The sequence below is a fragment of the Oncorhynchus nerka genome, linkage group LG21 (genome assembly GCF_034236695.1).
Source record: "Oncorhynchus nerka isolate Pitt River linkage group LG21, Oner_Uvic_2.0, whole genome shotgun sequence".
NCBI classification, from domain to species: Eukaryota; Metazoa; Chordata; class Actinopteri; order Salmoniformes; family Salmonidae; genus Oncorhynchus; species Oncorhynchus nerka.
The window spans coordinates 23,681,762-23,825,940 of NC_088416.1; the positions used below are offsets into that span (position 1 = coordinate 23,681,762).

The 144,179-nt window shown below is 45.6% G+C and overlaps 6 protein-coding genes across 7 annotated transcripts in view; all 6 read right to left on the reverse strand.

The window, feature by feature from the left end:
* Positions 1-30,102: 30,102 nt before the first annotated feature.
* LOC115104123 (ATP-dependent RNA helicase DHX58-like) lies at positions 30,103-36,352 on the reverse strand. Of its 2 annotated transcripts, none has more exons than XM_029625351.2 (12): positions 36,216-36,352; positions 35,846-36,031; positions 35,440-35,644; positions 34,979-35,169; positions 34,708-34,821; positions 34,484-34,616; positions 34,140-34,325; positions 33,754-34,004; positions 33,318-33,629; positions 32,881-33,071; positions 32,645-32,735; positions 30,103-31,608 (listed from the first exon to the last, which is right to left on the reverse strand). In XM_029625351.2, exons 1-12 carry the CDS (start codon positions 36,273-36,275, stop codon positions 31,423-31,425), a joined length of 2,106 nt encoding a protein of 701 aa, XP_029481211.2. In that variant the 5' UTR covers positions 36,276-36,352; the 3' UTR covers positions 30,103-31,422. The 2 variants fall into 2 exon arrangements, with proteins under 2 accessions (XP_029481211.2, XP_064862522.1); XM_065006450.1 differs by having other exon boundaries at positions 35,846-36,062; positions 36,216-36,304.
* Positions 36,353-36,877: 525 nt separating this feature from the next.
* kat2a (K(lysine) acetyltransferase 2A) lies at positions 36,878-47,592 on the reverse strand. Its single transcript, XM_029625350.2, has 18 exons — positions 47,273-47,592; positions 46,836-46,962; positions 43,544-43,689; positions 43,325-43,414; positions 43,042-43,223; positions 42,641-42,832; positions 42,383-42,489; positions 42,123-42,230; positions 41,798-41,934; positions 41,417-41,625; positions 41,173-41,299; positions 40,891-41,001; positions 40,661-40,804; positions 40,372-40,486; positions 40,241-40,277; positions 40,047-40,110; positions 39,285-39,369; positions 36,878-39,050 (listed from the first exon to the last, which is right to left on the reverse strand). Exons 1-18 carry the CDS (start codon positions 47,495-47,497, stop codon positions 38,857-38,859), a joined length of 2,400 nt encoding a protein of 799 aa, XP_029481210.1. The 5' UTR covers positions 47,498-47,592; the 3' UTR covers positions 36,878-38,856.
* Positions 47,593-48,283: 691 nt separating this feature from the next.
* LOC115104124 (ras-related protein Rab-5C-like) lies at positions 48,284-65,795 on the reverse strand. The gene is made up of 6 exons (XM_029625352.2): positions 65,642-65,795; positions 53,028-53,392; positions 51,321-51,472; positions 51,037-51,159; positions 50,708-50,801; positions 48,284-49,793 (listed from the first exon to the last, which is right to left on the reverse strand). The coding sequence occupies exons 2-6, from the start codon at positions 53,191-53,193 to the stop codon at positions 49,669-49,671; spliced, it is 660 nt and encodes a 219-aa protein (XP_029481212.1). The 5' UTR covers positions 53,194-53,392; positions 65,642-65,795; the 3' UTR covers positions 48,284-49,668.
* Positions 65,796-66,655: 860 nt separating this feature from the next.
* LOC115104126 (potassium voltage-gated channel subfamily H member 4-like) lies at positions 66,656-102,542 on the reverse strand. The gene is made up of 16 exons (XM_065006452.1): positions 102,402-102,542; positions 82,373-82,606; positions 81,676-81,822; positions 81,392-81,525; positions 79,161-79,404; positions 78,434-78,591; positions 77,519-77,726; positions 76,685-76,879; positions 74,112-74,311; positions 72,496-72,745; positions 71,998-72,212; positions 71,853-71,891; positions 69,769-70,151; positions 69,440-69,519; positions 69,103-69,179; positions 66,656-68,609 (listed from the first exon to the last, which is right to left on the reverse strand). Exons 1-16 carry the CDS (start codon positions 102,475-102,477, stop codon positions 67,530-67,532), a joined length of 3,720 nt encoding a protein of 1,239 aa, XP_064862524.1. The 5' UTR covers positions 102,478-102,542; the 3' UTR covers positions 66,656-67,529.
* Positions 102,543-105,591: 3,049 nt separating this feature from the next.
* hcrt (hypocretin (orexin) neuropeptide precursor) lies at positions 105,592-107,238 on the reverse strand. The gene is given in 3 exon segments (XM_029624452.2): positions 105,592-106,173; positions 106,176-106,365; positions 107,062-107,238. Coding segments are annotated over 3 exon segments (552 nt in total). The 5' UTR covers positions 107,227-107,238; the 3' UTR covers positions 105,592-105,976.
* Positions 107,239-112,028: 4,790 nt separating this feature from the next.
* LOC115104127 (inactive phospholipase C-like protein 2) overlaps positions 112,029-144,179 on the reverse strand; it is a 97,419-nt gene continuing 65,268 nt past the window's right edge. The window contains 5 exon segments of the mRNA XM_029625354.2: positions 112,029-113,826; positions 113,828-113,994; positions 120,068-120,177; positions 138,080-138,155; positions 140,873-141,076. Coding sequence (XP_029481214.2) covers positions 113,592-113,826; positions 113,828-113,994; positions 120,068-120,177; positions 138,080-138,155; positions 140,873-141,076 — 792 coding nt within the window. The 3' untranslated portion in view covers positions 112,029-113,591.

The following is a 144,179-nucleotide window of genomic DNA, read 5'->3' on the forward strand; positions in this document are numbered from 1 at the left end:
TAACAATTCATCAAAACAAGATTCCTTCGATACCCTGCTTCGACATCCTGCATGTTTTAAATAAATAACTGGTCAATTGTAATTTCAAGTATGTCTATTCAAATGCCAATAGGCTAAAGGCTAAAAGCCATGGGCCGTTTCCACTTGCCAAAGTGCGAGCGGAAGGATTTCTTTCCCCAATGCCACGCCACTGCTTTAACTCACGCGTCCGCGAGAGGCTTGTCAGCCGGAGGGTGATGGAAAAACTTGGATAGGCCTACATACTTGGGAGCTCAATATATCCTTCCCAAATGCGGGTGCGCTGGCACGCGTGTTCAAAGACTAGGCTCATATAAATAACCCCAAGAGAACATTACCGCGACCGAGGACGTAACACTACCCCAGCCCAATGTCTACCTCTCACTCACCAGTCACCGCTGCAACACTGGCACCTCACACACTTATTCACGTTTAAAAAATATATATATTTACCCGCCATTGTTATGTAAAACCATAGTTAACATGATATACAGTGGGGTAGGGTTAGGATACCTTAATAGAAAATGACTCAAGTAGGCTAAAAGTGAAAGTTGCACAGTAAAATACTACTTGAGTGAAAGTCGTAAAGTATTTGGTTTGAAATATACTTAAGTATCAACAATAAATGTAATTGCTCAAATATACCTAAGTAGCAAAAGTAAAAGTATAAATCATTTAAAATTCCTTATATTAAACCAGACAGCACCATTTTCTTGTTTATTAAATGTATATATAGCAAGGGGCACGCCAACACTGATAACAAACAAAGCGTGTGTGTTTAGTGAGTCCATCGGATCAGAGACAATAGGGTTGACCAGGGACCTTCTCTTCATAACTGTGTGAATCGGACCATTTTCCTGTCCTGCTAAGCATTCAAAATGTAAAGATTACTTTTGGGTGTCAGGGAAAATGTTTGGAGTAAAAAGTACATTGTTTCTTTTAGGAATGTAGTGAAGTAAAAGTAAAAGTTGTCAAAATTATAAATAGTAAAGTACAGATACACACACATGTTTTACTTAAGTAGTACTTTAAGGTAGTTTTACTTAAGTACTTTACACCACTGATGATATACTATGACAAAATAAAATTCACTGTTAAGCCTATAGGCCTCCATCCATTATCACGGTTGTTAGAATGGACGGATCAAGGCGCAGCGTGAGTTGGGTTCCACATATTTATTTGCAGTGAAACTTAACCAAAAACAATGAACACACAACGACCGTGAACTACGTGGTGTAACAGGCACATACACAAAACAATAACCCACAATGCAGGTGGGAATAGAGAAACCTTAAGTATGATCCCCAATTAGAGACAACGAATAATCAGCTGCCTCTAATTGGGAACCACACCAAAACACACACATAGAAATAAAACGACTAGAACACCCCCGAGTCACGCCCTGACCTAAACCACCATAGAGAACCCTGAGGGCTCTCTATGGTCAGGGCGTTTACATTGTTCAGGTTCCTCAGAAGTTTGTGTGGTTGCCCTCCAATCAGAGCTCCTAGGAGCATGGAGAGCAGGATGAAAGCCAAGGAAAAGACCTTAAAGGTACCAGATTGGCTACTCGTGCCAAAACACGCCTCTTCTTCAGTCATTACCCATACTGTGTGTCTTTCAGAAGGCAGTAGTTGCTATACTGTACAGATATAGGGCTCAAACATCAATCTTATTCTTATCAGAGGTTGAATACATTTTCCCTTGTCTTACTCTCATAATATTGCATCTGTCTGATCCATTAGGACTAAATGGAGAGTAATTAAGCAAGTCTAAATGAAGCTGATTGTGTTCAGTGCGTTTGTTCTCAAACAAAATAAATGATACTGTAGAAACAGCATCTATTTTTCAGAATGTAAGTTTTGGATTTCCATAATTACTCACTACAGTAGAAATGAAAAATATCCCTTGCCTTTCAAACTCTCCCGCCACTTGCCCACACCCATCCCTGATTAGGATTGACCTGGTTCCCACAGTAACAATCTCCAAAACAGCACAGGGTCCATCCAGCATAACGTTCTTCTCTAAATTGAGCCTTTAAGGGATGCAGAGAGGAACAGAAAAAGACACTTCAGGCAGCTGATTAACTCCAGTGTGAGTACAGGGAAAATGGAATATATCAACTGGAATATGAAAATGTTATGTTAAACTGCTGGCTGGAGAGAGAACGGATGATTCTGCTCTCTCTCTCTCTCCATTTAGCCCAAATGTGTCCGTCCTTTGACCTTCGAATGATTTTATGCAATTTGACATCTTTCTACAGAGTTGTCCAACAATTAGTATAGTTGTTCAACTATAGTTTTTAAGAACCTACTGCTCATGCTTGGTGAAATCAAGCAAGAGTTTCTAACATAACTGCGTGTACAAGATTCCCCACTAAAATACCATTTGTTGACTCAGACAAAGGTAACAGTCCTGTCCTGCCTTCCAGGTCAGGATGCCCCCCCAAACTCAGTGAGATGACGACATCAGACCTAGTGCTGTCTCTCATCAGTAGAGGCCGGGACTGCACTACAGTACAGGAGTGGTGGTGTTTAGGTGAGTAGGCTAGGCAATAGTTTTAATTAGCAGAGTCCGGTGGGTCCACTATGCAGCTAATTACACCAGCTCCCAATGGAACCACTAATGACCGACCAGCCTGGTCCGAGGACACACGGAGCAGGAGTCACTGACCCAGGCAGAGGAGAAACACAACAAGCACAAACAACATTACGGAGAAAGGAAAGCCTGCTCTTTCTATCTCTCTCTAAGTCACCCCCGTCGCTACTCATTTACACCCTCTGCGTGTCTCACACCATCTTGTGTCTCTGTATCGCTCTCAAGGCGCCCATTCTGGTTCAATCAATTTACACAGTTGCAACAGCGCACCAGCTCACAGCGACAGATTAATCTGCTACTGACAGGAACCTAATGCGAGATCATTGTTGGAGATGGAGCAGGAGGCAATGTGGATACCCTTGGTATATCTAACATGGAACACAACCACCTACATATCTCTCTCTTATACACACACACAATCATTGCAAAAAAGGCCATGCCTGTGCATATGACTTTACCCACAGTCCTGTTAGGGTCTTTTCTCCGATTCTCAGCTATCTATCACAGCATCCTGGTTTCCACCAATCAGAATGCCCGAATGCACATTTGGACTCTGACTGCTCCCACTCCAGGTCAGAGTGGCTATCGTTGTCGACAGATGAAGACGTTTGGCTGCCAATTAGTGTGTTTTAATCTAGAAGTGTTGTGTGTGCATCTGCAATATCCATGAAGATCACTTCTGGTCTGCGTGAGTATGCCAATGTGGGGTGCTGACCAAAAGCCAATAAAACTCTGGATATGAACTAGAGGTCTTCACGGATCCACCTGTACCCAAATACTCGAGACCCGATCTGCGATCCGAGCGGGTCCGGATCCAGAATTCAAAATAATGTCACGTGTCTGGGTCGGATCTGATTGTCACGGTCTCGGGTATGTGTAATTTTAATTGACTTGTCCAGAAGGACATGATATTACTGCTCTTTGCTTTTCCCGAGAGTGGCGTGTGTAGCTTATTGTTAGCCAATCACAAGTCATCAAAGCGGCAATAGGCTACAGTTACAGAGCCCCCGTGTGGGGCAAAGGTTAGAAGATATCTAAACAAGGGAGGAAGACGGAATTAAAATGATGGAATGAAAAGTTAGAGGAGAAGGACCAAGAGCCATCGTGGTAGGCTCCTACTTTATATTCTGAATGGAGCTGTTGTCATTTTTGCAACTGTGTAGGACGAGAAAGCACATAAACACACAGAATTATGCCTGGCAGGTCAGTCAGTATGGCTGAAGCTGGAACAAAGTACTGTAACATTCTCCCTCACAGAACACATCATCATCATCTGCACCCACACATGGCCTGACCTTGTCCTGCTAGTAGGCAATGGATGCATACACCTGACGTGTGTGCACCAAACACCTGACCTATACCTCAGGAGGACTGGACAGACTCAGTACATCAAGTCTTGAACAGCTTCTATCCCCAAGCAGTAAGACTGATAAATAGCTAACAAAAGAGCTACACAGACTTTCTGAGTTAACCTTGTATACCTTAGTTTTTGCACGGTCTCTATGCACACTCACAGGGCCCTACACACTAACACACGGTCTCTATGCACACTCACAGGGCCCTACACACTAACACACGGTCTCTATGCACACTCACAGGGCCCTACACACTAACACACGGTCTCTATGCACACTCACAGGGCCCTACACACTAACACACGGTCTCTATGCACACTCACAGGGCCCTACACTCTCACTCCATCACTCCCACTCTGCGCACATACATTTATACTGACTACGACGCACGCACGCACGCACGCACGCACGCACGCACGCACGCACACACACACACACACACACACACGCTGCTGCTACTCTGTTAATCTTATATCCTGTTGCCAATTCACTTTACCCCTATACATATCTACCTCCATCACTCCAGTATCCCTGCACATTGTAAATATGGTATTGGAACTGACCCTGTATATAGTATGCTTACTTACTTACTTATTGTCTTCTTCATATTTCTTGTGTTTTTTTTCTAGTATTACATTGTTATTGATTATTGCGTTTTGGGGTTTGCGAGAAAGGCATTTCACTGTACTTGAGCATGTGACATTAAAACTTGAAACTTGACTCAGCAGCTCCGCTACTCCCCGGCTCAGAGCCTTTATATTAAACTGTGTAATAAAACATCATCGATTAGACAGAAAGACTCACTGTGCCGGATCATTCAGCTTCCTAAAGGTGACTGATCAAGAGAGAGCCAAGCTGTGGCAACTCAAAGGGCCCTAAAACTAAAGTACTGAAGCTGTCCACTAACAATGGCCACATAGACTGTGATGTATGACAGGCCATTAGTATCCTAACCAAATAGCGCAGAGCAGCATTCTCCCCGCAGACTCCATGTGACTTTCACAGCTACACACTATCTATGAACTAAATGACACCCTATTACCTTTGTAGTGCACTAATTTTGACACGGGTCCATAGGGGTTTTGGTTAAAAGTAGTGCACTATGTAGGTACCAGGGTGCCATTTGGGACATAGTCTTCTCAGCCATGTGTCTGTCTGTCAGAGAGCCAGCTGGAGGTACGGTATGGTACAGTACAGAGCCGCTGTGCTCCCAATGTTAAACATTAACAGCTTTTTATTCCGCCAGGAGAGGAACACTCACAAAACGACATACATATTAATAAGCAGCAGGAATGCATACTCCCACACCTGAAAATAAGGCCTTGGGCTCAGAGCTGCACTACAGTCTATGAAGTGGCCTAGAGAACAGTCACCCCCTGGCATGTAAAGTGTCTGTGTGCAAACCTCTTGATAATTCTATGAAAGAATACCTCACTGTGGCTTTACAAAATGGCCTCTTGAATAGCATTATAGATTCTACGAAAATATAAATCATCTAGGTGATGATTATCAGTTTGATCTCATCCACTTTAGAAAAAAAACTAAACAAAGCCAAACGGTTATGACGCATGGGATGGAGAAACCAAGTGTCCTCAAAATATGGAGATCCGTTTTATTATTCCACAGTAAGAAAATCTTATGTATGCAGGCTAAGTAACGTGGAGTGTTGTGCTTTAGAGGCTCAACGGTCTGAGTTTTTAATGGCATATCTGAAGGAGTGCAAGCTATTGTTAATCACTTCCTGTTCACAGGCACTTTCCCCACGGCACTAAAAACTGCTATCGTGAACTGCTTCTGAAGAAATGTAATCTAGATTCTTCAGCTCTTAGCGATTTCTGGGCAATCTCCAACCTTCCATTCTTAAGCAAAACTCAAGAGAAATTGGTTTTCAAAGAACAAAATAGTTGTTTTAGTGCCAACTCTATTTTTGAAAAATTCTAATTTGGTTTTCGTGCCAACCACAGCACAGAGACATCATTAATTAAAGTGGTAAATGATCTTAGAGCCAACACAGATGCCAAACAGCTCTCTGTCCTTGTACTCTTAGATTTAAGTGCTGTATTTGACACTGTTGACCATGATATCCTTCTGGACAGACTGGATACGTAGGTTAGCCTCTCCGGTCCAGTTCTAAATTGGTTTGGGACCTTTTAAATTTTTTTAACTAGGCAAATCAGCTAAGAACAAATTCTTATTTACAATGACAGCCTAGGAACAGTGGGGTAACTGCCTTGTTCAGCTCGGGGATTCAATCTAGCAACCTTTCGGTTACTGGCCCAACACTCTAACCACTGGGCTACCTTGCTCACCCTATTTAACTGGTCGATAGTTTTTTATCACCCTTGGTGAACAATACATATCACGTGGCGTTCCACAAGGTTCGATTTTGGGTCCGGTACTGTTCAGTTTATATATGTTACCTCTTGGCAGCGTTATCATATTATACTATATTGATTTTCACTGCTACACAGACGATACACAACATTGCATTTCTATTTCACCAGAGGATGTTATCTCCACAGACAAATTTTAGACTGTATTAGTGATTTAAATACTTGGATGGCTCACAACTTCCTCACGCTAAATCAAGACAAGACTAAGGTACTTATTGTTGGAGCCAAAGCACAGAGAGAATCTAGCCGCACATTTTAATTCACAGGCAATAAAGATAAAACACCAGGTAAAAAAAAAACAAAGGTGTTATTTTAGATTCTGAACAAAATTTTGAATCGCACATTAGGAATGTGACCAAAATAGCTTTTTACCACTTGAGGAACATTGCCACGGTCTGGCCGTTTCTCTCTCAGGCTGATACAGAGAGACACATCCATGCTTTTATTACAAGCAGGCTTGACTACTGTAATGCTCTCCTGTCAGGTCTACCCAAGAAAGCCATTGGTCAACTGCAAAACATACAGAAAGGAATGCTGCAGCACGGGTACTGACCAAGACCAGACAGAGAGCAAACGTTAAACCAGGTCTCTACACTGGCTGCGTGTGAGTTTTAGAATTAATTGTATGATTATTCTATTGGTTTTTAAATACATCCAAGATTGTGTACCGCAATACATGTCAGACATGCTTTTAAGTTATGTACCCAGTAGGTCCCTCAGGTCCTTTGGCCCTGGCCTTTTAACTATCCCAAAGACAAGGACCAAGACGCATGGAGAGGCAGCCTTTAGTTATTATGCCCCCAGCCTCTGGAATAGCCTGCCAGGGAACCTGAGGGGGGGCAAAAATGTGGACATATTTAAAAGAGATCTTAAAACATATTTTTTTAGCTTTTTTTTTCCTTAGGGTGCTTTTTAGTAGTTCAGTTTTGTCATTCGTTTGCTTTTTATCTTATGTTGTTGTGTAGTAAATATTTCTGCCAAAAAAAGACAACCTGTAAAGCACAAACTGTGTTGCATTCCATGTCTGAAATGAGCTGTATTAAATAAAGCTTTATTTGACACAGGGGAGAGGGGCAAGGTGGCTCTGAAATGTCACGTATCTTCTCCACTGCACTCTGTGGCACTGAGTGGCCGCAGAGAGGCACTCTGGAGGCGGACTATTTAATAGGGGTTGAGTGGCCCAATCCTCCTCTGGGTCATCACAGACACCCTGGTCGTCACATCCTACCTGCGAGCCAGGGACTGATGTTCAGTGTCTCAATGTATCTTTCCTGTTGATTTGTGACACACGTTTGAAGTACCTTGACTTCTGAAGTTGCGTGAAGTCGAGTCCCAGTGGTGAAAGTACATGTCGTTTCTACCGGAGATATCTGATGGCTCAGTCCTGCTCTGGACCGAGACAAGGTGGGTGTTGAATTGGAGGCTTGTTGAGTTTCTTTCTTGTGGATTTCAAGAGGAAAAGTAACAATATTTCTGTAACAGCTGAAGAGCGTTGAAGAGCCTGAGAAATGAGAACACTGGAAGAAATGTGAGACTTCTAACAACAAAAAAAAACAACTTTACAATGGACTTAGAAATTGCCCTTAACTTCACCTGAAAAGTGCGCAAGCATTTGTTCAACGAAACGTACCTCCTGCTCAAAGAGTGACTCATCTCAAGAGGGACTTGTGTTCACAATCTTTGGCTAAAATCTCGCTGTAGAATTTGGACGAAACCCACCCTCTTCATTCAGAACATCTATAATTCTAGTGTAAATAACAACACACATGCACGTAACGCATCACAGAAATCCCTGTGTAAATTGCTATTGATGGTGGAATCTTCTTCATTGTCCTTTTCATCACGCAAGCCCAGAGGTGCTCTCAGATTCCACACTCTAGAGGAATAACGTGATTCCACGTGATCATTGGACTCATTGTGAAATAATGCAGTGTTCCATGCCAAGCCAAGCGTCGCAATAATAACATTGATAGTTCCAGACACTAGCAAACCAAACCCAATTCGTTCCACTAATCCTTCATTTGACCGTTTTCTATTTTCAATTTGGACCCCCCCCCCCCCCCCAAAAAAAGCTGTAATCCCTCACTATGATTGAAAACGAAGCCATAGCTGCGTGGCACAAACGATTTATTGACATAAGTGATAGTTTGCTCGGAAATACTTGTGCAATCATAGAAAGACAGAGGCGGGCGAGGCCCTTCATGCTGTGCTACATTTGCCTGTCAAGTTTATTGAGGGGGGGGGGGGGGAGAAAAATGTTACAATTGTAAAACAGAGTCTTTATCCATTTAAAGTCTGTTGCCGTTATCTTTACATGAATCATTGCATGATATTCAAGGTTGAGTGGGTTGAAATGGTTTGATAATGATATTTAAGTAGTGCTCTGTACTGAGAGACTGGGTGAGGTTTTTTGGGTACAACAATGTTCATTGTTTGAACCTTTCACAGAAACCACAAGTAGGCTACGGCCCGAATCATGCTGTCAGTAACACAACAGTGCCTTCATTCTCTCTCCCTCCATTCCTCACCATCTCCACCTCCACCTCTGTCTGTTTTAGTAGCCCACAGCTCTTACTTTACCACAGGATGTTGGTGGCATCTGAGTTGGGGAGGACGGACTTGTGGTAAAGGCTGGAGCAGAATAAGTGGACTGGGATCAAATACATCAAACACATGGTTTCCATGTGTTTGATGCCATTCCATTTGCTATCTTCCAGACATTATTATGAGCCATCCTTCCCTCAGCAACTTCCTGTGTACTGTACCTACTGTATGTAAACATGCCTCCTCCCTTTACTTCTCTCCATCCATCTCCCTCTCCCTTGTCCCTCCCTCTCTCTCTCTCTTTCTCTCTAGCTATACCTCCCTCTACCTCTCCCTGCCTCAACCTCTTCCTGCGCTCTCGCTCCCTCCCTCGTTCTCTTTTTTCTTTAATCTCTCCGTTTTCTCCTGAAGGTTAGTCGTGCCTGCAGGGGTATGAAAATGTCAGAAAGGCCCACTCCATTTTCAGCTACATAAATAGCTATTTCCCGCCAGAGCAAACCCACTTTCAGCACTGACCCAACAGCTCCACTTCCCACCTCCCGTTCCACTCCGCCACCAAGCCTGCTGCTGCTGCTGGGAGAAATGTACATGAAATATCTCTCTTTCACCCTCCCTCCATTTCTATATACCTCCCCAGTCCCAATGCTTCTCTGCATAACATTTTTCTCTCAGATTTCCAAATATTATAAGAGATGACCATGTACTTTCTTCCCGCTTTGAAAAATCTGATTTAGTACCTTTTTCATTGTATTGAGACTGTACCAAAACATTACATAACCTAACATAAAAAGAGAATTCATGAATATCTTTAGACTGCAACTTCAGGAAGAACGACAGTGAAAGAAAATGCTCAATTCACTTTTAAAGTGACCCGAACAAAGGCTTGAAATATACTGTTTCACCCTCGTCTCAAAGCAGCCATTATTCCCCAACCTGAAATGGCCAATTCATATTGTAATTATGATTTATCAGCACAGGAGAAAATATAGGGAACCGTTGCTCATTGACAGACAAAGGCTGAGCACTTACAGTGTCTGGGAGAGTGACAGTTAGTGAAAGGACGCCTCTCTTCCCTTTTCAATATATGAGTTTCAAATGTGGGACACAAAAGGTAAGTCCTGAGTCCTAACACAACATGGAGGAATGCTCTTTTGCTATGTGTGTGTGTGTATGTTTCTTTGTGATTCCCCAGAGTATAAAATGCTCTCTACGAAGAGTGTTGGCATTGATGCAGGGTTATGAGGCCTGTCACTGTCAGGTATGACAGGAGAAGTGTTATAGAAAGATGTGTTATAGTGGAGATATAGAGGATCAATGTTATACATAGAACCTTACCATCCCTGTGAATTTACCACACTTTTATTCAAGCTAGAATTAGAAGCACCTGTTTTATGCCTTAATAATGAGTATTATTCACCTCTGGATACTTCCTCTACCTCCGTCACCTAGGCAGTTCTCTCCAGTCCACCACACCAGACTGCTTTATTTCTGTGTGCTCCCTCTGTCCCAGAAAGAACCTGACATGTCGCCGTCGCGCGTCAATATTGTCATCCATGTTTTGTTTCCTCCAGGAACATCCTCCCCTAATCTTCCCTTTCAATTTTCTGGCTGCAGCTCCCCAAGACAATGAGAGGAGACGTCAAAGACTGTAGGAAGACATTGGTAGCTCAAAGTCACACCAGGAAGTGACAATTCCAGCTTCACGCTTGAGGTTGTGCAAAATATAATTTTCCATTACATTTGCAGCACAGTGTCCTCGTTTGGTGTTCTGTTGTGGAGCAGACAAAGATAGCTGTTCTGGAATCAGCCGCTAGCCAGCTGCCTGGGCTGGTGTTGTGATGAATAGTGGAAAGCCTTTAGAGGGATTCAGGAGGAGGTGGCTCATCTCTCTCAGCAGACACAGGTTTAAGTCTATAGTATAGACCAGATAGACATAGGTTTAACTATATAGTATAGACCAGATAGACATAGGTTTAACTATATAGCATGGACCAGAGAGACACATGTTTTACTCTATAGAGAGCCTAAGGAGTGCCGGTAGTAAGGAGACTAGGAAATGGAAAGAGGTGCCTCTTGGGAGATCTATTTTCTCAAGGGACATACACATGTATCACACACTGTCATACCACAACCTGGCACCAACATTATCATACTCATGCATACACGTACCCAAAACGTGCACGCAAGCACGCACACAGAGTACACCGGACAGATGTCCACAAAAACATGATATACAGTATGTTGTTTAAATTATATACCGTTCCAAACAGAATACATGCAAACCACATGACATAAAAACACTGAATGCAAACATTACTGCTATGGTTTGAATAGAGACAAATGATGACTTCCTGTCTTTCTCTCTGCCTCTTTTCTGCCTCTTCTTCTGTAGTGTCTCATAAATGTCATGCCCACCCACCTGTCCTCTCTCCTATGAGATGTAACATACAAAGGCCAAATTGAAAGCTAGATGGGAAATTACCCCCGGTACATTCAGGCTAATTTGCCTCTTTTTTTTACTGGGTGATGACCATTTCTCAACAATACACAGCAGAGTCCACACTCTCCTTTTCCAATACTCCCGCTGTGATTCCAAATGACTTCTACAGCTTGATAGAATTAATTGGCTGACTTTGAGTAGCATGGGAATAGATAGAACATTAGCTATTGAAAAGGGAAAAGATTGACAAGTATGCTGTTCGCTGTTTTTCTCAGAAATAATTGAGAGGGAGGGTGAAAATAATTCTCTCTCTCGCCAGATGTGTGCTGTGCTCACTCTCTCTCTCTCTCTCTCTCTCTCTCTCTCTCTCTCTCTTTGTTGTGAAGTGACTCACTCCTTTTCTCCAACACAGAACCTATCATTTTGACTTTTTAATATGGACAGAACAGAGAGCAGCTGACTTACAGACACACAAATAGATGGGGAGGGGTGTGGAGGGGCTGAGGGGCATGGAGAAAAGTATTCTTGGTCTGAGGCAGGACTTCAAGGAACAATTGTCCTCAACTATTTCTGTACTTTAACCAAGAAATATCTCATCAGCATCTTTTTGCATTTACTCCAACACAAACAAGGGAGAGAACATGGTTTTATTTAAACCACTAGTTTGAGGGCAATATCAAAGTCCTGAGTGCCATATAGTATCATAGGCTTTAGGAGAGACCAGGCAGCAGGAGGGGGCATGGGGAGATTTGGATGGCTGGCTACTATTCTGGGTGTGTGTCTGAGGCAGGTAGGCAGGTGAGCGCTGGTGGGCTTGCTGGGGGTTGGTAGGTTGGTTGGGGCCGGGGGGCACTGCCATGGCATGGCAGAGTGATGGAGCGCTCTCTATAATTGGATCTGTAAAAACTCTACCCACGGTTAATGTGCAGCCGCCGGCTGACGTGGCCGTCAACCAGACCTCAGGCTTATCGCCTGTCTGGCCCCCAGCAGGCAGCTCTCTCTGCGTGATTGATGGCTCTGTTTGTCTGTTGTTGTTTGTCTGAAGGACTCTACATCATGGCCTCCTATCCAATTAGAGTGTACTTGGAGATTACAGTAGCCTGGTCTCTCCTCTTCTGTCCAGTTCAGCTGGAGAATGGGATCCATGTCACATTCTGTCAGAAAGCTCAGTCCAGAGAAGTGTCCCTCTCTCCATCCTATGTCTCTCTCCATCCTAAAAACCCTACGTAACTCTAATATTAATCTCTCCTTTCAACTCTAAAAGCTTACATCAAATGAACACAGCTGCCACTAACAACCGTACGCGTAGTCCTGTGTCACAATGCATATAATACAGAGGCAATCATCAACTAGATTCAGCCGCTGGCTGATTTCTTTCTTGAGTGGATGGTCGGGGGGCCGGAATATAATTACAAATCATTTGTAGACTACAATTTGACCACAAGAATCCCAAACAGATATAATATTAAAACATGATCATTTCAAACCTGACATTTTTATACAATCATGTGTCTCTCTATTATGTGTGGGAATACATTTCCAAAATTAAAATCACTTGGAGCTGATTTCCTGGTGTGTTTACAGTCTTTTAGGTCCAACAATAAAAATTAAAAAAGCAATAATTTGGCCCGCGGGCCAACAGTTGGGGAACCAGTGTCATTTTAAATAAAGACTGTGTATTGGACAAAGACAAAAGGTATAGAGTGAAAAACAAGGTAACTGCCCAAAAAAAGAAACACTTAAGTAAATGAGGGATACAAAGTATATTGAAAGCAGGTGCTTCCACACAGGTGTGGTTCCTGAGTGGATTAAGTAATTAACATCCCATCATGCTTAGGGTCATGTACTGTATAAAAAGGCCCAAGTTGCCCATTATTTTGGCAGCCATGGCTAGAAGGAGAGATCTCAGTGACTTTGAAAGCCGGGGTCTCAAATAGGGTTGCAAACCTTTAGTAATTTTGGTAATTAACAGAAAATCTGTCAATCTATCGTAACTTTGGTCATTTATACTTCTATAACTTTGAAAAAATGTGTTCATACAGTTAAAGTCAGAAGTTTACATACAATTAGGTTGGAGTCATTAAAACTTGTTTTACAACCACTCCACAAATTTCTTGTTAACAAACTATAGTTTTGGCAAGTCAGTTAGGACATCTACTTCGTGCATGACACAAGTAAAGTTTGCAACAATTGTTTACAGACAGATTATTTCACTTATAATTCATTGTATCACTATTCCAGTGGGTCAGAAGTTTACATACACTAAGTTGACTGTGCCTTTAAACAGGTTGGAAAATTCCAGAAAATGATGTCATGGCTTTAGAAGCTTCTGATAGGCAAATTGACATCATTTAAGTCAATTGGAGGTGAACCTGTGGATGTATTTCAAGGCCTACCTTCAAACTCAGTGCCTCTTTGCTTGACATCATGGGAAAATCAAAACAAATCATCCAAGACCTCAGAAAAAAATGTTGACCTCCAGAAGTCTGATTCATCCTTGGGAGCAATTTCCAAACGTCTGAAGATACCACATTCATCTGTACATACAATAGTACGCAAGTATAAACACCATGGGACTACGCAGCTGTCATACCACTCACGAAGGAGGTGCGTTCTGTCTCCTAGAGATGAACACACTTGATGCGAAAAGTGCAAATCAATCCCAGAACAACAGCAAAGGTCCTTGCGAAGATGCTGGAGGAAACAGGTACAAAATTATCTATATCCACAGTAAAACAAGTCCTATATCGACATAACCTGAAAGGCCGCTCAGCAAGGAAGAAGCCACTGCTCAAAAACCTCTATAAAAAATCCAGACTATGGTTTGCGACCGCACATGGGGACAAAGATCGTACTTTTTGGAGAAATGTCCTCTGGTCTGATGGCCATATTTACCTTCGTTATTTTTGGAGGAAAAAGGGGGAGGCTTGCAAGCTGAAGAACATCATCCCAACTGTAAATCACGGGGGTGGCAGCATCATGTTTTGGGGGTGCTTTGCTGCAGGAGGGACTGGTGCACTTCACAAAATAGATGGCATCATGAGAAAGGGAAATTATGTGGATATATTGAAGCAACATATCAAAACATCATCCAGAAAGTTAAAGATTGGTCACAAATGGGTCTTCCACATGGACAATGACCCCAAGCATACTTCCAAAGTTGTTGCAAAATGGCTTAAGGACAACAAAGTCAAGTTATTGGAGTGGCCATCACAAAGCCTTGACATCAATCCTACAGGGCAGAACTGAAAAAGCGTGTGCGAGCAAGGAAGCCTACAAACCTGACTCAGTTACACCAGCTCTGTCAAGAGGAATGGGCCAAATTTCACCCAACTTATTGTGGGAAGCTTGTGGAAGGCTACCCGAAACGTTTGACCCAAGTTAAACAATTTAAAGGCAATGCTACCTAATACTAATTGAGAGTATGTCAACTTCTGACCCACTGGGAATGTGATGAAAGAAATAAAAGCTGAAAGAAATCATTCTCTCTACTATTATTCTGACATTTCACATTCTTAAAATAAAGTGGTGATCCTAACTGACCTAAGACAGGGAATTTGTGTAGTAGGATTAAATGTCAGGAATTGTGAAAAACTGAGTTAAATGTATTTGGCTAAGGTGTATGTAAACTTCCGACTTCAAATGTAGCTTCTGCTGCTACTCCAACCCTAGTTCTCTTCTCTTTCTCACACAATGTGAGATCATTACATTTACATTACATTTAAGTCATTTAGCAGACGCTCTTATCCAGAGCGACTTACAAATTGGTGCGTTCACCTTAAGACATCCAGTGGAACAGCCACTTTACAATAGTGCATCTAAATCTTTTAAGGGGGGTGAGAAGGATTACTTTATCCTATCCTAGGTATTCCTGAAAGAGGTGGGGTTTCAGGTGTCTCCGGAAGGTGGTGATTGACTCTGCTGTCCTGGCGTCGTGAGGGAGTTTGTTCCACCATTGGGGGGCCAGAGCAGCGAACAGTTTTGACTGGGCTGCGCGGGAACTGTACTTCCTCAGTGGTAGGGAGGCGAGCAGGCCAGAGGTGGATGAACGCAGTGCCCTTGTTTGGGTGTAGGGCCTGATCAGAGCCTGGAGGTACTGAGGTGCCGTTCCCCTCACAGCTCCGTAGGCAAGCACCATGGTCTTGTAGCGGATGCGAGCTTCAACTGGGAGCCAGTGGAGAGAGCGGAGGAGCGGGGTGACGTGAGAGAACTTGGGAAGGTTGAACACCAGACGGGCTGCGGCGTTCTGGATGAGTTGTAGGGGTTTAATGGCACAGGCAGGGAGCCCAGCCAACAGCGAGTTGCAGTAATCCAGACGGGAGATGACAAGTGCCTGGATTAGGACCTGCGCTGCTTCCTGTGTGAGGCAGGGTCGTACTCTGCGGATGTTGTAGAGCATGAACCTACAAGAACGGGCCACCGCCTTGATGTTAGTTGAGAACGACAGGGTGTTGTCCAGGATCACGCCAAGGTTCTTAGCGCTCTGGGAGGAGGACACAATGGAGTTGTCAACCGTGATGGCGAGATCATGGAACGGGCAGTCCTTCCCCGGGAGGAAGAGCAGCTCCGTCTTGCCGAGGTTCAGCTTGAGGTGGTGATCCGTCATCCACACTGATATGTCTGCCAGACATGCAGAGATGCGATTCGCCACCTGGTCATCAGAAGGGGGAAAGGAGAAGATTAATTGTGTGTCGTCTGCATAGCAATGATAGGAGAGACCATGTGAGGTTATGACAGAGCCAAGTGACTTGGTGTATAGCGAGAATAGGAGAGGGCCTAGAACAGAGCCCTGGGGGACGCCAGTGGTGAGAGCGCGTGGTGAGGAGACAGATTCTCGCCACGCCACCTGGTAGGAGCGACCTGTCAGGTAGGACGCAATCCAAGCGTGGGCCGCGCCGGAGATGCCCAACTCGGAGAGGGTGGAGAGGAGGATCTGATGGTTCACAGTATCGAAGAAGATCATCTTTCTTTCTTTTGCTCCCTTTATATTCTTTCTTTATTTGCTCAGAACGTTTATGAAATAATGTCCTGTAACCGACAAGAACTTCTAGACATTAGATTGGAGATCACTCATCACAATTTCAACTTCCCAGACCTGGATCCTTTGTTTTGACTATACGAAGCAGCTCCATTCATCCGAGGTGCTCTACCAAAAAGATGCCACCAAAAGAGAGGATGGAGAGTTGGCATTCTAGTCACATTCAAAAGTGAATACTGGAACAATATTTCTAACATAGAACATGGGGAATGGTCAGAGGCAATCTATAGAACACTAATGTTATTATGTGATGTCATTAAAAATGTTATAAAGGAAATACTGTAACTTGGAAAGTATACCCACTACATATATGAAGTTTCCATATTCTGCATTGTGCATGTAATGTGAAAATTGATGAATGTGTTTTTGTTAAGACAGGGATGTGATTTGAGAAGCTATAAAAGATCATTGTTTTACCTAACTTTGGACAGTGAGTAGTTACCGCCCGGAGTGAGGTCAGGGAGCGTGCCAGCCTGTCGAAACTGCCCCTGTTGAGCGAACTGTATAAATTATGTTTTAATAAAAAAAAACATTTAAGACCAGAAAGACGTGAAGCTGCAGCTGCACGTTTAAAGTGGTTTGAACTTTGAATCTCAACACGAGGTGGAGACGATAAACTCACCTCCCCGACAATCACTTGTACGGCTGAATAACTGTCCTAAGTAAAGTATCTTCGAAAGCGAATTTAAGTAGGACCATCCTGTTACTCTGCTCAAACCATCGATATGGCTGGCTAGCCTATCTTCAAAGAAGCCCCATCAAGAGTAAATGGAAGGAAAGTCAACTCTGTAGTTTTGTTCAGGACTACACAACAAGTCACCGGATACCAGACAACTACAAAGAAAGAGAACAACAGAAGAACCATTTCAGACAATCAGAGCCTTACAAGCCCAACCCCCTTTCCAAGGCTGCCCTGTTCACCGAGAGACCCCCGGCGAACCCAGGAATTTCACGTAAATTTGTGTGCGGTTCGTGTGCAAAGTACATGGTTACTGTAAGTGAGAGTAGTTTCTGAATGTACCAATGTTAAGTGTCTCGGTCCTTCTCCATCTCTTCTTTAACAAGCATCAATGTTGTTGTCATTCTGCTAGGGATCTGTTTTCAGAGTATTATGTCTCCAGTCCTGTGTTCCCATTTAATTAGCTAGTAAATAAATAATTAAACCAATGTGTAGTACTGAATCATAAGTAAGGCTTGGGTTTTTGCAGATGCAAGGAGGTTATTACTGTTCAGAATGATGATATGATACGAGGTTATGATTAATAAGTTGACTGTTTATAGATGTGATAGGTAAAGACCTTTTAGAGTTTAATTCAGGAGATGATAATCGGAGATGATAACTCTTTAAATAACCACTCTCGTGGTGTATAGATCCTAATGAGTTAATTGTTACATGATTAATTTAATCGAGTAACAATTAAACATAGTTAGTTAATTAGATAAATAAGCGTCTTCAGATTAATGTTATAGTCAAGTCACGACAGATGGATGAAATCATACCTTGAAGGCAGAACCCAGTGTGTCAGTGAGCAATGAGCTGTCTCCCACTCTCAGCTATGACGTGGGCGTGCCCCAAGGGTCAATACTGGGGCCCCTCCTGTTCAGCCTGTACATTAATTGTCTGCCTTCTGTCTTTACTGGGTCTGAAGTTCAAATGTATGCAGATGGTACAGTGATATATGTGCATGCAAAGAGGAAACAACAAGCTGCACAACAACTCACTATTGTAATGGTCCAGGTTACAAAAAGGCTCAGTGACTCATGTTTGCATCTCAATGTGAAAAAAACAGTCTGCATGTTCTTCACAAAGAGGGCAACTGAGCCAGATGTCTATGTGTCAGGGAAGAAGCTCCAGGTGGTATCTGATTTTAAGTACCTTGGCATCATACTTGATTCCAACCTCTTTTAAAAAGCAGGTGAAAAAGGTAGCTAAAATAACCAAATTCAACCTCGCTAATTACCGATTCATACAACATTTTTGACTACAGAGGTAGCAAAACTGTCCTTAAATTCTATGATACTCCCCCAGTTAGCATACTGCTTGACTAGTTGGGCCCAAGCTTGCTGTACAACATTAAAACCCATTCAGTCTGTCTACAAACAGGCTCTCAAAGTGCTTGACAGAAAGCCCAATAGCCATCCTCACTGTTACTTTCTCAGAAAGCATGAGCTCCTGAGTTGGGAAAATATTGTACCAAATCCTAAATGGCTTGGCTCACCTTCCACTTAGTACTTTTATTGAACAGAAAACTCAACCCATGGCAGCAGATCCACAAGGTCTGCCATGAGAGGAGACTATAGTTCCCCTAAGGAAAAGCATCATTAGTCAATCTGCTTTCGCACGGAGAGCTTCCCATGTCTGGAACACACTGCCATCAGACACACACAACTGCACCACCTATCACACCTTCACAAAAAACATGAAGACAAGGCTAAAGGCCAATGAGACTTGTGAACATAATCCCTAGCTGTGTATTGCCACTTTCCATGTTATCTGTTGTCTGTAGCTTGTGAGGTGTCGCTTTTAAAAATGTAGTTTTGTTGCTTTTTGTGCTATTGCTCTGTCTGCGTGATAAGTGTTGCTTGTCCTATGTTGCTCTGACTGTGCTCCCTGCTCTTTGTTTGTATTGTTATTGTAATTGTTATTAATAACCTGCCCAGGGACTGTGGTTTAAAATTAGCCGGCTGGCTAAAACCGGCACTTTTACTGAAACGTTGATTAATGTGCACTGTCCCTGTAAAAATACAAATAAACTCACACTTCAGACACTCACAGATTATAAAGGGAAAACAAGCCAAGTTGAGGACACTGACGCCCCACTCCCAGACAAACTTAACATATTCTTTGTCCGCTTCGAAGATAACAGAGCCGCTGTCATGGGCCCTTGGTGATCATGAGGACGGCGGGCTCCCGATCTCTGTAGCTGACATGAGTAGGACTTTCAAGAGTGTTAACCCTCGCAAGGTTGCCGGCCCAGACAGACCAGCTGGCTGGAGTGTTTACAAACATATTCGCCTCTCCCTATCCCAGTCTGTTGTCCCCACTTCCTTCAAGATTTCCACCATTGTTTCAAGATGTTACCATTGTTCTTGAATCCAAGCAAGCAAGCTATCGCCCTGTAGCACTCACCTCTGTCAACATGAAGTGAAATTTGAAATTTGAATTTGAAAATGTATTACAAATAAAAAACAGAAATACCTTATTTACATACAGTAAGTATTCAGAACCTTTGCTAGGAGACTTGAAATTGAGCTCAGGTGCATCCTGTTCCCATTGATTATCCTTGAGATATTTCTACAATATGATTGTGGTAAATTCAAGTTGGTAAATTCAATGGATTGGACATGATTTGGAAAGGCACACACCTGTCTATATAAGGTCCCACAGTTGACAGTGCATGGCAGAGCAAGGGTACCAACATGTTTTTACACAATTGAAAGCCCCCAAGAACCTAGTGGCCTCCATTATTCTTAAAAGGAAGAAGTTTGGAACCACCAAGACTCTTCCTAGAGCTGACCGCCCAGCCAAACCGAGCAATCGGAGGAGAAGGGCCTTGGTTAGGGAGGTAACCAAAAGCCCGATGGTCACTCTGACAGAGCTCCAAAGTTCCTCTGTGGAGATAGGAGAACCTTCCAGAAGGACAACCATCTCTGCAGCACTCCACCAATCAGGCCTTTAATTGTAGAGTAGCCAGACAGAAGCCACTCCTCAGTAAAAGGCTCATGACAGCCCACTTGGACTTTGCCAAAAGGCACCTAAAGGACTCTCAGACTATGAGAAACAAGATTCTCTGGTCTGATGAAACCAAAATTTAACTATTTGGCCTGAATGCCAAGCGTCACGTCTGTAGGAAACATGCACCATCCCTACGGTAAAGCATGGTGGTGGCAGCATCATGCTGTGGGGATGTTTTTCAGCAGCAGGAACTGGGAGACTACTCAGGATCGAGAGAAATATGAACGGCACAAAAGTACAGAGAGATCCTTTATGAAAACCTGCTCCAGAGCACTCAGGAACTCAGACTGGGGTGGCGACAATGACCCTAAGCACAAAGCTAAGACAACGCAGAAGTGGCCCAGCCGGAGCCCGGACTTTAACCCCATTGAACATCTCTGGAGAGACCTGAAAATAGCTGTGCAGCGATGCTCCCCATCCACCCTGACAGAGCTTGAGAGGATCTGCAGAGAAGAATGGGAGAAACTCTGAGAATATAGGTGTGCCAAACTTGTAGCATCATACCCAAGAAGACTAAGACTGTTATCGCTGCCAAAAGTGCTTCAACAAAGTACTGAGTAAAGGGTCTGAATACTCATGTAAATGTGGTATTTCAGTTCTTTTTATATATATACATTTATACACATGTATATATAAAACCTGTTTTTGCTTTGTCATTATGAGGTATAGTGTGTAGATTGATGAGGGAAAAAAAATTGAATACATTTTTAGAACAGGGCTGTAAACGTAACAAAATGTGGAAAAAGTCAAGTGGTCTGAATACTTTCCGAATACACTGTACATAGAGACATTAATCACTGGACGCTTCCCATTTCTTTTATACTGTATTTCACACTGTGTATTCCTATACTGTATTCTTCACATAGCTCATTCTAATATTTCTACTACTGTACATTGTATTTTTGTCATACTGCTTATACACACCATATATTTATTTATTTTATTCTGGATTCTTGACATAGCTCACTGTAATACATCTACTGCTGTACATATCATTCTTAGTATATATATCTGGTGTCTATACGCGTAGATTGCATTTAGATTACTGGTACAGCGTTATCTGGGTAGTTAATTGGATTCGTTCAGACATTCTTGATTTCTTGCTTCTAGTTTTTTGTTATTTGTTGACTTGTTTGTCATTTTACTGCACTGTGAGGTGATAGAAATACATGCAATTCACTGCACCCGTTATACCATCTGCTAAACTGTGTACACAACCAATAAACTTTTTTTTTTTTTTTTTTTGATTTGATATTATTTTCTCACCCTCCTACCAAAAGTTGCTGAATAATTTCTCTCTCTGCAGTCTGCATTATCTTGGTTTCGTGCCTCTCCTCTCTCCCTCCATGTGTTCCGTCTGTCTAACAGATTCTACAAGAGTTTCACAGTGTTGATAAAGCTACTACTCTCCAACAGTGTAATTTCTAAGACATTTGTCAGGACAGCCGTGGTCTAACCATGCTCTAGTTCTATGTTATTATGGAGCTCTGCATTAAAATAGACTTAGTAGGCGATATCCGTGTGCCCTCGTCTCTTTAGTTTGCTGGTCCATGAGAAGGAGGGAGGGACATATTTGTGTAAGCCCTACTACCCTCAGTGCTAACCTCAGGCCTGGCCTCCTTTCCTAGCCCTAAACCCAAGCAGTGCTCAGTGGTTCATCAACCATTCTCACATATTCCCCCCTCCGCCGCCTTGCCCTGAACAACATTGACACACAAGCACGCACATGTAGGAGAGTTAAAAAATACCCTCATTGAGTTTTATGACTTCAACCCACATTTTTTCACACTCACAAATACACACACTAGCACATGCAAACAGTACAAAGCTATGAAAAAATAAGCAAAACTATACATTTATTCTTCACATCAACCTCATTTGCTGGTGAGCGTAATAGATAGTTGTCACGACTTCCACCGAAATTCGATCCACTTTTCATTTTCCATTGGTTTTGTCTTGTTTTCCTACACACCTGGTTCTCATTTCCCTCATTAAGTGTGGTGTATTTAACCCTCTATTCCCCCAATGTCTTTGGGTGGAATTGTTTGTTGTAGGTGCACATGTTTACTGGTGCGCGTCGGGTTTTGTGCCCATGTTGGTTTATGCTTTATGCCGTTGGTTTTGAAATTATACTGCTCCGGCTATTATCTAGTTAAGCTCTCCTGCGTCTGACTTCCCTGCCACCAGTTACACACCCCATTACAGAATTCCACAACTCACCATGGAGTCAGCAGGTACCCCGGTTACAGGAGTCGAGGAGTGTCAGAGAACAGGCGGCGTTGCTACAACATCTCGGCGTTGCGATGGACCGCGTCGTCCAGACCATGGACCGCTGGGAGAGACAGGGAGTCCCTCCAGCGCCTCCACCAGCACAACAAGGGTTCCCACTACTCGACCCCTCCTGTACCCGGTCCCAATGGGATGCGTCTCGCCCTTCCCGGGGAGTATGATGGGACGGCGGCACGGTGCCAGGGGTTCCTGCTACAGCTGAACCTATAACTGGGCACCGTTTACCCGGCTCCCTCGGGAAGGGAGAGGGTGTCCGCCCTCGTCTCGTGCCTCTCAGGGAGGGCTCTGGAGTGGGCTAACGCCGTGTGGGGAGGAGGAGATGCAGCGTTGGATGACTTCACGGAGTTCAACCGAACGTCTTTTCCACCTGAGGCAGGGGACGAGGAGCACCCAGGAGTTTGCCCTGGAATTTAGGACCCTGGCCGCAGGAGCGGGATGGAACGACAGGGCCCTTATCGACCACTACCGCTGCAGCCTGTGCGAGGATGTCTGTCAGGAGTTGGCCTGCAGGGATACCACCCTCCCCTTCGACCAGCTGGTGGACCTGTCCATTCGGTTGGACAACCTGCTGGTCACCCGCGGACATCCAGAGAGGGCTCTGTCGGTTCCCCCTCCCCGCACCACCGCTCTTCTGGTGCCCATGGAGCTGGGAGGTGCTGCGCTCAGGGAGTTCTGGTTCCCTCTTCCAGCACCACCGCTCCGGTGCCTATGGAGCTGGGAGGTGCTGCGCTCAGGAAGTTATGGTTCCCTCTCCCAGCAGCCCCGCTCCGGTGCCTATGGAGCTGGGAGGTGCTGCGCTCAGGGAGATCTGGCTCCCTCTCCCAGCACCACCGCTCCGGTGCCTATGGAGCTGGGAGGTGCTGCGCTCAGGGATGCCGGCGGAGGGGCTTTCACGTGTACCATCTGTGGCCGCAGAGGTCACACTGCTGTTCGGTGCCGGGTTGGTTCCTCTAGGGGTCGTGGCAGCAGGCAGGGCACTCTGGCATAGCCCCAGGTGAGCATGCACCTGGGAGGGAGATGAGTGGGAGACGGCGTTCAGTACGACCTCAGGGCATTATGAGTACCTCGTCATGCCGTACGGGTTGATGAATGCTCCATCAGTCTTCCAAGCCTTTGTAGATGAGATTTTCAGGGACCTGCATGGGCAGGGTGTAGTGGTGTATATTGATGGCATTCTGATATACTCCGCTACACTCGCCGAGCATGTGTCCCTGGTGCGCAGGGTGCTTGGTCGACTGTTGGAGCATGACCAGTACGTCAAGGCTGAGAAATGCCTGTTCTTTAAACAGTCCGTCTCCTTCCTAGGGTACCGCATTTCCACCTCAGGGGTGGAGATGGAGAGCGAAACTATGATGTGGGGGACCGGGAGCTGTTGGCTGTCGTCAAGGCGCTGAAGGCGTGGAGACATTGGCTTGAGGGAGCTAAACACCCTTTTCTCATCTGGACTGACCACCGCAATCTGGAGTACATCCGGGCAGCGAGGAGACTGAACCCTCGCCAGGCAAGGTGGGCCATGTTTTTCACCCGTTTTGTTTTCTCACTTTCTTATAGACCAGGTTCCCAGAATGTGAAGGCAGACGCACTGTCCCGGCTGTATGACACAGAGGAGCGGCCCATGGATCCCACCCCCATACTCCCGGCCTCCTGCCTGTTGGCACCGGTAGTATGGGAGCTGGACGCGGACATTGAGCAGGCGTTACGTGCAGAGCCCGCTCCCCTCCAGTGTCCCGCTGGGCGTCTGTACGTTCCGTCTGTTGTCCGTGACCGGCTGATCTATTGGGCCCACGCGTCACCTTCCTCTGGTCATCCAGGCATCGGTCGGACGGGGCGCTGTCTGAGTGGGAAGTACTGGTGGCACACCTTGGCCAAGGACGTGAGGGTCTATGTTTCCTCTTGCTCGGTATGCGCTCAGTGTAAGGCTCCTAGGCACCTGCCCAGAGGTAAGCTGCACCCCTTACCCGTTCCACAACGGCCATGATCGCACCTGTCGATTGATTTCCTGACCGATCTTCCCCCATCACAGGGAAACACCACTATCCTGGTTGTTGTGGATCATTTCTCTAAGTTCTGCCATCTCCTTCCTCTGCCCAGTCTCCCTTCGGCCCTACAGACTGCGGAGGCCTTGTTTACTCACGTCTTCCGGCACTACGGGGTGCCTGAGGATATAGTGTCTGATCGGGGTCCCCAGATCACTTCGAGGGTCTGGAGGGCGTTCATGGAACGTCTGGGGGTCTCGATCCGCCTTACCTCGGATTTTCACCCTGAGAGTAACGGGCAGGTGGAGAGAGTTAACCAGGATGTGGGTAGGTTTCTGAGGTCTTATTGCCAGGACTGACTGGGGGAGTGGACGGCGTTTGTGCCCTGGGCAGAGAGGGCCCAGAACTCGCTCCGCCACTCCTCCACCCCTTCCAGTGCGTACTGGGGTATCAGCCGGTTCTAGCTCCTTGGCATCAGAGTCAGATCGAGGCTCCTGCGGTGGACGACTGGTTCCAGTGCACGGAGAAGACATGGGACGCCGCTCATGTTCACCTTCATCGCGCCGTGCTGCACCAGAAAGTTCACAGTGAAACCTGCCCCTCCATCTGCCCTGCCGGAAGCTGGGTCCGCGGTTTTTGTGGGGCCATTTAAAGTCTTGAGGAGACTGAACGAGGTGAGTTACAGGTTACAGATTCCCCCCGAGGGGTTCCATGTGTCTCTCCTCAGGCCGGTGGTGGCTGGCCCGCTCCAGGAGTCTGAGGTGCGGGAGGTTCGATGACATCGAGGGGGACTGGGAGGGGTATGGTCCAGAGGAGAGATGCTGGGTTGCGGTGGAGGAGGTGTTGGACCCTTCAATGCTGCGGGAGTTCCACCGTCTCCGTCCGGATCGCCCTGCACCTAGCCCTCCGAGTCATCCTCGAGGCCGGTGTCGGCGCGCTGCTGGAGCCATGCGTCAGGGGGGGTACTGTCACGGCTTCCACCGAAGTCCTCTCCTTGTTCGGGCGGAGTTCGGCGGTCGGCGTCGCCGGTCTTCTAGCCATCGTCGATCCACTTTTAATTTTCCATTAGTTTTGTCTTGTTTTGCTACACACGTGGTTCTCATTTCCCTCATTAAGTGTTGTGTATTTAACCCTCTGTTCCCCCCATGTCTCTGTGTGGTATTGTTTGTTGTAAGTGCTTGTGCACATGGTTTCTGGTGCGCGTCGGGTTTTGTGCCCATGTTGGTTTATTCTTTATGCCGTTGGTTTTGAAATTAAACTGCTCTGGCTATTATCTAGTTCTGCTCTCCAGCGTCTGACTTCACTGCCACCAGTTATACACCCCATTACAATAGTGGACATTATTTCTGGACTATAGACAAATGACTTTCTCCAGTAATCCTCCTCATGCCCGTATGAGTGATTGCCTGGACAGATTAAAGGGAGAGATTCAAACTAAAGGATCTGTTTTCTGGGGGGAAAGGAAGAGTAAGAGAAAATAATTTCCGTCCGTGCCAACACGATCACACATGTAACATTCAACACAAATCACTTCCTACACAGATATACATGTATCAGTGCCCACTGAAAGATGACTGGGTTTCCTTACAAAAAGAGTATCAATATCAGTCTCCTGCACCATTAAAAAATATATATTTATCTGGTTCTATAGGCAATACCTTACAATACGTTTCTTTAAGGGAGTAACTCAGGGGCAGCCAGGTGGGCTGGTACCTTTTTAGCCTAGTGGGCCTGTCATTTTTTACTGAAAATAATGGTCCTGTGTGGGAGCCTCCAGCAAATAAATGGGCCTTTCTGTTAGAAATGCTAGGACTGATTTTTGGTCCCAGTCTGCCCCTGGGGTAACTTGTAAAGGGTTTATAAACAGTTGATTATCAGTTAATATGTTGTTTATGAATTAGTCATTGCATTCAAGTCATGCTATATTCCTATCCTCATTCTGCTCTCAATCAAACAGTGACAGGAACACAATGGGGTGTGATGAAGGCGACGAGCCGATTAAAGTTCCTCATCTCACAGACAGTCCATCCAGTCTCCGAGAGAGACACGGAGGGGGGGAAAAAGAGAAGTGAGTAGGAGACAAAAGCACAGCCACTCTCAGAGTGGCACTGAGACAAGACACGCTTCCCTTTTATCAGGGCCATAATACAGCATGAAGTAGCCTTTAAAATGAGTTAACTCCTGGCTCTGAAGTGAGGTCACGGCTAGCAGACCACTGACTCCAGCCCACGCTGCATTTTAGAGAGCTCTGTTTGGTTCAAAGGAAGCAGAAGTCAACAAAGATGTTCTTCTTGATGTACTGGTTTATAATCATTTTCATGTTCCCTCCACAAAAAGAAGCACTCCTAATAAACTGAGTTACTGTGTTTTCAAATATGCTTTCTCCTCATACAGACGATGAGAGACATGATTATGACCTTTGAAATATCCACTGAGCACTCAACTCAACTCTGACCTTTGAGTGACTTCACAAGACAACAACAACAGGCCGTGTTTTGTCATTCTGAGTGTGATGGCGTGCTACACTGATCTGTTGGACTGCTCTGATGGTCAAATGGTGTTTTAGAGCTAAAAGGGCCTCCAAAGCACGCACGCACACACACACACACACACACACTGCCCATGTCATCGCCTGCCTTCGTGTAGAATCATGTGGTGGCGTTAAAACCAATTGTAACTGGATCCACTGCAGTGGCAGGAGAATAAGGCTAATGATGCCCGTCACCTAGTTCTCTGCTGGGAGGGGGACTGAGCGGAGGGTACAGCAGCACCAGTTGACTCATTGGCAGGCAGCAGAGCACAAACACTCAGCCTGGCTGGGCAGCTGGCTGCAACAGAACATATCTCAGGGGAGACCATGTCCTGGTGACTGGCAGTATGTGTGTGTTAAAGTGTATGTGTGCATGTGTCTCTAAGAGCCTGTCTGTCAGTGTCCGTGTGTGAAAATATTGAGTGTGCCAAGTGTGTATGTGTCTGTACAGCATGTGAGAGTATTTGCGTGTGGATGTGTGAGACAGAGGAGAGGCCAGACCCAGCAGGATTTCCCCTGCGCTTAAAAACAAAACAGCATGTAGAGGTAATTCACACACAACACATACGTAACAGGCGAGACGTCTTAGAGAGAGCCAAGCGAATGTTATAAAAAGACAAACTAAAGTATAATCGGAACCATTTAAATGTTGACGCAAAGTGCTGTTTCTTTTCCAGTAATCCCTGCTGTGCTCATTTCCCCACCTCTCTACCAGACATCCTCTCCCTGCGTCTTCCTCTAACCTGTCATACTGCAACCTGTCATACTGCAGTCCAAGCTCTAAACCACCTGCCCACCCAGTTCGGACAAATAACGTACCATTACATTCACCATGTGTTATGAGGGAACATGTTTCTTTGGGCAGCATGCATTACAACATCCAGTAACAGAGTTGTTCTTACTCCTCTAGACCCTGGAAATAAACAAAGTGAGCTGCCTTGGCCAAGCCTTCACCCAGAGAGAGAGAGAGAGAGAGAGAAAAGGGAATATTCCATGATAGACAAAGGTATGTTCAAGGCCTGTCAGTATCATTCTTTCTCCACGCAGCTATTCTAAATTCACTTCCAGGTCATCTCTCACATTGGAGTGGCTTTGACATTGGAAGTGTCAGGCAGTTATCATAAGTATAAACTATGTGGAAGTGGTGTGCCGCTGTCACTCAAGTCAATGTCTGCACTTATCTGATCAACTCCTTCACACAATCACAGACTGCCATCAGACGGCCTTGGCATCATAAATAGTTGCTCAACAACCTTGCTTTCATGTCAGACAAGGAGCTGATTGCAATTAACGTGAACGGAATTAGCATCAGCCAAGTAGTCAGCTATGATTACAGAGCCCAGGCCTGATTAAGCCAAATCACATCAGCTATTCTGCACATCAGCTATTCTGCTCCCTGTCGGTCTTCTTGTCTCTGATTGTGTCTGTGCATCTGTCTGTCTGTCTGAACCCCCCATGAAAACAAAATAGGCCCTGTTTTGCAGGCTTTTCTGGCTAAATCATTTCCTATAATTCCTAGTTGTTATAAAACATGTCCTAGAGAGACAGTGGTGCTCAAAAGGCTCCTACTCTGCTGATCTTGTTGAAGGGATTAGTAATCATGTGACACGGTGAAGGTGCTCCTCAACATGCAGCCAAACTCCAATGAGATGTACATATTGTGGAGTTGAGAAACCCAGCTAACCCCAATTAAGTCTTTTTTCTTTGAACAGTAAATTGTTTCACGAAAAAAATAACTGAACCAAAAAAGGCAATTCAAAAGACACAGCTTTAATCTTGTAATTAGGTGGCTAAATCTGTCATTTAGAAGTTGCTAAACCCTAACAAGTGTTTTCAAGAATGGAGATGAGGAGCAAAGAAAGCTTTGCACTGGAAATAAATCTTGCCTTTCATGATTGACAATCTCTCCCCATACTAAACTAAATATCTCTCCCCACACTAAACTAAATATCTCTCCCCACACTAAACTAAATATCTCTCCCCATACTAAACTAAATATCTCTCCCCATACTAAACTAAATATCTCTACCCATACTAAACTAAATATATCTCCCCACACTAAACTAAATATCTCTCCCCATACTAAACTAAATATCTCTCCCCATACTAAACTAAATATCTCTCCCCATACTAAACTAAATATCTCTACCCATACTAAACTAAATATCTCTCCCCACACTAAACTAAATATCTCTCCCCACACTAAACTAAATATCTCTCCCCATACTAAACTAAATATCTCTCCCCATACTAAACTAAATATCTCTCCCACACTAAACTAAATATCTCTCCCCACACTAAACTAAATATCTCTCCCCATACTAAACTAAATATCTCTCCCCACACTAAACTAAATATCTCTCCCCACACTAAACTAAATATCTCTCCCCATACTAAACTAAATATCTCTCCCCACACTAAACTAAATATCTCTCCCCACACTAAACTAAATATCTCTCCCCACACTAAACTAAATATCTCTCCCCACACTAAACTAAATATCTCTCCCCATACTAAACTAAATATCTCTCCCCACACTAAACTAAATATCTCTCCCCGTACTAAACTAAATATCTCTCCCCGTACTAAACTAAATATCTCTACCCATACTAAACTAAATATCTCTACCCATACTAAACTAAATATCTCTCCCCACACTAAACTAAATATCTCTCCCCATACTAAACTAAATATCTCTCCCCATACTAAACTAAATATCTCTCCCCACACTAAACTAAATATCTCTCCCCATACTAAACTAAATATCTCTCCCGTACTAAACTAAATATCTCTACCCATACTAAACTAAATATCTCTCCCCATACTAAACTAAATATCTCTCCCCATACTAAACTAAATATCTCTCCCCATACTAAACTAAATATCTCTCCCCATACTAAACTAAATATCTCTCCCCATACTAAACTAAATATCTCTCCCCACACTAAACTAAATATCTCTCCCCACACTAAACTAAATATCTCTCCCCACACTAAACTAAATATCTCTCCCCATTCTAAACGAAATATCTCTCCCCATACTAAATTTAAGGGCACGGATTAGGGAAGGAGGGAATCTAAAACCATGAGCTCCCTCTACTGCAAGTATGGAAGTAGACATTGGAAGGCTAAGACCGCCATCTTGTGGAAGAGTGTATGAAGACAGCAATGAAGGCAAGATCTATATACTTCTATTATCTATTAGTTATTTTATTTTTTAATTTATAACATTCAATATAGACATGTTCAGACAAATAATACCAAATTATTTATCAAGAATAAATAAAAAATACTACAGTAGATCATTTCATTAATTTAGACAAGGAAATCTACACCCTTATCAACACACAATAAAATGGTACACATGTGGAATATATTGAATTCCCAATTTTAACATTTTTCATACATGATCAAGTAGCATCAAATATCAAAGAGTATCAGGCGAGGGGAATAAGTTTCAGGTTCAATCGAAAACAAAGACCAATTCACAGTAAATAACATTCATGACAAAATATGGACCATGCTGATACTACTTTGCTAAAAATAGAAAAACAGATCATTTGAGTTCATGTTAGAACAGGGGTGCTAAGTTCACATGTTTCTGCGTGCTTGGCTGCGCTGGAGCAGAAGAAACCCAGGAGAGAGAGAGGGAGGAGGGAAAGAGGGGAGAGAGGACCTTGGGCATAAACAAAGCTGACGCACTAATTCTAACCCTGACCATTGTGTAACATGCTTTAGCACACTGCAGCGTCACACTGCCTATAGCAGTGTGGAGGCCTGGCAAGACATGATTTAACAGGGCCAACCATACCCAAGGCACTGCATCTCTCCCCCTGTAAAACGAAATACATGCTCTTCAATCGATCGCTGCCCGCACCTGCCCGCCCGTCCAGCATCACTACTCTAGACGGTTCTGACTTAGAATATGTGGACAATTACAAATACCTAGGTGTCTGGTTAGACTGTAAACTCTCCTTCCAGACTCACATTAAACATCTCCAATCCTAAATTAAATCTAGAATTGGCTTCCTATTTCGCAACAAAGCATCCTTCACTCATGCTGCCAAACATACGCTCGTAAAACCGACTATCCTACCGATCCTTGACTTCGGCAATGTCATTTACAAAATAGCCTCCAACACTCTACTCGGCAAATTGGATGCAGTCTATCACAGTGCCATCCGTTTGTTTATTCCACGTGTAACTCTGTGTTGTTGCTTGTGACGGACTGCTTTGCTTTATCTTGGCCAGGTCGCAGTTGTAAATGAGAACTTGTTCTCAACTAGCCTACCTGGTTAAATAAAGGTGAAATAAAATATAAAATAGGACAATGACACACTTCAGGGTCATGCATAAGTAACACAATGGTAGTCTAGACTAAGCAACACAGACTGACAGACAGAGAGAGAAAGGAAGAGAAGGTTAGTGGAAAGGTGAAAACAGTACGAGGTGGAAACACCATGAAAGCCCCCAGTTTTACAGGCCTTCCTCCAGTGTAATAGCGTATCAATCCAACAAGTTAGGGAATTTGTTTTGACAGTACATGCTGAAGTTAAACTCCTCCACTGTAAACTCAACTTTCTTCCACTTGTTGGCTAATTTTCTTCCCTCCGGAGTCTCCATGGCAAAGTTCTCGATGGCCAGAATGGGCAGCAGGGCAATCTCCTTATATACCATTTCTCTTCCCCATTGCTGTTCAGATTGAAATACATAAACAAATATACTGATGACGATTTCCATATATAAGCATATTAAAAGACAATAGAATAATCCTAGCACCATAAGATAAATGGAATGGCTGCTGGTCCAACTTTAAAAATGGACCTTTCTTCCCGGGGGCTTAAGGTTTCCGAAGTTTCTGCGCATGTGCAGGATTCTGTATTTACGTACAGTCTCTGTTCTAATCGTATATAACAGGCTACTCTGGCAAATGGTGCTCGTTTAATAAAGGGAGATCAAAGCTGAATCAATGTCGGCAAGATCACATAATGATAGTATTGTACATAGCAGAACTGAATATACACAGTGTACAAAACATTAGGAACACCTTCCTAATATTGTGTTGCACCCCCTTTTTGTCCTCAGAACAGCCTCAATTTGTCGGGGCATGGACTCTACAAGGAGTCGAAAGGGTTCCACAGGGATGCTGGCCCATGTTGACTCCAATGCTTCCCACAGTTATGTACAGCTGGCTGGATGTCCTTTGGGTGGTGCACCATTCTTGATACACACAGGAAACTGTTGAGTGTGAAAAACCCAGCAGCGTTGCAGTTCTTTACACACACAAACCGGTGCACCTGGCACCTAGTACCATACCCCCTTCAAAGGCACTGAACTCTTTTGTTTTTCCCATTCACCTCTGAATGGCACACATTCAAGGCTTAAAAATCATTATTTAACATGTCTCCTCCCTTTCGTCTACACTGATTGAAGTGGATTTAATGAGTGACATCAATAAGGGGTCGTAACTTTCACCTGAATTCCCCTGGTCAGTCGATGTCATGGAAGGAGCAGGTGTTCATAATGTTTTGGACACTCAGTGTAATAGCATAACATTACTGTAAGACAAAAAACACCACCTCAGGTTTTAGGATGATTGTGTGAATGGCTGCATTTCTCTCTCATGTGTCCACAACCTCAACAGCGCACGCCACTAGGCAAAATATATGCCTACGGATCCGCAGTCTCGGCCTAAAATAAAAAGCTATAGATTAAAAGTCAACCTCACCTTGCCACAGGCAGCACAGCTGATCACACGGCCTGGCTCCCAGTCCTCAAAAGTCTTTAGGGGGGTCTGCTCACCGGTCTTATAGTACTTCCTGAAAACAAACACACATGCACAGGTTACCTCCTCACACACACTGATGCAAAACCACTTCAAACATGTGCTCTTTTAGCCTTGCAATGTGGACCAATAAGTCTTGTGATCAGTATCAGGACAGACATGAGAGAAACACAACTTACTCAAAGTCCGGGTTGATGTTGACATGGTGTGCGTTTTCAATTACTTTAATGTCATTGCCGAAGGCCACGGGCACAAAACAGTCTCGACACGAGAGCTGAACCGTAGCAGCACTGAAACGACTCCTCTTCTTGATCTTCAACTGTTCTGCCAACTGTCTGGTCAATATGGCTTCTGTCTGGAGATCAGTGATCTAATAGTGGAGGCAGAGAGAGAAGAAATCAAGTGAAAACAAGATTAGATAATGAGGAACGGGAGTGCTCAACTCAAAAGTTTGTAGTAACAAAAATCATTTTGGTGCCGGGTTCAAAAGGCAAATACATGAAAAAAGCAAAGTGAGTGAGTGTAGGTCTGTCCTTTTTCCCAAAGAGATTAGAGACATGCAGGGGTAGAACATAGAGAAAGATACCAGCCTCACCACCATGAGGAATCGCCTTACCTTCATTTGGAACTCCCTGGGCTCCATCCTCTGCACTTCGCCGATGGCCCTGCCAGTCAAGTCCTCCAGACATTCATTGAGGCGTTCCCGACGCACCTCCCGCCCCCCCGCCTGGGCCACCACAGAGTAAACGCTGTCACTCGCCCGAGCCCGGCCACTGGCCTGCTGTTGTGCGATCTCATTGGTCAGCAGCCCGTAGCGCACCACCAGGTTGCATTCTGGGATGTCCAGGCCCTCCTCGGCTACGCTGGTGGAGATCAGGAGGTTGAGGGAGCCCAGGCGGAAGTTGCGGATTGTGTCCTTCTGCTCATTCTATAAGCGCAACCACAGAAACACACAAACAGAGGTCAGTCGTTGGTATAACACAGGTCTTGGCACTTTCCAACCCACATTGCTATATCTCCAAAACTTCTGACTGTGTTTAATGTCAAGTTACCTGGGTCATGTAATTGGTGCCATTGCCAGCGCCAGTCAGAATGGCTGCCCTGATACCAGCACGCTGCAGTGCTGGGTTGTTGGACACCCAGTCATACAAGCAGTGGGTGCTTTTACGGGTCTTGGAGAACAGGATGCCTCTGGAGTGTTCACCCTGGTCAAACTGCTCCAGCAGGGTGTTCTGAAGCTTCCCCATCTTAGGGTTTTCAAACCGGGCATCGCCTGCCAGTTTCCTCAGCTCCACCTCGTTCTCTGTTGAGCAACAGAACACTGACTATCAATGTTCAGAAGTTGAACTTCCTATACCCTTAACATTCCAGAGAATCACATGCATACAGTATGTGAGAAGGTCAGAGAGATTGTTCCAAGAGAAATGCAGGTTCTCACCCTGGTAGAGCCCAAGCAGGAAGAAGTCGGTTCCATCCGTGGCGGTGGAGGTCTTGGTACTATAGTAGGACTCCAGGACCCTAAAGGCATCCACCATGCGCACAGTGTCGTTGATGAGCAGGGTGTTGTTGTACTGACGCAGGTGGAGAGCACACTGGGCCAGCAGTCTGTTCCTGTCTGTCACACCTACACCAGGAAACACACATCCAAAATAGGTTTTAATACAGTATTCAAAACTATGACATTGACTGAGGAAGGTTCCTTGTGTGATTTGGTGCATGAAAATAGTTCCTATGCTTAGGTTCTATAATGTGGTATTAATTCATACTGAGAGGATGATTTACCCTTCTTCTCCAGAATCACCACGTCTGCCTCGTACTCCTGCGTGCCAAACTCCTTGACAGGAAAGTCAGGCCCTAAGGCCATGAAGTCATGGATAAACTGCATCATGAACTTCAGGTGATCCCCAAATGGGTCCTGAGACAAAAAAACAGGAGTTTGTTGAATTCAAACCAATACAGCTCTCAAGTTCAAAGGCTCTATGTTTACAGAACAGAATTGAACTCACCTGAGGTCTTCTGTCAACGATGTCAAACCTTTTCCTGGGTCTGGGGACCTTTTTCTTCAGCTCAGGGGCGTACACTTTGGACGACACAATCACTGAGTCCAGGTTGGCACAAATCTGAAGGCCATAAATTACGAAATGAGCTATATTTAAAGGGTGAATGTAAAGGGTTCGATGAGGGACATTGTTCGTTTTTTTTACTCAGGATGAAAGTTTGGGCTGAATAAATAGCATGTAAAGACCACCGGAGAGAGAGAGAGAGAGAAAAACTGACCTGCAGCACATGGTCCACAGCTCCTTTGATGCTCTTGGCTCCCCCTGTCCCAGGAGAGGCAGTGAGGCCCAGGATCTGCGGCAGCCGTCTCTCCCCCTTCAGCTTCTGTGCCACGTAGCGCCCCATGATCTTATTGTAGACACCCTCCTTATGAGTGTGGTGGCACTCATCAATGATCAGCAGAGTGAACTCTATGGTTGGGAGAAAGGAACACAATGGTATTGTGAACTCAATGGAATCCAATGGTTTTACTGTAGAATATTTCAACATACCCCTTATCATGAAGTGCCTGTCAATTTGGATTGATACCCAAACCCAATTGCTACTACCCAAGGGCTACTGGTGCACAGTTGAACAAAGCCTGGGAGCCAACAACCTTACTTCTAAATAATCAGTAACAAGTAGTGTGTGCTACACACACCTCACAGCAATATGTGGAAGGAGGCAGAGTAGCGACTCACGTGAGAGCTCGACATGTTTTCCCTCCTCCTGGTTGGTCAGGGCATTCTCCAGTATCTGTGCTGTACAGATGACCAGGTCAGAGTTCTTGACCTCACAGCCAAAGAAGTCTTTCTGGTCACAGTCCCCACTGATAGACACCAGGCTATAGTCCCGACCCAGGTAGGGTTTGAACTCTTTGTTGTAGTGTTGTTCAACCAAATGAACCTGGAAAACATAACGTCAACAACAGTTAGCCATGGTTTCCCCGGGAGTAGTGGAACCTTTATTTTCTGGTTTTGTATAGAACTAACACACCTATACTAATACTACCTAGATACAATTACACAGATGGGTCAGTTACCTGGCCAGTTACTCTGAAACATCTGCTAAATCGGCCCAAAGCTCTAGTAACCCTTCCCTACCTACCTTGTTGACCAGCACAGCCACCTTAGCTCCAGGGTTATTCTCCAGATGTTTTTTGGCCACATACACAGCAGCCCGTGTCTTTCCTCCTCCGGTGGGCAGCCAGATGATAATGTTCTCCCCCCGTAGAGCCCGTTGAACCACTTCCTCCTGGTACTCATACAGCCCAAAGTCTGCCATCCTACTGGTCTATTGGTCCACACACACACAACTCCTTGTCCTTAGAAATAAAAACACTCAGACTAAAGGCAGTGCACCACAAGGCTATTTTTAAACTGAAATGCAATACACACTGCAAATGTCCCTACAGTATGACTACCATTTGTGGCAGTCAGCTACAGATGAAGTCAAGCCAATTTCAAACTCAGCTCACCAAGTGTTTCTGAAGCAGCTCTATGTTTTGGATCAGCAGCAGACAATGTCCATGGTCCATTGTGGCCAGGTTACAGAGGGGTTTTCACTGATACATTTCCACCCCACTGACACCCAAACAGAAAACCAAAACCAAAAGCACTTCTGTCTCATGTGAAGAGGGGGTCCCATTCAAGGGAGTTCTTGAGGGCCAACAAAGTATGTCTAAGTAAAAGAAGTTACACAAGGATGTGAATTATAGTTAAAGTTATAGTAGAAGAGTTGTAGGGATATCAATAGGGATATCAATACACGTAAGGAACCGTATCAGATATGAAATCTACCAAACTGCAGATGTGTTAATCTAGTGGCATTGTACAGAGAGGGACTGGTATGTCTGTAACTATCTGCAGTCCAGGAGAAATCTGTTGCAGATTTCTGTCAGCCCGACAAAACACTCAGAGCCCTTAATGGGCCCCATTCTTACCAGTTGTGACATCAGGAGAACAAAACTGCAAGACACCATGAGAAACACAAGTAAGAGCATGTCTTCAGGCATTTAAACAGCCTGAATAAACCTTATGGTCACACCTACTAAACAACACTGCGTGGTTACTGGAACATAAAAAAACACGTGTTTACTGAAACTAGTTGCCATCTTATAAGATAATAAGCACAGAAATATTTGACTATAAAAACTTTATTTTCATGAACAATATTACAGTAAAGAGCTCTTCAAACCATATAACTAAAAGAAACTGTAGCCGTGCTAATATTTTTTACATTTCACTCACAGAGTATTTTCAGAATCGTAATGCAGCATACATAGGTAGATTGAGAGATACATAACTGACAACCCTGAATAAAGAAACATTGACATCACTTTAGTTGCTCAAAGCTAGTCATGATTCAAGTACAAACACACACACACACACAACAGTTCAGTGGAATACTCAACCACCCCAGCACAGACCAGTCATTTCCCCCCAAAACGTTTTACAAAATAGCAGAGAACCAAAGGCATCTCAAGAGGCAGACAATCAGACACCGACCATGAACAAGAAGTGGGTGTGTGTGAATAGCAGTGGCCATCTCAGTAACAACAGAACAGAAATGGATGCAGATTCAAGTTCACCACCATGCAGTACTGCTTGTGAGTATGGAGTGAACACCAAACCGGACACTTGTTTTTTGTGTGTTTGTCAGCCATTATCACATTAACACAATGCATATCCACCATAGAAGAGACAGAACCAGCAGGGAGGGTAAGTGCTGTGCATCACCTACATACTGTATTGACAGGGGCTCTATGGCCTTTCAGCGAAATACTGACAAACCGAACGGTCATGTTTACCACTGTGGTTGGATCCTGTGCTTCCATCAGAAACAGGTTATTTTTAGGACGAACAGAAACCTAAACAAAAGGGTGGCCAGTAACCCTCAGAGTAGTCTCCCTAGGCAGACGGGTTGGCTCCCACATTAACAACGCTCCTGATGTTGCCCTTGGTCTGGGATACCAGAGACTACCATCAGATCAGGCAACACCATTAAAACAACAATGACACATTACTACGCCATCTCTGATATTTCCCCAAGAAAAACAACCATGTTTGAGATCAGTGACATGGCCATACTGGCCCAGAAGAGAATGGGAAAAGAACAGTATTGACGACTACACTAACATTAGGCCTAAGTATCTTCAAATGTAGCGGTAGGTTTTCATTATACTGTCCAGGTGAAATAATAAATAAATACAAAGTTCAACATACAGTAGTTGTCGGGAAATTATTCGAGGGCAACCATGAAGATGAAACGTATAGGAAAATGGAAAGTTTTGCTACTGACCAATCGCAACGCGGACATTATCTGTGACTGCGACCGGACTTTGACAATGCGAGTCGGAACATTTCTCGTCTTGTGTTTCTACCCTCCAAGTCTACTGGCCTCTTTTCAAGTGTATGTCAGTACAGGAAGGCAACAACGGCGTAGGTCCCCCCCCACCCTACTCACGTTTCCACGACAGTGCCAAAAAATACAACTCCCATCTGGAGGAGCTGCGAGTGTGAATGTCTAAGCGGGCATTATTTCATCCGATTGAGAAACAATCCCGTGAAAATGCCATCCTATAATTTGAATTTAACCTATGTGGAAAGTGTGACATGATCTGCTGTGGGACCAGCCGTTTAGGCACAGGAATACGTTACAGCTCCTTCTATGTGTCACTTAGAGCAAGGATGAAACCAGAATGAGACGGCAACACACAGAGATTCTATACTACAGAGGGTACTGAGACGGGGATAGAGGGAGACAGACAAACAAACAGAGAGTGAGAGATTGATGGAGAGTCATTTCGACACATTAACAAACTTAACCTCGCCCATAGAGCCTTTCCAATTACCTCCGCGATTGTGTGGTTATACTCCACTGTTCCCTTCAACCACCAGTAATATAAACATGCATAAACACACACTGCCATTAATAAAGGGTTCCTAAAAGAAAAGACGAGGGGAAAAAGGGTTGGAATATGGCTAGCAGTGACCCCCTGACGAAGTCATCACAAGACAGTGTGTGTGGGTGTGCGTGCGTGAGTGAGTGTCCACGAGCGCTCCTTCCTGCTGTTCCGCAGTGGGGCCGTCGTGCATGGTGACCCTGTGACCCTAGCTTCACTTCTCGATCAAGCCCCCTTCCTTCAGCTTAAAGTAGAAGAACTTCTCCAGGGTGTTGGCACACTTGCAGTACTCGCTGTCCGGGGGGTTGTATTCACGGCAGTTGGTAATGACGCGCTGCAGGTCTGCTATGAACAGCTTCTTGGTCACATAGTATCTGTTCTTCAGCCTCTCCGTCATGGTCTTCAGATCTACAGGAAGGAGGGAGAGAGGAGAGGGAGACACGTAGGTTATATTTGAAATATTCCTTCAGCGGGTTTAACGGCATATCCAGACAGACTTACAATTAAAAGCGCATCGAGTTGGTGAAACATGGAATGCTTTTTTCCCTATTTTAATATCAAAATGAGTTCAAAGAGCTGGATAATTGTCATGGCTGGGACATATAAACAAGCCAGGGAATAATGAGCAGATGATATACTCACCAATGGGGAAGCGTATGATCTCGTAGTAGTCTGGAGCCTCAGTCTTTTTCACAGGCTCCATGAAGGGCCAGGCATCAGGGTGAGTCTGGGATAGGAACACAACCACACCGTTGTTAGGACTTTCAGTCTGAATCCCAAATGGTCCCCTATTCCCTACTGAGTGTACTACTTTCGATCAGGGATTTTTTTTTTTTTTACCCTTTTTACTCCCCAATTTTATGGAATCCAATTGGTAGTTACAGTCTTGTCCCATCGCTACAACTTCCATGCGGACTCGGGAGAGGCGAAGGTCGAGAGCTGTGCGTCCCCCGAAACACAACCCCATCAAGCCGCATTACTTTTTGACACAACGCCCACTTAACCCGGAAGCCAGCCGCACCAATGTGTCGGAGGAAACACCGTACACCTGGCGACCGTGTCAGCGTGCACTTCGCCCGGCCCGCCACACGACTTGCTAGAGCGCGATGAGACAAGGACATCCCGGGCCGGCCAAACCCTCCCCTAACCCGGACGACGCTGGGCCAATTGTGCGCCGCCTCATGGGTCTCCCCATTCGCGGCCGGCTGCGACACAGCTTGGAATCGAACCAGGATCTGTAGTGACACAGCTAGCACTGTGATGCAATGCCTTAGACCGCTGCACCACTCGGGAGGCCTTTGATCAGGGATTATATAGGGAATAGGTTGCCATTTGGGATGCAGACCCGTCTGACCACTCCTGAGGTTGAACACTGGGTTGTATCGGTGCGTGTCAGTGTTTTACCTTGACCTGGGCCAAGAGATTCTTCAGCATGTTGTACAAAACGTCAGGGTCTTTTAACTCTTTCCTACAAGACAGGATAGGTAATAATATATTAATTCAATGACATGAGTGTGATTGTAAAGGCTGCCAGTTCTTTTATGACAATACTGCACATCATTTTTTTTATTTCCTGATAGACCAAAGATTCAGCTTACACTTTCTCCTTTGCACTGGGCTTCCAGCCTGTCTCCCCTAGGGAGAAAAAAATCATTAAACCATGACATCAGACAAGGCATTAATAGTCTATACCCTGAACAAGGTATTAGAAGGACCCACAGCCACTTACTGATGCCAGGGATGCTCTCCACAGGGATCTGCCGTACCCCCTCTTTGAAGCAGGTGAGTCCTGGGTATACCTTCCTGATCTGGCTCTGCTTCCTCTCAATCAGCTTCTTAATGATCTGACCAGTCATGGAAACACAGGGACATGTTGACTAAAAACACACTAACATGGACATTAACACTGTCCTTTCATCAACAGATGGAGAAAGGTACAGAGATGCATAACCATCCACTGACATTCACCTCAATCTGTGTGCCCCACAATGTGAGGACTTCCTACAGAGTCCTCTCACCTCTTTCTGCCTCTTGATGATATGAGAGAGCTCCGTGTAGGGGATTCTGGGATTCAGCTCACACTCCATGAGGGTAGCCCCCTCGTAGTCCTTGATGTAACCAAGGTAACGACTCTTAGTCACTTTGATGTCTTTGGAAAAACCCTGCAATGGCAAAAAGAGCCAGAGGAGAGAGGTCAAAGGAGAGGTGAGGAAGAGAGGGAGGTACATGTTGTCATCCTATACCATACCTGCTTCTTGAAGTAGCCAATGGCGTACTCATCAGCGTAGGTGAGGAAGTACAGGATGCTGTGCTTGATGTGGTACTCCTTTAGGTGGTTCATCAGGTGAGTACCGTAGCCCTGAAACCACAATGGCAAACAATCAGGGGGAAATGTTGGGCTCTTAGTCCAACATACATTCAAACTCTGACAGATACCGTAAGTCATATAACAAGCCATTAAGTCCAACTTACCCAGGTAATTGATTCCAGTATTTTTGCTGTTGTATGTAAAGGAGAGGCGCGTCCATACCTTGACTTGCTCGTTGGATGTGACGGCACAGAAGACGATCTCAGTGAAGCCCTGGGTGGGGAACATCCTGAAACAGATTCCCCCGATGACACGGCCATCTTTGATTAGGGCCAGCGTCTTGTGCTTCCTGGACAGAGAACGGTCCAAGGCAGCGGAGAGAAAGGGTCACAAAAAGTTCATTTCAAGAGGCTTCACTGAAGACGGGGGGGTACAGGTGAGAGACACCATTCAAATGTCTACGTACGGGTCAAACACCAGGCGTGTGATGTACTCTTTGGGCATGCGAGGCAGCTGGTGGGAGAAGACGTTCTGCAAGCCCACCAGCCACATCAGAATCTTCTTGTTGGACTTCTGGGAAAGGGAGTTCCCTATGACATGGAACTCTATGATGCCCCGCCTCTCCTCTAACCGGGCTGTCTCATCACGAGCAGCATTGGCAGACAGCAGACTCGTCTAGCAGAGTGCGACAGTGATGGTCAACACGGTCAATTAATTATATTCCTTCGAACAAACATCCCGTTTCCATACTTCGATGTTAAGACTAGATAAAACATCAACGTAAATATCCATGTTGCACTGGCGAAAGGACATGAAATGATGCGTCTCGGTCTTGGGAAGAACTCACCTCTGGGCCCAACATGGCAGCCGGGTCAGTGATGGTCATCATCACCTCGTTGACCAACTCCATCGGGATGTCTCCCATCACTCTGATCCTCTTAGCATCCTCCAGGGTCAGCACTTCTGGAAGCTTCCTCTTCTCTCCTGAGGAGAGACAGTACAACCTCCATTCATTTAGACGCTGTTTATGTGTGAGGCTATATCCCACAGAGGCATGGGAAATGAAAGCTCCCACGTAGACAGATAAGACATAGAAAAAACTAACTTCAGCTATTACTTCACACCCGGTGCAAAGCAAAAGTTAGCTTGGCGGTGTTGCCAGAGTTACTGACCTGTTATGGGCTCGGCCACGCCAGCGTCCAGCCCCAGACTGCCTAGCGAAGGGCCACTGTTGCCTTTAGAGAAGGAGGGCGAGCCCGACACTGCAGCAGGGCTGATCACTACCATGATCAGAAACACAGCACAATGACCGAAACCAGACAGAATTATTGAAAATGGAGAGCTGGAAATCATACATTACATGTTGTACAACCTATAAGTGCCTTTTTGGATCTTATGAGAACCACTTATTTAGTTGTTAGGTGCCCCTCACCTAACTGGTGACCCAGCTGGCCCCCCTCGGAGGCAGGCATGGTGAAGTCAGCCTCCCAAATGGGAGAGTTTTCCCCATAGATCTCCTCCTCTAGCATAGACAGAAACCTGGGAAACAAACCCTGTGTTACAAGCCACAGATACACAGCGTCCATCTCACTCACTCCAGAATCTTGGTTTGGTTGTAACTCGAGGGAGAAACCACAATAAGTATCAACTTTCCGAGCAGATTACTACGGATTGGTTGCACACCACGTACTTGGGAAAGTGTGTGAGGATGAGTGTGCGTTTCTCTGGGAGGAGCTTGTCCTTCTCCACTCGGAACTTCTCCAGGAGCTGGCGGCGCGTCACGGTGAAGATTGACTTGAGCAGACTGCGGCCAAACACCTGGGTGGTCTCATAGCGCGGCAGGCTGTCGTTACTCTGGGGGACATGGCAGTAGCATAGCCACCTGGGAAACAAGACACATATTAGATTACAGTAGTTGTGAGTCACTAATGATGGGAACAAAAAGAGCAGAATGCAGTGAGACCTTTACAGTAACAGAAAATAAACCAGATGCAATACAACAATATCAAAAAAGCAAGATGCAATACGTTGCAAATTAAAAAATATATATTTTCCACAACACATGGCTCACACACACACACATACACACACCTCGTGTAGTCCACTTTGTAGGCTGTGCCATCATCCTTCTGGGACCGCTGGCGGAACTGCGTGGGAGTCTCCAGCTTCCAGTAGTTGAGACACAGGAGGAACATCTTGGAGAGCTCAAACATCGTCTGCCTCTCTCTGGGTGCCAGGTGGCTGAATTTGTACTGAACGAAGTTCAACACTCCCTGAGGAACAAAATAAAACAAACATGTACAAAAAGTACTTTACCGTTGGGGAAGAAGGAAAGAACAGCTTGAGAAACAGGTAGGAAGGAGACTGTTACTACCTGCTCAATGTTGGGTTTCTGAAAGGGGGGACTCCCCAATGATCCCTCCACTATCGGCTGACTCATCTGCAAGATGCATTTTCTCAGCAGCTGGGGGGGGGGGGGGGGTAGAGACCAACAGAGAGAGAGGGTCAAGATGTGCTAAGCCAGAAAAGTAGAGGTTATGGCCATCTACACGTGTCTGTCTGGTTGGAAAGGAGGGGGGGAGTGATTTCCTACCTTGAAGAGGTAGAAGTAGACCTGCTTGGTGTCCGTGTCCTCCTCCTTGTGCACAGACATAAAGAGGTTCTCCACATCCACCACCATGCCCAGCAGCCGGTTGATCTCCTCCTCTGACACGTTCTCCAGGTGGGACACATGGGCCGCTGCACAGGAGGGGTTCAATAACAGATCAGCCTCTTAAAGCGTCAATCAGCAGTTCAAACAATGACTGAGGACCCCCTCAAAAAGTTCAGGAATGGGGCCGGAGAAATGGAACTACTCTCAAATTCATAGACAGAGCTACGGATGCAAGGACTGACCATCCGTGGTATTACAATGATAGTTTTACCCATGTTTTTAGGCTCTACATTGTTTCACCTCGTACAAGTACTTGGGAGTAAGGCTAGACGGTACACTGTCCTTCTCTCAGCACTTATCAGAGCTGCAGGCTGAAGTTCTAGAAGTCCTCTATCGTAATCGCTCCTCTTTCACCCCAGCTGCTCAACTAACCCTGATTCGGTGTACCATCCTAACCAAGCAAGATGTAATTTATAGATCGGCAGGTAAAGGTGCTCTCGAGCGGCTAGATGTTCTTTACCATTCGGCCATCGGATTTGCCACCAATGCTCCTTATAGGACACATAAGTGCACTCTATACTCCTCTGTAAACTGGTCATCTCTGTATACCCGTCGTCGCAAGACCCACTGGTTTATGCTTATTTATAAAACCCTCTTAGGCCTCACTCCCTCCTATCTGAGATATCTACTGCATCTGCCATCCTCCACATACAACACCCGTTCTGCCAGTCACATTCTGTTAAAGGTCCCCAAAGCACACACATCCCTGGGTCGCTGCTCTTTTCAGTTCGCTGCAGCTAGCAGCGACTGGAACGAGCGGCAACAAACACTCAAACTGGACAGTTTTACCTCAATCTCTTCATTTCAAAGACTCAATCTTGGACACTCTTACTGACAGCTGTGTCTGCTTCGAGTGATGTATTGCTGTCTCTACCTTCTTGCCGTTTGTGCTGTTGTCTGTGGCCAATAATGTTTGTATCCTGTTTTGTGCTGCTACCACGTTGTGCCGTTGTCATGTTGCTGCCATGCTGTTGTTGTCGTCTTCGGTCTCTCTTTACGTAGTGTTGTGTTGTCTCTCTTGTTGTAATGTGTGTTTTGTCCTATATTTTTATTTCATGTATTTTTAATCCCCGTCCCAGCAGGAGGCCTTTTGGTAGGCCATCACCGTAAATAAGAATTTGTTCTTAACTGACTTGCCTAGTTAAATAAAGGTTAAACAAATAAACATAAAATACAAAACAAACTTATATTTTGGGTTCTGATTGGGTACGACGGTTGAACTAAGCTCATTACGCAAATATAAGTTATATTCTTCAAGAATCAATAGGTCTTCAAGGTCTTCGAAAGCCAAGTTAACAAACAGATCACAGACCGTTACGAATCCCACCGTACCTTCTCCGCTATGCAATCTGGTTTCTGAGCTAGTCACTGGTGCACCTCAGCCACGCTCAAGGTCCTAAACAATATCATAACTGCCATCGATATGAGACAATACTGTGCAGCTGTATTCATCGACCTGGCCAAGGCTTTCGACTCTGTCAATCACCGCAGTCTCAACAGCCTTGGTTTTTCAAATGACGGCCTCGCCTGGTTCACCAACTACGACTCAGACAGAGTTCAGTGTGTCAAATTGGAGGGCCTGTTGTCCGGACCTCTGGCAGTCTCATGGGTGTGCCACAGGGTTCAAATCTTGGCCCGACTCTTTTCTCTGTATACATCAATGATGTCACTCTTGCTGCTGGTGATTCTCTAATCCACCTCTACGCAGACGACACCATTCTGTATACTTCTGGCCCTTCTTTGGACACTGTGTTAACTAACCTCCAGAACGAGCTTCAATGCCATACAACTCTCCTTCCGTGGCCTCCAACTGCTCTTAAATGTAAGTAAAACTAAATGCATGCTCTTCAACCGATCGCTGCCCGCACCTGCCCGCCCGTTCAGCATCACTACTCTAGACGGTTCTGACTTAGAATATGTGGACAATTACAAATACCTAGGTGTCTGGTTAGAATGTAAACTCTCCTTCCAGACTCACATTAAGCATCTCCAATTCAAAATTAAATCTAGAATCGGCTTCCTATTTCGAAACAAAGCATCCTTCACTCATGCTGCCAAACATACCCTCGTAAAACTGACTATCCTACCGATCCTTGACTTCGGCAATGTCATTTACAAAATAGCCTCCAACACTGTACTCAACCAATTGGATGCAGTCTATCACAGTGCCATCCATTTTGTCACCAAAGCCCCATATACTACCCACCACTGCGACATGTATGATCTCGTTGGCTGGCCCTCGCTTCATATTCGTCACCAAACCCACTGGCTCCAGGTCATCTAGAAGTCTTTGCTAGGTAAAGCCCTGTCTTAGCTTACTGGTCACCATAGCAGCATCCACCCATAGCACGCGCTCCAGCAGGTATATTTCACTGGTGACCCCCAAAGCCAATTCCTCCTTTGGCGCCTTTCCTTCCAGTTCTCTGCTGCCAATGACTGGAACGAATGGCAAAAATCACTGAAGCTGGAGACTCATAGCTTCCCTCACTAACTTTAAGCACCAGCTGTCAGAGCAGCTCACAGATCACTGCACCTGTACATAGCCCATCTGTAAATAGTCCATCCAACTACTTTAACCCCATACTGTTATTTTTTTTTTAATATAAAATATTTTTTGCTCCTTTGCACCCCAGTATCTCCACTTGCACATTCATCTTCTGCACATCTATCACTACAGTGTTTAATTGCTAAATTGTGATTTCTTCACCACCGTGGCCTATTTATTGCCTTTACCTCCCTGATCTTACCTCATTTGCAGACGTGTTCTATTGTGTTGACTGTATGTTTGTTCATTCCATGTGTTGTTTGTGTCGCACTGCTTTGTTTTATCTTGGCCAGGTCTCAGTTGTAAATGAGAACTAGTTCTCAACTAGCCTACCTGGTTAAATAAAGGTGACATAAAACATTTCATTAAATGTATAAGTACACAAATGGATGTAGCAACTGCTGATTTCCCCTTTAAAAAGGGAGGATATCTAAGTATTTTACTTTACTACTCACTCAATAAAGATGAGACTGAAACCTACATTGTGCAATTCCTATTATAATTATTGCTATTATGGAATAGCATACATATTCTATATCTATGATGTGTATTGATGACATTAGGTTCAGTGTGATCATGGAGCGTATCTATCCTTCAAACTAGTGTTGAGTCATAAAGGCAGCCTACCCAGGGCATGCCCGCAGCTGCGGCATGACTCGCTAAGGCTGGCCGCTTGTTGCTGTAAATCCATACTTCGGGTGGCAGTCGGCGGTTGTGGGTTCTTCCAGCCATTGCACTTGCATGTGTCACTAGCCTAAAAAAAAAAGAGGAAAGTAAATCAGAATCCCCACACTAGCACCATAAAGCAGATTCATGCTCGTTGGCTGTCTAGTTAGCAAAGTTGGTTAACCTTGCTGTTGCTAACTATATTCTTGACAGTAACGTTAGCTACGCCATATACATTTATGAAGGCTATTGTTGCATGTTAAAAACCAAATACAAATGGTGTTTTGTTTCTGTTTGTTGAGACTGTTATACCAGTAGGGGAAATGGCTAGTTAGATAGTCATTGTTTTGGTGAAGTTGGTTATGCTAGCTAGCCTAGCCATATAGCTAACTAGCTACCTTGCAAGCGGAGAAGACGCCGAGTTTCTCGAGCTTTTTCGCCCGTGGAAAAGCTCTGACTTGGGCTTTTTTCTGACTCGCCCGCTGTTGTTGGCTAAGACCTGGTCTGACTGGGTCACTGTTCCCCGATCCAGATCCCACCGCAGCAGCGTTAGACCCAGCAGTCCCACCAGACTGAGCTTGATGTAGCCGGGGTTGCAAGGCCTGTGCCACCGGGTCCGACATATCAAAACGCACGCTTCACTGCTGCTTGTTCCACTCAATGGTGCGTATACACATCATTGGTTCCACTCCACCCCTGCTTGGGTCGCTCACCTCTCCCCTCGCCCTGGATCTGAAGAAAGGCAGTATGGGTAGTGTAGTCTGTGGCACCTGCAGCTTGCCTAATGTATTGAAAGTAGCCGGAGTAGTCAAAGTTTGCAATAAAAACATAGAAATGCATTTACAATAGAAAAATACGTTATTACACTGTTGAATTAGGTACACTATTTATTGAGCAACATTGAGTATAAATCCAACTTGAACGATCCAGTAGAGGTCAGTAGAGGACTGAGGACTGTTGTGAGAGGTTCTTATGTAACTTAGTGTACTTATCCCTTTGCTTTTTGAAATGAAAGGCTTCAGCTTTGGGGCAACAGCTGTTTACAATTAGTATGGGAAAATAGAATCTGCCCCAACTATTACTGTTAAGTCAGAGAGAGCAAAGGGGTTTTGTCCAACTAAATCCACTGGGATGGGATGGGGGGGGGAGCAGGAATGTGAGGAATTCAGTCAGACCAGTGTTAGACTCATTGAGCTCAGCTGGCTTCTTTTGAGCAAATCTTGATCTATTGAGCAGATCTTAAGCAAGATCGAGAATTAGAGAACAAAGGTTGGAATGACTGGAAACTACTATACGCTCAACATGTTGGTAGAGATACGAATAGCTGTTAGGTGAAATCTAACAGTGAAAAAAATCTACTCAAATACCCATTGTCATACAACAAATGAGAAGACAGGCAGACAATGAGATACCTTCCCCCTTATTTATTGGTAAAATGACAATTTGTTGTTTTGCTTTGTTTTCCCCCCTGGCCCCCATCTCACAGCAGTGACAGCTGCAGGTACGGTTGTGCTAGTCGTTGATGTCATAACAGACGCGGACTGGTCAGAGGAATCCCGCCCCGATAGGAAAAAAAAAAAGGAAAAAAAAGTGAAAATCAAAAGTGAAAGAAACTGAAGAGAACGTCTGAAATCACAAGAGGTGAAAGAAGCAGTGCATCCAATACCAGAGACTCTTCAGAAAACTAAAGAGTTGTACACAAAATAAAAAATACATCTTCACATGACAAAAATAATTGAGGATGACAAAGCATCATGTTGAGATTGGGAAGGTATTGTATTGACAGTAACTACTGATTGGTTACATGTTTGAAGAAAATAATTATACAAATAATAGCAACATGTTTTCAATACACAATTGTGATTTTGGTCAGGAAAACAAATCTTGCTTTATCCTTTTCGTCATTGTATATGAATGATTCAAAAACATTACATTAATGCTAAAAAAAATGACTTATTGGTGACTGATGTTAATGCACTATGCATATGGTTGGATATCATAGATTAATGATTGGAAAACCTTAGGCGGTCTAGTCTTTGAAATCATACTGTTTAACGTGTGCCAAAAACAAGTCAACAATAATAATAACAATGTAATAGTTCAGTTCATCTACACAACTGCTATATCTGGAAGGAAACAACTGTTCTCCTAACTCCTTTTTTGGGGGTTGAACACCTCTCCTTCTCTTGCCCAAGGGTGACGATCGGGAAAAATGAAATCATGAGAATTGCTACATTCACCCACCCCCAAACTAAAATAGGGTTAGAAGTGACAGAAGACATACGTTGAAATACTGTAGCATTATGGTAAAGAAAGATGATGAGAGCGAGAGAGAGACAGGAGAGGGCCAAAGAGCCTGTTCATTATTCCTCCCAGTTGCGTTTGATTTTCTTCTTACAGAAATACAGTGAAACAAAAAAAGAACAGTGCTCTGTTAAGTGCGATTGATAAGGATTGATCTTTTTTCCCTCCCTAAGTGGGTTGTTGTTTTTTGCCTGGGTGATGTCAGATGTCCATCGTTTGGTTGGTTGGAGATAATGGGTTGTTATGTCCTCGGGCAAGTTAAAACAGTTGTAGGTCGTCATGTTGGTCATAATTGTGTCATTTGTCTGATCATTAGAACCTTGGAGTTGTGTGTTGACAGCTGATTGGCCTGTGAGCTGGTTTGCTTATCAGTTGATCGGTGCATGGTGGTTGGTCAGACCGTCAGTTGGTTTGACCGTGGGATGTGTTTGTCAGCTGGTCTAATCAGTTGGTTGATACTGCAGGTTGGTTGGTGTGTCGGTCCAGTTGGTTAGTTCCCACCACAGCACTTGCTTCCACCAGCCTGTGGGGCGGCTTCCTGCAGGTCCACTCCTGCCCGACCACCGGCCCGGCCACCGGCTCCACCCGCTGGCTCGTTCTTAGGAAGCTTCTTGGCTACAGGAGAAGGACAGAAAGAAAAAAAACAGTGAGTAGGAAGCCTTTATGGTTTCTACATATTTCATTTGTTCTGGGAAGAAATGTACACCGAGTATACAAAACATTTTGAACACCTGCTCTATCCAGACTGACCAGGTGAATCCAGGTGAAAGCTAGGATCCCTTATTGATGTCAATTGTTAAATCCTCTTCAAATCAGTGTAGATGAAGGAGAGACAGGTTAAAGAAGGATCTTTAAGCCTTGAGACAGTTGACATGGATTGTGTATGTGCCATTCAGAGGGTGAATGGGGAAGACAAAAGATTTAAGTTCCTTTGAACGGAGTATGGTAGTAGGTGCCAGGCGCACCGGTTTGTGTAAAGAACTGCAACGCTGCTGGGTTTTTCATGCTCAACAGTTTCCCGTGTGTATCAACAATGGTCCACCACCCAAAGGACATCCAGCCAACTTGACACAACTGTGGAAAGCATTGGAGTCAACATGGACCAGCATCCCTGTGAAACGCTTTCGACACCTTGTAGAGTCAATGCCCCCAATGAATTGAGGCTGTTCTGAGGGCAAAAGGATGGGTGCAACTAAAAATTAGGAAAGTGTTTCTAATTAAGCAATAAGGCACCAGGGGTTGTGGTATATGGCCAATATACCACAGCTAAGTGCTTTTCTTAGGCACAATGCATCACGAAGTGCCTGGATACAGCGCTCAGCCGTGGTATATTGGCCATATACCACAAACCCCTAAGGCGCCTTATTGCCATTATAAACTGGTTACCAATGTAATCAGAGCAGTAAAAATAAATGTTTCGTCATACCTGTGGTATACGGTCTGATATACCACAGCTGTCAGCCAATCAGGATTCAGGGCTTGAATCACCCAGTTTTATAAATGCACATATAACGTTGTGGTACACGTACCTATGGCCATAAATATCTCATTGACGTTCATGGCCGTCTTGGCTGAAGTCTCCATGAAGAGCAAACTGTTGTCATCTGAGTACGCTTGTGCTTCCTACACACAAAACAAAGGGAGGACAGAGATCTTTAGAGCTCCATCACAAACATGTCGACACAATCAGTAATAACCCATACGCTTTGAGAGTTCATGAGCATTCTTGAATATCAACAGAAACTATAAAAATGACATTTCTAGGACATTCTCCTGTTTAAACAAACTTATCATTGACATGTTCCACTAATAGTCCAGTGGGACTAGCAGCATCTAATTGTTAGGAGTTCCTCAGTACCTGGAAGTCCACAGCTCTTTTGTTGGCCAGGTCAGCTTTGTTCCCTGCCAGTGCAATAACGATATTAGGGCTGGCTTGTCGTTGGAGCTCCTTCACCCAGTTCTTTGCACGTGTGAATGTATCCTGCACAGGAAAAAAACAAAAAACATTCTTAACATCATAAAAACATTTGTGATTTGATGAAATACATGACAACGGCAGATTACACAATGGATGTTTCTTTCACACACAAGAGCTCTATTTATACATCTACAGAAGTGCGAGTTACGAGAGCTGTCACTCACTGTGTTGGTGATGTCATAGACCACGATGGCAGCCTGCGCTCCTCTGTAGTACATAGGGGCCAGGCTGTGATACCGTTCCTGCCCTGCAGTGTCCCAGATCTCAAACTTAACTGTTGTGTCATCCAAGCAGACAGTCTGTGTGAGGAAGGCAGCTGGATGGGTGTAGAGACAAATCATAGACTTAGTTTCAGGGTCTATTTTTATTTTGAAGTCTGAAAATGCCCTACACATAGAAGATAAGTGTACATTTTACTTTGCCTGTGCATTTCCTCACAGTGGAGTAATACTCAGTATCTGCACAGGACAGGTATTCTATTTTCTTCCTCAGATAGGGACAACTATACCCCCTAGGACACTATTTGACAGGGCCGAGTTAAACTAGCACAAGGCAAACATAACAGCCAAGGCCACGAGACAGTTAAGAGGAAACGTGAACAGTGGCTTAATGAGAACTCGTGAAGCTACAAAGCCAGCGCTGAGGAGAATTGGGAGCCTTCCAACGTTAGAGAGAGGAGGAAGGGACAATTATGTAAATAAACAAGATCGAATCGCAGAGCACTAAGCACCGGGTAAAAGGTTACTCTGCGAGAAATGTAGTGAGAGTAAAAACAAAAAGTGACGGAGAACAAAACATGTGGCTGTCTATTGGCTAATCCATGGAACACAAAGAGAATGCTAATTCAGCCCGTTGTGTCACATGGCTGAGGGAAATGTACAGCAGCACTCATAGAGGAAGCCTGCTCCATACTAAAAGCTCGGTGACCTTTGACCAGACAGCTGACAACAGGTTTTAAAATGTTTTTAAAATGCTGACTCGTCCTAAGGCTTTGGCTAGTGTAAGCACAAAGCATCCTGCCTCTCCAGCCTCACCCTGCTGTGGCTTCATGATGCGACTCTAATTTATTTATTTATTTATTTATTTATAAGAAGGGTAATGCATAAATCATGAAGAAAGCAATCTAGCTAGTAAACCACTAAAACATCATGGAAATTCCCACACCCGTGTGTAGGTTTGAAACTCTAGGTGAATCTGAAAATAAATAGTTACTCATGAGTCATTATCCAACTTTTGCAGTGGAATTCTTTGAATGTTAAAACCAGAAACTTGAGCCATCAAGTATTGGCTTCCAGATGGGTAGATATTAGAGCAGTTCCAGGACAGGAAATCCCATTGTTGACCGACTTCCTTCCTGTTTTAAGAGCCCACAGGGAGAGACCCCCTTCTCGCTGCTCCACTCCGACTAGCAAGTCAATACATACCTTATTAGGCAGATGACAAGTACCTCTTTCTCACACTTACCTATTTTCAGTTTTGGTTTGAACATTCTCTATAAGGCTTTCTGTGGCCGGGAGTAAGGACCTTCCACTCCTTGTGGCCTATTTAAAAGTGTCAGTCAGAGGCTTGGCTGCTCATGCAAGAGTCAGGTGATCAGCTGCCAAGAAAGATCTGGTTCTGTAGCTCAAGGTCTACTCCTGACCTGGCCTTGACAACAGCCAGGGTAAGGGCTGCTAGCTAGCAGGAACATAGCCCCGGTTACCAAGGCATTCAAAGTGGTCTCCCTTCAGTCCACTACACATTCTATTTGATCTTTATAACATGATACTGACTCAACACAAGGACAGCTGTAAAGCAACACAAAACACTAAGCATGACTAAGACACAGTCAGAAGAATGACAATCCCAATGCCAACGGCGTGCCTACTCACCTCCGATGGTGCTCTCCTGGTACTCGTGGAACTGGCCCTTGACGAAGCGCAGCACCAAGCTGGACTTGCCCACCGCTGACTCTCCCAGCAGCACCAGCTTGAACTGGCAGATCTTGTTGCTGGCCGCCGCGCCGTTGGTCCGTGCTGGTCCTCCTCGACCTGCCATGCTGCCGAGCAGAGAGCTTCACCGGGGTAAGAGGCTCTTGGTGGAGGATGAGGCTGCCTTGGGCGGAGGACTGGGGCTCTGAAGCTGAGCAGGGACTGGAGCCGAGACAGGGCCAGGTGAGGGTGGGCTAAGCCGGGTCAGGCGAGTCTAGGCCAGGCAGTGAGGGGGCCGGAGGAAGAGGGGACTTCACCTGTGGGAGCTGGAAGAAAGAACCCGACTGAGTAATAATATCACTAGTAGGCAGCCAGTGTGACAGGAATAGTTTACTAAAGTTGAGTGCCTTCAGAAAGTATTTATACCCCTTTTTTGTTGTACTACAGCCTGAATTCAACATGGATTAAATAGTTTCTGTTTTCAACCATCTACACACAATACCCCATAATGACAAAGTGAAAACATGCTTAGAAATGTTGCTAATTGATTGAAAATCAAATAATGAAATCATTTACATAAGTATTCACACCACTGAGTCAATACTGTGTAGAAGCACCTTTGGCAGTGATTAAAGCAGTGAGTCTTACTCGCTGAGGTTTCCACACCTGGTTGTGCAACATTTGCCCATTATTCTTTTTCAAAATTCTTCAAGCTACAGCCATTTTTAAAGTGTCTTGCCATATATTTTCAAGTAGATTTAAGTCAAAACTAACTCGGCCACTCAAGAACATTCACTGTCTTCTTGGTAAGCAACTCCAGTGTAGATTTGGACTTGTGTTTTAGGTTATTGTCCTGCTGAAAGATGAATTTATCTCCTAGGGTCAGCAGACAACCAGGTTTCCGTCTAGGATTTTGCCTGTGCTTAGCTCCATTTTGTTTATTTTTTATCCTGAAAGGACTGGAGGATCTTAACAATTACAAGCATACCCATAACATGATGTAGCCTCCACTATGCTTGAAAATATGGAGTGTGGTACTCTGTCTTGTATTGGATTTGCCCCAAACATAACATTTTGTATTCAGAATAAAAAGTAAATGCTTTGCCACATTTTTTGCAGTGTTACTTTAGTGTCTTGTTGCAAACAGGATGTACGATTTGGAATATTTTTTACTCTTTAAAGGCTTCAGTCTATTCACTCTGTCAATTACGTTAGTATTGTGGAGTAACTACAATGTTTTTGAGCCATCTTCAGTTGTCTCCCATCACAGCCATTAAATACTCTGTTTTAAAGTTACCATTGGCCTCATGGTGAAATCCCAGAGTGGTTTCCTTCCTCTCCGGCAACTGAGTTAGGAAGGTCGCCTGTATTTTAGTAGTGACTGGGTGTATTGATACACCATTCAAAGTGTAATTAATAACTTCACCATGCTCAAAGGGATAGTCAATTACTTTCTTCTTTTTTACCCATCTACCAATAGGTTCCCTTCTTTGCAAAGCATTGGAAAGGGACCTTACAGATAATTGTGTGTGTGGGGTACAGAGATGAGGTAGTCATTCAAAAATCATGTTAAACACTATTATTGCACCCAGAGTGAATCCATGCGACTTGTGACTTATTAAACAAATGTTTACTCCAGAACTTATTTAGGTTTGCCATAACAAAAGGGTTGAATATTTATTGATTCAAGACATTTACAAATTCCAGGCTGTATCACAACCGGCCGTAATTGGGAGTCCCATAGGTCGGCGCACAATTGGCCCAGCGTCGTTAGGGTTTGGCCGGGGTAGGCAGTCATTGTAAATAATCATTTGACTTGCCTAGTTAAATAAAAAGGTTAAATAAATGTTTCAAAATAAATTAAAAACAAAATCTTTCCAAGTTAGCTACTCCCGTAAGTGTCTGGTATAAACCAATCTACTTTCATGTTCCAGTGTTGTGAGTCCTTTGTATCTTAACCTTTGACTGGGCTTATTATTCAGGTTCAAACAAACCTTTAAAAATGGACCCTATGTGCATCACTTACTCATTAAATCCCAGAAATGCCTCAAATGAATGTCTAGCAGACTAATTGCTCCAGTTCAGTGTTGTAAATCAATAATGTTCTGATAAACACTATTGGTCAAGGAACATCTCAGTGCTTCTGAACGCCATGGTTTGACAAGAAAACAGTCCAAATGTTTAAATGAAGGTTATTTTCTGATTGGCCTACTGGAAACCCACATTGTGGTCTGGACGTCTGGTTGAATGGGGCTGGACAGGGAGAAAAGCCCTGTCCTATTCTCTCAATTATATTTACTTCAGACTCAACAGTCAAACACAGCAGTGAAGGAAATGTCCTGTGGTCCTGTCTAAAGCTAAATTTAGATATGCAGATTGGGTCATGATGAGTACGAACACAATTAACCATGAACATTCACAATCATGATGCTTGATGTGTCTAGACCTCTGTCTAGACACATTAGCCTAAAGCGGAGTTCAACTGTGTTCACACCCAACCCAATGCAACGTGTGTGTGTGTGTGTGTGTGTGTGTGTTCTCAGAGACCACAGAGCTGAGGACCACAGTAAAAAAAGAACAGGAACTGATAGTCTGAGCTGCTTGCCCCAAGGACTCCTGTTTCTGTGTACAATCCAACTTGGGCCTGCACACATCCATCTTAACGTCGATAGGTCCACGTTAGTCACAGGATGATGTGCAGATTGTCATCTTATGGTTGGGCCAGTGTACTCAGAGTCCAAGTGTTGTTCTTTACATTGACTGTGGAATATGACTACAGTAAGAACGAAAAAACACACCTTCCATAGTGCTACTTTACACGGTCAGTCAGCTTCTGCTTGGTGAAAGGGACAGGACACAGAATGAATATCAAAGCAGGAAGTGAACATTGCAGAAGGACAGAGTAGCACAGACAGACAGACAGTTGGCCCGTTACACTAAACCATTAACTGTTAGGACAACCAGCCTAGGTTAGCCTACAATGCTAAAATCCATAATTAAGTGTGAAACATCACAATAACGTCACAAAATAGGTCTACATGACACTACAGTGTATATGTTTATACTATAGGCCTGTCTTTCAACAGTGAGTGCAGATTGAAAGAACACACTTGACTAGAGGGGGAGAGTAATATCTGGGGGGTGTACAGTTTTCTGGAAGTCTACACAGTCATGGGGGTGATAATAAATTGCCATTTTAAAGCAAATTTTCTACAGTTCTACACATTTTGCCATCGCTTATGTCGTGTTCTTACACCATCTGAGTGACTCAAACAAGACTAAATCAATGAGGGTCCCATGGCATATTCAGTTGATTTTCCCCCACAACTCTCGTTTTCTTCATTTTTTAAAAACAGGTTTCCGTTTTGCAGTCTCTTTTTATTACTATTAAAAAATGTAACAAAAATTGTACGTTTTAAATTGCACAACAATGCTTAAAGACATCGACATTTTTTAAATGCAAGTGTGCACCAGCAAGAGACTTATTTGGTTAGCAACGTTTCTCTAGTGCTCATGTGATTGGCCATTTGTTTTGTATACTCTGCACTGGATTGATAAAATAATCATGAAATCATTCTCCCATGTAGGCATTGGCTACTTTGTAGATAACATTTAATTGACAATGTTTTTGGGGAAGCCATCTCTACCAGCAGACTTCTCATTAGCATCTTCGCTACACGGCCATACAAAGTGGACACACACACAGTTTCAGAAAGTTGCAGGAAAATACAAAATCACCGATGCATTTAGTTCATGTCTTATGATTAACTTGGGCAATTTAATACATTTTCTAATAAATTCCAATTAATTTTTGGGAATATTGTTGAATTCTGTTTTATTTTCTGGATTCCGTCCTCAACATGGATTTTATAGGGTCCTGGTTAAGGAGCGAGAGAGCGAGAGAGGGTAGGCCAGCCAGAGTAGGGTTGCTGTTGGCGCTCAGTCTTTCCCAGGCCAGGCAAGGCCCTAATCTTCTGCATGTGACAGAAGATCACATTGTGTTGGTACCACACACTGGTACCACACACTGAGAGGGTCAGCCCAGCACAGAGCAGACAGTACAGCAAGGTAGCACACCAAAGGCCTAGACTACTGCCACATACACACCATCCGAGGGATTCTAGACGCACCACAGTGAGTGTGGAGAGAAACAGCTGCATGTTCATTGGGTCAACATGTACGTGCTAATATAATGAAGCCGAGGTGCAAACGAGAGGAAGTTGTAACAAAGCCAACATAGACCAAAACTGTGGAACTAAGCCCAATGTCCTTGTGTTTCTGAGAAGAACATAGAAACATCCTGGTATTTCTTCTAATTAAGCTCCCGAGTGGCGCAGCGGTCTAAGGAACTGCATCTCAGTGCGAAAGACGCGTCACTGCAGTTCCTTGTTCGAATCCAGGCTGCATCACATCCGGCCGTGATTAGGAGTCCCATAAGGCGGCGCACAATTGGTCCAGTGTCGTCCGGGTTTGGCCCGGAGTAGGCCGTCATTGTAAATAAGAATTTGTTCTTAACCTTTTATTTAACTAGGCAAGTCAGTTATCAAAAAAGATTAAAGCAAAGCTAGCCTAAACAGGTCACTTCTGTCAAACGTTTTGAGGCACTTTTTACACAACGCGTTTACCCTTACCAGTATGCCTACCATTCTAAGGCAAAACAACAGGTGTGACTGCTCTCCAACCCTGATAGTCTACTACACACACTATGGAAATGAAGAGGTCAGCATGCCTCACTGCCCCAGGACAAGGCTCCATAGCCAAGGACTGGGAGAAGAGGGGAGGGAGGCTGGGGTGATTCCCAGCCTGAGATAAAGGGCTTCAGAAACAAACAGGATAAGAGTGAAAGAACATTTAACCTAGGCTAGTCATTTGTGAGGCCATATTGTATATTAGTGTCAGTAACACTGATGTTAACACTCAATATAATATAAACACTGAGGACAAATAACTGAAAATCTGAGCAGCATCAAAAGCCCGTGTTCAATCCACCATCATAAACCAAAACAGTAGATTTAGGCCTAAGAGTTTAGGATATGGTTATTGAACAGTATAGTGAACAGGACGGCACACAATTGGCCCAGCGTCGTCCGGGTTTGGCCAGGTTAGAGCATCATTAACTGACTTGCCTAGTTAAATAAAATAAAAAATACAAATGATCCTTGGTAATATGATTGACTGATTGCTAGAGGGCTGCAGTGGCTGGCCCAACACTCACACACTCCTGTTCTGATAGTCACTCAGAGCAGCATCCTGCTTCTAAGCAGCTCTCTGCTGGCATCTTTAATGGGCTCTGGAGACCTCCACACACTGAAGTGGGTCAGAGAGATGAAGGGGAGAGAGGCTGGGTCAAAGAGAGAGTAGGCGAGAGGGATGGAGAGAGAAAGGTAGGGAGAGACGGTGAAATATTCATACAGCCTCCCGTGGGCTTTGCTGCTAGCTTGATATCCAAGCACTTAGTAAAAGACAGCCACTGAGAACTGGTAGCAACACACACACACACAATTAACTACATACAGATATTGCATGCATTGCCCTCATGATGCAACAGTTTCTCACTCGCATGCATGGGGTAGATTTTAACTCTATACAAGACAACGCATGCACAGATAGAGCAAATGAAGAAGCCACGTTCATGATGGACAAACCGACTCCTCGTGTGCATGTTGGTTTTGTCTATCCCATCATGCAGGTTCAAATACCAAAACCAGCTATTTTAATTTGGGGTCAGGTAAAAACACATGCAACATGAATGGACATTTAGCTAGCTAGCTTGCTGTTGCTAGGTAATTGGTCCTGGAAGATAAACGGTGGGTTGTTATTTTACCTGAAATACACATGGCCCTTTTTTGTTTTGCTGGATCTTTGACCCATTTGGAGTCATGGAAAATGATGTGTTCTCTACTCTGACAATTAATCCACAGATTTATTTATGAAAAAAAAAAAAAAGGGAAACCTAGTTTGTTGTTAGTCAAATTATTTTCTTCTGTGGATTTTAAAGAGTCTAAAATAGAACCAAGTTCTATTAGCGCCTGGCTACGCAGACGCACGTTTACGCACGCAAGCACTTTGGATTAAATTATTGAATAACAAAATGTACACATTCATGTTATTCAACATGGTCAGTTTTGTCAGAATGTTAGTAAGTCTGGAAAAGAGTGTGGGAGAGGGGGAAATTCTCAGTAACTTCACTTTCTATTTACCATCAACTTGTGGGTTTCCTCTTATACTTGACATCCCAAACATTTTACACACACCACACACACGATGACTGGTCCACCCAACTGGCCTTAAGTTGGCTAACATTTGAAGTACCCACTCTCATATTTCGCCATGAACCCCATCTGCTATTCCCCACACTACTCTTAACTAGGGCCGGGACCCTACCACTATTGCAATACTCGTTAGTATCGTGGCAACGAATCAAAACAAAGTGGATTTAACTTGAGGAAAATAGCCATAATGTTGGAAACAAACATTTTATATTGTCATCCAGAGTCACGTTTATTTTCCAAGCTATAGCACACAATATTTTAAATGCAGGAGGTTTTGAAGGACCAAAGAGTTAAAACTGCTTCGTGTTTTCATTTTTGACATTGAAAACATATCCTGGTATCGTCCCGGCCCAACTCTTAACCTCAGAGCCCTCACAGCCAACCCCATTATTGACCACAACTAGCCTAAAGGTATGCTTCAGTCACAGCTCACAGTCCCACTGTGCTCTGCTGTCAGGTACAACTTAGCCTGGGTGCCGGTTAGTTTCTGCTCTCTTGTCAACTCGTTATGGAATTGTCATACCAAACATTGCTGAAAGGCTTGTCAATGACATTGGATTAGGCAAAAACACAAACAGATCTGGAATCAGGCTACGTACAACTCCTAGGCCAGTGCTGTTCATGGTAATCAGCAAGGGGTGAAATGGGTGATGATCAGAAAGAGTAACGGATGCTACTGGACTGGGTAGAATAAAACAACAGATTAGAATATTTATTTATTTGACCTTTATTTAACTAGGCAAGTCAGTTAATAACAAATTCTTATTTTCAATGACGGCCTAGGAACAGTGGGTTAACTACCTTGTTCAGGGGCAGAGCGACAGATTTATTTTTACCTTGTCAGCTCGGGGATTTGATCTTGCAACCTTTCGGTTACTAGTCCAACGCTCTAACCACTAGGCAACCTATTGTAAGCACTGCTAACAATACACACCACCATAGGCCTATGAGCTGTGTTCCCAAAGGACAATTCAAACTAGAGGTCGACCGATTATTAGGGCCGATTTCAAGTTTTCATAACAATCGGAAATTGGTATTTTTGGGCGCCGATTTGTTAAATGTATTTTTATACCTTTATTTAACTAGGCAAGTCAGTTAAGAACACATTCTTATTTACAATGATGGCCTAGGAATGGTGGGTTAACTGCCTTGTTCGGGGGCAGATCGAAAGATTTTCACCTTGTCAGCTCAGGGGATCCAATCTTGCCTTACAGTTAACTAGTCCAATGCTATAACCACCTGCCTCTCTCTCATTGCACTCCTCAAGGAGACTGCCTGTTACGCAAATGCAGTAGAAGCCAAGGTAAGTTGTTAGCTAGCATTAAACCTATCTTATAAAAAACAATCAATCATAGTCACTAGTTAACTACACATGGTTGATGATATTACTAGTTTATCTAGCGTGTCCTGCTTTGCATATAATCGATGCAACGCTGGGGGATGATTTAACAAAAGTGCATTTGCGAGAAAAAAAAGCACAATCGTTGGACGACTGTACCTAACCATAAACACAAATGCCTTTCTTAAAATCAATATTTTTCCATATTTAGCTAAGAAATCCAGGTTAGCAGGCAATATTAACCAGGTGAAATTGTGTCACTTCTCTTGCGTTCACTGCACGCAGAGTCAGGGTATATGCAACAGTTTGGGCAGCCTGGCTCATTGTGAACTAATTTGCCAGAATTTTACGTAATTGTAACATTAAAGGTTGTGCAATGTAACAAGAATATTTAGACTTAGGGATGCCACCCGTTAGATAAAATACAGAACAGTTCCGTATTTCACTGAAATAATAAACGTTTTGTTTTCGAAATGATAGTTTCCGGATTCAACCATATTAATGACCAAAGGCTTGTATTTCTGTGTGTTATTATGTCATAATTAAGTCTATGATTTGATAGAGCAGTCTGACTGAGCGGTGGTAGGCAGCAGCAGGCTCGTAAGCATTCAGTCAAACAGCACATAAACAGCACTTCGCAAGCACAGCGCTGTTTATGACTTCAAGCCTATCCGCCTAATGGCTGGTGTAACCGATGTGAAATGGCTAGCTAGTTAGCTGGGTGTGCGCTAATAGTGTTTCAAACGTCACTTGCTCTGAGACTTGGAGTATTTATTCCCCTTGCTCTGCAAGGTTCGCTGCTTTTGTGGAGCGATGGGTAATGCTGCTTCGAGTGTGGCTGTTGTCGATGTGTTCCTGGTTTGAGCCCAGGTAGGGGCGAGAAGAGGGACGGAAGCTATACTGTTACACTGGCAATACTATGGTGCCTATAAGAACATCCAATAGTCAAAGGTATATGAAATACAAATGGTATAGAGATAAATAGTCCTATAAATACTATATTAACTACAACCTAATACCTCTTACCTTGGAATATTGAAGTCTCATGTTAAAAGGAACCACCAACTTTCCTATGTTCTCATGTTCTTAACAAGGAACTCAAATGTTAGCTTTTTTACATGGCACATATTGCACTTTTACCTCAAACCATTTGTTTTTGCATTATTTAAATCAAAATGAAAATGTTTCATTATTTATTTGAGGTTAAATTGATTTTTATTGATGTATTATATTACGTTCAAATAAGTGTTCATTCAGTATTGTTGTAATTGTCATTATTACAAATAAATAAAACATTATTTTTTAAATTGGCCGATTAATCGGTATCGGCTTTTTTGGGCCTCCAATAAATCGGCGTTGAAAAATCATAATCGGTCAACCTCTAATTCAAACAGACTCCGACTCCTAGACTCCAGTTGAAACATCAGCTAGCCCATTTCCTGGCACAGCCATTATCTACAGATGTGTCAGCGTGTGACCGTGTCAATGTGCATTCGTCATCAATGCCATGGTGGTGCAACAAGCTGTCAGGCAGGCAGAATTAATTTAACCAGTTACCTAGGAATAAGGTGACATGACAACAGGTTCTCTGAACTCCAAGGCCGGAGGGACCAGAGGAATTAGATGTAAAAGTGAGGGAGGGTGGAGCTAGCAGCAGCCATACCAGTCTGCATCCCGGTATTAGCTTGGCTTTCATCTAAAGTATAAAAGGGTTGGGCCTGCATGGGAAACCGTCAGGGAGGATAAACCCAGCGACAGAAGAGAAAGCGAGACACCCCAATCGAGTAGCACAGCGGACAATTTCAATATGTATGCAAGAGAAACTATAGCCTAATGACTAAGGGATGGGTCAATTGGAAGAGGAAAGGAATGGTGACTAAGGCTGAGTATAGACAGGCAGTCCAAATTCCTTTATTTTCTTCCCCACTCATTGGTATTTTGACCAATCAGATCAGCTCTAAAAATGATCTGATGTGAAAAGATCTGATGTGATTGGTCAAAAGACCAATGGGTGAAAAAAATATCAGAACTGGGCTGCCTGTCTAAACACAGCCTAAATCTCTGGGAATGCAAACAGGATACACATCACTAGCAAATGGGGGCAGGCAAGGGGGAAATAATTTCCTTCTTTTTCTGGCTCCCTCTGTGTGTGAAACATGACAGCCAAGCAAAAGCCTGTGCAATACAATTCTACTCTGATCATTTTGGCCTACCACGTTAAAGGGAAATATAGCCAACAAGTTGTGGAAAAAGACAACAATTTCAGAGTTAATTGAAAATAAAGCCATTGTTGATTAAGACGTGAAAATTCCTAAACAAAAGTGTCTATTGAACCATATGGTCCATCTACTAGAATCCTGTGGACAATATGGACACAGATTTTTTAATATATTTTTTTAAATGAATACTAATATGTATAATTAAAGTATAAATTACCAAATTTACCAGGTAATCTATGACCAAAAATGACCAAAGATTCAGGTGACGGTTTTAAATTACCGGTAGCTTTGCAACCCTAAGTGAGATAAAAAGCATCTGTTTTTACATAAGCCTTCAGTTTGAGCATGGGGCTAGTGGGAGAGATAAGAACCCCAGACAGGGGCTCGGCTGCAGAGATAAAGGGTCAGGGTGGGGTTAATGGGTGTCTCATCTGGCTGCAAGGAAGCACACACTTAATAATTAATGACTCAAATTTAAATAAATAATTTCCCATTTGTTTAGGCCAAAATGGTTGTAGTTTAATCAATAGGGGCCATACACTGATCTTGTAAGTCTCAAACAAGTCTGGTAGCAAACTGACCAGTAACTCACTCTGCACATAGAACTCTTCAGCTCGGGTAATAGAAAAAAAAAGTCTCACCTACAGGATATCTTCAGTCTTTTGAGGAGTAATCAGAATGACCCGTTGTGAATGGGCATGCTTCTCCTCCTACACACCCGATTCATTCATTCCTCCATTGACTCCAATGCATTACAACCTTTCTGACCACACTAACGCATACCAATTAGGCTTACTTGGGATTAAACATTGAAAAGGGTTGGGTCTCACGCAGATGTGTTATTTTACTCACCATTCTGCCAGGAATATTTGGAAATATCAGAGAAACTTTCTTAACTAGCCATACAACACCAAATCAAAACCATTTTATGCCACCTAGTAATATTGCCTTTTATATAATGTTTGCATGTGTCAAAATGTGTCACCACTCTCTTAAGGACAAGGTCCACACCATAACATGGCAGCAGCTTAGGCAAGTTATTAAAAATCCATTCTCTAGTCCTGTTATTAAGCCATAACACACCAATGAGTTTCCAATGAGGATTTACCCTGGTGTTTACCCAAAAGACACAAGCCCAGTCCACTTTTCAGCCTGCATTTACATAACAATGTCTAAAATGTGAACTTTAACAGCTTCTCACAAAGAAACGGTCTTGAATGATACAGAGGTTGACTCTGCTTGCCCAAAGTCTTAGTGTCTCACTCCTGATAGAAACTCAATTACACTAGAGCTTACATTAATGTGGCACTTCAGTCTCCTTCTCACCCCATTTAACAAATGCCTTACGTAACAAAAGGTACATCTCAAGACAAGTTGGTTATTTGAAATCAGCTGTATAGTGCAAAGGCAAAAACGTGCACCCAGGGTTTGGGAAACTCTGCACTAAGATATGCAATGACTGACATTACGAGGAAACCGGACAACGCACTACCCAATTCCATAGTTGCACCTTGTACATTCTACTATTACAACTTTCAGGAGTAAGTAGAAAGCCAAACTGAGTTCTGGGGGACACCCGTGCCCACCCCCCTGCCATAGATGACCTGCAGTAAAGGTGAAGGAGTGAACAAGGGTACAGGACTGATGAGACACAGTAAGGTATGAGGGACACCACATTCCACCAGAGAAAAGGAGGCATGGATTCATACAAAAGTAACATGACAGACAGACTCACACGATGAGGGCTACATCAGACAACTGACCTACCTGTACCACCATTGACACACCAAGTACAGACCAAAACTGTTACGCAGCATTGATGGCATTCAAAATGATGAGCCTAATTAGAGACAGCCATGGACTTTGAACTCCAATTATGCAAAATATGCTTTGAGACCTAGCCAAGTAAACGATTATCATCAGTGGCAAGATAACAATTAACGTAAAATACTTGGTGACATGTGGGTTTCTGCAGATGGAATGTAATTCGTTTTCATTACCAGGCAGAAACCATAAATAGCTATTAAGTTGGTGGGTTTCAAACTTCCTCATACTATCGGTCATCACAGCTGACACCAATGGCAATGAGCTAAGATACTCTGTTGAAAGCTTGAAATCAACATATGAAAGGTTGATCAAATTGATTGGAACAAAAGGAAAATCGACTCGCTATATAGTTAGTTAGCTGTCAGTTTAAGGCTAACTAGGTATGAAATACAAATACCAAATCGAACACGACATTTCTGTAATTTAGCTAGCTAGCCCAACAAGTCACAGTAACTAGCTAGCTTTTTAAAGCCATAATTTTTAAAAATTGTTATGTCAATAAGAGCTGAAGTTGAGTAGCTAGTTAGCTGAGCAGACAACGACAAAAATTGTCTACTGTAAATGAACGTTACTGCCAGTAAAAACAAAATAGGACGACACTGACGAAAGCTAGCTAACGCTAACTAACTTGGCTAAGTTTATGATGACATCACAAAGAAAAGACGGGGTAAACCAAACATCTAAAGATAAATAACTATTTGGTCAAATTATGAACAAAGCTTTTTATTGTTTGCTAACTAGTTACCTCATTAGCTATCTGGACTAGTAATCTATCCCATTTAACATATCAATCTGACAGTCGTTAGCTAGCGACGTATCTCTGGCTAGGTAGCTAGCTAACGTTAGTTTACTGGCTGGTTGCTTGAGCAAAATCTGACAGTGGAAATCTGAACCAAAATAGTATAGTTTACAGCTTACCGTTAAAGGCAAAGGTCAAACATGCGTTCCCTTTTCTTCGTATACTCTCACTTTCCACAATTTCGACTTTGACGACTTTTCTCTCTATCACAGCTCACTACGACTGCTCAACACATAGGCCCCGGCCTTCACTTCTGCTTAGAGCATTTTTTCCGGGATCCTCCCACTTCCTGAAGGTGTGGCCTCCCTCTGATTGTGTCGTTGGGAACCTGGGAGCTGTAGTCTACTAAATCAATGAACACAAATTTGGTCAGGGCTGATTATTTAGGAGTCGTCTCCGTAGACAGACTTGTTGGCTCCCACAATGTATCAATGCTACTGATTTGGCTTATGATCGGGTTTACGAGACTAATTTAGGAGTGGCAAGCAGTGGCATTCCCCAGCGCAATATAAAAACCATATCCGAGATTTTTTAAAGATATATAAAAAAAACATCCAACTAGCGTTTACACAAGCAGCCCAGTTCTGATATTTTGTACACTCATTTGTAATTTTAACCAATCACATCAGATATTTTAACATCAGATCTTTTTCAGAGTTGATCTTTTTGGTCAAAAGAAACACCCCTGGCAATCAACTACTCAGATTCGGTCCCATAATTTTTCAAATATATTTAATAAAATATTCACAGAAGTTTTTGCTTTAACTGTATAACCATCTGGTGGCGCTAAAGACCATGATATTTGCCATCACCTGACATCAGTTCAGATCTACATTTTGTTCATAAAAGTAAACTCATTGGCCCAAACGTGTGTTTGGGCATGTTGTTAGCATCAAATGCAGAAGCCCCCTTATTTTAGGGCGGGTTTATCTAAAGGCATTGGTCTATCTAAAGAGATATTGTTGGATGTTGAGTGATTGACTAACAATATTTATGTAATTGTGTACCACTACTGTGACCTGCTCAGTTTAACCTTTCAAGTTATTTCATTTTTCACTTCAGATGTAATTGTATTTCTCAGAGTCCCTGTTTTAAATAAATACACACACATATATATATATATATGTTAATATTCTGTTTGCATCTTAAATAGTTTTATTTTACAACTAATATAAGTTACAAACAAACAAAATGATATACTACAACTCTTTCAGACAGCACACGTTGTTCAACTCATTGCACGTCTTATTTCAGTCTCTGTTACCAAAGAAACAGTCAAATATACAGCATAGAAAAAGTCAGAAAATGATCCAGACACCAGAGCAAAAAGAGATGCAGAGCTATGAATAGCCATATTGCAGAAGAGGGAAAAACACAAATAACCATAGGTCCTCTTTGGCCAGCAATCCTCTGGCAGGCTAGCCAAGAGACAATTTCTTAAAATAATGAGCACAAACATTGGTCGTATGCTGTAAAGTCCAGACAGCTTGTAGAATGAGCTCCACAGTGTGTTCACAGACAATGAAATCACCTAAAACCACATGTCAAAATGCTCATTAGGTGATGATACTTTCTATGTAAACACAATATAATGAAGGAAAGGGGTGGGGTTTGCTGTTTCCATGGCTGCCAGGTCTCAATGTGATATGTCTAGAGATACCCTTCGGTTAGTAATACCTAACTTTCAGTTCACAAGAAATACATAATAAACACAAAGCTGAATATTTTTGTAAGCTGAGTCAGCTTGTCCTCATAATCTCTGGTCCATATCAATGCTGTATTTACAGTCAAATTAAATAAACAGTACATCAAGTACAATCAGTGTCGATATTATGTAGTGTGATTGCTGTGTAGAGAACGTTTTAGACGATTCATTTCTCAGATGTAAACTCGAGTAGCATAAGAGGTGCAATCAAAAAGGGAGAGTTGAGTTGATGGGCTCAGCGTTACTTTGCAGCAGTAATGACCCGTTTATTTATCCGGTCTCGGTGGGGCTCCAGACAGCTGCTAATGTGTCACCTCCAAGCCCCAGAGAGGCTCGACTTCCAGGGCCTGCTGTGTGCTGATGTTGGTCCCCTGGGTCTGGGACTCTGCCCGCTCAGCATCACTCTGCATCCTCTCAGGTCTCTCCCTACCCTGTGGGTACTCAGTCTTAGGCCCTCCACAGTCTGGCCCTTGCCCTGCTGGCTGCCCTGCCAGATGTAGGGATGAGTCCAGTGTGTGGACAGGGCTGGAGCCCACCAGGTCATTCTTCCTAGCTCTGTTGAGAGAGCCCTGCCTCTGGGTGGTCTGGTTGTGCGTCTGATTATATGTTCGGCTGACAGACGTGTAGACCCCAGACTGAGAGCTGAAGGCGGTGTGGAGCTGTGGTTGGGCGGTAGGGGTCAGTGAGACGTGGATAGGCGTTGGGGAGATGGACGGTGAATGGCTGCGGTCAGAGTTGACCTGGACACTCAGGGAGGGGTGGGACTGGCTGAGGCTGCCTGGGGAACATAGGGGACGAAAGGTACTGATGGTGGGGATGGAGGCTTTGTACTCAACCTGACCAGGACCCGCACCTGGGAGTACTGGGAAGGCAGAGTTGAGGTTCAGAAGAGATGGCCCAGTCGGGCATTGGGAGTGGCCCATGTAGGGAGAGTTGGGTGTAGTTCTGGAGGTCGGGAAAGGCCTGTACTGGGCTTCAAGTCCCTGACCAGTGGTTATGCCTCTGTCCGAGCAGCACGGATGTAAACAGGATGACCTGGGATTGGACGTCTGGTGATGGTGCTCAACCTCCACCTTCTGACCTCTGCCCTGGGGGGGCACCCCACTGTAGGCCCACATGTTCCTGGCAGGGTGGCTGAGGGGGTCGTGTTGAAGGTGAGATGGGTGAGGTCCAGCAGGCATACTGAAAGGCACCCGTGTCTGCCAGTCATTGGCAGCAATCATGTTGCTGCTGGGGTTGGGGTTAGGGGCCATCTGCAGGCCATAAGGATAGGTGGAGATGGCAGAGGGGTAATGTAACATGGTCACATGGGCCTGCAGGAAATGCATCATCTCATGGAGCTCCTTGGTCAGGTTGGACACCTCCTGGTTAAGGGTATTCATCTGGAAAATAGATGGCACGCAGAATAATGAAAGCTACAATCTGTTGCTTGGTTGAATAGTAATTATTCCAAGGCAGGAGACATAAGCATTAGAGTTCTATTGTCTCTTTCTAGGTCAGAAATGGTGGAAACCAAAAACAAGCACAGCCATAAACGATCAGTCGGTGTTACGTGAGCTTTCAAATCTGGAGCATCTCCAATTTAACAATCCTACATTTTATTTGAGGAAAAATGTCTTTCAATGTTCTCTTGCCTACATAGCCTGAGTGGTGTATTTAATGCTGAAAGTGTGTCAGGGATGACCTGTTTTTAGACACTCTTTAGGGTACAGCGAAAGTGGAGTATGGAAAATGAAGTGGGAGAACAAAAAAGTTTGTGTCTCTTGAGGTCTCTCTACCTAGATGGAGCAAATCATTCATTTATCAGTTCATTGATACGTCATTATGTTGGTTTATGTGTCCGTTTACTCCGTCAATGTGATTGTATGTTCCTACCTCTTTGTTTAGCTGGCTGATGTTCTGTCTCACCTCCTTTGTTTCCAGAAGTAAGTTGGCACTAACCTGGAATGGGTCTATGGGGGGGATGGGATGGACAAGGATGGATGAGATCAGTGCTTTCACACCCCACGCCAACATAAAGCACTTTGCTCATACCATTTCATTTGTATGAGTAGCCTACTTGTACTGCTTTGGATCATTCTATAAAAGCAATTTTCTGACCAATCAATTCAGTATCCTTGGCTAAAACACGTTTCTATTTACTGTTAGAAAACCACTGATAGAAAAACATAGTTTTTTGTAGTTAAACCATTGTTTAACCTGAGCCCATTACCTTTGCTATTGGTCTTTGCCTCGCCTTGATCCACATTGAAGTGAAAAGACTGCCCATTATCCTCAATTCCATCCACAACCCTAGAGGAGAAAGGAAAGAGAGGTTCACACTTAAGTGGGTTATGATTAAATATGAAGTGATTTTCAGTTAAATAAATTGAACTGTAATCTGTCTTTGCTGTTATTACCAGGTAAATCGATTGGAAAATGTGATTTACTTTTTGGTTAATGGTTATAGTCTTATAATCCCACAAACCTTAGGCTTAGGTACTGGGCTAATGAAATACAAACGCTAGTCATTTTGATTGACAGTTATGTCTCATTACTCACCTGGGGCTGAGGTCCAGAGGGCAGACACAATGTAGGGAGGGTATGAGCAGCTTGGCTGGCCTATGGGATGAGCTGTGATCTGTGACCATGGTGGGCACCGGGGCTAGAGTAACCTCCTCATTGGACAGCAGCTGAGGGGAGGGGCTACGGCCTCTGCAGCCCTGGGCTGGGGAGCGGCAGAGACGGAGTGTATTGACATGTCGAAGCTCCTCCCCCAGCAGGCTGCTGAAGCCTGGGTGGCAGACGGGGCTGCTCAGGCCATGCATCAGTAGCAGCCGCCCTTGGTGGGATGCACCAGTGGGACAGTGGCTCATGTCCTCACCAGACTCCACATCTTCTGCCTCCGCAATGAAGGGAAGCTTGTGGTCCTTATCAGCTCGCTCCTGAGGGGCAGAGGGTGGGAGAGGAGAGGCATGAGTAACAGGTTCTCTGTAGTTCTCACAAACAATCATGCATGTCTTCCAGTAGCCTATTGCTAGTGGAGGAGGAGAGAGAGTGTAGAGTGAAACACACAGAGTTTAATTTGATTTTAGCTGCCGGTAATGAGTAGCAGGGGCGTCATGCACCCTAAAAATCTGAGGGGGCACAGAGTACATGAGGATGGCTGGGGGGTTGTCCGGAGGGGAGCTTGTTGGAGAAATGTTATATTTTTAATCACCTGAAACAGCTTTCTCCTGCAATCTAGAGCCATAGCATTTTCTATGGAGTTGGCTTTAGCTAGCCAGCTAGATACTTTCCCAATCTCCCAACCTCATAACTACCAATCCATTTCAGGCTGTCAAAGTTTGCTAGACTTTAGAAAACCAAGCAATTATTAAATGTAGTGAATAATCTTAGTCTTTTACCCAGATTTTAGCAGAGATGCAGAGAAGCATATTTTGTTTCTTTAAAAAAATAACCACCAGACCGGTCAAGAGGTACGCTTAGATATAGAAAAATACTAGGATGTAATATCCTAGGCATTAGTGCAGTATATTGAGATTTGTGTAGAATAGAATTAGGTATAATGATTATGGCTCTAATTTGAAGGAACATTTGTTTCAGGTGTTTAGAAAATGCTAAATTCTCAGAGTCCAGCCCCCCTCCGGACCACTCCCTCTCCATCCTCACCTACTTCGGTAACAAGAGATGGTGTGTAATTTCCTTCTAATATCTGTTCTGCTGTGAGTCAGTGCTGTTCCTTTCTCTTAGTGGCAAACAAAGGAAATTAGGTGCACTGAGGTGAACTGCCTTCTTGGCATTTTCAGTAGGAGTCAGATTATTTAGCTGTTATGACCTCATCGTGGTTTATAATTGTTATTCCTCAGAGTGACATTTTTTCTGTCAGATTATTATTCATTTTTTAACGTTTATTGCTACCAGACAATTTTCACATTCTGGTAAATTAATTTTGAGAGAATCAGTTAACTCCCACGCACAATGTGGAAACATTAACACGTGGACACTCGCATGTCAAAGGAACACACACACAAGGTCACACACACAAAGGCATATGCCTAGTCCAACACCCACTCAAATACAAAAAAACAAGAGTACAAAATCCGCCTCACAGAGATACTGAGACACACTAATGACAGCCCTTTGTTAAGCTCTCAACAAAGGTGGAAAAATGGGTCTGTGAGAGTTGCAATCATGCTTCTTTCAGAGTGAAGTTCTATCTGGGAATGGGCTAGATCAGAACATTGCGTGCAGCCTTTTATCAAGTTATATGTTCCCCTAAGAAGGAAGGGCAACAGGTCAGGGACCAGAACTCTTATATCAACTTCAATCATTTAAATGTCTCTGTCCCAGACCAAATATTCAAACACTTTGAAAAATGGAATGATGAGTCACAAAGCCTATTCACATCTCAAGGTGTAAATATTTTACTTGGACATTTAGCTTAAAATAATCTGGCTATGACTACAAATGAAATGTGCTGAGCTCTGAATTGTTCTGAGCTCTGAATTGACAATATGAAGCTGTGACTTTGTAGATATGTTGGCTGTGGCTGTAGGAGAATTCCTGAGTTATCTGTCAGTAGCAGACTGATAGGTCATAGTAATCCCCATCTGTAGTATAGTAATAAAAAGGCACACATTTACCTGAGAGAGCCGAGGGGACCGCGAGAACCTTGTCAGCCCCTGGACAGTGAGTCAGAATGAGTCACAATTCCATTACAGTTTACACAGGCCACACAGAGTAAAGTTTGAGTGAGTGAGTGATTGAGTGAGCATGTGTGGTTCTCACCTCTGCCTCGCTGCCCTCTCTCAGGTTGTAGGTGAGGTTGTGGTGGATATCAGAGCTGAAGCGACTGCCATACTCTGGGTAGAGGCCCAGGACCTCCCTCAGGGCACGGACACTGATGTGCTGCAGGTCACAGTAAGTCAGAGCCTTCACGTCCGCATTGGTCTTGATCACCTGGTCTTGCGCTGTCAGGTCTGCCCCAATCAGATCACCTTTGCCTAGAGACAGATTACCCAATTAATAGTCTGAGTTGACTTGATGCTTCTCTCATACACTATAATGACAACATCCATAAGGCTGGGATAACAATTGAGGGATAAAGAAAACTAGCTCCCTGCTTTACTGGCCAAAAGTATTCCACTATAAAGGGATTAGGATTCCACTTCAGACGCGGCCAAAGAGTTGATAACAGAGACGGAACGCCGACACGAGAGACAGAAAAAGGAAATTATAAAAAGAAAGTGTACTCCAGAACAGGGAAGTGAGTTGTCTGAGACGTACCCAGGATAGCAAGGACCATTTCGTCCTTCAGCACCTCTAGAGACCCAGAGCAGACAAAGTAGTTGGCCTGCAGCGCGTCCCCCTGGCGGATGAGGTACTCTCCCGGGGCACAGAACGAGGTCTTGATGTGCAAGGAGAGGGAGCGCAGACACCCCCTACTGGCCCGCTCAAACACTGGCAGCTGCAGGATGTCCTTGTTCAGGTGCATGGCGATGTCCGCACGCAGTTCGTCTGGGAAGTCATGCAGCAGCTGACAGGAGGAGAGAAGGAGGACTTCAGCACCCACAATGCAATGGTTTTGTATCAGATTACAGATCAGATTGTATCAGATTAGAGGTACCAGAGAGGGACAGTGGTGTCCGAGGATCAAGGCTAAAGGAATGCTCTTGTCATATGAGATGCGAGACAGTATAAACCAAGTTCAAGCCTATGAACACTGTGTAGACATCCAATCAACAGTTATTCACAAACATGTATTCTATGTATTGTTGAAACACACACAATTCTCAGTGAGTATACAATATCTTGTATTTTGTGTTGGACTCTAGCTACATTTTGGCGAGTGGCTACACACTTCAATGTACAGTAGTTGTTTTCATGGAAGCCTTCTTAGATGACTCAAATCTCTACGTATAATGTGCACTGTTGGTCTCTTTCACTAACGCTAGCCTGGCAGTAGCACCAGCTAAGAGGTGTAATACATTTGCAAGTTCTCGGGATCCTTCGTAGCGTCTGTTGTCGCGCCTTCAGCGGAGAATAAATGATGAAGCTGATGTCGAGAGGGTGTAAATGAGTACCAACATGTTTAATCCAATCGCCGTAGTCTAAAATGTTTTATGAACTTGTATTTATTCAGGGTAGCCCAAATGAGACCATGGCCTCATTCACAATGGTGCCCTAAGTACAAACACCTTCTCACAAACAGGAAGAAAAATGTGCCTTGCAAATAAATAAATAAATAACCACACCTCAACACCACAATATCAACAAATAATACTCTAGAATCAATTGAAACAACTGCAATCCCAAACTGCCGAATCAAGGTGAAAATAATTTTGTAGGTCGTTCCAACAATAGGGAGCACTTTTAGCCAATACTAGATCTAAGCCCATCACTGTGAACAAAAGACTACCAATCTAACCTCATTGGGCAGAGACTGAGAGAAGATTGGGAAATAAAGGTGGAGATGACCTAGATGTAAAATGACATGTCTGATTTAGAATCCGCCATCCAACATGGAGACACGACTAGACCACGAGGCCATTCATGTCTGAATGTGACAATACACACCCACACTGTCAACACCATCTGATCGAAAGACCTTGGCAGTGATACAAAAGGTTTCTTTCGAAAAGATTTCTTTCGAAAACTACTCCCAAACATAAGGTGTACTCTTTCTGAAAGGCTAATTATTTACATCTGAAAATATATAAAGACCAGTCTGTCAGTACAGTATGTTTGTCTACCCTAATGGCTGCATCCCAAATGGTCCATCCTTATCCTAAAGTGTGCACTTGCCCACTCCCCATCAGGGATTTGAAAGCATTGGATTGTTGTAATCATTGGCCGGAGTTTGTTACCACCATTGTTAAATACATATGTGTCATGTGACCCACCTCGTTGGCGTTGATGCCGTTGTTGACAGACCAGGTGGTCTGGAAGTACTCCAACATCCTCTGTTTCAGCAGCTGGGGCAGACGGTGCACACGGATAAAGTCCTTGATGTCCTTCATACGCGTGTGGTAGAGCGAGCGCCGAGAGTACATGCGCTGGATGATGGCCGTCACGTTACCGAAGACCACTGCATGCATCAGGGCTGCAGGTCGGAAGAGGAACAGGGAACATGGGGGTCAAGGAGTATTACAAGGTTACTCATTTGAGCTCAAAGCACACACATATGCAGAAGATAGTGGTGCATGGTGAAGATGAACTTATCCCCCATGAGCATGGTGCAGATGAACTTATCCCCCATGAGCATGGTGCAGATGAACTTATCCCCCATGAGCATGGTGCAGATGAACTTATCCCCATGAGCATGGTGCAGATGAACTTATCCCCCATGAGCATGGTACAGATGAACTTATCCCCCATGAGCATGGTGCAGATGAACTTATCCCCCATGAGCATGAGCAGATGGTGCATGATGAACTTATCCCCCATGAGCATGGTGCAGATGAACTTATCCCCATGAGCATGGTGCAGATGAACTTATCCCCCATGAGCATGGTGCAGATGAACTTATCCCCATGAGCATGGTGCAGATGAACTTATCCCCATGAGCATGGTGCAGATGAACTTATCCCCATGAGCATGGTGCAGATGAACTTATCCCCATGAGCATGGTGCAGATGAACTTATCCCCATGAGCATGGTGCAGATGAACTTATCCCCATGAGCATGGTGCAGATGAACTTATCCCCATGAGCATGGTGCAGATGAACTTATCCCCCATGAGCATGGTGCAGATGAACTTATCCCCCATGAGCATGGTGCAGATGAACTTATCCCCCATGAGCATGGTGCAGATGAACTTATCCCCATGAGCATGGTGCAGATGAACTTATCCCCATGAGCATGGTGCAGATGAACTTATCCCCATGAGCATGGTGCAGATGAACTTATCCCCCATGAGCATGGTGCAGATGAACTTATCCCCATGAGCATGGTGCAGATGAACTTATCCCCATGAGCATGGTGCAGATGAACTTATCCCCCATGAGCATGGTGCAGATGAACTTATCCCCCATGAGCATGGTGCAGATGAACTTATCCCCCATGAGCATGGTGCAGATGAACTTATCCCCCATGAGCATGGTGCAGATGAACTTGGTGCAGATGAACTTATCCCCCATGAGCATGGTGCAGATGAACTTATCCCCATGAGCATGGTGCAGATGAACTTATCCCCATGAGCATGGTGCAGATGAACTTATCCCCCATGAGCATGGTGCAGATGAACTTATCCCCATGAGCATGGTGCAGATGAACTTATCCCCCATGAGCATGGTGCAGATGAACTTATCCCCATGAGCATGGTGCAGATGAACTTATCCCCCATGAGCATGGTGCAGATGAACTTATCCCCATGAGCATGGATGAGATTATCCCCATGAGCATGGTGCAGATGAACTTATCCCCATGAGCATGGTGCAGATGAACTTATCCCCATGAGCATGGTGCAGATGAACTTATCCCCATGAGCATGGTGCAGATGAACTTATCCCCATGAGCATGGTGCAGATGAACTTATCCCCATGAGCATGGTGCAGATGAACTTATCCCCATGAGCATGGTGCAGATGAACTTATCCCCATGAGCATGGTGCAGATGAACTTATCCCCATGAGCATGGTGCAGATGAACTTATCCCCATGAGCATGGTGCAGATGAACTTATCCCCCATGCAGATGAACTCCCCCATATGGTGCCCCCCCCATGAGCATGGTGCAGATGAACTTATCCCCATGAGCATGGTGCAGATGAACTTATCCCCCATGAGCATGGTGCAGATGATGAGCATGGTGCAGATGAACTTATCCCCCATGAGCATGGTGCAGATGAACCCCATCCCCCCCATGAGCATGGTGCAGATGAACTTATCCCCCATGAGCATGGTGCAGATGAACTTATCCCCCATGAGCATGGTGCAGATGAACTTATCCCCCATGAGCATGGTGCAGATGAACTTATCCCCATGAGCATGGTGCAGATGAACTTATCCCCATGAGCATGGTGCAGATGAACGTATCCCCCATGAGCATGGTGCAGATGAACTTATCCCCATGAGCATGGTGCAGATGAATGTATCCCCCATGAGCATGGTGCAGATGAACTTATCCCCATGAGCATGATGCAGATGAACTTATCCCCATGAGCATGGTGCAGATGAACTTACCCCCCATGAGCATGATACAGATTAACTTATCCCCATGAGCATGGTGCAGATGGACGTATCCCCCATGAGCATGGTGCAGATGAACTTACCCCCATGAGCATGATACAGATGAACTTATCCCCATGAGCATGGTGCAGATGGACTTATCCCCATGAGCATGATGCAGATGGACTTACCCCCCATGAGCATGATGCAGATGTACTTATCCCCATGATAATATTACAGATGGACTTATTCCCCATGAGCATGATACAGATGGACTTACCCCCCATGAGCATGGTGCAGATGAACTTACCCCCCATGAGCATGATGCAGATGGAGAAGATCTTCTCAGCATCTGTGTTGGCACACACATTGCCAAAGCCCACACTGGTGAGGCTGCTCAGGGTGAAGTAGAGGGAGGCGATATAGGCACTGGGCATGGAGGGGCCGCCCATCGTACTGTTGATGTACGGGGTCTCCAACCGCTTCCCGAGCTCCTGCAGCCAGCCTGGAGAGTACCGCATGACATGGTGGACAGAGAGTGGGAGAGGGAGGGAGAAAGAGAGAGGGGGGAAAAGGAAGAGAGAGGGAGGGAGGGAGGGAGGGAGGGAGGGAGGGCAAAGAGAGAGGAGGAGAAAAAGAAAAATGCATTACAGGGATCTGATAGAAGTCCCATGAAAGAGATTGGGTTGTTTTTTCCTTTGTGTCTGCTTGACTCTCCATCCAGAGGTGATATTACAGAGTGTGAGGCATTCTTGCTGGGAGTTAAATTAGATAGTCACTGTAGGGGGGACCAGCCAAACAGTCTCTGTCCATTACTCTGTGACCTACACTTGCTGTGAGGTTGACTGGGAGGGTGTTATGAAGGGTGATGGACTGAGAGACCAGTTCAGAAGCATTTAGGCTTGTCCAGGGACCGAGTGTGCAAGGGGGCCATAGCATCTAGCTGTCAGGCAAGTGAAACGAGTTACTGTGAAACAGACACATGTAGAGGAAATAGCGGTCACACATGGCTGCTTCCTACAGTAAGCCGAGGTGCTCGACAAAAGGAAACGTTCTGTTGATGTGTCTACTGTGTGAGAATGGTGCAACAACCACACACAATATACAAACATTCACACCCAAACACTAACAAACAGGCGCTCACCTATATCCCAGGTGACAGGGTCGCTGCTCTCTATCTCCTTGCGGCCGATGACGTACCAGACGCAGGCCATCCAGTGGGCAAGCAGGGCGAACACAGACATGAGCAGGGTCAGGACCACAGCACTGTACTGGGAGTAACGGTCCAGCTTCTGTAGCAACCGCAGCAGCCGCAGCAAACGCACTGTCTTCAGGAGGTGGACCAGCGAGGTCTGGACAGGAGGTAACAGACATGTTTACATGCAACGATTCATGTAGAGATGACCATTTGCATTGTGACAAGTGTAAAGGTCAAAAGACGTTAGAGGGTTGAGTCATAGTCCGGTTAAAGTCGTCAGACATTATAATACAGTATAGACGATCTATCCTCTGTACTGAAATGATATCTCCAGGGACACGGTCTAGCTGAGATGCAGTGAGCAAACATTCATCCTACCACACCAATATCCCACTTTCCCCCAGAGGCTAAAGATGCATTCATCTGTAAAGAACAGCACATCTCTTGGAAAGCTTGAGAAACAAATGATTGGTGGAAAAAGGGGCAGTTGAACAGTGTCACATCTCAGAAGCCCAGGTAAGATTAAGTGAGAAGGCTATTGGCTGAGATTTGAACAGTGAGACAGAGAGCGAGAGAGAGCGATGGGGAGTGCAGCTAGTGGATAGGGGGAGGGACACTGGAGAGAAGGAAGGAGCAGTCAATAAAGCATGGAGGTGGCAAGACCTAATCCGTTACAATTCAATGCTCAGGGGAAATAAAGAGGACCAACAACATATTTTAAGAGGGAAAAGGATTATTCTGGGAAGAGCTATCGAACAAGCACTGTCTGTTCAAGATAGGATAAGGAACTGCATACACACGCAAAGCCAAATGCCCATGACACCCATACATGCACAGTCGATGACACCCATACAAACTCACCACTGTGATGTTGAAGGCGTAGAGGAGGTCAAAGGGTAGAGCAGCAATGAGGTCTATAAAGAACCAGGTGCCACAGTAATGGAGGTAGATTGAGCGGGCATCGTACACCACCTGACCCGACTGACTCACGAAGGTGGTCCTAAAGTTCAGGATGATATCTGGGGAGGAACAGAAAGCAAACCCAGCAGGACATGAGCAAAATAATATTTTATCCTTTACTCAATTACACAACAAGTGTGTAAGGTGAGTGGATAGGCTACTATGTTCCAGCATTTTCCCAGGTGAGCTGTAAATGCTAATTATGGCATGACACCAGCGGTTTAGAATAACACACGATGTGATGACAATTTTGTACATGAATGTCACTGCACATAATTACCATTTCCTCAACTTAAAAAAGCCTGAGCCCCATCACAGCTGTTTTAGGATCACACATCCATCGGAGACAGGAAGTCTCTAATTGTGGGCTCAAAATGGGAGCTGTAACCAGGGGTGACACAGACACCATGATGAGTTGGTAATGCAGGTGGGTGAGCGAGTACAGTCAAGTGTGACCGATTTCCAAGGAAACACCCACTGCCACAGCAGGAAAGAACTGTTATTGATCAACTATATACCAGAGGAGCTAGATACTGGTGCCAATTCATTTAGCCACCGGAGTGATATGACATTTACCATTGGACTACTATGTTGCCACTCTCAGTACTGTTACACAACAGTATGTTACCTAGAATGAAGAGCATTTCCACTGCGATGTCACTGGCAATGGTGCTACGGGAGTCCCAGTCGGTGTCGTCCTGGTGACTGACGAAGCAGACATTGAAGGGCACGGTGACCGCCACGTAGAAGGTAGCCAGGAGGATCAGCCAATCCCACAGGGCCTTGGATACGCTGTAGTGGAGCAGGATGAAGCGGGACTTCTGCACCGCCGCCACCTTGTACTCTGGGAGAGAGGGCTTCTGGAATACACTCTGCAGGGAGACAGGGGCCAAGGGTCACAGGTCATAGGTCCCAGGTCACAGACAAAGCCCAAGACACCACAGTGGCACTTGCACTTATGAGAACATATCAAGAATGCAATGACACCTAATTGCCCTAGCTACATCAAAATCAATGTCTGCACTCCCTTGGCCCCAATCCAAACTCCTCTGTGGCATAAGAGAGGAGAAGTAAATGTTCCTTTTAGGAATAAAGGACGTCAAATCAAATCAAAGTTTATCGGTAGCGTACACAGTTTAGCAGATGGTATAGCTGGGGGCAGCAAAATAATGGTGTTACTAGCGCCTAACAGTGAAGTAAAATGTCAAGCAATTACCCAAATAAACAAAAATCAAGAAACATCTTAAGGGTTCAATGGCATCTTTTCAAGACAGAAATAACCATCATGCAATTCGTGGCCATAGGCTCACAGCAGTAGTAACTGCAGAAACAGTAGCAGGTACTCTAACAGGCCTGGGGATCAAATGGAAGCTCATTTGACAATACATGAAAGACCGGTAGAGACAATTATCAACATGTTCTGTTTGACACATATGCAGAACCACTGACTTCATCCTCCATAAATGACTCAGTATGAGGGAGATGAAATATGGATGACTATGGAGATCCCTTGAGGTAATGAGATCTAATGAGATCTGAAAGTAAATTCCATTACATTTTACATTTACATTTAAGTCATTTAGCAGACGCTCTTATCCAGAGCGACTTACAAATTGGTGCATTCACCTTATGACATCCAGTGGAGCAGCCACTTTACAATAGTGCATCTAAATCTTTTAAGGGGGGGTGAGAAGGATTACTTTATCCTATCCTAGGTATTCCTTAAAGAGGTGGGGTTTCAGGTGTCTCCGGAAGGTGGTGATTGACTCCGCTGTCCTGGTGTCGTGAGGGAGTTTGTTCCACCATTGGGGGGCCAGAGCAGCGAACAGTTTTGACTGGGCTGAGCGGGAACTGTACTTCCTCAGTGGTAGGGAGGCGAGCAGGCCAGAGGTGGATGAACGCAGTGCCCTTGTTTGGGTGTAGGGCCTGATCAGAGCCTCTGTCGTTCTTCAACATGACTAGAGATAGGTCGCTGGATAGGTCAGCAGAACCTCCAAGTGGGAACCCTTGGTGGGATAATAGCTGGCTACATTATGGGAGAGAATTACTTGGTAATTGCACATGGAGGATTTAGATGCACAACAACAACTGAATGTGTACAGAACTGTCACAGAAAAAGCGCATGTTAGAAACTTTTTCAAACCATGCCACATAGCTCATGCTGTTGTCAATGGTAACCTCATTTTTTACAAATCTTAAAAAACTGATCACCATCAAGTATGTAAAAGGTAGGATTTGGAAAGAGTGAATTGTCATACATTTCATTGATATTTTAAAGTTTTAAGTCTCTCAGCATTTAACGGTACAATTGACGTATCTTTAAACAACAACTAGCTCATATAAGACGTGTTTAAGTGAGGAAGAGGGAAAAGGTTGAAAATCCTTGGTTCTATCTGTCCACTGCTGTGTCATACTGTGACCACTCTTCCGGTACTTTCCTTTAATTAGTGAGATGATACCCCAGCTTTCCCATGTCCCAATCTGCAAAAGGCCACACTGCGTCTCTCTGTTGCTCTATATATACCAGCACTACAAAGACCACACACAGCAGACAGGAGCTTCAAAGGCTGCCTGATCAATTCCTCTATCTGGGCCAAGCTCAACCTTCCTCAAATGGATAGGTAAATGTCACCTTGCTCTTATATGCTCCCTAACACGTCTGCTCAAATATGTTTTCATTCGAATGCGGTAAGAATGTGATTTTACATGTGGTATGAAAACAAATGACGTCATGTTTCAGAAAGCAGTTGGTAATATAATGAAAGGATGCCTTTCCTCTAAAGAAACACTTCCTTGTTGTTGTTGTAAATGAGTCAATACACTCTACTGTACAGCACAGTGAGATCCCGGGGAACTCACATTGGGCAGTTTCCCCTTGCCCCTCTTGGAGAACTGGTTGGTGAGGTGGTACAGGACAGTCCTTCCCCTCTCCCTGGCTTGGGAAAAGTGGGAACTGCTGTGCTTTCTGCTCTGATGTGCGTCCTCTGAGATGCCTGATGACATAAGGACAATAATGAGAATGGGTCTTTACACTTTTTAAAGCCTTCCTTTTATGCAATCCTCGTAGAAATTACCATAGTCTCAAAGTATAAACGGTTCAATAAAGGTGTAAAAGCCACGGTGTTGCAGAGTTAGTAGGATACCTGTGGCCCCCACCCCTCTCCTGTTGCTGTGCTGGTGGCTTTTTCCGTACGACTCAGTGACATCCTTGAAGGAGAAAAGGAATAGAACCACTTCGCCCTTCTCATTCTTAATTGGCACAATGTCAAGAAGGCACCAGAATGGGTTTCCTGCGGAAGCAACATTACAGAAGAAGTTAGATTTCGTGGTGTTCAAATGTTTTCAGCGGGGACCCAATTTTGTCCCGCCAACACGTCTGGGGAACCCATTCTTTTGCCAATAATTTCTCATGACCCAATCCCATCCCACCCCAAATCTAATGACACAACCTACAACATCTGTAAATGTATATGTTTACGTCAACAAATATCCTTCAATTCATTGCATTTTCATCTCTTATCAAAATGAAAATGCACCAAAATACATTGACTCAATAAAATGGTGTTTTTCAAATGATCTTTTTCTCAAAATGCTTGTAATATTGTCCCCTTAAATAATCTGCACTCTTAATTTAAATGACTTTGAATACCACTGAGTTCAATTACAATGACACGTGGAGTTGAGGACTGTATTTTACTCAACGCCCTCTTCATATTGTGCAGACGTGAACTTGGTGTATGTTGCATCCTCTGTCCATAATTCTAAAAATACATTCAAAAAAGATAGATCTGGTTGGATGATGCTGTATGGAGGGCCACCATGTGTTGACTGAATGCTCACCGTTCTTCATATAGAAGCACACCTCCCCCTGGTACTCCTGCTGTCCCTCCAGGGCCTTGTCCACCTGCTGCCTCACCCTCTCACTGGTCTCCGCCCCGTGCAGGAAGCGACACGTGCACGTTTTCTGCATCACCTCAGTGCGCACAAACCCTGTCAGCTCGCAGAAGCCGTCCGAGCAGTACACGATGGGGTAACCTTGGCGACCCTGGGCATTCCCAAGAAGGAAGTTGCTGTCTGTGGAAAGCAAGGAGAGAAAATTAGAGACACGATGTACTGTACCCTAACTCTGTCTGCGTAATGATTGCTGTATAAGTGGTCAACCAATTATTTCTGTCCCTGGAGTACACTGTGTGATTCAGACATTAAATGGATGAATGTCCTTGCCCCTGGATGCTGAATTAGGCTATGTAATTAACAATCAAGCTTGTGTTGAATACAGCCATCTATGAAGGTGGAACATAGCGTCAGGGACTCAGTCGATTTCAGGTTTCTTTCTGAATCTCTCTCTCCTCCCACTCATTTTCTCCTCTCAGGGTCTACTTCATCCTTTAGCTGTCTGAAAAAGAGCTCTGTCTGTCTCGGTCTCAGTCGAACTAACTAACTAACTAACTAACTAACTAACTAACTAACTAACTAACTAACTAACTAACTAACTAACTAGCACATAGAACCCACCCACAACAGCCTGTAGGGACATCAGAGCAGGCTTTGAAGTTTAGGCCTGTGAAGTCTGGTGGATGTGATAGGAGAGAAGAGGGGACCCAGTTCACTCTATGGGGGCCCACAGCCCAGGGGGCCCCCCAGCAGGCGCCTGGGAACACTAATGGGGTTAGGAAATGAGCATCATGTGTAGTATCCTCACATCCTCCTGCCCATGTAACCAAAGAGAGCGCCAGCCAATCACAGGACAGGCTGGAGCTTCTGCTTCAGTAGCTGCCTTTTGATTCTGTCAGGCTCTACTGAAATACCAAACCCCTCTCAGAGCTGCTCCCATCTGTTGAACTGTGCAGGCACATGTACTTTCAGCAGTAAGAATACAGGTGCGATATGCCCAAGTCACGTTTCAGCTATGAATCATTTGTGTTGTGTTGTTCTATTTGCGTCTTAGTCATTTAGCAGACACTCTTATCCAGAGCGACTGAGTGTGTTCGTCTTCATCACAGACACTATCAGCAAAAAAAGTCAAGCGCGAGTGTTAGTTCACAAAAGGCACGGGTGTTATAGTTCTTTATAGACGTCTTTATTTTTATGGGAGAACGGAGGGTGCTGTGGGATTATTTAACACACTCAGTTTTTTTGTTCAAATTTGATTTGCTTGATTTAAATGTACCTCTATTTATCTGCTATTTACCTGCTTCCTCTGTTCAGAGAGAGAACACCGTTGTGTATTTGGGACAGCTGTAAACATTTATGAATGATATATTCCTCCATAGTGAGTTGAACAACTCATCTCCATAAAATAAATGTTTTGCAGGCAGCTGTTCTCCTGCCCCTCTGTTCCACCCTTTCTAAAGGGCAAAGTAGACCGTAGTGTAGCACAGCCCCTCATTGTGCAGAGACAATTGCCGATCACAGATGTCTCCCACAATCCAATGCCTGTCCGTTGTCACCTGTCCCCAACTTTCAAGTCCATTGGGTCACTGCTGTATAGAGTTTCATAGGAAATGATTCCACTGACTGAATTCAATTCCATAATTGATCTATTCATCCACTGCTCTTCCACACAGGGGTGGTTTGAGTTGGACAAGACAGAATTCCGTGGTCAGAGTTTCCTATTCTCGCTGTACATGTGATGATGGTCTGATCGTACCCTGTCAAATCAATACACTAATGATCTCCGTTTATTATTAGATGCGCAGTGCGTAAACACCGAGGTCACAGTTTGAAAGTCTTTACATAAGCAGCCCATTATCATTAGCTTATCTGATTAAGTCCTCCATGAGACACAAGGACAACATAGACGTTTGCATCGACAATACTGCAGATGTTGTGGCAGATAAGTATCACATACACACTTAGTACACCAGTCGAATTGATCATTAGTTCACACGGAGTGGTGAAGAGGACCTAAGTGCTCCAGATCTCTTGTTAAGTGAACTCTGACCCCCAGCCTACACTCACCTACTGAGCCATGCACGGCTGTTGTTGAAAGGTGTATAGATGGAGGATATCTTTAGATTGAGGTAGGTTGTATACTGTTACCGTATACAGAATTTCCTGTCGAGAAAGACGTCATTTTTTAAGACATTTTACAAGGCAAGTCAGTTCAGAACAAATGATTATTTACACTGAAAGGAACAGTAAGTTAAAATTTTTACCTTGTCAGCTCGGGGATTCAATCCAGCAAACTTTTGGTCACTGGCCCAACGCTCTAACCACTAGGCTACCTGCCGCCGCAAAAACATCAAACTCCTGAAATGTCAGTCTCTTAAGTGACTGATGTAGAGATAATTAGTACAGATGCTACATGAGACTTTATGTGCCCAGGATTGGGTTGCCATAGCAATTTGTAATTGTTTTAATAAAAAGCATATGGCAAAGCTGTTATTTCCACAGGGAGGAGGTAACCAGGATACAGTCCCTTTTTTATACAGGAAGAACACAAATAGATTCGCAATAAGTTAATCCTACGGGAAAACATACTGATTATTAAACAACTGGAGCAGCATTTGGACAAATATAGTTTTTTTTTTTACAGTAGCTTCATGATCATCATTGTTACTTGGCTTAGACTGATACAGACAAGTGAAACAAGGTTGTTTTTCTAAACCAAAGCAAACAGATGGTAAGCTCTTTCTCCAACACGACTCTATTATTCTGCTAAAATGCATCCAGTCTACCAGTCTCTCTCTCTCTCTCTCTCTCTCTCTCTAAGAGCTTCTATTTCTCTTTGCCTCTCTCATTTTCTCCCAGAATCATTTCTGAAATGACCGTCCACACGACAAAAAGGGACTTCTCCATTGTAGTGAATAACTGGCCAGTTATATTACATTTCTATTACTTTTCTATGTACATTTCAGGTTCTACTCTGTGGATTATGGTACCGAGATGTCAGAGCGGAGTTATCGATTGCAGCGTAGAGTTATAGTTATATTGTATTTATATTTGTGTGCACAGCAGAAGGCTAAAGCTTTCATTGTTGTCTCGTTGTTCGTGCACTAGCTTCGGTAATTGACATCAGGTGACGAAGAGCAAAACCCAATCCAATCTACTTTGCACAAGCAAAAAGCCAGGCCCTTTGCGTCAATCACAACAACAATAATTTGTGAATTGAAATGGAGGGGAAATGCTATTAAATAATTGTATGCCTCAATGAGGAGGGGAAAGCTGTGTGTAGCTCCCAGCCCACACAGATAATTAGACTGAATCATTCTGTGGCGCAACAACAAGACAACAATGAAAGCTTTAGCCTTCTGCTGTGCACACAAATACAACTATTGCTGTGTAAACGCTGCAATGATAACTCCGCTCTGACATCCCGGTACCATAATTCACAGAGTAAACCTGAAATGTACATATACATGGGAATAACTGTACAATGTGTACTGTACGTTCTAGTGTATATAGTAGTTTGTCTGCATTCTGGCAACGACTAAATAATGTATTAAGAGTGAAATGAGAAATGATGTAATGGATCGTTATAGAGGGAAATTTCCTTTATTACAGCGTGTTATAGTCCACCAGACATTGGGATGGGATTGATGGAGTTACTTATCAGCCTACTTTTACAGAGAGTGGATGACTGATATCGATACCCAGATGCTGTTTGATTAGCGCTTAACCCATGCATAATTCACTGTAATTTATGTCCCTGCTCACGTGTTGGGATCACTTGGCTGTCACTTTCATTCATTCTGTAATCGCTTGGTCTATTCCCGTTACACAAAGGAGAGGGTAATTTAGTTGAGGGAGGCAGTCATGCATACAGTGGGGCAAAAAAAAGTATTTAGTCAGCCACCAATTGTGCAAGTTCTCCCACTTCAAAAGATGAGAAAGGCCTGTAATTTTCATCATAGGTAAACTTCAACTATGAGAGACAAAATGAGGGAAAATTTTTATGAATTGATTTGCAAATTATGGTGGAAAATAAATATTTGGTCAATAACAAAAGTTTCTCAATACTTTGTTATATACCCTTTGACAGAGCAATGGCAGAGGTCAAACGTTTTCTGTAAGTCTTCACAAGGTTTTCACACACTGTTGCTGGTATTTTGGCCCATTCCTCCATGCAGATCTCCTCTAGAGCAGTGATGTTTTGGGGCTGTTGCTGGGCAACACGGACTTTCAACTCCCTCCAAAGATTTTCTATGGGGTTGAGATCTGGAGACTGGCTAGGCCACTCCAGGACCTTGAAATGCTTCTTACAAAGCCACTCCTTCGTTGCCCGGGCGGTGTGTTTGGGATCATTGTCATGCTGAAAGACCCAGCCACATTTCATCTTCAATGCCCTTGCTGATGGAAGGAGGTTTTCACTCAAAATCTCACGCTACATGGCCCCATTCATTCTTTCCTTTACACGGATCAGTCGTCCTGGTCCCTTTGCAGAAAAACAGCCCCAAAGCATGATGTTTCCACCCCCATGCTTCACAGTAGGGATGGTGTTCTTTGGATGCAACTCAGCATTCTTTGTCCTCCAAACACGACGAGTTGAGTTTTTACCAAAAAGTTTTATTTTGGTTTCATCTGACCATATGACATTCTCCCAATCTTCTTCTGGATCATCCAACTGCTCTCTAGCAAACTTCAGACGGGCATGGACATGTACTGGCTTAAGCAGAGGGACACGTCTGGCACTGCAGGATTTGAGTCCCTGGCGGCGTAGTGTGTTACTGATGGTAGGCTTTGTTACTTTGGTCCCAGCTCTCTGCAGGTCATCCACTAGGTCCCCCCGTGTGGTTCTGGGATTTTTGCTCACTGTTCTTGTGATCATTTTGACCCCACGGGGTGAGATCTTGCGTGGAGCCCCAGATCGAGGGAGATTATTAGTGGTCTTGTATGTCTTCCATTTCCTAATAATTGCTCCCACAGTTGATTTATTCAAACCAAGCTGCTTACCTATTGCAGATTCAGTCTTCCCAGCCTGGTGCATGTCTACAATTTTGTTTCTGGTGTCCTTTGACAGCTCTTTGGTCTTGGCCATAGCGGAGTTTGGAGTGTGACTGTTTGAAGTTGTGGACAGGTGCCATTAATACAGGTAACGAGTGGAGGACAGAGGAGCCTCTTAAAGAAGAAGTTACAGGTCTGTGAGAGCCAGAAATCTTGCTTGTATGTAGGTGACCAAATACTTATTTTCCACCATAATTTGCAAATAAATTCATAAAAAATCCTACAATGTGATTTTCTGGATTGTTTTTCTCATTTTGTCTGCCATAGTTGAAGTGTACCTATGATGAAAATTACAGGCCTCTCTCATCTTTTTAAGTGGGAGTACTTGCACGATTGGTGGCTGACTAAATACTTTTTTGCCCCACTGTACATTTCATGTTGCAAATCCACCCACTAGTTGTCGCGCATGATATTAGAATATTGGTGTCATAGGTCATAGGTTGAAGTCAATTATCTATTGTACACTGTGTGGGCTCCCGAGTGGCGCAGCAGTCTAAAGGTGCACAATTGGCCCAGTGTGGTCAGGGTTAGGGTTTGGCCAGGGTAGGCCATCATTGTAAATAATAATTTATTCTTAACTGATTTGCATAGTTAAATAAAGGTTCAATAAAAAATAAAAATAAGGAAGCTTCCCAGAACTCGGAGAGAAGAATGTCAAAGTTTTGGACTATTTTATCAGCTCCCTACAGACATTTCAAGCTCCGACTACATCTCTGCCCTTTGGATCACGGCTCCCTGCACCTCCCACTTCCCCCAGTCTTGTCCATTAAAGCTTTTGGCCAGCTCCTCCACCCACACCATGACACGGAGGGCCTGTAACCACCAAACTTGTGAAAAACATTATTCTGACTCTGTATTTGTGTGGGTGTGTGTGTGTGCAGCCTGGTCTCATAGACTAGACGTATTAGTATGATATGTTACATTTGGTATGCTTACATGAGACAGCAGTCTACTTATTAAGGGAAAAACGAAAGTAGGGTGGTTGGTCTGGGTGGATTGGTAGGCAGGCGTATAACGTGAAAGTCTAGCAACCCAAAGGTAACATGTTCGAATGTCATTATGGACAACATTAGCATTTTAGCTAATTAGCAACTACTTAGCATGTTAGCTAACCCTTCCCATAACCTTAATTTATTAGTTTATTGTACTTTTTACCCATTTTTCTCCCCAATTGGTAGTCTAAGTCTTGTCCCATCGCTGCTACTCCCGTATGGACTCGGGAGAGGCGAAGTTCGAGAGCCATGCGTCCTCCGAAACACGATCCAGCCAAGCTGCATTGCTTCTTGACACACTGCTCGCTTAACCCGTCAGTCAGCCACATGTGTTGGAGGAAACAACATATAATAGCTCCCGAAGTCAGCATGCAGCGTGCATGCGCCCAGCCCGCCACAGTCATCGCTAGAGCGTGATGGTAACACGGACGATGCTGGGCCAATTGTGCACCGCCTCATGGGTCTTCCAGTCTCAGCTGGCTGCGACACAGCCTGGGATCGAACCCGGGTCTGTAGTTACACCGCCTTAGACCGCTGTGCCACCTTAGTCACCTAGCTAACGTTAGCGATAGCCACCTAGCTAACGTTAGCCACAACAGATTGGAATTCATTACATATCATACATTTTACAAATCTGTAGCATATTGTACGAATTGCAATGCATTGCATATCACACAAATTGTAAATCATAACATATCATACGAAATGGGATGATGGACATCCACAAATGAATACATACCATATGAAACGTAACATATCATATCATCCTAATTGGAGTGTCCTGGGTTTACATTTACTATGTTACATCTACTCCTGAGTCCAGGTTGGTGTGTGTGTGTGTGAGTGTCAGTGTGTATAATAGAGAGAGTGTGAGTGTGTTTGTCAACACACTGAATTCATTAACTCAGCCAGGACACAGATCGGCGGCCACACGCTAGCAAGATGTCATGTCCCACTTCTTGTAACCCACTGAGAAGAGCGTGACCCGATCTGACCATGGGAAAGTGCATCATGTAGCTTGGACAGTAGTCCATTAGTGACATATACTTGTTGTACAAACCGTTAGGAACACCTTCCTAATATTGAGTTGCCCCCCCTTTTTGCCGTCAGAACAGCGTCAGTTCGTCGGGGCATGGACTCTTACAAGGTGTCGAAAGCATTCCGCAGGGATGCTGGCCCATGTTGACTACAACGATTCCTACAGTTGTGTCAAGTTCGGTTGGATGTCCTTTGAGTGGTGGACCATTTTTGATACACACGGGAAACTGTTGAGAGTGAAAAACCCAGCAGCATTGCAGTTCTTGACACCTGGCACCTACAACCATACCCCGTTCAAAGGAACTTTTGTCATGCCCATTCAACCTCTGAATGGCACACGTACAGTGGCAAGAAAAGTATCTGAACCCTTTTGCAATTACCTGGATTTCTGCATAAATTGGTCATAAAATTTGATCTGATCTTCATTGAAGTCACAACAATAGACAAACACAGTTTGCTTAAACTAATAACACAACCAATTATAGGTTGTCATGTCTTTACTCAACACACCGTATAAACATTCACAGTGCAGGGTGGGAAAAGTATGTGAACCCTCGGATTTAATAACTGGTTGACCCTCCTTTGGCAGCAATAACCTCAACCAAAGTTTTCTGTAGTTGCTGATCAGACCTGCACAACGGTCAGGAGGAATTTTGGACCATTCTTCTTTACAAAACTGTTTAAGATCAGCAACATTCTTGGGATGTCTGGTGTGAACCGCTCTTTTGAGGTCATGCCACAGCATCTCAATCGGGTAGAGGTCATGACTCTGACTGAGCCACTCCAGAAGGCATATTTTCTTCTGTTGAAGCCATTCTGTTGTTGATTTACTTTTGTGTTTTGGGGTCGTTGTCCTGTTGCATTGCCCAACTTCTGTTGAGGTTCAATTGTCGGACAGATAGCCTTACATTCTCCTGCAAAATGTCTTGATAAACTTGGGAATTCATTTTTCTGTTGATTATAGCAAGCTGTCCAAGGCCCTGAGACAGCAAAGCAGTCCCAAACCATGATGCTCCTCCACCATACTTTATAGTCGGGACGAGGTTTTGATGTTGGTGTGCTGTGCCTTTTTTTCTCCACAGAATATTTTTTGCCAGTTGCATTGTGGAACATCCAGATGCTCTTTTGCGAACTTCAGACTTGCAGCAATGTTTTTTATTTATTTAGTGTTTAACGTATCATAGCCTCGTCAACAGAGATGTTGGCATGTTCCAGTCTTTAGCTGACACTCTAAGATTCTTCTTAACCTCATTGAGCATTCTGCACTGTACTCTAGCAGTCATCTTTGTAGAACGGCCACTCCTAGGGAGAGTAGCAACAGTGCTGAACTTTCTCCATTTATAGACAATTTGTCTTACCATGGACTGATGAACATCAAGGCTTTTAGGGATATTTTTGTAACCCTTTCCAGCTTTATGCAAGTCAACATTTCTTAATCTTGGGTCTTCTGAGATCTCTTTTGTTTGAGGCATGGTTCACATTAGGCAATGCTTCTTGTGAATAGCAAACTCACAATTTTGTGAGTGTTTTTATAGGGCAGGGCAGCTCTAACCAACATCTCCAATCTCGTCTCAATGATTGAACTCCAGGTTAGCTGACTCCTGACTCCAATTAGCTTTTGGGGTTCACATACATTTTCCAACCTACCCTGTAAGTGTTTAAATGATAATCATTTGTGTGTTATTAGTTTAAGCAGACTGTGTTTGTCTGTTATTGTGACTTAGAATAAGATCAGATCTAATTTATGACCAATTTATGCAGAAATCCAGATAATTCCACATACTTGTTCTTGCCACTGTACACAATCACTGTCTCAATTGTCTCAAGGCTTAAACATAGTTCTTTAGCCTGTCTCCTCCCCTTCATCTACACTGATTGAAGTGGATTTAATTAACAAGTGACATAAATAAGGCATCCTAGCTTTCACCTGGATTCACCTGGTCAGTCTGTCATGGAAAGAGCAGGTGTTCCTAATGTTTTGTGCACTCAGTATATATCCTATGGTCAAATGCAGAGGTGCTTAATAGATGAACAAACAGAATACATGAACTGTGAACACGTATGACTAATAATAAAAGAGCTTTTAGGTTGTGAGTGAGCTAAAAGAAAGGGGAAATAGGGATACAGGTACTGAAGTCTTAAAGGGATACTTCAGGAGGAAATGAAGACCTTTATCTACTTCCCCAGATTTGTATGCCTCTGCGTGCAGTTTGAAGAGAGTTGCTAACTAGTTGTAGCGCAATTGCTAACTAGCGTTAGCGCAATGACTGTAAGTGTCTGGTTTTGCACTGACACAAGTTAACATTGGCTCGCTTCATTGCCAAAATCCCGAAGTATCACTTTAATGAGGAGCAACAGAGACAGCAAACACACAACAGCCCAACAAGTGGCACTTCAATCCAAAACAACAGCACACCCACTCCTCCTCTGCTGAGCTCTCACCACTCTCTCCATCACTGTCACAGCCTGAATTACTGTCTTGACTGGCTGCACCCTCTCCAGTACCACGTACACACAGTGTTGACTGGCTGCCCCTCTCCAGTACCACTTACACACAGTGTTGACTGGCTGTCCCTCTCCAGTACCACGTACACACAGTCTTGACTGGCTGCCCCTCTCCAGTACCACTTACACACAGTGTTGACTGGCTGCCCCTCTCCAGTACCACTTACACACAGTGTTGACTGGCTGCACCCTCTCCAGTGTTGACTGGCTGCCCCTCTCCAGTACTACTTACACACAGTGTTGACTGGCTGCCCCTCTCCAGTACCACGTACACACAGTCTTGACTGGCTGCTCCTCTCCAGTACCACTTACACACAGTGTTGACTGGCTGCCCCTCTCCAGTACCACTTACACACAGTGTTGACTGGCTGCCCCTCTCCAGTACCACTTACACACAGTGTTGACTGGCTGCCCCTCTCCAGTACCACGTACACACAGTGTTGACTGGCTGCCCCTCTCCAGTACCACGTACACACAGTGTTGACTGGCTGCCCCTCTCCAGTACCACTTACACACAGTGTTGACTGGCTGCCCCTCTCTAGTACCACGTACACACAGTGTTAACTGGCTGCCCCTCTCCAGTACCACATACACACATTGTTGACTGGCTGCCCCTCTCCAGTACCACGTACACACAGTGTTGACTGGCTGCCCCTCTCCAGTACCACTTACACACAGTGTTGACTGGCTGCCCCTCTCCAGTACTACTTACACACAGTGTTGACTGGCTGCCCCTCTCCAGTACCACGTACACACAGTCTTGACTGGCTCCTCCTCTCCAGTACCACTTACACACAGTGTTGACTGGCTGCCCCTCTCCAGTACCACTTACACACAGTGTTGACTGGCTGCCCCTCTCCAGTACCACTTACACACAGTGTTGACTGGCTGCCCCTCTCCAGTACCACTTACACACAGTGTTGACTGGCTGCCCCTCTCCAGTACCACGTACACACAGTGTTGACTGGCTGCCCCTCTCCAGTACCACTTACACACAGTGTTGACTGGCTGCCCCTCTCCAGTACCACGTACACACAGTGTTGACTGGCTGCCCCTCTCCAGTACCACGTACACACAGTGTTGACTGGCTGCCCCTCTCCAGTACCACTTACACACAGTTTGACTGGCTGCCCCTCTCCAGTACCACTTACACACAGTGTTGACTGGCTGCCCCTCTCCAGTACCAGGTACACACAGTGTTGACTGGCTGCCCCTCTCCAGTACCACTTACACACAGTGTTGACTGGCTGCCCCTCTCCAGTACCACGTACACACAGTGTTGACTGGCTGCCCCTCTCCAGTACCACGTACACACAGTGTTGACTGGCTGCCCCTCTCCAGTACCACTTACACACAGTGTTGACTGGCTGCCCCTCTCCAGTACCATGTACACACAGTGTTGACTGGCTGCCCCTCTCCAGTACCACTTACACACAGTTTGACTGGCTGCCCCTCTCCAGTACCACTTACACACAGTGCTGGGGAGTGGTGAACTACATATAGTTCTACTAGTAATTAAATAAAATTTTGTAGTAGTTGTGGAGTGATAGTTGGACTAAGTGGTAGTTGAACTAAATTCAAATCTAGGTAGTGTTTTCAGTGGTTCATTGTTTGCTTTGCCATGCAGTGGTGTAGCTTCAATCTATAGCTAGTTGACTCCTAACATCGCTAGTAGTAATAAGTATAATTTTGTCTTCATCTAGTGTTTTTTTAGTACTGTATTTTTGCTAGCTAGGGCCATTTACTTTAAGTGCTGTCTGTATTTCCAGTAGCCTACTTAGTGTATGAACTGCTGACTGCTCAGCAGCCACTAGGATACCTGGGGCGGCAGGTAGCCTAGTGGTTAGAGCGTTGGGCCAGTAACCAAAAGTTTGCTATATCGAATCCCCGAGCTGCCAAGGTAAAAATCTGTTGTTCTGCCCCTGAACACGGTAGTTAACCCAGTGTTCCTAGGCTGTCATTGTAAATAAGAATTTGTTCAACTGACTTGCCTAGTTAAACAAAGGTTAAACTTTAAAAAATGACTTGCAGCTGATTGTTGACACATCAACCAGGAATAAAGGGCAGGGCAATTTGTGACTGTTATTGTTTTGGTAATCAGTGGTTGTATTGGAGGGGGAGTGGTTAACCTCCTCTCCTGTGCAATCAGCAATTAGTACCGGGAGGTATGCTCTTCACCTCAGCTAGGCAATTAGCAATTAGTGTCAAGCCAGTCAAGGCTTCAAGACGGGTCACTCAACTGAGACTGCTCTCCTCTGTGTCACGGAGGCTTTTCGCTCTTCCAAAGCTGACTCTCTCTCCTCTGTTCTCATCCTCCTCGATCTATCTTCTGCCTTCGACACCGTGAACCATCAGATCATCCTCTCCACCCTCTCAGGGCTGGGTGTCTCAGGGTCTGCACACTCTTGGATTGCATCCTACCTGGGAGGCCACTCCTACCAGTTGACGTGGAGAAGATCTATGTCTACACCACTTACTCTCACTACTGGTGTCCCCCAGGGCTTGGTTCTAGGCCCTCACCTCTTCTCTCTATATGTAGCCAGGTGGTAAAAACACGTAGCTGTATTCATTTATATCCACTAGATGGCACAGTCCCTTTAAGAAATCCTTAAATAATGCGTGAGAGAGGTTATAAGATTGTGCATGCACAGTGTGTAAGAGAGCAAGCAATTACATCGGAGAGCTGTTGAAATCCATCGTGGGTCCAATGATACTTTAGATGGGTAAATACTGCATTTTATCTTACTCTTGTACCGGAATATATCATATTTTGCATCATCTGCAGTGTATAAGAGTTAGTTTTGTAATATTTATGCAAGATGGTCATGCTAGCTTGTTGATACTTTCAGATTGACATGAGGATGTTAGCTTCTTGCCAGCTGAATACTGGCTCAGTATATACAGTGCTCTCAGAACCACGTGGTGGAGTTGATGATAACATTATTTGAAGCGTGAGTAAATATCAGAATGACATTCTGTTTCCTGTAAAGCTTCAGGGTGTTGTATTTTGTTTGATTTTTGAATCATAATTTAAATATTGATATAATATTTCCCCCAGTCCATTCTGGGTGAGATGAGGATCTACTCTTCCGTGAGGGGTTAAATAATATTGTAATCAGACTACAGATACTTTTGAAAAACTAGATGATTACTTTTAAAATCCGAAAGGATGTTTGCCGGGAAAAATGTGACACTTTCTTAATGTTTTCTTAATTACATTCATATCAGCATTGTAAAAAGGCGCAACTTTAAGTTTGTTCCACCTGAGCGTCTCTGACCACAAGTCAGAGTCCACTATGATGACACACCAAATGTGTTTGATGGATCGTGGAAAAATATCAGAAATATTTTGTAGGCTACAGTCCAAGCTATATCTTCCAATGGTAGGCTACAGTCCAAGCTATATCTTCCAATGGTTATATCATCCAAAGATTATGCAACTTGAATAAACGCTTGGAGGTCAGCATGAGAGCAGTGGTGTAGTCTATGGTGATACGGATATCACTTATTATTGGTACCTATGTAGCGCATTGATGTGAATCACACTGCTGCTCTCTCATTTTGCTATTTGTGCCTTACGGCTTGTGGTTGTCGTGGATGGCTGTTCAGAAATCCAAATGTGTATTTGAACCCAATAATGGTTGAATTTAAGATGCCTATCAATCTTTGTTTTTGAAACCAGTGGACAGCTGGCTCTTTTACAACAGCTGCATAGTGCGGATCCCAGGCTATGGAATAAAATTGGGGCTTTTATTGCTCAATCTAATTCATGCTGATAAAAAAACAAAATCCATAGGCCTAATGGACACATGCTCAAACTCGTACACTTTTGATAGACTTAATAGGGAAATCTGTAGTTGCTACATCCATTTTTGGACTTATAAATGATATATAGTAATGTAAAGACATAATTGAATCATATTACTATGTCACGCCTGCCCCCACTCTCCCTCCCGGGCACTCGAGGGCGCCAGGCTGCCCAGCACTACGCACTCCTGCCACCATCATTACACACACCTTTTTCCCTCGTCACACTCTTCAGTAATTCATTGGACTCACCTGGAGTCCAATGAATGCCTCCAATGAATGCCTCTAATGCATCTTAAGGGAAAAGTCATCTAAAAGTAACTGAATGTAATCCGATTCCGTTACTGAGTTTAGGTAATCCAAAAGTTACGTTACTGATTACAATTTTGGACAGGTAACTGGTAACTGTAAAGGATTACATTTAGAAAGTAATCTACCCGACCCTGCATACACACCAAGTCACTCGGCTCCGTCATATCCTCACGTGGTCTCTCCTATCATTGCTATGCAGATGACATTGAACTCCTTTTCTTCTTCAGCCCCTTCTGACACCCAGGTGGAGACACACATCTCTGCGTGCCTGGCAGATATCTTGCATGGCCCACGACAAGATGGAGCTTTGTTATTTCTCCTAGATATAGGACAGACACTTCAAAACCTTATTGTAACAATACAGAGGCGGATGCAAGATGCAAGCAACGATGGTTTAATGAATACAGGTTACAGCAGCAACAGGACAGACAGACTGTACTCAGACGGAATCCGACCCAGGGACTAGGGCGCATCCTCCTATGAAAGCGTGCTGAGAAACCCAGGGGAGAGTGTCCGGATGGGTAGGAAGGAGCACAGCAGATAATCCACACAAGGGCGGCGAGAGATGAGCACGGACACACGACACAACCTCAGGGAAGTAACGACGATCTGACAACAAGAAACACTGGTTACAGAACATATAAAGGGAAGATAAGTGATTCCAGCTGGCGCAGACAATCAGGCCGAGATTGGGAACCACGCCCACACAAACACGGGAGAGAGAGAGAGAGAGAGAGAGAGAGAGAGAGAAAAGGAAAAGGAGGCAGTGGATTCATGAACCGTGACAATACCCCCCTAGGAACGCCTCTTGGCGTTCCCAGGCGAATTTACCTGTCGATTGAAATCATCGATAAGGGAGTGATCCAGAATGTCCCTAGCAGGTACCCAACTTCTCTCCTCCGGGCCGTAACCCTCCCAGTCCACCAGGTACTGGAATCCGCGTCCCCTCCTTCTAGAGTCCAAAATACGATTGACAGAAAAGGTGGGTTCCCCATCAACAAGTCGTGGCGGCGGGGGAACCGGGACCGGCGGGTTAATGCGTGCCTGAAACACAGGTTTTATTTTAGACACATGAAAGGTAGGATGAATTCTCCTATACGCCGGAGGAAGCTGGAGCCGGACCGCCACCGGACTAATGATCCTGGTGACTTTGAACGGGCCGATAAATTTGGGGGCAAGCTTGTTCGAAACGGATCGGAGTGGAATGTTCTTAGTAGAAAGCCACACTCTTTGGCCAACGACGTATAACGGAGGCTTCGACCGGTGGCGATCGGCCTTAGCCTTGGTGCGCGCCCCCACCCGGAGAAGAGTCCCACGGGCTCTGCTCTATGAGTGACGGCACCTCTGGATGAAAGCGTGAGCGGAGGGAACAGACACCTCGGACTCCGTACTGGGAAAGATAGGTGGCTGGTAACCTAAACTACACTCAAACGGAGAGAGACCCGTGGCTGCCACTGGCAACGAATTGTGAGCGTACTCAACCATAGAGAGTTGTTGACTCCAGGAAGAGGGATTCTTAGAAACCAAACATCGCAACACTCTCTCCAAATCTTGGTTGGCCCTCTCCGCTTGACCGTTGCTCTGGGGATGAAACCCTGAAGACAGGCTGACACTCGCTCCCAGTAACCTACAAAACTCTTGCCAAAACTTGGACACAAATTGGGGCCCCCTGTCAGAAACTACGTCCATCGGCAGACCATGTAAGCGAAAGACGTGATCCACGACAGTTACCGATGTCTCCTTGGCAGATGGTAATATAGGCAAGGGAATAAAATGAGCCGCCTTCGAGAACCGGTCCACCACGGTCAAAACAACCGTCTTGCCCTGGGAGGGCGGGAGGGCGGTAACAAAATCTAGCGCGATGTGGGACCAGGGTCTCGAAGGGACCGACAGCGGTTGGAGTAACCCATCTGGGGGTCGATTAGAAGTCTTCCCAGTGGCACAAACCGAGCAAGCCAAGACAAAACTGTGAATGTCACGAACCATCAGTGGCCACCAAAAGCGTTGCTTAACCAAAAAGCTAGTGCGACTGACTCCTGGATGACATGCTACGTTGGAGCAATGCCCCCACCGAATAACATCGGACCGACACCCCTCCGGCACAAACAACCGATTAGGCGGGCAACCGGGCGGAGGCGTTACCCCTTCTAAGGACGTTTTGACCCTCGATTCAACCTCCCATGTGAGTGTGGAGACCACTAGGGTCCCGGGTAGGATGCACTCGGGAGTGGATGGGCGTTCGGAATGGTCAAAAATGCGAGAAAGGGAATCGGGTTTGACATTCTTGGAACCCGGGCGATACGAGAGAGAGAAAGTCAAAACGTCCGAAAAGAGTGCCCACCGCGCCTGCCTGGAGTTGAGTCGCTTGGCGGTTCTGATATATTCCAAATTTTTGTGATCGGTCCAAACTATAAAAGGTACCCCGAACCCTCTAACCAATGGCGCCACTCCTCCAGTGCTAACTTCACTGCCAACAACTCTCTGTTGCCAATGTCGTAGTTGCGTTCCGCAGGTGATAACCGATGGGAAAGGAACGCGCAAGGGTGCATCTTGTCGTCAGAAGAGGAACATTGGGAAAGTACCGCACCTACCCCCACCTCTGAAGCGTCCACCTCCACCACGAACTGACGCGAGGGATCGGGAGCTATGAGGATGGGAGCCGAAACAAAGCGGCTCTTGAGTTTGACGAATGCAGCCTCGGCTGTATCGGACCACCTGAACGTCACTCTGGGGGAGGTTAAGGCGGTAAGAGGAGCGACTATCTGGCTAAAGTTGCGAACGAAACGCCGGTAGAAATTGGCGAATCCCAGAAACCTCTGTAGGGCCTTACGGGAATCTGGGCTTGGCCAATCCACCACAGCCTTAACCTTGTCAGGATCCATGCGAATACCTTCAGTCGAGACGATGTAACCTAGGAATGGAACGGATTGTGCATGAAAAATGCATTTCTCCGCCTTGACAAAAAGTCCATTCTCCAACAACCTCTGAAGCACTCGTCTGACGTGCTGAACGTGTTCCTGGAGAGAAGAAGAAAAAATCAGTATGTCATCCAGGTAAACATATATAAACTGATCAATCATATCTCTCAGCACGTCATTTACGAGTGAGTGCCTGGAAAACCGCTGGGGAGTTGGATAGCCCAAAAGGCATGACCAAATATTCGAAGTGCCCTCTGGGGGTGTTAAACGCGGTCTTCCATTCGTCCCCCCTTATGCGAACCAAATGATATGCATTACGTAAATCCAACTTAGTGAACACGGATGCTCCCTGTAACCTTTCAAAGGCTGAGGACATCAACGGTAAGGGATAGGTATTCTTCACTGTGATGTTATTCAACCCACGGTAATCAATGCAAGGACGCAGAGATCCGTCCTTCTTCTCCACAAAGAAGAACCCCGCCCCCGCTGGAGAAGAGGAAGGACGAATGAATCCAGATGCCAGAGAACCAGAGATGTATCTCTCCATAGCCTCCCTCTCAGGAACAGAGAGTGAATATGACTTGCCTTTAGGCGGAGACTCACCTGGCAATAATTCTATTGCACAGTCATAGGGACGATGCGGAGGAAGAGAAGCAGCACGGGACTTACTGAACACCTCCTTCAGGTCGAGGTATTCAACGGGCACGTTAGACAATTCCACTGCCTCCTCTAGAAACACAGAATCAGACACAGACGAACAAGCAGACACTAAACAGGACTCAAGACATTTGTTACTCGACATGGATATAGAGTTATGACCCCAGTCAACTCTGGGGTTGTGTTGGGTGAGTCAAGGGTGGCCGAGAACTAATGGTGCAAGGGGTGAGTCCATGAGTAGAAATGATAGTGTCTCAGTGTGATTGCCAGAAGTGATGAGTGTGATAGGTTCAGTGGTGTGAGAAATGTTGGGTAGTTCTTGACCATTGAGAGCGTTGACGGATATCTTGTGCGTGAGTGAGGTGATAGGATTCTGGAGTTTGTGAGCGAGCTTGAAGTCCATGAAATTACCCTCTGCTCCTGAGTCCAGTAAGGCTTGGGTGTCGTGCGTGTGGTTGGCCCATCTTAGTCTTACCGGGAGGAGAGTAGATGATGAGGTCTTCCCTGTGGTGACACCACCCAATAGTAGCCTCATTCTTACTACCGGGCCTAATCTTTTACCGGGCAGGAGTGGATAACCACAGTAGAGACAGAGTCCTTGGGATCTCCGCCTCTCCCTCTCTTCCCGGGAGAGGCGAGCTCTCCCCAGCTGCATGGGTTCGTGAGCGGAGACTGAACTGGCCGTGTTCCCGCCGCTGGCATGCCAGCCCTCCGTGTCGTTATACGGTCTGTTAGGGCATGCTCGGCGGCCAACACGACTCAGACGAGCGTCGACCCTCAAGGCTAGTTCCACTAGTCCATTTAAACTCCTGGGAAGGTCCAGAACATAAATCTCCTTCTGGATCCGGTCCTCCAGCCCATGCAGGAACATGTCCCACTGCGCCTCCTCATTCCACTGACACTCTGCGGCCAGAGTGCGGAATTGGATGGAGTATTCCGATACTGAACGGTCTCCTTGGCGAAGGTCAGCGAGTAGTCTGGCCGCCTCCCTACCCGCCACGGCCCGATCGAAGACCCTTCTCATCTCCTCGGAGAGTGTCTGAAAGAGGTGCAGCATGGGTCCTGGTTCGCCCACACCGTTCCCCAAAGAGCCGCTTTGCCTGATAGCAGTGTGAGTACTGCTACCTTAGACTGTTCACGGTTGAAGGTCCGTGGCTGCAACGAGAAATGCATGGAACATCTCGTAAGAAAAGCTCTGCAATAGTCAGGATCACCTGAATAACCCTCTGGTGTCGGTAGCCGTGGCTCTAGCTGGGAATCCGGCTCTGGCGGGGCGGGTTGAACTGCCGGTGTAGGTGGCGCAGCGAGACCCCTCAGATGTTGTAATTGTTGGGTCAGCTGGGATACCTGCGTCGCAATGGCTTGTACTGCCCGACCTGTGCTGGAGATGTTCTCCTCTTGTTGATCCATTCTCGTGATACTGCGGGAAATGAATTCGGTCAGACTCGTTGAACTCGCTGCATCCATGGTCTGGTCAGATCGTTCTGTAACAATACATAGGCGGATGCAAGATGCAAGCAACGATGGTTTAATGAATACAGGTTACAGCAGCAACAGGACAGACAGACTGTACTCAGACGGAATCCGATCCAGGGACTAGGGCGCATCCTCCTATGAAAGCGTGCTGAGAAACCCAGGGGAGAGTGTCCGGATGGGTAGGAAGGAGCACAGCAGATAATCCACACAAGGGCGGCGAGAGATGAGCACGGACACACGACACAACCTCAGGGAAGTAACGACGATCTGACAACAAGAAACACTGGTTACAGAACATATAAAGGGAAGATAAGTGATTCCAGCTGGCGCAGACAATCAGGCCGAGATTGGGAACCACGCCCACACAAACACGGGAGAGAGAGAGAGAGAGAGAGAGAGAGAAAAGGAAAAGGAGGCAGTGGATTCATGAACCGTGACACTTATTCCTTAGGATTTCATTTTTTTTACTGTCTTTTTTTTTAACACATCCATCTTTTACCATTGATGGATGTGTTATTCAACGTGTTTCTGTGGTATTTGTTACTGAAGGCCAAATTCAATATTTTCTCAAATACTTTTAAAATATATTTTTGGTATACCTAAAGGGTCCTAAAATGTTAAATCAAATAGCTAAATGATCCATGGTAGGACCATCTTAAAACAATTCCATATGCCAGTTCATAACCCACCCCCCAACATCTTCGAGAATTTGTGTTAATCCCACAGCAGCCCCCACCCCCCCAAAAAAAGTTTTGCTTCTCGATGGTTCTAATGCTTGACACCATGCGATTTGAATGAGATAGTCATAAATATATTTAAATCTGTATCGCTGTAGTTCTGAGTTAATAAAATGTAAAGGTAGCTGCCAATTGAGCCCGCAGCATTTGCAGTCTCCACGAACGCAGGGACATTGCCTTTAAATCGAGCTATAACGCTGATCTTCCTCAATACTTTGGCGATATGAATTGAATCCTGCACAAAATCAAAGCTAAAAGTTAAAGGTGGTCATATTTTCATTGACCCGCTGACACAAAATCAAAGTGGAAATCTAACAATGAAAAGTCACAATGTATTAAACACAACTTGTTCACAACTTGTAAATGACCTCACCAGTAGATTACAATCAATCAACCCCATTGTAACACTGCAGGCATCCCAATTAGGTGGGCACGGAGGGTGGCACAAAGGCAGAAAGGCTTGAGTAAAGGGTATACTTACGGGTGCCATCAAAGTGGTTGGCGATGGTGTCCAGGAAGGTGTTCTGGGGGGCCAGGAGGCCCTTCATCACAGGCATGTTGTCCAACGATGAAGACAGAGCTGGGCTGACCAAGTCACTCCATCCCCGAACAGACAGAGCTGAGAGGAGGGCGAGTCAGACCAACGTGACTCTGCAGTCTGCACTTCAACAGATGCTTCTCCTTGATCCTGCCTCAGCACTCAGCTACAGGTCAGCTGGGTATCAGTGGCATTTACCTCAGTCTCAGGTTTATAGTCTTCCTTCTTCCAGCTTTCCTCTTTATCCCAAGTAAGGCTGCTAATCTTTCTCTTTAGCTCCTTCCTTCTCTGTAGTGTGGGTAGTTATTCTTCTCACCGCGGATCAAGCTAAGGTGTTGTAACTCACTGTCAGCTTCGAGTCATCAAGTTAGGTAGTGTATCTCTCTGTTCTTCTCTCCTCACAGATCAGTCTGAAGTCTCATCTAGTCCCAGCAGGAGAGCAGGATGCGCACGCCACTTCCGTTATCTGAGTCTGTACTCTCTCTCTCTCTCTCTCTCTCTCTCTCTCTCTCTCTCTCTCTCTATCACACACTCTATCGCTCTCTCATCCCTCTCTCCCTGTTTCTGTTTCTTTGTCTCTCTCTCTCTCCCACCCTCTACTCTCTCTTTCTCTACCTCCCTTTCCTCTTTCTCTTTTGTCTCTCTCTCTCTCTTCCACCGAAAGCGAGAGCCCCCTGCTTCTCTCCACTTCTCACTGTTTATTAACAATCAATTACTCTGTTCATTCTCCTTCTTGCGCACTCTCTATACCTTATTTTACTCTGTCCTCTCGTCATCTCTCTCCTTCACACACTAATAGACACTCTCTCTTGTTGCACCTCCTCTAACAGAAACACTGGCAGTCAGTAGACCAGTGAATCTCATCTGGCTTTCTCTTTCGTTCTGCCCCATCCCCTCCCTCTTTTTCTGCTGTGCACACCACTGCCATCATCCCCTTCTGATCCTGTATCCTTACTAGGAAATAGGGAAGAGAATACCCATGTATACCTGTTGACATGCACAGGGAGGCAAATTGTACACGCACGCATGTAGGCACACACGCACGCACACACACACACAGCTTTAGAATATATAAGGAACAAGATTCACATGTATATACATAAACACATACTGTACATCATCAAAAGCCTCTAAGGTCTTATAAGCGTCTTACCCAGCTAGCACATAATGTTCTGAGAACCATGTTTCTTAGTGCTTGGTGAGAGCATGGTTGTCCTCTGGTTATTTTGCATACAACCTTCCCACAACGTTCTGGGAATGGTTCAGGATAGTTGCTTGGCCTTGGAACACTCTCAGCACATTTAAGGAGCTTGACAAAAAAACAATTTTCTTGGTATTTCATTTCTTTAACAGAACATTTCCTAAAAGTTCAAACCTGGTTATATTTAATTGAACTTTTGGTAATGTTTTAGAAACGTTCTCCAACTGGTTTGGCATTGGGAATGTTCTCAAATAGTTCAGGGAACATTGAGAAACAACGTTCTTCTGTGGGAATTTCAGTACTTCAGCATAAGATTTCCTACAGGTTTCCTCATGGTTCTATTTAAAGTAATGTTCTCAAATTGTTCCAAGTATATTAAGAAACAATGGTATGGGAATGGGAAGTGGGAGTGGGAATTTCAGTACTTCAGCATAACGTTTTCTGCAGGTTTTCTCATGGTTCAATTTAAAGTCATGTTCTCGGAACATTAAGAAGACTTTCCATAAAAACCACAAGAAAACATTAGTAACGTTCAAAGAATGTTTTAAGAATTCTTTTTAAAACATATACATTCTGTTCTCAGGGTCAACAAGGGGTCTCTCTATCCTCTATCTTGTTAAGTGTGTTCAGGTGTGTTGGCCGCGTCCACTAAATGGCCACACCTGATGTTAATGAGCGCTTGTTTCCTTTGAAATGGAGTCTGTTTGAATAGACTAAAATGAACAGCTTTGTATGAATTAAAAAACATGGCATGCTAGCTCCATCCTGGTGGCCCAGTGGACTAATTCCTTAGATAGAAGCTCAAAGGTTCAAATCCCGCTGATGCCGTGCCACAATAAAAAAGAAATGTGTTTTCATGATTAATGCTAAGCAAATTAATTTCCATATGTCCTATCTGTGCTTGGAGTTCAAAACAATGAACCTAAGCTAGCAGTGTTGTTAAAAGTCTTATTGAAACAGTCAGTGAAATTTGAGGAAACTACAAAAAAAACTACAAATAACCTTTACATTTCATTATCAGATTGTTAATGAAACCGCCCAGGAAAACTTTCAGGGAATCATAGTAAAATGTTCTCAGAACCTCCCTTCAACCTAAAAATGTACATTCCCAGAACCCCCCCCAAAACGTTCAGTTTTACCAGTCAGGAAAATGATGGCTTCATTCTCAGAACCAATGGGAAACCTAAAATGTACATTCCCACAACATGGAAGGAACCAAATGTGCTTGCTGGGTACCTTGGTACTGCATGAGTAGATGAATATAGAAATGTATCCCAGACAGACTCCCTCTCTCTCTTAAGCATCTGCTCTAATTAGCACCTCCTCTATACCTACCAGGCGGTCTGACACATAACCGAGAGAAAACATGGTGAGCACGGTGAGCGCTTGCTGGTGTATTTCTGTCGATATGGCACGGTGAATTGTTGGTGTGTTTGTGACCAGGTGAGTGGATGGAAGTACTGTACGCACGATGAACACACAAACAAGACTGCAGAATAGCCTGAGACTTTACTTCCATGACAATGGTTACAATGCTGTTTTTCAGTTATTAACGATGTATAAAAGCACAAACATTTAGAAAGAAGCTACAAGGTGAGAAGAGAGGGACAAAAAAATGTGTCAAGAAAATGTAATGCAATGATGGAGAAATACAGTGGGTCTTGACCTCGATCTTTGGCTATACAACAGACTACAATATGTGCCCTCTGAGTAACACAGAGATCCACACAGACGTGAGCCTTGAAGCAGCTCCATGCTGCCCCCATGAGAAAAGCTGTGAAAGAGGAAGAATCATGGAGTCAGTTTGGAGAGGGAGGGCAGGTTAGAATGAAAGAGAGATGGAAAATACAGCAGACCTCCAACTTTCACAGAAACCAAGGTATTTCTGGGAAAAGTTCATTTCTGGAACGTACACTCGAACAAACACACCTACCCATCCAGACATGTGCTTGTGGCTGATTGAGGCGTTGATGATTTGTGCTGGTTGGGGCTATTGGGGTTGTCTGACTGTGATGCCATAACATAGACACAACTAGATGACTCAACCCTCATGACAGTCACTTTCTTCATATTTACTTTCCCATCACCTAAAATACAGAGACACCAGGGAAGCAAGTTCAACTGTGCTACGTGAACGTTATCACATTTATTACACCAATGAGATCATATACAATATTTACAACATTACTAACACACCTACTCCACAAACAAATTCAATCTTAAAGGAACATTTGACCCAAAACCCATGTTTTCATATATACATGTTTGACGCAGTCCCTCAAAAATGATGCATCAACATTGATGTTTTCCAGATGAGTCACTTGAACGGTAGTTGTAGAACCAACTGGGCCGTGGTAGTGGGGGCCGTCTCTAAAATGGGAAACAAGCGCATGAGCGGTTCTGCTGTGTCTTCGGTCCTCTTCCCCATCGTCAAGATTCCCTCCGCTTGGTTCCGTGACCCGTGGAGTAGCTGATTCAACCGGCTCTGGAAGCGACGTTCATCAGTTTCTTTCGTTTACCGAGTGTGAGGATTCCAGCAGCTGCGTCATCAGTGAGGGGTCCCCTTGTCCCCGTCCCATTACCTGGGCGACAGAGCAGGACGTAAAGACGGCAGGAGTGGGATTTCTGTCTGCAACAGTTGGCAACCTCCTGAGCGTCACAGGCCAGATGAGAGACGAGTAGCAACAAGATGAGAACCTTGAGCTTCTGTCAGTAAAAGCAGATACAATATTTCAGTGTTAGAACTTCATGAGAGAGAGAGAGAGAGAGAGAGAGAGAGAGAGAGAGAGACAGAAAGAGAGAGAGAGATTCACTTTTTTTATGTCACATGCAAAGTACAGTGAAATGCCTTTCTTGCAAACTCAAACATAAACAAAGGAGAGAGTGAGATAGAGAGAGACATGCATAGGCCTATGTTAATATCATTTTATGGTTAATATGAAAAAAATGAAAGCTAAAACGTACTCAGGAATATTAATTGAGATACAATCTCAGAAAGCTTTCATGTCTGCCAACAACCATCAGTTTTACAACATTTTCTTCAGACAAGGTCTTGCTATTTTTGAAAGACGATGTAATTGCTTAATACCCTTAAACCCATTACCAAAAACCCTATTCAATAGACTGAAAGGAACTCAAACCCCCGAAAATGTCATGGCAGCGACTGACACGCTAAGTGCAAATAGTGGTGTTCCATCTCGATTCTAAAAACACTCCATGCAAATTGGGGAGCATTAGCGAGCATTACCATTCATATTTAAATGCATCCAAAAACAATCCCTGATGTACTTTTCTGAACATCCCCTTACATGACCTTTGTCTGAGGCCCATAATAGCAGCTTAAATTATTCCACAGTAAAAAAAAATCTGTAATAGAAAGCTGTGTTACATCGTCGATCCTACCTTGGTGCTTGAGCATGCTGTGTCCATCCCTGGTGCTGTAGTAAGGTGCTTTGTGTTGAAACACATGTTCTGCCCAAGGCTGTGGGGTCCACTTCTACTCTCACCTCTCTCTGAAGCCGCTCTCCTTTTGTAAGGCCCTAATGTCGTCTCATTTACACCCTCCATAGACGTCACTAAGATATCTTTAGTCCAGTCGACGGGGACATCAACAAAAAGACTGTCCATCAGTGCTCATTTTCTGTTTGACTCGTTTGCTCATTTGATGGGTCTATCAGAAGTCCTTATTAATGACTCTGATCCTGCCACAGACCATCTCTCGGATATTTCCCGGGTTTTGAATAAAGTAGTGGAATGCTATTATGTCAGGGAGGCGGTGAGCTTCGTTAGGACATAGCGCTATGATTAGTGGTGACGGAGACGTGGTTAATTAGCTGCAGCAATAGACATGGTCTCATCAAAGGTATGAGGGAACACAAAGAACCATCCCTGATAACCTTTAGAAGGTGACTGACTGAATGGTCTGTAATTAGAGGGTCACCTAACAGTCCTAATGAGGGCTAATGATCATTCTCTCTATTGTATTAAATATGACATGTGTCGCTCCGGGGATACTGACACACCTAGAACAGTGTGTTTGTTGTGTTATCCCCCTAGCTATCGGTCATTGGTGGTAGAGGCACCTTGTTCCCCTTTCCCTATAGGGCGGCAGGTAGCCTAGTGGTTAGAGCGTTGGGCAGTGCTTAATTTGTAAATCGGGAGGTCCCGGAACACATAGTGAGCGTGAGGGGGTGTTATCCAGGGGGCTCTGAGTTACCGGAACACATTGAGAGAAAAAAAGTGTCAAACGCAACATAGCAGCACAGCAGACAGAGTAAACAGCCAAGTAGCCTACTATCTATGGTGGTGAAATGGACAGCACTCTCCAAGGTGCTGATCAATTCACGTCGCTGCAGACCCACCCACATACTTGAGTGTAGCAGCGAGGCTTGCACAAGTCCATGTTTTATGTAGCCTAATTTTCTAGACATCAATGTACAGCAACATTTTTAAACGTCACTGCAGAACACCGGACATATGCGTATGCATACATTCACAGCTGTGGGACCCGAATTTCATATCATTTTCAAAGTAGCAGTAGAACAAATATCACAATATTGGAAAATAACTTAAAGTAAATTAAATCAATGTAGACTACAGCAGAACACACATAGAATAATATATAGGCTTCCAGCCTATGTGATATGACACACCACTATATGATCAAAAGTATGTGGACACCTGCTCGTCGAACATCTCATTCCAAAATCATGGGCATTAATATGGAGTTGGTCCCCCCTTTGCTGCTATAACAGCCTCTCATCTGGGAAGGCTTTCCACTAGATGTTGCAACATTGCTGCTGGGACTTGCTTCCATTCAGCCACAAGAGCATTTGTGAGGTCGGGCACTGATGTTGTGCGATTAGGCCTGACTCGCAGTTGGCGTTCCAATTCATCCCGAAATCATTTCTGTATGGACCTCGATTTGTGAACGGGGGTATTGTCACGCTGAAAATCATGAAAAAGAGTCCCAGACCATTATTCCTCCTCCACCAAACTTTACAGTTGGCACTATGCATTGGGGCAAGTAGCGTTCTCCTGGTATCTGCCAATCCCAGATTCGTCCGTGGGACTGCCAGATTGTGAAGCTTGATTCATATCTCCAGAGAACGCGTTTCCACTGCTCCAGAGTCCAATGGCGGCGAGCTTTACACCACTCCAGCTGACGCTTGGCATTGCGCATGGTGATCTTAGGCTTGTGTGCGGCTGCTCTTGTTCAGACGTTGCTTCCAGAGGCAATTTGGAACTCGGTAGTGAGTGTTGCAACCGAGTACAGAAAATGTTAACACTCTACGCGCTTCAGCACTCAGCGGTCCCGTTCTGTGAGCTTTTGTGGCCTATCACTTTGCAGCTGAGCCGTTGTTACTCCTAGATGTTTTCACTTCACAATAACAGCACTTACAGTGGACCGGGGAAGCTTTAGCAGGGCAAAAATCTGACGAACTGACTTGTTGGAAAGGAGGCATCCTATTATGGTGAAAGTAACTGAGCTCTTCAGTAAGGCTATTCTACTGCCAATGTTTGTCTATGGAGATTGCATGCCTGTGTGCTTGATTTTAGACACCTGTCAGCAACAGGTGTGGCTGACATAGCCAAATCCACTAATTTGAAGGGGTGTCCACATGCTTTTGTATATATAGTGTATGAGAATATATAGGCCTCTTGCCTATGTGATCATATGGCACACATACAGTGGGGCAAAAAAAGTATTTAGTCAACCACCAATTGTGCAAGTTCTCCCACTTAAAAAGATGAAAGAGGCCTGTAATTTTCATCATAGGTACACTTCAACTATGACAGACAAAATTAGATTTTTTTCTCTCCAGAAAATCACATTGTAGGATTTTTAATGAATTTATTTGCAAATTATGGTGGAAAATAAGTATTTGGTCACCTACAAACAAGCAAGATTTCTGGCTCTCACAGACCTGTAACTTCTTCTTTAAGAGGCTCCTCTGTCCTCCACTCGTTACCTGTATTAATGGCACCTGTTTGAACTTGTTATCAGTATAAAAGACACCTGTCCACAACCTCAAACAGTCACACTCCAAACTCCACTATGGCCAAGACCAAAGAGCTGTCAAAGGACACCAGAAACAAAATTGTAGACCTGCACCAGGCTGGGAAGACTGAATCTGCAATAGGTTAGCAGCTTGGTTTGAAGAAATCAACTGTGGGAGCAATTATTAGGAAATGGAAGACATACAAGACCACTGATAATCTCCCTCGATCTGGGGCTCCACGCAAGATCTCACCCCGTGGGGTCAAAATGATCACAAGAACGGTGAGCAAAATCCCAGAACCACGCGGGGGGACCTAGAGAATGACCTGCAGAGAGCTGGGACCAAAGTAACAAAGCCTACCATCAGTAACACACTACGCCGCCAGGGACTCAAATCCTGCAGTGCCAGACGTGTCCCCCTGCTTAAGCCAGTACATGTCCAGGCCCGTCTGAAGTTTGCTAGAGAGCATTTGGATGATCCAGAAGAAGATTGGGAGAATGTCATATGGTCAGATGAAACCAAAATAAAACATTTTGGTTAAAACTCAACTTGTCGTGTTTGGAGGACAAAGAATGCTGAGTTGCATCCAAAGAACACCACACCTACTGTGAAGCATGGGGGTGGACACATCATGTTTTGGGGCTGTTTATCTGCAAAGGGACCAGGACGATCCGTGTAAAGGAAAGAATTAATTGGGCCATGTATCGTGAGATTTTGAGTGAAAACCTCCTTCCATCAGCAAGGGCATTGAAGATGAAACGTGGCTGGGTCTTTCAGCATGAAAATGATCCCAAACACACCGCCCGGGCAATGAAGGAGTGGCTTCAGGGTTGAGTCTCCAGATCTCAACCCCATAGAAAATCTTTGGAGGGAGTTGAAAGTCCGTGTTGCCCAGCAACAGCCCCAAAACATCACTGCTCTAGAGGAGATCTGCATGGAGGAATGGGCCAAAATACCAGCAACAGTGTGTGAAAACCTTGTGAAGACTTACAGAAAACGTTTGACCTCTGTCATTGCCAACAAAGGGTATATAACAAAGTATTGAGATAAACTTTTGTTATTGACCAAATACTTATTTTCCACCATAATTGGCAAATAAATTAATTTATAATCCTACAATGTGATTTTCTGGATTTTTAAAAATAATTTTGTCTGTCATAGTTGAAGTGTACCTATGATGAAAATTACAGGCCTCTCTCATCTTTTTAAGTGGGAGAACTTGCACAATTGGTGGCTGACTAAATACTTTTTTGCCCCACTGTATTCTGTCTGTAGTGTCTTTTTATTTATTTTGAGTGTTAACTATAACCTGGGTGTCTTCTTTAGACTTGTCTACGAGACTTGCTGCCACCAAATGTCCCTTGGTTCAGGCATGTTCAAAAACCTTTTTTTATGGACGTTTATTTTGAGGCAGATGATGTTATTCTGAGGCAGAGGATGTTAATGTCCAATCCACCCACTCTTTTGCTAGTTGAATCACTCCAGTCGTTTCTAGACTCAGGCTACCTGCCCTTTTGCATGTTGTACAGCCCAGCTTTGAATTTTGCATGACAAGCCAGAGTTATACGTTTGTTTCATCTTGAACTGCAAATTGCACCTTCTCCGAGCACTTCGCCTGTGTATGATGCACTACAGGCTTCCTTATTTTCCCTCTGTCAATTAGGTTAGCATTGTGGAGTAACTACAATGTCGATCCATCATCAGTTTTCTCCTACCACAGCCATTAAACTCTGTAACTGTTTTAAAGTCACCATTGGCCTGTAGGTGAAATCCCTGAACTGTTTCCTTCCTCACCGGCAACTGAGTACAGCGATGAGGTAGTCATAAAAAAAAGAATGTTAAACACTATTATGGCACACAGAGTGAGCCCTGAACTAATTTAGGCTTGCCATAGCAAAGGGATTGAATACTTATTTCAGCTTTTCATTTAGAATACATTTGTAGAAATGTATAAAAACATAATTCCACTTTGACATTATAGGGTATTGTGTGTAGGCCAGTGACACAAAATCTCAATGTAATCCATTTTAAATTCAGGCTGTAACGCAGGAAAATGTGAAAAAGGTCAAGGGGTTTGAATACTTTCTGAATGCACGGTGTAAAACAGGACAGATATAAGCATCACCTATTTGACCTGGACCTATCGTACCTGACTTTGGCAACAAGGCTGAATCCCTCATGCCCATTTCCCTCATAACATGTTCCCTCCTATTTGTCGCCACCTTCTGGAGTTGCCTCCGAATGTCTTCATGCAATTATATTCCCCATTCTTTTCCTGCAGAAGGAATCCTACATATTCATGTCAGGTAGGCTCCCAGCATGAAGACACTGACAAAGTGGAAGAATTGAAGAATAGGAGGCAGGACGAACAATGAAGCCAGTTTTAATGGGCCATTTTAAGGAGCTCATACAGAACCACACCACTTTGCAGTGAAACACAAGTCAGGTTATTGTTTGATCCAATTTTTGGAATGATGACCCCCAACCCAAACCCACCCTGACCTCTAACCCCTACACCCAACATTCCACACCACCTGTCTTGATCTGCAGCACAGAGCAACAGGTATCAAGTCACTGTATATGTAGAAGCAATATACTGTATAGAAAATAATTGTAATATGAATATAACTAACATCAATTATAACAATAATAAGAATATCAACGGGATGTTTTGTTTCAGGGAGAATTATCACAGATAAATGTAAAGTGTCTCTTCATTACTTGTACATACATACAGTATACATCTATATGGAGTCATAGTTTCTCTTTTAGGTTAGGTGTGTGTTTGATTGACAGCAGGAATCTGCCCCAGGTCCATGTTTCTCTTGTGATCTTTGACCTTTCGTCTCCGCAGCGCAGACGGGGTCAACAGACTGTTCCAGTTAAAACTGGTTGGTGAGCTCTAGCTAGTAGCTACCTCGCAGAGCACGGCCACGCTCCCTCCATCCATGGGGCGACGACAGCAACATACGGGACGTTACGCACACAGCCCCTTGAAAGGCGCTAGGGAGACCCCCTACTAAGCGTCCAGGCATGTTGTGATTGACAGTTAACAAAAATACAAATCTTAATTAAGGGCACTGTGCAAGTGTATGGGGTCCTGCGGAGGTTGGAGTCTCCAGCAGGGGGAGCCAGTGCATCATTGTAGAGGCCAGGTAGGTAGTGACAGATAGAGAGAGGCTGCAGAGCTGCAGTCCTTTAACGTCTCTCTCACAGACTACGCTGTTCGTTTGTGCAGTAATGGTCCTCTAGCTCGGATCCCTACAGAGTCCGTGTGAGCTGTACCACGTTGTGCATTTAAACGGCAGCCTCTTCCTCGACAAGAAGGGCAAAGGGTTGAAGCTCGGGATGACGCATGGAAGGGCAGATCTACAGGTATATGGAGTAAACATAAGGGAGAAGATAGAGGAGGAGAGAAAGAAAGGGTCCTGGACATGCTATGGGTATCCTAGGGGAATCCAAAGGCGAACTTGTGCGGTATGAAATGCCAATGTAAGGTGCCTGTACCCGCAGGGCACTGCCCAGAGAAAGACAGCGAGACTCTCCTGACAGACTGACTGACTCAACGAATTGACTGGCTGAGAGACTGACTGAATCCAAGAGAGAGAAATAGGACAGGCGAGAGAGCTGACAGAGACATTTCTTCTTTGTCTCTAAAACAATACATTTTCAAACTTGTGTCTCTTGTCTTTTACGGTGAGTTTTCTTCCCTGTCCCTTGCTCTATTTGCTGTTTCTCTTCTGCTATTTCCTTCTCACCATCTCTCTCCCTCTCCTTCATTCTCTCCTCTCTGTCCATCTTCGGGGGTGTTAAAGGAACCGTCCATGTTCTTTGCTCTTCTCCTCTCTGCTTCTCAAGCCCCGTCTCTCTTTCTATTCTCCTCTCCCTGTCTCTCTTTGGCTGGACTCCACTGCGGCTACAGGCAACGGGTCAGCAGGAACCATCGCTGGCCGTCTCGTTCTCAGAGATGGCATCGTGAGAGCCTGCTGCCCTATACTGTGGGGGCTGGGGTGGGAGGGGAGGCAGGAGCTGACGCTGAGACAGGGGATGGGGTTGAGTATGGAGCTGGGCCTGGAGCTGTGGTTGGGCCTCGGCCTGGGGTTCAGCCAGGTGTTGGGACAGAGGCTGGGCCTGGGGTTGGGTCTGGGCCTGAGGTTGGAGATGGATGGTGGGGCTGGGCCTGGTACGGGGCCTGTGCTTGCAGTGGATGGTGTTGGAGCTGAGGGGAGGTAGCTCCGTTCTTGCTCAGGCCACAGGACTGGGTGGCACAGTGGATCTGACGCAGCGTGTCCAAAGCCTCACTCTTAGCGTGCTTCAGGAGGTCCGCCTGACCCTGAGAGAGAGAGAGAGAGAGAGAGAGAGAGAGAGAGAGAGAGAGAGAGAGAGAGAGAGAGAGAGAGAGAGAGAGAGAGAGAGAGAGAGAGAGAGAGAGAGAGACAGGAAAGAGAGAGACAAAGAATTCTCAGAGAGAGAATGCTGTCACTCATGTGTTTCAGTAATGCCCTCTATATCAGACGTTGTCAGAGGAAGACCCAAACATTTTTCAGACTCCAGCCACGCAAGCCATAGATAGTTCCCTCTGCTTCCGCACGGCAAGCGGTACCAGTGCACCAAGTCTGGAACCAACAGGACCCTAAGTAGCTTCTACCCCCAAGCCATAAGACTGCTAAATAGCTAAGCAAATGGATACACACTGCTACTTCTATTATCTATCCTGTTGCCTAGTCCCTTTAACCCTACCTATATGTATATAGCTACCTCAATTACCTCGTACCCCTGCACATCAACTCAGTATTGGTACTTCATGTATATAGCCATGTTATTTTAACTCGTCATTGTTATGCGTTATTCCCTGTGTCACTATTTCTGTTTTTTATCCTTAACTCTGCATTGTTGAAAAAGTCAGCTTTTCACTGTTAGTTTACACCTGTTGTTTACAAAGCATGTGACAAATACAATGCAATGCACTACATTCTTTTAGCCAGCAGATGGCAGCCTACATCCATGCTGCAGTGTGGTTGGTGGAATTCTCTGCGGTTCCTCAGAGCCCCTTCAAAAGCAATCTGTTGATAAGTGATCCCACACCATCATTATCGTCCTCTTTATTTAGGAACACCCCAGAGATTAAACCGTGCCAGATGGGGAGGAAGTGGTCAGGGCAGGCATCCCGCTTTATCTGACATCCCGCTTTATGGCGTTGTAAAGTCAATCAGGGCAGTTTCTGTGGCTGCCTTGGTTTCTGAGTGAGAGAATGGGCTACTGGCTAAGGGAGCCTGAGCGACGTCCCTGTGGGACGATGCTGTTTGAGCCGGGGACCAAGGAATATGTCCTGCCTGTACTAGGGGTGTCTGCCTGCCTGTCTGTTTGTCTGTCGGGCTGTACTACCCATTGCCACTGGGCAGACAGGTTAGAGTGGCATGTAGCATAGGAGGGTTGAGGGTACAACTCTGGACAAAATGCCTCTTGTTCCCCTCTCACATGAGGGTAATGCTTAGCGACAAGTCTTCTACATGAAGGGCCTCAGAACACAATCCACTCCAACAACATGAATAAATCAGATGTTTGAGAAATTATGTAATGTTCCTGTGGGAGTCACAAAGCTGGTGCTGCTGTGCCAGTCAGGGTCTTGGCTGGTGGTACCGAAACCTAATCACCATGGGTTGAGCTAAACCATGGCTACGGGTCCACTCACCCCCGCAGCTGGCCTGGCCTGCAGCACAGCGTTCCATTGGGGGTTAGCCACGGCTGAGGCTCCACAGAACCACCAATCACACATCTCCATCTGTAGAACTCCTAACCAGTCACAGTTGTTCCTTCCTCGTCCTTAACACAGTCCATTCACCTGTTTCTATGATTATTTATTTTTATGGGAAGGTTTATCTCAACCTCCAATTTGCCTCCAGATCTGAATATATGGGTCAGAGGACTCAGTGAGACTATAGATTAGCTGTGGAGAGAGCACTAGGCATAGAGACAGACTGGTGACAGGAGGAGCTTCAACATGGACAGTCCTTTAATCATTGACTTCTAAGTTACTATGCTTCAAGAACAATACTGTATCTAGAGAATCAGACTAGCTGGTGCTGCTGGGGGGGGGGGGGGGTGTAGTGGTCTCTACAATCCCATAGAGTCTTTGGAGCTTTTTTAAGGAATCCACGATTTTCTCTTAGCACCTTCTTTTATCCTCTCTCTCTCTCACTGAATGGAGAGGTGGCTGCCTGGACTTGGGCTGCCAAGCCTGGCTGGCACACACAGACCACACTGCCTCATACCAAATGTTCACCACCATAAAGAGAGGTATTTTGGCTGATAATGTGCCCGTGTCTGCTGTGCTATGTAGATACGGACATGCAGCCTGTACCCACAACTCCCCGTACAGACACGAGGAAGGAGGAAGGAGGGAGAAGGATGAGGGGTGGAGGGATGGAGGGGGTAAGGTCTTAGGTTTTGTGTGTCCACGTGAGGCTTCTTAAGTGCTCAAGTCCTTCAGTACTATAGAGTGAATTAAAGCTTAACTAAGATAAGACTGCCAGCCACATCGGCTGCCAACGAACAATGAGTCCAAACAAAATAGGCTGAGCAACACACGTTTTGAAGGTGCATCTCGAACTACTGTTAACATTGTCTCGTGGCTCTACCTTTGAGCTATATTATATATGATATATAATATCTATTTCCATCCTGTCTTCTATCCTTTTCCATTTTTTCTTTAACTTTGTTTCTGGTCCTGTTTGATGCAGCCCAGACGTCTCCCTGATAAAAAGGTCCTGGGGAATCAAATGTATCCCTGGTCACATCCTCCATCTCTCTCTGGCTGCCAGCCCGGCAGAGCCCCAAACCAGGCTAAACACTTCACTCAAACCTGAAGAATTACATCCAGATGAGATCGAAAAAACACACATCACACATTCCCTCTATGTCCTTATTTGTGTCTTGGCGAGATGGTGGCGAGGCTTCGTGCTTTATCAGTGTTGCTATTACCACGGGTAATGATTCATTGAGGCTGTGAAACGAGGGCGTAGGGCCCCGCTTTATATGATTGTGGGCCTGTGTTTACAGGCGAGGAGACGGGAGAGAGGGCAGAGAAGGGAGAGATGAGAGAGAGGGAATATAGAGGAGAGAGAGGGGACATAGAGGGGAAAGGAGAGTGAGATGAAGAGGGGAGAGAGAAGGGAGAGATGAGAGAGAGGGAATATAGAGGAGAGAGAGGGGACATAGAGGGGAAAGGAGAGTGAGATGAAGAGGGGAGAGAGAAGGGGGAGAGTGTGACACCAATGGCCCACCTAAGGGCACGTCTGCTGGGTCAAAACTCCAGGGAGAGGGGGTGATGGTGATGGTGGAGAGGGGTGGAGCCTACTGTGCATGTTTACTATTTACTATAGTATTTATACTATAGTTAACTGTAAATACTACAGTATACTACAGTTAATACTACAGCAAAGTCTGCAAAAAGTGAATACTCGACCCCATCCCAGTGAATACTCGACCCCATCCCCTTCTCAAGACCATCTCTGGAGACCTTCTCCCATTCCTCACTTCCCTCATCAACTCATCCCTGACCACTGGCTGTGTTCCATCCTCATCAACTCATCCCTGACCACTGGCTGTGTTCCATCCTCATCAACTCATCCCTGACCACTGGCTGTGTTCCATCCTCATCAACTCATCCCTGACCACTGGCTGTGTTCCATCCTCATCAACTCATCCCTGACCACTGGCTGTGTTCCATCCTCATCAACTCATCCCTGACCCTGGCTGTGTTCCATCCTCATCAACTCATCCCTGACCCCTGGCTGTGTTCCATCCTCATCAACTCATCCCTGACCACTGGCTGTGTTCCATCCTCATCAACTCATCCCTGACCACTGGCTGTGTTCCATCCTCATCAACTCATCCCTGACCACTGGCTGTGTTCCATCCTCATCAACTCATCCCTGACCACTGGCTGTGTTCCATCCTCATCAACTCATCCCTGACCACTGGCTGTGTTCCATCCTCATCAACTCATCCCTGACCCCTGGCTGTGTTCCATCCTCATCAACTCATCCCTGACCACTGGCTGTGTTCCATCCTCATCAACTCATCCCTGACCACTGGCTGTGTTCCATCCTCATCAACTCATCCCTGACCACTGGCTGTGTTCCATCCTCATCATCAACCACTCATCCCATCACAACTGGCTGTGTTCCATCCTCATCAACTCATCCCTGACCACTGGCTGTGTTCCATCCTCATCAACTCATCCCTGACCACTGGCTGTGTTCCATCCTCATCAACTCATCCCTGACCACTGGCTGTGTTCCATCCTCATCAACTCATCCCTCACCACTGGCTGTGTTCCATCCTCATCAACTCATCCCTCACCACTGGCTGTGTTCCATCCTCATCAACTCATCCCTGACCACTGGCTGTGTTCCATCCTCATCAACTCATCCCTGACCACTGGCTGTGTTCCATCCTCATCAACTCATCCCTGACCACTGGCTGTGTTCCATCCTCATCAACTCATCCCTGACCACTGGCTGTGTTCCATCCTCATCAACTCATCCCTCACCACTGGCTGCGTCCCCTCTGACTTGAAAATGGCCCGAGTCGCTACCCTCCTCAAGAAACCAACACACTGCTCATCTGGCATCAAAACCTACAGACCTGTATCCCTTCTTTCTTTTCTTTCCAAAACACTTGAGCGTGTTGTCTCTGATCAACTCGTTATCTCTCTCAGAACAACCTTCTTGACCCTAACCAGTCAAGGCTTCAAGACGGGTCACTCAACCTAGACTGCTCTTCTGTGTCACGGAGGATTTTCGCTCTTCCAAGGCTGACTCTCTCTCCTCTGTTCTCATCCTCCTAGATCTATCTGTTGCCTTCGACACTGTGAGCCATCAGATCCTCCTCTCCACCGTCTCAGGGCTGGACGTCTCAGGCAATGCCCACTTTTGGATTGAATCCTACCTAGCAGGCCGCTCCTACCAGGTGACATGGAGAGGATCTGTGTCTGCCCAACGTATTCACACTACTGGTGTCCCCCAGGGCTCAGTTCTAGGCCCTCTCCTCTTCTCTCTATTCACCAAATCGCTCAGCTCCGTCATATCCTCACAAGGTCTCTCCTATCATTGCTATGCGGATGACACTCAACCCCTTTTCTCCATCCCCCCTTCTGACACCCAGGTGGCGACACGCATCTCTGCGTGCTTGGCAGATATCTCAACTTGGATGTCGGCCCACCACCTCAAGCTCAACCTCGACTCTTCCTCCTGGGGAAGGCCTGCCCGCTGAAAGACCTCTCCATCACGGTTGACAACTCCACAGTGTCGCACTCCCAGAGTGCAAAGAACCTTGGAGTGACACTGGACAACAACCTGTTGTTCTCTGCAAACATCAAAGCAGTGACCCGCTCCTGCAGGTTCATGCTCTACAACATCCGTAGAGTACAACCCTACCTCACACAGGAAACGGCGCAGGTCCTAATCCAGGCACTTGTCCTATGCCTTCTGGTCTACTGCAACTCGCTGTTTGTTGGGCTCCCCGCTTGTGCCATCAAACCCCTGCAACTTATCCAGAACACTGCAGCCAACCTGGTTTTCAACCTTCCCAAGTTCTCTCATGTCACCCGGCTTCTCTGACACTCCACTGGCTTCCAGTTGAAGCTCAATTCCGCTACAAGACCATGGTGCTTAACTACAGAACAGCAAGAGGAACTGCCACTCCCTTCCTTCAGTCTATGCTCAAACTCTACACCCCAACCTGAGTACTCCATTCTGCCACTTCTGGTCTCTTGTCCCTCCCACCCCTAGGAGGGCAGCTCCCGCTCAGCCCAGTCAAAGCTCTTCTCTGTCCTGGCACTGCAATGGTGGAACCAGGTTCCCACTGAAGCCGCAGAGTCCCTGCCCATCTTCCGAAAACATCTGAAACCCTACTTCTTCAAACAGTATCTTAAATAACCCTCCTACTCTGCTAAGACCCCTCACCCCCCTAAAATGTAAATAGTACACTAAGGTATTCTTTCATGTGGGATGTGTTATCATGTTAGTTACTGCTGAGCCCACTGATATAGCTGTAGGCTGGAGCTGCACCATTTAATTAAGAGATTTAAGGATTACAAAGAAGGGAGGTGCCAATTAGCCAAATTGCTGTCTTAAGATGTAATCTCTTGGGAGAGTAGAGCAGCAACATCACTTCTATAAATTACTGGAAGTTGTTTCAAATCAATAACCTTGTGAACTTATGCAGACCGAAGCAGTATTTCTAAGGAATGATGCACTAGCCATACATTGCTAGTGTTATCTTGACAAAGTGTGTGGATGTACACGATACAGTACACTATCTATTAGTCTTTAATAGTACAGTATCTTGTCAAAGAGTTTCCTGTGTTTTAGGATGGATGGATGGATGTACTGTACTCATACCTTGAGGACGGTGATGTTCCAGGCGTAGCTCTCCATGGCTTTATGTAGCTTCCGGCCTTTCAGGCCCTCCTTCGCCCCGATCCTGTGAAGGTCCACATGGAAATCCAGTCCTGGACAAGCACAAACACAAGATGTGAATGAACTGTTCATAGGGTACAGGCAGCCAAGGTCAGAGGGGTTAGGATAAAGTGGAAGTCCGTTGGACCGTCTGTCCATTTGGACAATAAAATAATGTTTTTCATCTTCAGCTGTAGGTTGTTCTGTACCATCACCACCCCAGATGGTCCCATGACCTGTAGGGCATACTGTACCATCACCACCCTGGACGGTCTCATGGCCTGTAGGGCATACTGTACCATCACCACCCCGGATGGTCCCATGGCCTGTAGGGCATACTGTACCATCACCACCCCAGATGGTCTCATGGCCTGTAGGAAATACTGTACCATCACCCCCCTGGATGGTCCCATGGCCTGTAGGGCATACTGTACCATCACCACCCCGGATGGTCCCATGGCCTGTAGGGCATACTGTACCATCACCACCCCAGATGGTCCCATGGCCTGTAGGGCATACTGTACCATCACCACCCCAGGTGGTCCCATGGCCTGTAGGGCATACTGTACCATCACCACCCCAGATGGTCCCATGGCCTGTAGGGCATACTGTACCATCACCACCCTGGATGGTCCCATGGCCTGTAGGGCATACTATACCATCAATACCCTGGATGGTCCCATGGCCTGTAGGGCATACTATACCATCACCACCCTCGACGGTCCTATGGCCTGTAGGGCATACTATACCATCACCACCCTGGATGGTCCCATGGCCTGTAGGGCATACTATACCATCAATACCCTGGATGGTCCCATGGCCTGTAGAGCATACTATACCATCACCACCCTGGATGGTCCCATGGCCTGTAGGGCATACTATACCATCAATACCCTGGATGGTCCCATGGCCTGTAGAGCATACTATACCATCAATACCCTGGATGGTCCCATGGCCTGTAGAGCATACTATACCATCATCACCCTGGATGGTCCCATGGCCTGTAGAGCATACTATACCATCAATACCCTGGATGGTCCCATGGCCTGTAGAGCATACTATACCATCAATACCCTGGATGGTCCCATGGCCTGTAGAGCATACTATACCATCACCACCCTGGACGGTCCCATGGCCTGTAGAGCATACTATACCATCAATACCCTGGATGGTCCCATGGCCTGTAGAGCATACTATACCATCAATACCCTGGATGGTCCCATGGCCTGTAGAGCATACTATACCATCACCACCCTGGACGGTCCCATGGCCTGTAGAGCATACTATACCATCAATACCCTGGATGGTCCCATGGCCTGTAGAGCATACTATACCATCACCACCCTGGATGGTCCCATGGCCTGTAGAGCATACTATACCATCACCACCCTGGACGGTCCCATGGCCTGTAGAGCATACTATACCATCACCACCCTGGACGGTCCCATGGCCTGTAGAGCATACTATACCATCACCACCCTGGACGGTCCCATGGCCTGTAGAGCATACTATACCATCACCACCCTGGACGGTCCCATGGCCTGTAGAGCATACTATACCATCACCACCCTGGACGGTCCCATGGCCTGTAGAGCATACTATACCATCACCACCCTGGATGGTCCCATGGCCTGTAGAGCATACTATACCATCACCACCCTGGACGGTCCCATGGCCTGTAGAGCATACTATACCATCACCACCCTGGACGGTCCCATGGCCTGTAGGGCATACTATACCATCACCACCCTGGACGGTCCCATGGCCTGTAGAGCATACTATACCATCACCACCCTGGACGGTCCCATGGCCTGTAGGGCATACTATACCATCACCACCCTGGACGGTCCCATGGCCTGTAGGGCATACTATACCATCACCACCCTGGACGGTCCCATGGCCTGTAGAGCATACTATACCATCACCACCCTGGACGGTCCCATGGCCTGTAGAGCATACTATACCATCAATACCCTGGATGGTCCCATGGCCTGTAGAGCATACTATACCATCAATACCCTGGATGGTCCCATGGCCTGTAGAGCATACTATACCATCAATACCCTGGATGGTCCCATGGCCTGTAGAGCATACTATACCATCAATACCCTGGATGGTCCCATGGCCTGTAGAGCATACTATACCATCAATACCCTGGATGGTCCCATGGCCTGTAGAGCATACTATACCATCAATACCCTGGATGGTCCCATGGCCTGTAGAGCATACTATACCATCAATACCCTGGATGGTCCCATGGCCTGTAGAGCATACTATACCATCAATACCCTGGATGGTCCCATGGCCTGTAGAGCATACTATACCATCAATACCCTGGATGGTCCCATTGCCTGTAGAGCATACTATACCATCACCACCCTGGACGGTCCCATGGCCTGTAGAGCATACTATACCATCAATACCCTGGATGGTCCCATGGCCTGTAGAGCATACTATACCATCACCACCCTGGATGGTCCCATGGCCTGTAGAGCATACTATACCATCACCACCCTGGACGGTCCCATGGCCTGTAGAGCATACTATACCATCAATACCCTGGATGGTCCCATGGCCTGTAGAGCATACTATACCATCACCACCCTGGACGGTCCCATGGCCTGTAGAGCATACTATACCATCACCACCCTGGACGGTCCCATGGCCTGTAGAGCATACTATACCATCACCACCCTGGACGGTCCCATGGCCTGTAGAGCATACTATACCATCACCACCCTGGACGGTCCCATGGCCTGTAGAGCATACTATACCATCACCACCCTGGACGGTCCCATGGCCTGTAGAGCATACTATACCATCACCACCCTGGACGGTCCCATGGCCTGTAGAGCATACTATACCATCACCACCCTGGATGGTCCCATGGCCTGTAGAGCATACTATACCATCACCACCCTGGACGGTCCCATGGCCTGTAGAGCATACTATACCATCACCACCCTGGACGGTCCCATGGCCTGTAGGGCATACTATACCATCACCACCCTGGACGGTCCCATGGCCTGTAGAGCATACTATACCATCACCACCCTGGACGGTCCCATGGCCTGTAGGGCATACTATACCATCACCACCCTGGACGGTCCCATGGCCTGTAGGGCATACTATACCATCACCACCCTGGACGGTCCCATGGCCTGTAGAGCATACTATACCATCACCACCCTGGACGGTCCCATGGCCTGTAGAGCATACTATACCATCAATACCCTGGATGGTCCCATGGCCTGTAGAGCATACTATACCATCAATACCCTGGATGGTCCCATGGCCTGTAGAGCATACTATACCATCAATACCCTGGATGGTCCCATGGCCTGTAGAGCATACTATACCATCAATACCCTGGATGGTCCCATGGCCTGTAGAGCATACTATACCATCAATACCCTGGATGGTCCCATGGCCTGTAGAGCATACTATACCATCAATACCCTGGATGGTCCCATGGCCTGTAGAGCATACTATACCATCAATACCCTGGATGGTCCCATGGCCTGTAGAGCATACTATACCATCAATACCCTGGATGGTACCATGGCCTGTAGAGCATACTATACCATCACCACCCTGGACGGTCCCATGGCCTGTACTGTACTGCTGTAAATCTGTCCACTGTCCAGATCATCTGCCACTGGATTGGCACTGACTTCTACAGTACACAGCTACTGTAATGCTGAGTACAGCTGCTTCCCTGGACACTTTTTCAGAGTTTGAGGATAAAGTCTAAATACAGTTCAACTTCCCACTACAAAGACATTTTCCTACCCTTCATGTTCTGTGCTCCACTTAAAAAGTCCCTTCTACAAAGTATGCCATCACCATTCCGGTTCCCCATGGCATACATTGGCACACCCATTTCCCCATCCCTCCTTTCTCCATCCCTCCCTAACCTTGACAGGCACACGCCCATAAAACCCCACACACCCACACCACCACAGTTCAGTGGCTGAGAATCACCCTAGCCGAGAGGCATGGAGAACAAGAGGGAAAGAGAGAAATATATTATTAGTGAGCTGCTTCTGAGCAGTAGTGTAACTGGGGCATCCAGGTGTTATAAACAGCACCTGGGCGTGATACGAACAACAATAATAATGGTGAGCAACAATACGTTTCTAGCCAGAGGTCATTTCTCTCTTTCTCTCTCCCTGTGCCCAGCCTTCTGACACGCTCTCCTCCCATCCATCTACTAATCTACCCATCTCTCTCTCTGTGCCCAGCCTTCTGACACGCTCTCCTCCCATCCATCTACTAATCTACCCATCTCTCTCTCTGTGCCCAGCCTTCTGACACGCTCTCCTCCCATCCATCTACTAATCTACCCATCTCTCTCTCTGTGCCCAGCCTTCTGACACGCTCTCCTCCCATCCATCTACTCATCTACCCATCTCTCTCTCTGTGCCCAGCCTTCTGACACGCTCTCCTCCCATCCATCTACTCATCTACCCATCTCTCTCTCTGTGCCCAGCCTTCTGACACGCTCTCCTCCCATCCATCTACTCATCTACCCATCTCTCTCTCTGAGCCCAGCCTTCTGACACGCTCTCCTCCCATCCATCTACTCATCTACCCATCTCTCTCTCTGTGCCCAGCCTTCTGACACGCTCTCCTCCCATCCATCTACTCATCTACCCATTTCTCTCTCTGTGCCCAGCCTTCTGACACGCTCTCCTCCCATCCATCTACTCATCTACCCATCTCTCTCCCTGAGCCCAGCCTTCTGACACGCTCTCCTCCCATCCATCTACTCATCTACCCATCTCTCTCCCTGAGCCCAGCCTTCTGACACGCTCTCCTCTCATCCATCTACTCATCTACCCATCTCTCTCCCTGAGCCCAGCCTTCTGACACACTCTCCTCCCATCCATCTACCCATCTCTCTCTCTGTGCCCAGCCTTCTGACACACTCTCCTCTCATCCATCTACTCATCTACCCATCTCTCTCTCTGTGCCCAGCCTTCTGACACACTCTCCTCCCATCCATCTACTCATCTACCCATCTCTCTCTCTGTGCCCAGCCTTCTGACACACTCTCCTCTCATCCATCCATCCATCTACTCATCGGACCATTTCATTTTTCAATTGTCCTGTACCCCTCCTGTGGCACACTTGTCCTGTTCCCCTCCAGTGGCACACTTGTCCTGTTCCCCTCCAGTGGCACACTTGTCCTGTTCCCCTCCAGTGGCACACTTGTCCTGTTCCCCTCCAGTGGCACACTTGTCCTGTTCCCCTCCAGTGGCACACTTGTCCTGTTCCCCTCCAGTGGCACACTCGTCCTGTTCCCCTCCAGTGGCACACTCGTCCTGTTCCCCTCCGGTGGGACACTCGTCCTGTTTCCCTCCGGTGGCACACTTGTCCTGTTCCCCTCCTGTGGGACACTTGTCCTGTTCCCCTCCGGTGGCACACTTGTCATTTTCCCCTCCGGTGGCACACTTGTCCTGTTCCCCTCCGGTGGCACACTTGTCCTGTTCCCCTCCGGTGGCACACTTGTCCTGTTTCCCTCCGGTGGCACAATTGTCCTGTTCCCCTCCGGTGGCACACTTGTCCTGTTCCCCTCCGGTGGGACACTTGTCCTGTTTCCCTCCGGTGGCACACTTGTCCTGTTCCCCTCCTGTGGGACACTTGTCCTGTTCCCCTCCGGTGGCACACTTGTCCTGTTCCCCTCCGGTGGGACACTTGTCCTGTTCCCCTCCGGTGGGACACTTGTCATTTTCCCCTCCGGTGGCACACTTGTCCTGTTCCCCTCCGGTGGGACACTTGTCCTGTTCACCTCCGGTGGGACACTTGTCATTTTCCCCTCCGGTGGCACACTTGTCATTTTCCCCTCCGGTGGCACACTCGTCCTGTTCCCCTCCGGTGGCACACTCGTCCTGTTCCCCTCCAGTGGCACACTTGTCCTGTTCCCCTCCGGTGGGACACTTGTCCTGTTCCCCTCCGGTGGCACACTTGTCCTGTTCCCCTCCGGTGGGACACTTGTCCTGTTCCCATCCGGTGGGACACTTGTCATTTTCCCCTCCGGTGGGACACTTGTCCTGTTTCCCTCCGGTGGCACACTTGTCCTGTTCCCCTCCTGTGGGACACTTGTCCTGTTCCCCTCCGGTGGCACACTTGTCCTGTTCCCCTCCGGTGGGACACTTGTCCTGTTCCCCTCCGGTGGGACACTTGTCATTTTCCCCTCCGGTGGCACACTTGTCCTGTTCCCCTCCGGTGGGACACTTGTCCTGTTCACCTCCGGTGGGACACTTGTCATTTTCCCCTCCGGTGGCACACTTGTCATTTTCCCCTCCGGTGGCACACTCGTCCTGTTCCCCTCCGGTGGCACACTCGTCCTGTTCCCCTCCAGTGGCACACTTGTCCTGTTCCCCTCCGGTGGGACACTTGTCCTGTTTCCCTCCGGTGGCACACTTGTCCTGTTCCCCTCCTGTGGCACACTTGTCCTGTTTCCCTCCGGTGGCACATTTGTCCTGTTCCCCTCCGGTGGCACACTTGTCCTGTTCCCCTCCGGTGGCACACTTGTCGTTTCTAACTGTCACTTCAAGTAATGAGCCCCTATAGCATACTCTACTCTATCACAGCTGAGTATCACGCTTGGCTTCTCGTGTGAAGAGAGAGGGAGAGAGAGACGGGCGTGTCAGTGCTGGGATGTGCTCAGAGAGAGACCGACGGGATGAGGGGCAACAAAAGGTGGATACCCAGTCAATTGTACAACTGAATGCATCTTCCACATTTAACCCAACCCCTCTGAATGAGAGAGGTGCGGGGAGCTGCCATAGTCAACATCCACGCCTTTGGCGCCCAGGGCTTTACTCAGGGACAGAAGGACAGATTTTTTTACCTTGTTGGCTTGGGGATTCGATCCAGCAACCTTTTGGTTACTGGCCCAAAACTCTAACCACTAGGCTACCTGCCGCCCCAGGCGGGGAGAGAAACAGGGGGAGAGATAAAAGTGAGTAGTAAAATAGAGCAGAGAGAGAGAGAGAGAGAGAGAGAGAGAGAGAGAGAGAGAGAGAGAGAGAGAGAGAGAGAGAGAGAGAGAGAGAGAGAGAGAGAGAGAGAGAGAGAGAGAGAGAGAGAGAGAGAGAGAAATAAAAAAAGAGAGGCTCCGAGCCGAGCTTCATTTATTTATTATGAGTGATGTGCTGCGAGGGAGGGAGCAGCCAAACGCCGGATTTCATCACAGGACACCGCAGAGAATGGGATTTTCTCTGTCCGGAACGGCGGCATTGACTATGTAAAGACAGGGGTCTCTTTATCGCCTGCATTTCCATGGTAATGGGATCCATGGTGAGAGGCTGCTAACCATACCAACGCAGCCAGAGGCGGCGGAGAATCTCACCAAGGGACAGAGAGGGGGAGGGGAGGAAGGCATATCAATAAATAAACATAGCCATGTCCATGCAGCCTGTGCCTCCTCCCTCCTCCAGTCCTCCTGCCCTATACCCACGCTAGCTAATGCCAGTCTACTACTGCTGCTGTCTCTCTGGTGCCAGGGCTGGAAAAACCCATTCAAACGGGTGATATGAACTCCGTGGTTCTCTTAAACATGATCGCAGGATTTGAATAAGCAATTTTATGTTATGAAAAGCACCACGTATGCACACACACACACACACACACACACACACACACACACACACACACACACACACACACACACACACAGCCACAGGTAGCATCTGTATGCCAGAACGTATGTCACAGATGCCTGAATGGTCGTTCATTAGTGCGGCCGGTGTTGTGGTGAGCCATCAATAGAGCCCAGGGGGATTTGTTAGGCAGGCACCTCTGTAGGTGCATGCAGAGAGGAGTTAGCGGGGACATCTGGTCGCCTCACGTCCCGCCTCTCTCTCGCTCTCTCACTCTCTCTCCCCTCATCAACACATCAGCGCCACTTCCCAAATTAAAGTGATTAGAAGCAATAATGGCTGGGCATAATGATCACAGAGAGGGGGTGGGGGAAGGAGGACAGAGAGAGTAGGCATTCAAACAGAGTGCTGTTTTCTCTGCCACATATATTACAAACGGATGTGTGTGTGTGTCTGTGTGTGTGTGTGTGTGTGTGTGTGTGTTTGTGTTTACGTATGTGTTGATGGAGGTGACTGTCATCAGTGATCAAAGCTTGATCAGCTTGATCAATTACAAGCGGCACGATGACACACGTGTCCCACTGTGACGGCACCACGCTGACATGTACCTCAAATAACCAGTGTAGGTGTCAGCTGCAATCAGACATCATGGTAGACAACACACCTAAAAAAAACTTTCTGGCGATCACTCACCCAGCAACTAAATGCTAATTATACCTTTTGCTATCAAAATCTATTATAGGACATAAACCTTCTATTCCATGTGAATGTACCTCTCCCACCCCCTCTTCTTGCCCCTCTCTCTCTCTCTCTCTCTCTCTCTCTCTCTCTCTCTCTCTCTCTCTCTCTGCATATCCTCATCTCTTTAGGCTCTTAACATGTAAAGTGTCTGTGTTGACTATCACACAGTCCTGAGCTGACCTCTGCATGTCCTCTGAATAACTTAGTGAACATAGATGGTTAGGATGTCTACCTACAGTGGCTACATGGATTCCTATTGGGGCCCGTCGGTCAACATGTAACCCGTTTGGACTGTGGGTTCAGGGGGCCATAATAGACTATAGTCCCAACTTCAAACAAGTTATGCTTATTAAAGCCAAGGGAACACACACTGAGAACTGCGTTTACATTGAGAGCTGTCGGGGTATGATAACCTGCCTGCCCACCCTCTGCAGGCTGGCAGGGCCTAAGGCCCTAATTCAGTGGGCAGATAGCTAGGAGATGAGTTCCACACGGACACACAAAGCTTCAGAGCATCAGCCGTTTGAAATGGTAGACGGCACCGCTGTCGCCCAGCTGGTGGACAGAGGGAGAGAGGGAGGGAGAATGAGAGAGAGAGAAGGTTGGGCTGGGAGGGACAGAGGGAGAGAGGGAGGGAGAATGAGAGAGAGAGAAGGTTGGGCTGGGAGGGACAGAGGGAGAGAGGGAGGGAGAATGAGAGAGAGAGAGAGGGTTGGGCTGGGAGGGACGAAGGGAGAGAGGGAGGGAGAATGAGAGAGGGTTGGGCTGGGAGGGATGAAGGGAGAGAGGGAGAGAGAATGAGAGAGAGAGAGGGAGGGAGAGAGAGAGAGAGAGAGAGGGTTGGGCTGGGAGGGATGAAGGGAGAGAGGGAGGGAGAATGAGAGAGAGAGAGAGGGTTGGGCTGGGAGGGACGAAGGGAGAGAGGGAGGGAGAATGAGAGAGAGAGAGGGTTGGGCTGGGAGGGACGAAGGGAGAGAGGGAGGGAGAATGAGAGAGAGAGGGTTGGGCTGGGAGGGACGAAGGGAGAGAGGAGGGAGAATGAGAGAGAGAGAGGGTTGGGCTGGGAGGGACGAAGGGAGAGAGGGAGGGAGAATGAGAGAGAGAGAGGGTTGGGCTGGGAGGGACGAAGGGAGAGAGGGAGGGAGAATGAGAGAGAGAGAGAGAGGGTTGGGCTGGGAGGGACGAAGGGAGAGAGGGAGGGAGAATGAGAGAGGGTTGGGCTGGGAGGGATGAAGGGAGAGAGGGAGAGAGAGATGAGAGAGAGAGAGAGAGAGAGGGTTGGGCTGGGAGGGACGAAGGGAGAGAAGGAGGGAGAATGAGAGAGAGAGAGAGGGTTGGGCTGGGAGGGATGAAGGGAGAGAGGGAGGGAGAATGAGAGAGAGAGAGGGTTGGGCTGGGAGGGATGAAGAGAGAGAGGGAGGGAGAATGAGAGAGAGAGAGAGAGAGAGAGAGGGTTGGGCTGGGAGGGACGAAGGGAGAGAGGGAGGGAGAATGAGAGAGAGAGAGAGAGAGGGGTTGGGCTGGGAGGGACGAAGGGAGAGAGGGAGGGATAATGAGAGAGAGAGGGGTTGGGCTGGGAGGGATGAAGAGAGAGAGGGAGGGAGAATGAGCGAGAGAGAGAGGGTTGGGCTGGGAGGGACGAAGGGAGAGAGGAGGGAGAATGAGAGAGAGAGAGGGTTGGGCTGGGAGGGATGAAGGGAGAGAGGGAGGGAGAATGAGAGAGAGAGAGAGGGTTGGGCTGGGAGGGACGAAGGGAGAGAGGGAGGGAGAATGAGAGAGAGAGAGGGTTGGGCTGGGAGGGACGAAGGGAGAGAGGGAGGGAGAATGAGAGAGAGAGAGAGGGTTGGGCTGGGAGGGATGAAGGGAGAGAGGGAGGGAGAATGAGAGAGAGAGAGGGTTGGGCTGGGAGGGACGAAGGGAGAGAGGGAGGGAGAATGAGAGAGAGAGAGGGTTGGGCTGGGAGGGACGAAGGGAGAGAGGGAGGGAGAATGAGAGAGAGAGAGGGTTGGGCTGGGAGGGACAGAGGGTGAGAGGGAGGGAGAATGAGAGAGAGAGAGGGTTGGGCTGGGAGGGACGAAGGGAGAGAGGGAGGGAGAATGAGAGAGAGAGAGGAAGGGAGAGAGAGAGAGAGGGTTGGGCTGGGAGGGATGAAGGGAGAGAGGGAGGGAGAATGAGAGAGAGAGAGAGAGGGTTGGGATGGGAGGGACGAAGGGAGAGAGGGAGGGAGAATGAGAGAGAGAGAGGGTTGGGCTGGGAGGGACGAAGGGAGAGAGGGAGGGAGAATGAGAGAGAGAGAGGGTTGGGCTGGGAGGGACGAAGGGAGAGAGGGAGGGAGAATGAGAGAGAGAGAGGGTTGGGCTGGGAGGGACAGAGGGAGAGAGGGAGAGAGGGAGAGATAGGTAATGGCGCAAGGGTTGATGGCTAAATTGTGCCACACTGTGTTTATCACTAAACACACTCATCAATCTCTAAATGGACTGGAAACATTGACTCATTGCCTAACATCGAATTCCTTTCGATCCTTTGTCATTGGTTAACTGGCTGAACCCCTGCGATTGTCACTGACCAAAATCACAGGATGCATCCTGATCTGCAGTCGGAGGGGAATCTTTGGTTCTGTCTTGAATAACTGTCTGATCTGGCCATGCAGTCAAGCGGCTCTCTCCTCCCTGACTGGTTCTGGTGGTTGGCCTTTATTTTTGATTGGCTGGCAAACGGCCATATTTATGTGTGGGCTGGCTGGTTGACCTCTGCCCTCCAGAGTTCCACACTACAGCAGAGACTCAATGAGGCATCCACACAGTGGCTAGGGGCCCTCCCTACTTCCTGTCCTGGCCGCTTTATTAAAACCATACATACACGTACGCACCCACAGACACAACACACATACACGTGCACTGAATGAGCCAACCACCCCTCTTCTAGTTTTCCCCATCGTTGGTTTTATTACCGGTGGTGTAGCAGTGCTCCCCATGCCCAGGTGCCTTATGGGTAAACAGCGGTGTGCTGTCGTCTCTCCGTGGGGCTGCTGAGAGCCCAGCCATGTGTGTCACAGCTGCTTCAGCTTCCTGTGTTTGTAGTTCCTTCGCCGCACACTTTTTATTTTTCCATTTCATTTTGTTCCGCCTGGCCAAGCAATACCAAAACAGCGCCCTTGTCAGAAAGCATGAGCTGGGATGCAGAGGCATGGGAGAAGTTAAGTCTCAGAAGTCTGTGTGAATCCAGCAGAGAGGTGGGGGAGAGTGGAGGGATGGCTGCAGGACATGTCTTTTTACGACTGGGCTGGGTGAAGGGTGGGGTGGAGGAGGGTGAGGGAGGGAGGGAGCTGGATGTTACAGAAAGTGTTATGTTTGGCATGAGGCTGGGGGGGTTCTTTTTTTCCAGTTCCCCCACCCCCAATGTTTTCTTATTATATTATTATATTACACAACCGACCCTTTGACATCCCACTACTGACACCAACACACAGCTGTGTAGTTCCTGGTGGGGTTTCAGCCAAGCTTAGCCCAGGGCTTCTTATGGGGCTGTTCTATGGAGGAGCAGGGGAGTGCATTCTGATTCAAGCCCAGCTTTCATGCTCCATCCCTGGGTAATAGGGAAGCACGACACTGGCACAGGGACATGGTGCTGCCCACATGGAGGTGGCTGGGCATGGGCATGAGCCTGTTACTGTGAAACTGAGGGGAGGCCTGTGGGGTGCAGGCTCACCTCATCAGATTTGGCACACTGGGTGGACATGTGCAAGCCTGTCCAGTGGCTTCAGTGTCTGATGAATTCCCCCAACCATCTCAGTAGCACTCTTAAACACACACACTCTCCCTCTCTCTCACACACACACACACACACACACACCCTAAACCTGTCTCTGCCTGGTTCTGTTAACATGTGGATGTTTTTCATTCCATCCACAGTTCATTCTGAATATGATATATATAGTGCCTTCAGAAAGAATTCAAACCCCTTGACTTATTCCCAGATTTTGTTGTGTTTCAGCCTGAATAGAACATGTATCAAATTTATATTTTTTTCTCACCCATATCCACACAATACCCCATAATGGCAAAGTGAAAATATGTTTTTAGAATTTTTTGCACATTTATTGAAAATGAAATAGAGAAATATCTCATTCACATATGTATTCACACACCTGAGTCAACACAGAATCACATTACAGCTGTGAGTCTTTCTGGGTAAGTCTCTAAGAGCTTTGCACACCTGGATTGTACAATATTTGCACATTATAATTTTTTTTATTATTCAAGCTCTGTCAAGTTGCTTGTTGATCATTCATTGTTACACACTCATTTTCAAGTCTTGCCATAGATTTTCATGCCGATTTAACTCAAAACATTAACTAGGCCACTTAGAAACATTCCATGGTGTCTTGGTACTCAACTCCAGTGTATATTTGGCCTTGTATTTTAGGTTATTGTACTGCTGAAAGGTGAATTTGTCTCCCAGTGTGTCACGCCCTGACCTTTTTATGTCTCTATTTCGGTTTGGTCAGGGTGTGATTTGGGTGGGCATTCTATGTTCTTTATTTCTAGGTTTTGTGTTTCTGTGTTTTGGCCGGGTATGTTTCTCAATCAGGGACAGCTGTCCATCATTGTCTCTTGATAAGGAATCATACTTAGGCAGTCTGTTTTGCCACCTTAGGTTGTGGGATGTTTTTTGTTAGCTCTGTGTAGCCTTCAGAACGTGACGTTCGTTGTTCTTTTGTTGTTTTGTTTAGTGTTCAGTTGTAATAAAAGTATGAACACTTCCCACGCTGCACCTTGGTCCGCTGCACCACTTCTTCCGACGAGCATTACACAGTGTCTGTTGGAAAGCAGTTTCTTTCTTCCGTTTATTTTTATCCTAAAAAACTACCTAGTCCTTGCCGATGACAAGCATACCACTAACATGATGCTGCCACCACCATGCTTGAAAATATGATGGTGGTACTCAGTGATGTGTTGTGTTGGATTTGCCCCAAACATAACACTTTGTATTCAGGACATAAAGTGCATTTATTTTCCACTTTTTTTTGCAGTATTACTTTAGTGCCTTATTGCAAATAGGATGCAAGTTTTGAATAATTTTACTCTGTACAGGCTTTCTCCTTTTCACACTGTCATTTAGGTTAGTATTGTGGAGTAACTACAATGTTGTTGATCCATCCTCAGTTTTCTCCTGTCACAGCCATTAAACTCTGTAACTGTTTTAAAGTCACCATTGGCCTCATGGTGAAATCCCAGTTTCCTTCCTCTCCGGCAACTGAGTTAGGAAGGTCGCCTGTATTTTAGTAGTGACTGTGTGTATTGATACACCATTCAAAGTGTAATTAATAACTTCACCATGCTCAAAGGGATAGTTAATGTCAGCTTTTTTCATCTCCTAATAGGTTCCCTTCTTTGTGAGGCATTGGAAAACCTCCCTGGTCTTTGTGGTTGAATCTGTGTTTGAAATGCACTGCTCGACTGAGGGACCTTACAGATAATTGTATGTGTGGGACACAGAGCTGAAGTAGTCATTCATAAATCATGCTAAACACTATTATTATAAAACTTATTATGTGACTTGTTAAGCACGTTTTTACTCCTGAACTTATTTAGACTTGTCATAACAAAAGAATTGAATACTTATTGACACAAGACATTTCAGGTTTTAATTTGTAATCTATTTGTAAAAATGTCTAAAAACATAAATCCACTTGACATCCACTTCTCAATATAATTCATTTTGAATTTGTTGTAACACAACAAAATGTGGAAAAAGTCAAGGGGTGTGAATAAATATATACTGTACACTCTCCTACGTATCTATTTGGCCAGTGAAGCTGAAACGTTTAATTTGGCTCTATACCCGAACAATTTGGTATTATATGTACTATAGTACATACCTGTTTTCATACATATCTGTTTCACCATTTAGAAATGAATGCACTTCATGTATCTAGTCATAAATACTTGGACAAATTCACTTAGTGTTTTCAGTTTAGTCAAAACGTTTGCATTTGGTCTCATATTCTTAGCACACAATGACTACATCAAGCTTGTGACTACAAAGTAGTTGGATGCATTTGTAGTTTGTTTTGGTTGTGTTTCGGATTATGTTGTGCCCAGTAGAAATGAATGGTAAATGATGTATTGTGTTATTTTGGAGTCACATTTATTGTAAATAAGAATAGAATATGTTTCTAAACACTTCTACATGAATGTGGATGCTACCATGATTACAGATAACTCTGAATGCTTTGTGAATAACGATGAGTGAGAAAGTTACAGTGTCAAAGATCATACCCCCAAGACAAGCGAGCCTCTCACCATTACCAGGGGGTGATATTTATGCCTCTGTAACAAAGCTGGAGTCTTTGACAATTTGTTGGGACTTCCTCTAACACAACCTGGTATTGAGGTCCTGGAAGTCAGGGAGCTCGACCCCAGTGACGTACTGGGCCGTACTCACCACCCCCTGTAGCGCCTTGCAGTTGCCGTACCAAGCGGTGATGCAGCCAGTCAAGATGCTCTCAGTGGTGCAGCTGTAGAACTTTTGGAGGATCTGAGGGCCCATGTCAAATCTTTTCAGCCTCCCGAGGGGGAAGGGACGTTGTAGTTCCCTCTTAAAACTGTGTTGGTGTGTGTGAACCATGTTAATTACTTAGTGATGCGGAGGAACTTGAAACTCTCGACCTGCTCCACTACAGCCCCATCGATGTGGATGGGGGCGTGCTCGCCCCTCTCCGTATCCTGTAGTCCACGATCAGCTCCTTTGTCTTGCTGACGGTTGTCCTGGCATCACACTGCCAGGTCTCTGACCTCCTCCCTACAGGCTGCTTCACTGTCCAAATAAAAACGTTAGGAGGTGTACACATGTGCCCTCGCTGCTGGTTTAATATCCATGGGCTTAGCAGTGCAGATGTACTATCTGTGTTATGTCTCGCCTTCAGAGGCGAGCAGATACAAATACTGTAGGTAAACAAACATAATGAGGATAAATCAGGAATCCTGATGCATCTTCATCTCATCTTCTCTGCCATTTAGAAGCGCTGTCTGTCTGCAGCCATCTGTCTGTCTGCAGCCGCTCAGTACTGCAGTGGGGGCAAACTGCAATTACAGCTCCGCGCCGAGGATGGCGAGCCAGGAGAAAGACAATCATTGGCCCCCTAATTTGGAGCCATTTTGTACTTAAAAGATCTCATTATAGTCAATTACAACCACGCACCAAAAGCCTTAGTCACCGCTATCGTCCACAAGCCACTTAAAAAAAAAAACAGTATTGACGATTCCCTGCCTCCATTCTCTCCCTCATTCTATCTTTCTATCTATTACTGTCCTTCCTGTCCTCTTTATTCACTCAGTTGATTCACTCCTCTTGTTCCGTTCAATGCCGTCTTGCTCGGTGAGTGAATTCACATGCCGACTGACGAGTTAACTACCCAGGGCTGAGCCCCTGGAGATATGTGTTAATTACTGGATGGCTACAGCAATAGCAATGACAGTGACTGTGATGAAATCCCCACAGGTACAGTTGAAGTCAGAAGTTTACATCCACTTAGGTTGGAGTCGTTAAAACTTGTTTTTCAACCACTCCACAAATGTCTTGTTAACAAACTATAGTTTTGGCAAGTCGGTTAGGACATCTACCTTGTGCATGACACAACTCATTTTTCCAACAATTGTTTACAGACAGATTATTTCACTTATAATTCACTGTATCACAATTCCAGTGGGTCAGAAGTTTACATACACTAAGTTGACCGTACCTTAAATCAGCTTGGAAAATTCCCAAAAATTATGTCATGGCTTTAGAAGCTTCTGACATCATTTGAGTCAATTGGAGGTGTACTTGTAGATGTAAGGCCTACCTTCAAACTCGGTGCCTCTTTGCTTGACATCATGGGAAAATCAAAAGAAATCAGCCAAGACCTCAGGAAAAAAATTGTAGACCTTCATAAGTCTGGTTTCTCTTTGGAGCAATTTCCAAATGCCTGAAGGTACCACGTTCATCTGTACAAACAATAGTACGCAAGTATAAACACCATGGGACCACGCAGCCGTCATACTGTTCAGGAAAGAGATGCGTTCTGTCTCCTAGAGATGAACGTACTTTGGTGCGAAAAGTGCAAATCAATCCCATAAATACAGCAAAGGACCTTGTGAAGATGCTGGAGGAAACAGGTACAAAAGTATCTATATCCACAGTAAACGAGTCCTATATTGACATAACCTGAAAGGCCGCTCAGCAAGGAAGAAGCCACTGCTCCAAAACCGCCATAAAAAAGACAGACTACGATTTGCAACTGCGCATGAGGACTCATACTTTTTGGAGAAATGTCCTCTGGTCTGATGAAACAAAAATAGAACTGTTTGGCCATAATGACCATCATTATGTTTGGAGGAAAAAGGGGGAGGCTTGCAAGCCGAAGAACACCATCCCAACCGTGAAGCACAGGGGTGGCAGCATCATGTTGTGGGGGTGCTTTGCTGCAGGAGGGACTGGTGCACTTCACAAAATAAATGGCATCATGATGATGGAAAAATTTTATGTGGATATAGTGAAGCAACATCTCAAGACATCAGTCACAAATGGGTCTTCCAAATGGACAATGACCCCAAGCATACTTCCAAAGTTGTGACAAAATGGCTTAAGGACAACAAAATCAAGGTATTGGAGTGGCCATCACAAAGCCCTGACCTCAATCCAATAGAAAATGTGTGGGCAGAACTGAAAAAGCGTGTGCGAGCAAGGAGGCCTACAAACCTGACTCAGTTACACCAGCTCTGTGAAGAGGAATGAGCCACAATTCACCCAATTTATTGTGGGAAGCTTACGGAAGGCTACCCGAAACATTTGACCCAAGTTAGACAGTTTAAAGGCAATGCTACCAAATACTAATTGAGTGTATGTTAACTTCTGACCCCCTGGGAATGTGACGAAAGAAAAAAAAGCTGAAAGACATTTCACATTCTTAAAATAAAGTGGTCGATCCTAACTGACCTAAGACAGAGAATTTACTCTGATTAAATGTCAGGAATTGTGAAAAACTGACTGAAAAATGAATTGTGAAAAACTGATTCCACTGCTGTGCCTATGAAGCTAAGCAGGGTTGGTCCTGGTCGTTCCCTGAAAGAGAGACCAGACGCTGCTGGAAGTGGTGTTGTATAATATCTCATTGCCTTGTGTAGGGTGCTGTCTTTCAGATGGGATGTTAAAATGGGTGTCCTAACTCTCTGTGGTCACTAAAGCTCCCATGGCACTTATTGTAAGAGTAGGGGTGTTAACCCTGGTGTCCTGGCTAAATTCCCATCTGGCCCTCATAACATCATGGCCACCTAATCATCCCCAGCTTTCAATTGGCTCATTCATCCCCCTTCCTCTCCCCTGTAACTATTCCCCAGGTCATTGCTGTAAATCAGAATGTCTCAGTCAATTTACCTGGTAAAAAAAATGTAATAGAAAGACTGATCGGCGACCAGTTTGGGATGGGAGTGTCTGGGTTTGTTGAAGCTCCTGACCCGTGGCATAGACTGGTCCGAGATCTGTTTGTGCTGTCTTGCCGACCTTAGGAGACAGCACTTTACCAGGCTATGTCACAGATAAAGTGAATACCACAAAGCCTTACCTGCCCGTTGTGCTTGTGTAAGCTTGGAGTAGACCACGTCAGCTGACTCGATCAGCGTCCGGCTCGTCTGAATCATCTAGAGAGAAATAAATGGGACAAGATTACGCAAAAGGAAGTGAGGTCGTACAGTATCAAGCAATTCCTGTGTTGCAGGGGGACTTCTTATGCCATGGGTCCTACTGTAGACAAGGCTAAACAGGACAATGGAAACAAAACCTCTTAGTAAAGAATAACACAGAATTATCATTGAATGTACACATAGCCAAACATGGGGGAATACCATAGGAATGTTTATTTTTTTACCTTTATTTAACTAGGCAAGTCAGTTAAGAACAAATTCTTATTTTCAATGATGGCCTAGGAACAGTGGGTGTTCAGGGGCAGAACGACAGATTTGTACCTTGTCAGCTCGGGGGTTTGAACTTGCAACCTTCCGGTTACTAGTCCAACACTCTAACCACTAGGCTACCCTGCCGCCCCAAATAATGAATAACAAAGTCTAAAGGGAAATTCTTCTCAGAGACATTCGATGGAAGAGGAAGAGGGTATGTCAACATTTCACAAAGCCCTTGGATCATTCGCTCTTATAAACTTTTTTCTCCCTTTGCAATTGCCAGACCCTGGGAATCACACCCACACACACAGAGACAGACAAAACACACACACACACACACACACACACACACACACACACACACACACACACACACACACACACACACAGAGACAGACAAAACACACACACACACACACAGAGACAGACAAAACACACACACACACACACACACACACACACACACACACACACACACACACACACAGAGACAGACAAAACACACACACACACACACACACACACACAGAGACAGACAAAACACACACACACACACAGAGACAGACAAAACACACACACACACACACACACACACACACACACACACACACACACACACACACACACACACACACGGCGAGTCCTGATCATGTGGTGATGCAGTAGAGGACAGGAGGTGAGAACAGTCTGGTTGCATCCAAAATGACACCCTGTTCCATATTCAGTGCACTACTTTAGACCAGAGCCCATAGGGTTCTGGCCAAAAGTAGTGCACTACATAGGGAATATGGTGCCATGTTGTGATGCAGCCCCCGTCTGTTCCCCTACCTGTGTTCCTGGAAGCATTGAGCCAGCCTTACAGCTTTAGCCCAGTTCCAATCCCCATCCCTGTGACCTGAACTGAAAACCTTCTGCTTTTACAGCCTCTCCCTCCCATAGACAGCGAGAAGCAGCTGGCCTGACCCAGCAGCAGGAGAACGCTAATGAAGTTTCACACTTTAGTTAAGAGCACAGAGACAAGAAGCAGGCCACTGTGTGTGGGCTGGTACAGGGCCACTGGATCTGGGATCATATTGGTCAGCAGACAGGACAGGGGGCTGGCTCCCATTGGCTCAGGCTGAGCTGGGTCTCTCTGGCCTGGCCTCAAGGGCGCTGACCACAGAGTTCCAATCTGCTGATGCTCAGTTCACTCCTAGGTTACGGCGCCTGCGTCCAACCAGCCCACATGAGGACAACCATTAATGTCTTAATGGCTAGGGCTGGTACACACGCACACACACACACACACGCACACACACACAAATGGATACACACACACCTTCAAACACTGGAGCCTCTGTTTTTGAGAGTGGGGCGTGTGCCAATGGACTAATCTTTGGAAGCACACAGTAACACTCAGCTGACTGACTCTGTGCTCAGGACAGGCAGCCTCTGTCTCAGACACACTCAGCCTCACTGTAGATTCATCTCCTCAGCTGTCGGGACTCTGCTAGCTAACGCTGGGAGGCTGGGAGCACAGGAATGTTTGCAATGGAACAGCATTGGAATTATTTTTAGGCCCTTCATTTAGGCTCTTCATTAAAGCCCTTCACATGTGAATGTAATGTACCGGGGCCATAAGAGGTACTCAAAGACAAGCCCATGGAGAAAGCTGATTAAACTACAAAGCTATTTAGAGCCTCAGCTATGGGACTTATATGAGGCTGTTGCACTCTAGGTGTCGGCAATAGGAGTGACTAGGATATGAACAGTAATGTCATGTAGCTACAACAACACAACAGTTCCTCTCGGATGACCCAGTTCAATAGGTCGAACCAATCTCCATCAGGGAGGTGGAATAGTGGGGCGTTGACTTGCTCTGAGCGCTGGGGGGGACTTTAACCACCCCTGTGTTGGCCTGCACCAGTAGGTGCCTGGTGAATAATGAATAAGCTGGTTGTCATCACAGATCAGACAGCAGCCAGGATGGAGAGTGACGGCTTGGGGAGACACAGGGCATGATGGGATGCCGCGCGGAAGCGCAGCAGGGTGAACTGCTCCGGGATGAGTTTGCGTTTATCACAGCGCTGCAGCAGCTATAGGAAATGGTTTGTTCACTCCCTGCGGTGGAGGTCATCTGTGGCATGTTGCCTTGCTGTGTCATAATGTGCTAACAATTTATAACATTTTCCAACACTGATAGTATTATTTCAAGGCATAGTGTGCAACATACTCTTAAAGACTGTATTAGTGCACAAGGGTGTAGCTTGTCACCTTACCAGGTTGTGAAGCGTTTTTCATTCCACAGCACCTTTTTAGTGAATAGCGTTCGGACGCCTATTAACCACCAATGAACGTTGCGCTTGCGTCACTCGTTCAGCATTTACCCACAAAACGTATCTCTCTGAGTACAACATAGACGTCAACAGAGTGGTAGCTCTGCAGTGCATGTTATGCCTATGTGGTGCTGCTATAGATACCATGTCGTAGGCGCTGAGGACCTTGCGGAGCAGCTCGGGGACGGGCCCTTGGGCCTCCATGGTGGGGTAGGCTTGACTCAGGTCCACGGTCACCCTGAGCGCTCGCTCGCTGTTCATCAGCCACGTGGACACGGTCAGGATACACTGCTTCATGTTGGCCGCCGGCGTCAGACCACACAGCTCCTTGAACGACACCATGGCATTCTGGTAAATAAAACAGAGAGGATCATGGATGAGGGTTAGCATCACGGAATCTGTAAATATTGAAAGAGATCGTAAGATAGCGGACCCAAGGGACAATTCAAAACACAGAGAGGATGGTTTATTGATTCCAAGGTGATCATGGGACAAGTTTACCGTTATTACTACATTGCCCACAGCAACTTAAAAAACAATAATCATTGTGACCAAAATGTCCCACAAGACCGTACTCTGCACATGAGATAAATGTGGTCAACCGTATCCTGATACTCTTCTCAGGCCAGAGAGAACCTCAGGAGAGGAAGAACGGTCCTGATTACGTTTGTGTTCATTACATCACAGCCTGCTCGTTCAGTGGTGCAACGCGGCCCAGGAGCCTCCACCTCAGGCTGCCTGGCCCTGGTTCTGGCCCTGCCACAATGCCCTGCCTCTCTGCCTGCACCTCCAGCCCTACGTGGCTGTTCACATCACAGCCCAGCATTGTTCCCTCCAGCACGGGAATCTGAGCACTGATTCGGGCCCACCAGGCCATTCACACAGTACATCACCATTCACTGGCCCATTCAAACAAGGGAAGGGAAAAAGCAATGGGGGATGAAAGAGAGACCAAAATTGGAACGATAGAGTGAGAAGGGAAGAGAGGGATAGAGAAGGGAGACGGGAGGGAGGGAGAAAGAGAGACAAGTGGGGAAAATCAGAGAAAGAGGAAAAGCGGGAGAAAGAAAGGGAAAGACAGAAAGACACGCCCCTGTGTCTGTCTACATGCCCCTGTGTGTGTCTCTGTATGTTTGTGTGAGTACACGCCCCTGTGTGTGTCTTTGTATGTTTGTGTGAGTACACGACCCTATGTGTGTGGTTGTTGTTGCTCTATACACTCCATACTGTATCCAGACTGCAGGGGCCACAGGGTGAGAAACAACAGACTGAGGGAGGAAGAGAGTGTGGTGATGGTATTTGGGAAGTGTTCAACAAACCAGGCAGTGTGGGAACCGGGCTGTGTCCCCCTGCAGGACCTCCCCGGCCCAGGAGAAAGGCTCTTTTCTCCCCCTGGAGGATGGCTGTCATTTTGTGGGCCGACATAGGCATCTGTATGCACACACAGCCTCAACTAAAGCTATTAACACCCTCCGGCTGAGGAAGCACAGCCAAGGAGAGCGGCTTTTACTGTTGAATGGGAAATGGAGAAGACGGGTATGGGTTTCTCACTGTAGTGTAGGTGTAGATGTGTGTGTGTGTGTGTTCGCGGAAGTGTGTGTGTTTGTGTATGCGTGCGTGTGGTTATTTGTGCCTGTGTGTGTGCGCATAGTACGTTTCTGTGTCTGTCTCTGTATGTTTGTGTGAGTACACGCCCCTGTATGTGTCTCTGTATGTTTGTGTGAGTACACGCCCCTGTGTGTGTCTCTGTATATTTGTGTGAGTACACACCCCTGTGTGTGTCTCTGTATGTTTGTGTGAGTACACGACCCTGTGTGTGTCTCTGTATATTTGTGTGAGTACACGCCCCTGTGTGTGTCTCTGTATGTTTGTGTGAGTACACACCCCTGTGTGTGTCTCTGTATGTTTGTGTGAGTACACGCCCCTGTGTGTGTCTCTGTATGTTTGTGTGAGTACACACCCCTGTGTGTGTCTCTGTATGTTTGTGTGAGTACACGCCCCTGTGTGTGTCTCTGTATATTTGTGTGAGTACACGCCCCTGTGTGTGTCTCTGTATGTTTGTGTGAGTACACACCCCTGTGTGTGTCTCTGTATGTTTGTGTGAGTACACGCCCCTGTGTGTGTCTCTGTATGTTTGTGTGAGTACACACCCCTGTGTGTGTCTCTGTATGTTTGTGTGAGTACACGCCCCTGTGTCTGTCTCTGTATGTTTGTGTGAGTACACGCCCCTGTGTCTGTCTACACGCCCCTGTGTGTGTCTCTGTATGTTTGTGTGAGTACACGCCCCTGTGTGTGTCTCTGTATGTTTGTGTGAGTACACGCCCCTGTGTGTGTCTCTGTATATTTGTGTGAGTACACGCCCCTGTGTGTGTCTCTGTATGTTTGTGTGAGTACACGCCCCTGTGTGTGTCTCTGTATGTTTGTGTGAGTACACGCCCCTGTGTGTGTCTCTGTATGTTTGTGTGAGTACAAGCCCTTGTGTCTGTCTCTGTATGTTTGTGTGAGTACACGCCCCTGTGTGTGTCTCTGTATGTTTGTGTGAGTACACGCCCCTGTGTGTTTCTTTGTATGTTTGTGTGAGTACACGCCCCTGTGTGTGTCTTTGTATGTTTGTGTGAGTACACGCCCCTGTGTGTGTGGTTGTTGTTGCTCTATACACTCCATACTGTATCCAGACTGCAGGGGCCACAGAACCAAACAGAACAGTTAGCCACTGTCTTTAATTATCCTCATCCCTTCCTCCTCCCCTCCAACATTACATTCCCCAAATGAGAACTGCGTGTCTGGTTTCACTGCTGTTTTTGTTCCCCTCTCGCATCCTAATCTCTTTCTCTCACTCTCTGGACTGCAGTTTGGAGTTGGGAGTGAATGCAGCAGGCCCTTTACTGGAACACATGCTGCAGGAACAGAGTATGGGGCCATCTCTCTCTCTCTCTCTCTCTCTCAATTTAATTCAAGGGCTTTATTTGGCATGGGAAACATATGTTAACATTGCTAAAACAAGTGAAGTAGATAATAAACAAAAGTGAACTAAACAAAAACAGTAAACATTACACTCACAGAAATTCCAAAAGACATTTCAAATGTCAGATTATGTCTGTATACAGTGTTGTAACAATGTGCAAATAGTTAAGGTACAAAGGGGAGAATAAGTCAACATAAATATGGGTTGTATTTGCAATGATGTTTGTTCTTCACTGGTTGCCCTTTTCTTGTGGCAACAGGTCACAAATCCTGCTGCTTCACCCAGTAGGTATGGGAGTTTATCAAAATTGGGTTTGTTTTCAAATTCTTTGTGGATCTGTTTAATCTGGGGAAAATATGGGTCTCTAATATGGTCATACATTTGGCAGGAGGTTAGGAAGTGCAGCTCAGTTTCCCCTAATTTTGTAGGCAGTGTGCGTATAGCCTGTCTCTTTCTCAATAGCAAGGCTATGCTCACTGAGTCTGT

Excerpts from the sequence above, each read along its gene's own strand:
- LOC115104123 (XM_029625351.2), bottom strand. The coding sequence starts at position 36,275 with ATGGACCATGGACATTGTCTGCTGCTGATCCAAAACATAGAGCTGCTT. Across the intron at positions 34,326-34,483 it reads GGTGATTCTGGAGAAGAAGG|GTGTGACAGACAGGAACAGA; the intron begins GTAAATCATCCT and ends TTCCTGGTGTAG. Across the intron at positions 31,609-32,644 it reads GCTGTGCTGCCTGTGGCAAG|CAATGGGGAAGAGAAATGGT; the intron begins GTGAGGTTGACT and ends CAATCTGAACAG.
- kat2a (XM_029625350.2), bottom strand. The coding sequence starts at position 47,497 with ATGTCGGACCCGGTGGCACAGGCCTTGCAACCCCGGCTACATCAAGCT. Across the intron at positions 43,415-43,543 it reads TCTACTTCTACCTCTTCAAG|CTGCTGAGAAAATGCATCTT; the intron begins GTAGGAAATCAC and ends CCCCCCCCCCAG. Across the intron at positions 40,805-40,890 it reads TTGGCTACTTCAAGAAGCAG|GGTTTTTCCAAAGACATCAA; the intron begins GTATGGTATAGG and ends TTGCCATTGCAG.
- LOC115104124 (XM_029625352.2), bottom strand. The coding sequence starts at position 53,193 with ATGGCAGGTCGAGGAGGACCAGCACGGACCAACGGCGCGGCGGCCAGC. Across the intron at positions 51,473-53,027 it reads CCAGGAGAGCACCATCGGAG|CTGCCTTCCTCACACAGACT; the intron begins GTGAGTAGGCAC and ends ACACCCATCCAG. Across the intron at positions 49,794-50,707 it reads TGAGATATTTATGGCCATAG|CCAAGAAGCTTCCTAAGAAC; the intron begins GTACGTGTACCA and ends CTTCTCCTGTAG.
- LOC115104126 (XM_065006452.1), bottom strand. The coding sequence starts at position 102,477 with ATGCCTGTGATGAAGGGCCTCCTGGCCCCCCAGAACACCTTCCTGGAC. Across the intron at positions 74,312-76,684 it reads CTGCATCATGCTCATGGGGG|CCCTGATGCATGCAGTGGTC; the intron begins GTAAGTTCATCT and ends TCCGACCTGCAG. Across the intron at positions 68,610-69,102 it reads TCAGCCAGCTAAACAAAGAG|ATGAATACCCTTAACCAGGA; the intron begins GTAGGAACATAC and ends TCTATTTTCCAG.